Raw genomic sequence first — 144,179 nt, 5'->3', positions numbered from 1 at the left:
TATCGAGATGTCTAGTCCTCTATATAAAAAACTGAAGATCTTGATGTAAAACTCAAGTACAAAATACAGATCAGTTAAATATCCAAGATTATCAATCAACAAACAAATCAATAACTGATTTGAAAAGTCTACAAAAAGCAGCTTGAAGGGTACAAGATTAAAGGCCAAGATTAATTGACAAAGTAGAAGTCACAGACATGCATGATTTGCAAAGATACACTGAGCCAGAAATAGAAAGTTTTAGTTAACTTAAAGTAGGGTTTAGTACATGTTATTGCATTTTGTGTAAAACCAGTGTTTACTGTTCTATAAAGTAAATACTGGATGCTTTGTTTAAAAAAAACAAATTAGATCTAGAAAATCTTGAAACTCCCAAGAGAGAAGCTGAGTTTTTAACATACCAAGAACCCAGAAATTTGTAGCAAAACACTAGCTTGATTTTTATATAAAATTAAGTGAGTTAACATAATATTGTTACATTTTTTATCTGCTTTGTTCATTTAGTTTAAGATAATCAAAAAGACATTAAAATTGTCAAAAACACATTCACCCCCCCCCCCCGCCCCTTTGTGTTGTATTCATTACCCAACACCAGTTTCTCTACTTTTAGTTGTGGACGAGGAGGGCAGACCCGTGTCAATGTTCTCAATAAAACAGTTGGTTTAATAACTAATCCTGCTCTGTTGACTTTGCAAGAATTAAAACAAGAACAAGTGCAAATTTTGTTAACTATGATCCATAAAAAAGAATCAGGTGATCATATGACTGGTGAGTGCTCTTATTTGTCGTGGATAATTGATGCCGGTGCTTCATATCATGTTACTGGTAACAAATCGTGTATCACCAATATTATGTTAGAAAATGGAAAGTTTGAGTCTTGTTTTAGACATGTTTTTGATGTAATTTCCTAAAACTAATTGTTGGAGGTTGATCCTTGATATGAGAACTTAAACTTTCATGTTTAGATCTAAGTTATTTTCTTATTAAAATCCATAAAGAAATTGAGTCGAAGTTAGTAGTTTAAAAAGGGTTGTGTGGGTTAGTCCTACATTAACAAGGTAATGGGAGGCTAGGTGCTTACTTATATAGTACCATGTGCAAGAGTAGTATACAACTACTAAGACATGTGGTTGTGCATGCTGTTATTGTATAGTAATTTTAGTTTTAATTTTCATTCTATAGTATTAATGCCAATATTTTATAATTCTACTATAAATAATTTTAATATTTAGTTTCGATTATATACTTAAATTAATTATAGTAGAGTTGTAAAATTTTAAAATTAATAATATAAAAATGAAAATCAAAACTGAAATTAATAGCATTATTTGAAAATTCAAAATTTATTATTTTATAGTTGGTATAAAGAAAAATTGAATTTTTAATAGTATTTGAAAAAGATAAAATTTATTTGGATAAAGTATATTACTAAATTTCCGTTTTTACACCTACCCAATTCAACAAAATTTTGAAAAGGGGTGCATAATGAATCCCCAAGTTGAAGTATAGGGGTTTATACTGAGTTTCCCAAAGTTCAGGTACAAATTTGTTTTTGAAACAAAGTAGAAGGGTACAAAGTGCATTTAACCCTGTGAGTTTTGATATTCAGAAATACACCATTTATAAAAACTCTGCTCAATTCTCTAGCCTTCAGTTCATTTGATCTTTTCTCCATCCTTTCTAACTCTAAGGCCTTTTTTATAGCATTTGTTTCTCTCTCAGTCTTCCCCCTTTCACTTCTTTCATCTCTATCTCTCAACCTCTTAGCCAGATCCACATTCCTTAATTTTGTGAACCCGTCATTCTTAGTCATTAAACTGATCACTCTCTCAAGTTCCACTATTGAGTAATTTTTTATTACTTGCTTGTCGAGTAGGTTGAATGAGCCATCTTTGAAATAAATCCTCACCTCTCCCAGAGTATCAACAGAGACTATGACTATAAATTCAGCTTGTTGATCATTGTTGTCATCTTCTGAGATTTCTTCTTAAATTGGTAGAAAATATTGTTGATTAAAGCAATTCCATAGTGCTCCCATTTCAATTTTTATTTTCTTTGACTTGAAATGTGTTTTTACTGGTGGCTTGAATGTTGTAGGTTTGGTTAGTTTCTTTAAGGAGGTTTGATTGGCTAGGATAGGTATTTTCTATAGAGAGATGGTTGTGAGTTTGTAGAAGTGTTTAGGCTTTGAGTTTTGAATGGTTGGAGTGTTTGATTGGCTAGGTAGTTGGTTTGAGGTTTGTAGAGTTGTATATTTTTGGATTATTGGTGTTTTCTTTGTATCTCTCCCATTTGTGTCGCCTTGTGTGACGGCCTCCAAACCCGGGGTCTAGATTTGGGGGTCACTAGCCAATAAACCAAAATGAAATAATCACAGCGGAATAATATAATAAATATGACCCCTTGCATGCAACTGGATCGAACACAGATTATAGTATGGAACATGCACTAATACAAACCAACTGTTATTACAAACCATAAGTCTAATTAGTTTTACAACTTATTCAAATTTTATTACAAACCTTTATACTATTCAAGCATCCCAAACTGTCTACCTGGAAAACACACCAAACTATTTACAAGCACTCGACTTCTGATCAAACATGGGACTCAAGCCTGCTCCGGCTTAGCTGAAATATTAGAATAATAAACAAGTATGAGCGAAAGAAATGCTCAGCAAGCAGTATAAAGTTTGTAAATGAACAACAATAACAATATCTGAGTAAAATCAGAAGCTGATATAGACTTTAAAGTTTAAGCGACAGTTTAATAAAACACAATTATGCACTATGTTGTTCCTGATGATGAGTCATGAAACAACACCGGTATCCCGCAGCCATACCGTAAATATAGGTATCGATATCCCGCAGCCATACCGTACCTATTGGATATCCATGAAGAAGGCATATATTCACCTAGCAAGATATTACACTTTCGTATAATAACTCACACTGGACCGGTGCCTCGGCCCCTTATGCTAACCAAGAATCAATTCACGAAACAATTTTTGATTAAAGGAGTCGAATCAATGACATCCTTATCTATTCAACTCCCCATGTCACATGGTCCGGAGTTATCTCAACAACTGATGGCGAAATAACTAGAACAATTAGTTATTCGCTAATCTCAATTCAAAGTCTCACTTTATAGAGTATATCTGGATAGTATAGTTATTCACTATCTATCGAATCAAAAGGTTGGTTCTAGCAGATTGATTGCTAGAATACGAGAATGTCAATAAATATAGGAATATTGATATTCAATATGGTATCAAAGTATTTATAACCAGTTCTTATATTTGAATATGTAAAACAATAAGCTATTCTGAATTTAGAATAGGGGAGAATACTTGCATAATATAGTTCGAAATGAACATCACTTGAACGATAAGTGAAGTTAGGGTACTTGCCTGGTATGCTCGATAACCTCTTACTATAACTCTGCTTATAGATGTTGGCTACTATCTCCGTCTAACACTTGACTGCACTCCTTGCTACTCGATTCTATAAACAAAAGAACTATCTTAATTGATAGACCAAACTCAATCGACATAACTATACGTCTTAACATCTACCCGATCGTTTATAACTAGCATGGCATTTTAAAACTGTAACAGATAGCATGTATATCACGTAACACGTAATCATGGTATTCGTATAACACATAATTACGTATTTCATGTAACACATAAGTCAGATCATTAAAAGATAGGTCCTAGGGCGTTTAAAATGAAAATCAGATCAATATTAGCATTTACCGATCAAATACCGACTCAAACTGATTCACAATCAAATGACATTGCAATACAAAAGAAATTAGGTCTCAAAAGTATTTTTATTGGAAGCGCAATATTTTTCTGAGTCTGTACGCGTTCGTTTCGTATTAAACGGACGAACGGTTTAATTATTATGAATAAAATAAAGAATAAATAGATTTAAATCAATTAATAATAATATTAATTGATTTTTAAATACCAAAATATAATTTTAAAACCTAAAAAAAATAATTTTTAGGAATTATTTGAATTAATTATAAATAATTTACATTTATTTAACTATTTATAAATAAAATTAATTGATTAATTAATTTTTAATCAATTAATTAAATTCATAAATAATTAACTAAAATGAATTATAAATAATTAAATCAAATGTTATTTTTGAAAATAATTAAAGAAAATAATTTTTAGAATTTAAAATAATTAAATACATAATTTTTAGAATTTTAAAATAATTATTAAATGGCTTTTAAAATTAAATAAATGATTTTCAAAAATAGAAAATGAATTTTTAAAATAAATAAAACAGAAAATCCCACAAACAAGTTTTTAGGGCTGGGGTTTGGGGAATAAAAATCAAAACCGGGTCAAGGGTATTGGGTTTCCGGGTCCTGCAAGAACCCTAACGGGTCTGTATGAATGTGGCCAGAAAATTCCCGCCGGTTTCTGGAATTTCCAGATTCCGGTTGCCGGGAAATTTTCCGGCGTGGCCCTTTTCCAGTCCAACACAGTCCCATCGAATCCGGCATCAACCATTTAGCACTACAACACTTACTGGGTTTGTTTACCAGTCGAAAATGACATGAAATCGCCTGAAAAACACACAGGTCCGGTCGATTAACGCTCAAACACCGGCGAACTCGCCGGTTTTCCGACGAGCTGCCCAACATCAACCAAATCCAACCTCCTATAGCTAAAAATGAAGCCTACAATCTCAGGAAGTCATTCGTGTATTCGCAATCATCAAATCATCAACAAGAAAAGCAGAGAATTCAATCAAAAATTCGATCCTTAAAACGAATTTGTACTACCTAATTAAGTGATCGTTTGCTACGTTTTTATATACGAATAAGTTCAGAATCATCCCAGGAATCTAATTCAAGCATCAAAATCAATCGAAAATCAACAGATAGTAAAGACCTAAATCGAACAAAACGAAGAACAACGTTTTTTTCTAAAAACTGAACCTCAGTTCGTGATATTTGTATCGAAATAACGGCTGTGCTTTCGGCTTTGATTTGGGATTGAAATCGTTGTAAACGGATGCCTCCAGAGGAATCAATCGATCGAATTGGCTCAAGAACGAACCCTAGAACCCTAAATCCCCAATTCTGATTTTCCTATTTATTTTATTTTTTCTGAATTTTTAATAAAATAAAAATAAATAGATAAATCAGTAATCAGCTATTTATACGTACAACAAATTATATCCCCAAAATTATTTAAGGGTGTTTTTATCCTTTAATTATAATAATAAGGCCCCAAAATAATAATTACGGGGAATAATTTTAAAAAACAATAAAATACAAAATTAATGTCAAAATTCCCAAAAATTGTGAATAATTTAAAAATACAAAAATAAAGGGTATTTGAAGTACGAATAATTTTATAAAAATAAAAACATCGATTTTGTGGGGTTTGTCGTCCCGGTGGGGTCCCGGTCCGTTGATTTTTGAAAAACAAAAACAATCCCTAAATTACTAGAAAATCCCGAAAACACGTAATATACATTCAAACGCACATAAAATCAAATAAAACCGGTATCTTAATAAAGATGCTAATAATACGCGTCCCGATTGTAAATAAGTTCTTATAATTACAATTTAAACATATTTTTAATCAATCGAAAAAAATTTCTGGCCCGCACAAAAACACACATAACAGTTATAACATCTCATATCATAGCAACAATTACTTTAAATTTATAAAACACACAATATTTATTTATTTAACATATAATATTCATATAATTTTCCCGGATATTACATCCTTCCCCCCTTAACAGGATTCTGTCCTCAGAATCAGCCTAGGAAAACAAATGAGGATACTCGGATTGCATTTCGCTTTCCAACTCCCAAGTCGACTCTTCAACCTTGGGATTCCTCCACAAGACTCGTACTAAAGATACAGACTTATTCCTAAGTACTCTTTCTTTCTTATCTAAAATCTGCACTGTTTGCTCTACAAAAGACAAATCTTGCTGAATCTCGATTGGCTCGTATTCTATCACATGGTTCGAATCAGGCAAATAACGCTTCAACATTGACACGTGGAACACGTTGTGAATATGCTGCATGTGAGGGGGTAACGTTAATTCATAAGCAACCTTTCCCACACGCTTCAAAATCTCAAAAGGACTAACATAACGCGGACTCAGCTTTCCTTTCTTCCCAAATCTTGATAGACCTTTCCAAGGAGAAACTTTTAATAGCACTGCTTCACCAACTTCAAATTCCATATCCTTTCTGACAGGATCAGCATATTTACGTTGACGATCTTGAGCTGCTGTTAATCTTTTCCGAATGAGTTCTATTTTCTCCTTTGTCTGCTGGATCAATTCTGGACCCAAAATCTTTCTCTCACCAACTTCTTCCCAACATATTGGAGATCTACATCTTCTCCCGTATAAGGCTTCATAAGGCGGCATCCCAATGCTGGCATGATAGCTGCTGTTGTAGGAGAATTCAACTAATGGCAAATGCTCATCCCAACTCCCTTCAAAATCTAGTGCACATACCCTCAGCATATCTTCAATAGTCTGAATCGTCCTTTCACTTTGACCGTCCGTCTGCGGATGATACGCGGTACTCATGTTCAGCTTCGTTCCGAGACAATCTTAAAAACTTCTCCAAAATCTTGAGTTAAATCGAGGATCTCTGTCTGAAACTATGGATATTGGAACTCCATGTCGGGTCACAATTTCCTTAAGATATAACCGAACCAATTTATCCATTGAGAATCTTTCGTTGATAGGAAGAAAATGCGCTGACTTCGTCAATCTATCGATAATAACCCAAATAGCATCATGATTCGCCCTGGTCCTCGGTAATCCAACTACGAAATCCATCGTGATATGCTCCCACTTTCATTCTGGAATGTCCAATGGTTGTATCAGTCCACTGGGCCTTTGATGTTCCGCTTTGACTCGCTGGCAAGTGTAACACTTACTTACCCATTCTACAATTTCTTTCTTCATGCTTGGCCACCAAAAGTTTTCTCTTAAATCTCTATACATCTTCGTACTTCCGGGATGAATTGAGTATCTGGAGTTGTGAGCGTCTCGAAGAATTTCATCTTTCAGCTCGGCTATGTTGGGTATCCATATTCTGGAAGAAAATCTTAATATCCCTTTATCATCCTTTTGACTCTCTATTTTTTCTCCTGTCAAACTGTCTCGTTCATGGCTCATTACTTCTTCTTGACATCTTCTTATTTTCTCTAATAATTCTGGTTGAAAAGACATTGCACACAATACCTCTATAGACATACTTGGAATACTAACCTATATTTCTAGCTTCTCAAATTCCCTGATTAATTCCTCGGATGAAGTTATCATGTTTAACCTTTCTTTTCTGCTTAGAGCGTCGGCCACCACATTTGCTTTGCCTGGATGATAGTTGATAGTACAGTCGTAGTCCTTGATCAATTCTAGCCATCTTCTCTGCCTCATGTTCAATTCCTTCTGGGTGAAGATATATTTTAAACTCTTGTGGTCCGTGTAGATCTCGCACTTTTCCCCATAAAGATAATGCCTCCAAATCTTCAATGCAAACACTATAGCTGCCAATTCTAGATCATGCGTTGGATACTTTTCTTCATGTTGTTTCAACTGTCTTGAAGCGTTGGCTATCACCTTGTCATACTGCATCAAAACACATCCCAGTCCTTTGTACGATGCGTCACTATAAATTACAAAATTTCCTTGATCATCTGGTAAGACTAGCACTGGAGAAGATACTAATCTATTCTTTAATTCTTGGAAGCTCTCCTCACACTTCTTATCCCATTCAAATTTCTGGTTCTTCCTGGTGAGCTTTGTCAATGGCGTAGCTACCTTTGCAAAATCTTGCACAAATCTCCTATAGTAACCTGCCAGTCCCATAAAACTTCGTACTTCTGTTGGTGTCTTTGGCCTCTCTCAGTTGATTATGGCTTCAATCTTTGTCGGATCCACTTCCAATCCTTTATTGCTAATCACGTGCCCAAGAAATCGTACTTCTTTTAACCAAAATTCACACTTGGAAAACTTTGCGTACAATTTCTCCTGTCGCAGTATTTCCAGAACTATCCCCAAATGTTCTGCATGCTCCTCTTCTGTTTTAGAATAGATAAAGATGTCGTCTATAAACACGATCACGAATTTATCCAAATATTTCTTGAATACTCGATTCATCAGATCCATGAAAGCTGCTGGTGCGTTGGTTAATCCAAATGCCATCACTAGAAACTCATAATGCCCATATCTAGTTCTGAATGCGGTCTTCGGAATGTCTTCAGGCTTGATCTTCAGTTGATGATATCCGGATCTTAAATCTATTTTAGAAAACCATACAGCGCCTCGCAATTGGTCAAACAAATCATCGATCCTCGGCAACGGGTACTTATTTTTAATGGTCAGCTTATTTAGTTCTCGATAGTCGATACACAACCGCATACTTCCGTCCTTCTTCTTGACAAATAGTACTGGTGCGCCCCATGGGGATACACTGGGTCTTATAAATCCTTTCTCTAAAAGATCTTGTAGATGAGTTGCCAATTCTTTCATCTCCACTGGTGCCATTCGGTACGGAGCTTTAGAAACTGGTTCTGTTCCGGGTGCTAGATCAATCGCAAACTCAATTTCTCTATCGGGAGGTAATCCTGGTAGATTGTCTGGAAAGACATCTGAAAATTCGTTGACAACTGGAATCGCTTCTAGTGCTGGAACTTCTTTGCTGGTGTCTAGCACATGGGCCAAATACGCCTCACAATTCTGACGCAATAACTTCTTTACTTGAGCGATCGTTAAGAACTTCTTCTCTTGCTTATTCCCCCGAAATATCACTTTCTTCTTACTATCCAAAGTTTGAAGTCTTACTTTCCTATTCTTACAATCAATCTAGGCTTTATATTCTGATAACCAATCCATTCCTAAAATAACATCAAATTCTCCCAACTTAAAAGGTATCAAGTTGGCATAGAAATGATGTCCTCCTACCTCAATATCACACCTCGGGCACACTCGGTCGATGAAAACTTGATTCTTATTAGCTAGCTCTATCATTAATGCTTGTTCTAACAACTTAACTTCACAATGCAGTTTATCGACAAAATCTTGAGAAATAAATGATCTTGTAGCTCCAGAATCAAATAAAACTTTAGCAACTACGGAGTTGACTGGAAGTGTACCTGCAACCACGTCAGAACTCTGAACAGCATCCTGCATAGTCATATTGAATGTTCTGGCTTTTGGCTGGTTCTTGACTGGTGCTCCTTCAATCCTTGGCACACCTTGAGATGATGGTCCTGCAATCCTTGGAACATTTACACTTTGTGCTTGCTCTTTGCAGTTGTTGGCATAATGTCCTGTCTTCCCACATCGGAAACACGTAACTTCTTGCATCTGATTGCGGCACTCATGTGCATGATGTCCCTTCATATTGCACTTGTAGCACACAGAATTAGCTTTGCAAATCCCAGAGTGTTTCCTGCCACAAAACTTGCAATCTGGCATTGGTGGACGATTGGACCTCTGCTGAATTGAATTTTGAAAATGGTTGCCTTGTCCTCTATTTCCTGATTGTGGTCTCTTGAATCCCACATTCCTATTACCCTGAAATCCTGGTCTTTTATTGAAATGACCCTGAAAATTACTTGACTGCTGACCTCCCTCTGAGGTTTCTATTTTCCTTTTCTTCCCATCCTTTCCTTTCTGAGACATGTCACTCCTACTTTCGATCACCATTGCTTTCTGAACCACTGCCACATATGAAGTTAACTCAAACATGGCCACTCTGTTCTGAATCCAAAACTTCAATCCCTGTTCAAATCTTCTAGCTTTCTTTTCATCTGTATCAACCTGGTCTGGCACGAACCTTGCTAACTCAGTAAACTTAGCCTCGTACTCAGCCACAGTAAGATCACCCTCCTTCCAATGCTCGCATGGATTCCCACCAATAGTTCGCCTCGCCCTTCAAAAAGTAGCTTGCAAACTTGGTCTTTTGCTCAGTTCCTGCTCCGACTAATTCAAAAGCCTTTTCCATCTCCTTGAGCCATGCATTAGCTTCCACATGATCAGCACTTCCTTTGAACTCAGGTGGCTTCACTGCTTGAAACTGCTTAAAAGTCACTACAGGTGGTGCTGCTGCTTGCTGCTGCTGTTGCTATTGTTGCTGCTGCGTAAGATGTAACATCTGCTGCTGCATCAGTCCCAACATCTGGATAATCGCTGGATCCGTACAGCTCTCGGTACGATCCTCTCCTGAATTATTTCTTCTCTTTGGTGCCATTATTCTGGTAAGAAACAAGCAATATATATAATAATTTGTCAAGCATTATGTCAAATATGTAGCAATTCCTTAGCATATTAAAGTTCGCAAACACTATCTCTTCTCAAAATATCATAAACTTGCTACCATATTATCATAAGCGACATGATTATCACATAATCCTACTTATTATCTCGAGAATAATAACACAAAGAAAATTTACTCTGAATTATCCAAACCTTTTAAATCCTTGCTCGAAATCTTAACTAAACCAACAAAATAGCAGGGCAATGACACAAGGCCTAAAGCTAAACGCAAAACAGGAAACCTAAACAATTTAACTACAACCTAACCCAATAACCTAAATTTAATCCTATAAAAGCTAAACTACACGCGCCTATCTTATGTGATATTCCTATGACTCATCTATGACAATCCTACGCCTATTTTAGTGACCATAACCTGTAGCTCTGATACCAACCTGTGACGGCCTCCAAACCCGGGGTCTAGATTTGGGGGTCACTAGCCAATAAACCAAAATGAAATAATCACAGCGGAATAATATAATAAATATCACCCCTTGCATGCAACTGGATCGATCACAGGTTATAGTATGGAACAGGCACTAATACAAACCAACTGTTATTACAAACCATAAGTCTAATTAGTTTTACAACTTATTCAAATTTTATTACAAACCTTTATACTATTCAAGCGTCCCAAACTGTCTACCTGGAAAACACACCAAACTATTTACAAACACTCGACTTCTGATCAAACTAAGGACTCAAGCCTGCTCTGGCTTAGCTGAAATATTAGAATAATAAACAAGTATGAGCGAAAGAAATGCTCAGCAAGCAGTATAAAGTTTGTAAATGAACAACAATAACAATATCTGAGTAAAATCAGAAGCTCATATAGACTTTAAAGTTTAAGCGACAGTTTAATAAAACACAATTATGCACTATACTGTTCCTGATGATCAGTCATGAAACAACACCGGTATCCCGCAGCCATACCGTAAATATAGGTATCGATATCCCGCAGCCATACCGTACCTATTGGATATCCATGAAGAAGGCATATATTCGCCCAGCAAGATATTACACTTTCGTATAATAACTCATACTGGACCGGTGCCTCGGCCCCTTATGCAAACCAAAAATCAATTCACGAAACAATTTTTGATTAAAGGAGTCGAATCAATGACATCCTTATCTATTCAACTCCCCATGTCACATGGTCCGGAGTTATCTCAACAATTGATGGCGAAATAACTAGAACAAATAGTTATTCGCTAATCTCAATTCAAAGTCTCACTGTATAGAGTATATCTGGATAGTATAGTTATTCACTATCTATCGAATCAAAAGGTTGGTTCTAGCAGAATGATTGCTAGAATACGAGAATGTCAATAAATATAGGAATATTGATATTCAATATGCTATCAAAGTATTTATAACCAGTTCTTATATTTGAATATGTAAAACAATAAGCTATTCTGAATTTAGAATAGGGGAGAATACTTGCATAATATAGTTCGAAATGAACATCACTTGAACGATAAGTGAAGTTAGGGTACTTGCCTGGTATGCTCGATAACCTCTTACTATAACTCTGCTTATAGATGTTGGCTACTATCTCCGTCTAACACTTGACTGCACTCCTTGCTACTCGATTCTATAAACAAAAGAACTATCTTAATTGATAGACCAAATGCAATCGACGTAACTATACGTCTTAACATCTACCCGATCGTTTATAACTAGCATGGTATTTTAAAACTGTAACAGATAGCATGTATATCACGTAACACGTAATCATGGTATTCGTATAACACATAATTACGTATTTCATGTAACACATAAGTCAGATCATTAAAAGATAGGTCCTAGGGCGTTTAAAATGAAAATCAGATCAATATTAGCATTTACCGATCAAATACCGACCCAAACTGATTCACAATCAAATGACATTACAATACAAAAGAAATTAGGTCTCAAAAGTATTTTTATTGGAAGCGCAATATTTTTCTGAGTCTGTACGCGTTCGTTTCGTATTAAACGGACGAACGGTTTAATTATTATGAATAAAATAAGGAATAAATAGATTTAAATCAATTAATAATAATATTAATTGATTTTTAAATACCAAAATATAATTTTTAAAACCTAAAAAAAAATAATTTTTAGTAATTATTTGAATTAATTATAAATAATTTACATTTATTTAACTATTTATAAATAAAATTAATTGATTAATTAATTTTTAATCAATTAATTAAATTCATAAATAATTAACTAAAATGAATTATAAATAATTAAATCAAATGGTATTTTTGAAAATAATTAAAGAAAATAATTTTTAGAATTTAAAATAATTAAATACATAATTTTTAGAATTTTAGAATAATTATTAAATGGTTTTTGAAATTAAATAAATGATTTTCAAAAATAGAAAATGAATTTTTAAAATAAATAAAACAGAAAATCCCACAAACAAGTTTTTAGGGCTGGGGTTTGGGGAATAAAAATCAAAACCGGGTCAAGGGTATTGGGTTTCCGGGTCCTGCAAGAACCCTAACGGGTCTGTATGAATGTGGCCGGAAAATTCCCGCCGGTTTCTGGAATTTCCAGATTCCGGTTGCCGGGAAATTTTCCGGCGTGGCCCTTTTCCAGTCCAACACAGTCCCATCGAATCCGGCATCAACCATTTAGCACTACAACACTTACTGGGTTTGTTTACCATTCGAAAACGACATGAAATCGCCTGGAAAACACACAGGTCCGGTCGATTAACGCTCAAACACCGACGAACTCGCCGATTTTCCGACGAGCTGCCCAACATCAACCAAATGCAACCTCCAATAGCTAAAAACGAAGCCTACAATCTCAGGAAGTCATTCGTGTATTCACAATCATCAAATCATCAACAAGAAAAGCAGAGAATTCAATCAAAAATTCGATCCTTAAAACGAATTTGTACTACCTAATTAAGTGATCGTTTGCTACGTTTTTATATACGAATAAGTTCAGAATCATCCCAGAAATCTAATTCAAGCATCAAAATCAATCGAAAATCAACAGATAGTAAAGACCTAAATTGAATAAAACGAAGAACAACGTTTTTTTCTAAAAACTGAACCTCAGTTCATGATATTTGTATCAAAATAACGGCTGTGCTTTCGGCTTTGATTTGGGATTGAAATCGTTGTAAACGGATGCTTCCAGAGGAATCAATCGATCGAATTGGCTCAAGAACGAACCCTAAAACCCTAAATCCCCAATTCTGATTTTCCTATTTATTTTATTTTTTCTGAATTTTTAATAAAATAAAAATAAATAGATAAATCAGTAATCAGCTATTTATACGTACAGCAAATTATATCCCCAAAATTATTTAAGGGTGTTTTTATCCTTTAATTATAATAATAAGGCCCCAAAATAATAATTACGGGGAATAATTTTAAAAAACAAAAAAATACAAAATTAATGTCAAAATTCCCAAAAATTGTGAATAATTCAAAAATACAAAAATAAAGGGTATTTGAAGTACGAATAATTTTATAAAAATAAATACATCGATTTTGTGGGGTTTGTCGTCCCGGCGGGGTCCCGGTCCGTTGATTTTTGAAAAATAAAAACGATCCCTAAATTACCAGAAAATCTCGAAAACACAGAAAATACATTCAAACGCACATAAAATCAAATAAAACAGGTATCTTAATAAAGATGATAATAATACGCGTCCCGATTGCAAATAAGTTCTTATAATTACAATTTAAACATATTTTTAATCAATCGAAAAAAATTTCTGGCCCGCACAAAAACACAAATAGCAGTTATAACATCTCATATCATAGCAACAATTACTTTAAATTTATAAAACACATAATATTTATTTATTTAATATATAATATTCACATAATTTTCCCGGATATTACACCTTGACTCTTCTTCTTTCCTCCTTTTCTATCACTTTTCTTCTTTTCATCATCCTTGCTACTTTTTCCATCCTTATGAATCCCACTGCTTTGGTCAAGTGACTTGGATTTGAGCCAAAAGATTTTTGTTCATAATTCTCTTGCTCATTATCATCCTTGTCATCATCTTTGTCATTTATAGCAGCATCAGGTAGCATGCTCTTAGCATTGTAAATCTATCTTTCTAATATAGTGATTATTTCAAGATCATCATGTTTGATCTTCTTCACTTTCAATCTCGTCTCTATCACCATCTTCAACTTCTTATTATTCATGACAAAATGCCTAGGAATCAGAAAATGTCTACATTTCTTGGTAGTTGGGGATATGTAAGCCACTCCTTTGCTAGGTTTGAAATTGGCTTCAGGAAAGGCTCTTTCTTGTCATGCTTTAAGTTCCCTTAGCAATTGGGTGTCTTCTGGAGTCATAACCTTAACTTTATTGATGAGGATGTCCAGTTATGAGGCTCTCCCAGACTTGAGAAAGGCTAGAGAGACCTGCATACACCTAGCAACTTCAGTGTCCTTGATGTTGACTACAATTTTCTTTTCCCTCAACATGTCCCTGGTGACCAAAAGCACCCTCAAGAAATTGATGGATTTGTTAATAGCCCTCTTGTATGTATGGTGGTTGTGGTTTACTGAGACTCTCAGGCACTCTAGAGATACACCAAACTTCTTGTCAAAACAAGGACCTTCAGTTGCCATCTTGAGTCTCTCTTCCAGACCAACCTCCGCTTGAGTTAAATGTCTGAGATTGGCTTTCATTTTCCCCTTAGGCTTGTTATCAGGTTGAATGGGGTGTTGAGATATCTAAGCCCTTGCAATTTATGGAGTTTCTTGAAGAGGAACTTTCAGTGCACCCATGATAGTTCCCAATGACACACTTGTCTGTATTTGAAAATAGTTCTGGGAGTCTATCAATGACTTGGTGTCATTTTGATGGCTTTGAACTAGAGTTGTTACCTTATTGACTTGAGTAACAAGATTAGTGTTTGAAGCTTGAAGTCCAGCGACATGATGTGGAAGATTTTGGATTTGTGGAGTTGAGGAAGTAGAAGGTGTATTGGCAGAGACTCCACTACCAAAGCTTTCCTTCACAACTCTCTTTATTTCTTCCACCATAAAAGAAGATGGCTCATATTTAGCCTTATGAAGTTGATATAGCTTGGCTTTAATATCATTATTCTAAGATATTTGAATCTGCCGAACTGTGTATAGTACTAGAAAGACTTCCTCAACTGCTTGAAGTTGGTTTCTATTCCTGTGAGATTGAAGGGGGCCATCTTCACATATCATTTGTTGAACTTTTTTTTATCTCTATCTGAATTGGTAAGAGCTCATCAATTTTTAATTTCACCATCTCTTTTAGGCTTCCTTGATGACCATCCAGAGTATTCTCTAGTGCTTTTCTGATACCATGGAAAGCTTTGAGTCGGGCCTTGTAGACCTTGGTGATGGCAACATACATAACCTGAGGAGTAAACCTGAGGAGTAAGCACCTTGGCATTGCTACTTAAGATGGTGACATACTCTTCCTTAAACCTTTCCAAGGCTTCCTCCATGTCAGTGCTGAAAGTCTTGGACAACCATGCATCAACATTCCCATATTGTTGAGGTTCATCCACTATATTTTCCTGTTGATCTTCAACATATTCCTTGAAAGATATTTGAATAGCTTGATAATCCTGATTTGACATGTCAGATGTGAGCAATTGTTGAGCTATATTGGAGAGTCCTTCAAGTTGATCCATAAGCATATCATTCATTGATGTTGGTTGAGCTTTGGTGTCTTAAAGTCATTTGGCTAGAAGGCTTGGTGGTGGTTGTGTAGAGGTGGAGGGTCGGTAAGTGTTTAAGGTTGAAGTGGTTGCGGTGATTTGGTGTGTAGCACTTGTAACTGTAGTCACGGTTGAACTCACAGTTGGAACTGTGGTTGTGACATTATATTGTTCACTTTGAGAGTGAACCTCCATTTGAATTGGAGGGGAGTTAGCTAGGTTAATGTCATGTACCATAGCCTCAAACCCTTGTTCTTCTTGCAAAGAACTGGCACTTGAATGTGCTTGATTTTTTGCCTCCTCATTTGATGGATCATTAAAAATTAGACTCCTAGCATCAATTATCAAGACAATTTCAGCTAGGGTTTTGAGGGGAGTTGTCCCTTCTAGAGGAACCTCCAATTAAATTGGAGAGAATTTGAGTAGTTCCCCCTCAAAAGTACTACCCTCAAACCTTGAAGCCTGGGAAGGCTGTTATGCACATGAAGGTGCATTTGTTGTCATAGGGTCTTCAGTAAAAACTGATGAAACCCATATGTTTGTGATAGAGTCATCAAAGTCCAACTCAGCATTTCGCCTCTCACCATCCAATTATGGTTCTTGAATGGCGAACACAATTTCAAGAACTATGTCACTTGATTTTGGCAGGACTTGAGAAGTAGATTCAAGTCCTTCATTAAATGAAGAAGAAATTTGAGATATACTATTTATGATATTAGAAGTGAGTGTTAGCAACTTTCCCTACTTAGAAGAGGAAGTTTCAATAGATGTGCTCTCATGATGTGTGCCAGCCACTTGACTTCTTTCACCTTCTTGAGAGTGCTCAAGAAGAGGTACACACTCTAAACATGATGCACTTGGGAGAGTGCTTTGTTCACTAGTGACATCTTGTTGAGAAGATGCCACCAGAGTCTATTTTAATCCCTTATTTAATACTGCACCTTTTTGAAAAGATACAGAGGTGGTCAAATGAATGGTCAATTCTATCTTCTTCTTTGGTTTCTTGACCAGGTGACCCTCAACCTCACTTGGTTCCTCTCCACTCCCATTAATTATTATAAGGTTTATTTACTTTCTCTTTTTTTTACTAACTCTACCCTTTTCAGAGGATGAAGCAATTGGTTTACTAAAATCTATTGGTTGAGCAGAAATGGTTTCAACTATGGTAAGCTCCTGTGGGTATGCCTGTATTTTTACAGTTATAGGACTAGGAGCCATAACTGTACTAATAGATACAATGGTGCTTCTCATGTCAGGAATTGGGTAAGGATAAGCCCTAAATTTCACCAACATAAAGTTAGTGATATTAAGGCTTACCTCTACCTAATTTTTCCTGTTTAGTTATCTAAATAGAACTTTGGATACTGACTTAGGAGTGCCTTTTAGACTTGCATCAATACCTTCAGTGAGGTGAATGTCCTACACCTTATGATTTAAAGAAAAAATTATGAATCTAGGGAAGAAAAAATTTCTTACCTCTGCTTTCCAAAGGAATTCTTAGCCTGGTGCTCAGCTCCCCCAGAATGAGGCTTTCAACGTCAAGATGTCTGTCATAAGCCATTGAGAAGACTAGTTTTTTCACCACACTTGAGATGTTATCAAAATCAGTCTTCCTGTATGTGAAAGCATTTATGACAGTATAAAATATAAAAGACCATTCTCTCCTCAAGTGCTACTTGTTTAGCCTTGCAAGATCAACTTTATCTCCATAGTTGATGAAGTCCATGAAATCTGAAATTTCCTAAGAGGTGGGAGCAACAACCATATTTTGTGTGGAAATTTCTAGAGCATCATTCATTTCCTTAGCATTGAACTCCACATTCAAATCCTTGATTCTGTAGGATACTACCATTGATACATATTGAGTCTCATCTATGTTGGTATGTAGAACAATACTATTCTAGAAATTGTTCAACATATACAAATACAAAGTTGGACTGGCAAGTAAGAGCTCCTACAAGATAAGATTCATAAACAAACTTTACAAAACACTTGAAATTATCAGGTGCCTGTGTTGGGTCAACAAAACCCAAAAAGTTAGTTCCATCCTTGGGGATTACTGCTCTTATGATGTTGGTGTTGGATGCCATTTGTAAGCTTTAGAAAAATGAGTGGGTAAGTTTTTGAGAAGAAGAAAGCTTGTGGAGATGTGAAATCGAGAAAAAAAGGATGTAATTAGGCTAAAGTAGATCGCAAAAGATTAAAGAGGAGGTATGTCATGATGTTTGGGTATTTATAGTGTAGAGATGTTACTTCATGATAGGAGAATTAGAAATGATAAAAATTATATCGAGAAGTCACATGGAGCTTGTAGAGAATTTCTATCAAGATGCCATTTTGTGAACTCTTATCGAGAACTAGATAGTGACATATCGATATGTAATACAAATCATCAATGTGAATGTTGCTTCATCAAAAGGTTTAGTGAACATATCAGCCAACCATTTTTATGTTGGAACATAGATGAGCTCAATGGCACCATTTGCAACATGTTCTCTAATGAAATGGTACCTTAAATCAATGTGCTTTTTTCTAGATTGATTAACAGGATTAGTAACAATAGATATTGCACTAGTGTTATCACACATGATAGGAAATTTCTATAACACTAGTCCATAATCCATTAGTTGGTTTCTAATCCAAAGCACTTGAGCATAAAAACTTCCAGCAACTATGCATTCACCTTCAGCTGTGGAAGTTGACACATACTATTGTTTCTTACTATATTGGGAAATAAGTCTTTGACCAAGAAATTGATAGCTTCCACTAGTGCTCTTTCTGGTTAACCCTGCATCCAATAAAATCTACATATGTATATCCAACAACTTCTAATCCAGTTTCCTTAGGATATCACAATCCCAAGTTTAGAGTACCCTTCAAACCAGTGCTACTTCTTGAATGACAATAGTACCACAAATCAAATTACCATATCCCATTATGAATCCTTTGTTGTTGTCTCCGAAGGTCACCTAAGGGTCAACCATCTCCTTAAACCATGATAGCAGGGCTTTATCATCTGTCACATGTCTGGAACAATCATTGTCAATGATCCATATAACTTTATTCTTCTTCCATCCAAATAATGAGTTTTAAGTTTTTTAGCTACACAATCAGTGTTGGGCACATTCTTCTTCTTTGCAGAGTTAGAAGGAATAGAGCTTGAGTTATAAAAAGAAACAGTTCTCTTAGGTTGATTAGCATTCTTATTTTTTACCTCAGTCCAAGATTGATTTCTTTTAGATATTTTCTTAATTTATGAAAACTAGTTATGACCTTCATGTTACAGGGAATGCAATCAAACTTGTCATAAAAAGAATAAGATCATCAGTTTGTGCTTCATTCTACTTGCATGCCCCATACTTTAGCTCACTAACAGTCTTTTTACAAAGATGAGTTAGATGATTTTTGAGCCGCATTTTTGACATTGTATTCTAGGGGCATCTGCAACATAAACATAATTGTTAATTTTTTAACTCTAATCTTTCCATTCTTGTTTTTCTTTTTCTTCTTTGTGCTTTTACTCCTTACTTCAGTTTCAGGAGTCTTGAGGACATGACTAGTCTCAGGTTTCTTTTCACTTTCAGTTTTGATAGTAGATTTAGAACTTTTCTTGTTTTCATCCTTATCTGCAATTTTTTGCTTGACGATAAGCTCTTCTTCACTGAAATTCACCTAACAGGCTTTAAAAAAGGGTGTATTCAATTTTTGAAGCACAACAAGAACTTCCTTGTTCGCACTTTCTTTGCCTTTTTTCAATTTGAGATGAACTACTCTCATAGTCTAACCCAATGGCCACATTAGCACAAAGTTTTTTTCTTTTCATGATATTGGCTAACTAATTCAAAAGCATTTTTAAATGACTTAAGTTTAAGTTTATTTATCTTAATCTTTTCTTTTAGTACAACCTCTATCTCCTCTGCACATTTCAGCTTATTATTTAAATATTCATTTTCTTTCCTAACAGACTCTAGGCTCACAAGAGTGAGTAAGAACTTTTGGTTGACCTCCTCAGTATCATAGAACTTGTCATACAACTGCAATTCATTTATTAGTTTGTTGAACCTCTCAAACACTTCAGTAATGCCTTTTTTTGTTTTAGCCATAAAACCCTCATATTGCGAGATCAAAATTCTTCTTTTGTTTGACCTAACTTCCTCAGTAACTTGACACAAGATCTCTATCTTTTCCCAAATTTGCTTGGCTAACTCATAGTTGATAATGTTGTTGTACACAACATAATCAAGAGACTCAATCAAAATGAGTTGCAAGCCATTTTCAAGTGAAACTTTCTCTTTCTCTGGTTCTATGTATATAGATGGATCTTTTGGAACATAATGACCAGGAATAACAACATCATCTTGTGTTGCTTCAGGTACCCTCACCATAGGAATGAAGGGTCCATGCTTGAGAATCTCAAGGTACAGTGGATGAGCCATCTTGATGAACAACATCATCTTCTTCTTCCACAGAGTGTAGTTTTCTTTGTCAAAAACAGGGATCTTGATACTGCTACACTTTTGTGCACTCATACTTCCAAGATCTCATCTATTTGCTTTCAAATTTTGCTCTGATACCACTTGTTAGATATGAAATGCACACAAAGGGGGAGGGTGAATTTGTGTTTCTTGATTTTTCTTACTTTATTTTTTTGAGTGTTTTCAAGAAATCAAGTTATGTGTTTGGCTTATGCTGGAACTTAACAGTTAAGATTTTTTGTTGTGAGAAATAACTAACTGTAAAAGATAGAGAAACAATTTATAAAAACTCACTTAATTTTTATTCAAAAATCAAATAGGTTATGCTACAAATCCAAGTTCTTGAATATCAAAGAACTTAGCTGCTTTCTTGAGAGAATACAAGAGAATCAAGACTATTGTGTTCCTTGAACTAAGGACCCGTGACATGTTTTATAGATCAACATGCACAGTTGAAAAAATTTACACTAGAATAGACTAACATATTTTCTAAAGTTCTTTTATCCATTTTTATTTTAACTGTTGCAAATCTGCATACAATCTTCCAGGTCCGCTACACTCCTTTTTCCAGTTCATCTTGGCCCTTAATCTTGCACTCTTCAAGCTGCATTTGTAGACTTTCAATTTTAATGCTAAAAAGCTTTATTGACAGATTTTTGAATCTTCAGGATAGATGCATTCTTTAATTGAAGCTATTATTGAGATCTTCAAGATGTATAAAGATGTCTGTATCGCGGTGTAGAATGATATATCGATATCTCCACTCCTTTACATGTATAAATGACTTATCGATATCTCCACTTCTATACATGTGTAGATGACTTGTCGATATCTCTACTTCTCTACATGTGTAAATGTCTCATTGACATTTCCACTTCTCTACATGCCAAACTGAATTGTCGATATCTCCATTTTTCTATAGGCCAAATTGACTTCTCTACAAGTTAAGTGAATTCTCTACAAGTAAAGTGACTTCTCTACAAGTAAAGTGACTTCTCTACAAGTAAAACTGACTTCTCGATATACTTCTAGATATTCATTGATCTGTGACTTCTTGATATTTTACTAAGAACATTTTTCAATCTACAATATTATTCTTCACCAAGCTGTTTATCTTCATTCTGAGGAATGATCAGGCTTGATATTCTTCTAGAGATTTATTCATAGTTTTTTGGTTGTTTACTGAAGAATACTGCAGTCTAGCCTTCTTCAATATTATTACAGAATCAAGAAATATCATTACAGATTACATAAAAAATTACATGTCAACTAAATTTTAGGATTGTCAGTATGACTTAGTCTTGTTATGTTAAGGCATGTCTTGCACAACATTGTACGCATATTATAATTCTATCTTCTTTTAAAGTTAACAACTTTTATTGATCTTAATGGATATTATCAGAGTTCGGTTGGATAAATTAAGTGATTATGAGTTTATCCTCTAAAATCTGATCGTCTGTGGTCCTGGATTCGATCCTCGCTCGCTCCGAGAATTTTTCATAACATATGAGTATTTGTGAGTTTATAAGTCATATTTTTAAAAAAATGGATATTATCGAAAGGAATGATAGAGAAATTCATTTGATGTTGTTGTTCTAGTTCTGACACCTGCTTCAGGATCTCCAATTCTTAAGTCAGGTGTATGTGATTTAGTCCACTTCCTTGCAGATGGAAGTTGATCTCTAGAACTGGATCCTCCCGCATGATCCATGTTGTCTCCATCAGCATTTTCTGATGCTCCTCCTGAAGTTATGCTCTCTAAGATTTCAGAATTTGAGTTGGATCCTTCAGGAATTGAAGAATCAAAGTTTCCAGAATTATCAGAATTTGGCTCATCAGAACTTGACGAATCAGAACTTAAAGAGCCTGTGACTGGTTCTGATGCTTCTTGAGAATTCTGAGATGTGGTATGATCATCAGCTTCCTCCCCCTGAACAGGTGCATTTTCCCTTGGAGCAATTACCACAGTTTCAATGACACCAGGATTTAACCCGTTAGAACTTACAGGATCAGGATTTAGGTCATCAGAATTTACAGAATCAGAATTTACATCTTCATTTTCAAATCTCAGCTGATCATAATCATTGAAATCTTCAAGTCCAGTAATCTTTTTATCATCAAAAGATACATTGATAGATTCCATGACAACCCGTGTTCTTAAATTGTAGACTCTGAAGGCTTTTGTGGAAAGTGGATATCCAACAAAAATTCCTTCATCGGCTTTTAGATCAAATTTTGACAGTTGTTCAGGATGAGTCTTAAGAACAAAACACATGCATCCAAATACATGAAAGTATTTCCGATGTGGCTTCTTTTTCTTCACCATCTCATATGGTGTTTTTCCATGCTTGTTGATCAGAGTTGAGTTTTGTGTAAAACAAGCAGTCTGCACAGCTTCAGCCCAAAAATAGGTTGGTAGCTTTGCTTCATCAAGCATAGTTCTTGCAGCTTCAATAAGAGTCCTGTTCTTTCTTTCTACAACTCCATTCTGCTGTTGAGTTCCAGGTACAGAAAATTCCTACTTAATTCTATGCTCTTTGCAGAACTCTTCCATGATTGAATTCTTGAACTCAGTGCCATTATCACTTCTTATTATTTTACCAGAATCTTTGACCAACTTATCCAGCTGTCTGACATGATCAGTTAGAGTAGATGTAGTTTCATTCTTCTTTTGCAAGAAATACACCCATGTGTATCTTGTGAACTCATCCACTATAACCATATCATATTTCTTCTTTGCAATAGACATGACATTGACTGGACCAAATAGATCAACATGTAGTAAGTGATAAGGCTCAAGAATTGAGGATTCAGTTTTACTCTTGAATGAAGATTTTCTTTGTTTTGCCTTTTGACGTGAATCACAAAGGCGATCAGGAGCAAATATTGATTTTGGAAGTCCTCTCACAAGATCTTTCTTTACTAGCTCATTTATGTTGCTGAAATTTAAATGAGAGAGTCTCTTGTGTCAATTCCAGCTTTCTTCAATTGATGCTCTGCATAACAGACAGATTGCAGAACCATCAGAGTTTGTTGAAAGTCTGGATTCATAAATGTTACCATGTCTGTAACCTTTCAGAACCACTTTGCCTATAGAATTACTTACAACTTCACAATGTTCATCAAAGAAATCTACATGATAACCTCTGTCACAGATTTAACTCACACTTAGCAGATTGTGTTTTAGTCCTGAGACAAGAGCTACTGATTCAATTATGACATTCTCAAGAATGATATTGCCATATCCCAGAGTTTTTCCCATGTTGCCATCTCCATAAGAAACTCCTGGGCAATCTTTCTCCACAAAGTCTGATAGCAGGGCTTTATTTCCAGTCATATTTCCTGAACATCCACTGTCCAGAACTAGGATGTTTTTCCTGTTGCCCTGCAATCACAAAGACCACTAATATTTAGTTTTAAGGACCCAGACTTGCTTGGATCCTTTGGCCTTTTTAAGTTTGTTAGCATGTACAGCGAATTTAATTTCAGAGTTTATGCTAACATGCCGTTTATCAGACTTTATATCAGACTTTGCATCAGACTTTACACTAGAAGGAATTACACTAACTTTCTTTAAAGAAGGTTTTATTTGATAATAATCATAGTACAAACTATGATATTCCTTACAAGTATAAATGGAATGCCATAAACTACCACAATGAAAATAATGATTTTGTGGTTTAAACCTAACAGACTGACTCTTAACTCCTGATTTAGGAGGTAAAGAGTTTATATCTTTATTTTTCCTGCAAAACGAAACAAGATGGTTAGAGTTTCCACACTTATAGCATTTCTTTCTAGGAGCATTAGGAATAGGCATATAATTATTACTTTTATTCACACCTTCCTTTCCATTCCTATTGTTCCTAGCTTTTCTTACCTTGTTCACATTTCTGCTCTCTTTCAGCTTATACTTAAGCGACTTCTTTGTCATCAAACCTATGTTTACTGAAGCTGGTTTGTCCTGTTTTAATTTGTCTGGAGTTGACTTTTCTTTGACTTATGTCTTAGAATCTTTCATCTTTTCAGAATCAGATATAACAGCTTTTGCTACAAACTTAACAAGATTAACTTTAGGCTTTTCAGCTTTCTTGGTAAAGTTTGGTTTAGATGACACAGTTTCCTCTTCTTCTTTATCATCTAGATAACCTAAGCCCTCTTTCCAGTTTCCACTACTTAGTATATTCTGAGTTATTCTGCCAGAGTTAGTCCAAGTTTTGATTATCTCCCTTTCCTTTTCTAGTTCAGATTTAAGAGATTCATTCAGTTTTAGCAATTCATTCTTAACATACACAGAATCATCTCTTTCTTTCTGAGTTTGATGAAGAAAAACTAACTCATTTTTTAAGTAGTCATTTCTGTTTCTAAAAGCAAGATTTTCATATGTTAATCTTTCATTTGTTAAAGTCTGATCTCTAAAACTAATGAACATGGTTTTAAGATATAATCTTAGCTCAGAAATAGCATCAGTATGAAAAGCAAGAGTTGTTTGAGGTACCTTCAATTTAGCAGTTTCAGAACTGCTATCATCATTTGCCATCAAGGCATAGTTCACCTCTTCTTCAGAATCTGAAGTGTCTGCCCAATTTTTCTTCTTTGTGACAAGTGCCTTGCCTTTATCACCTTTTCCTTTCTTGCAATCAAGAGATATATGGCCTCTTTTACCACAATTGTAGCATTTAACATTTGAGTTGTCTCCTCTGTCAGACTTTCCTCCTTTGCCTTCAGACTTTCTGAACCCTTTCTTTTCAGAATTTCCACCTTTCCTGGAAAACTTCTTGCCCTTTCTGAATTTCTTGTAGGTTATCTTTGTGATACCCTTCACCATAAGAGCACACAGTTGCATCATCTCTGCATCAACATCCACTTCAGATAAATTTTCAGATTCTGAATCATCATCATCAGAATATGATGACTCTGAATCAAACTGTATGATGAGAGCCTTTCCTTTGCCCCTCTTTGAGACAACCACTTTAGGAGATTCCTCCTCAGCTTTAAGTGCAACTGTCTTTCACTTTCTTCCATGCCTTTTGCTCCTTTGATCCATCTCAAGTTCATGTGTCTTGAGCATACCATGAATTTCATCAAGAGTAGTTTCAGCAAGGTCATAGTTGTCTCTTATGGTAGTAGACTTGACTCATCAGCTTTTGAGTCAAAGTGCTCATACTCCTGTGTGAGTATTGTCTTCCTGTTCTTTTTGATGGCTTCAGTTCCCTGGCATCTTGTCTCCAAAGCATCCCATATCTCCTTTGCAGTCTTGCATCCAATTACCCTGTTTGACATGACATTGTCAATTGCACTATGCAGCAAATGCCTTACCCTTGCATCCTTGGCAATAGATGAGATGTCTTCAGGTATATAATCACCTTTCTCCTTTGGTATGACCTTTGCTGGTTGATCAACAACTACAACAGAAAGCTTGTTAGGCTTATATGGTCCTTCATTAATTCTATCAAGGTATTCTGGATCTGTGGCTTCGAGAAACATAGCCATCTTTACCTTCCATATAGGATACTCAGATGCTCTCAGTATGGGAACCCTAATGGTTTCATATCGACTGTGAGTTTGATTGTTTTGAGTAACTTGAGTTTTGGTGGGCTTGGGTGGAGTTTGTGTTTCTTCAGACATGATTGTAAACCGGATCTTACTGTTTGTATATCAACAGTGTAGCTCTGATACCACTTGTTAGGTCACACAACACTATAGAAGGGGGTTGAATATAGTGTTTATACAATCAAATCGATTTAGAACACAAATATATTCAATATAATAAACTTTGTTACAATAGAATAGTTGTTCTCTCTCAGTGATGAACACTATCACTAAGAGCTGCTAGGGTTACAATGAATAATATTCTCTCGTGAATGATAACACATCTAGTGTAAACCCTAAGCTGTGTTTATATAGTCCACGGTTACAAGATATCTTCTAATTGATATGGAATATAATTCTTTCTCCTAAAATATATCAATCAGATATTATCTTCTACAAGTCTTCTAGCTGTCCAAATCTAAAACATATCTTCTAGTGTTTTAGTCCAGATCCTCTCCTGTAAATCAGCTGCATTCCTTATCTGAAGTACTCGTACTTAAGTCCTGATATAAATCCTGACGATCTTAAGTTCTGATATAAGTTCTGACTTCAGTAAGTTCTGATTTCCAGTAAGTCCTGATTATTCATGATATTAAGTGCTGAAACTAAACACATTAGATTAAACATGACATCACAAATATATCTAACAGAAAGGTAAATAATTGTAGTAACTTTTTCTACATCCTGCCATTTTCCCCTTTTCAGTACATGTATAATTTATTTATTTGAGATGCATATATAATTGTTTCTACTTAATTATTAATTATTACATATTTGGATGAAGCTGTGGAGGCCGATGAACAGAATGTTTGATCACTTCTATTTCATAGAGTGATTTTTGTTTGGTATTGTCAACTCTTAAAATTATAAATATGTTTTTAATCAATAAAATTTTAAAATTGTTCTGTTGTATGCACTTACTGTTCTTTACACTATATTTTTAGGTAGTACACTGAGATGAACAGAAGATAGTGACATCAAAAGTGGATCATTTTAGTTTTTAGCAGTCCAAATTTAATCTTGTGCAAGTGATTAAGAACTTGTTTATTTTTAATCTTTTGTACTTCTTTCCAGATTAAGTATTTTATGAATAAATATTATGTAATGTTATCACTTCCTTTTTTAGTATTTTTCTTTTGCTAGCTACTTGAAAAAATATTAATATGGTGTATTTTAGTGGTTTAAAACTGAAACCGCCCAAACCAAACCGTTATAGTTTGGGTGGTTTAATTTTATCTTAAACGGTTACGGTTACGGTAATGATTACGTAAAATGTATAACTGATAAATTTAGTTTGGATGGTTATGATCTCCAAACCCGACCATTTCACCCGATACTCACCCCTAGTTATTGCTAGCTAATGAAAAATTAAAAAAAAATAGATTAATGTTTATCGAAGTAGTATAAATAAAAATAATACTATATATTAGTTGATCACAAACTATCAATTTAGGATAAACATAATATGATTATGACTTATATTCAGTCTAAACCTAAATTGTAATACATGTGATTGGCTTATATCCGAATAAAACGGTGCCCTGGAAATGAAAAAAAATATTTTGATCCCAAACGAGCACAAGAGTTTTCGATTCTACCTCATTTTACATTATTGCCAATAATTACTAATTAAAAAGTATAACGAGACAAATAATATTATAAAAAAATAATTAATATATATTTAATCGTAAAAAGTCAAGTGCAATTAAAATTATTAAGATGATTGAATATAAAATTATAATAAGTAAAACTACGGAAAATAAAATAATGGAGTTACATAAATAATATAAACCAACATTTTATTTACTCAAAAAGTTAAAATAATAAAAAAATATATGATAAAAAGATATGATGTGATTTATCTAATAAGATTTTTAAAATGAACTCAATGATTTATACAACATAATGGTAGTGAAGTGTAGTTCCTTAAGAGGAGAATAGGGGTTTGATTCTTGGTGATTACACAAGTTTTTCTTAATTTTAGCTTAAATTATATAAGGGTGGCATTTGTGTAATTTTTTAAAATAAAAGAGCAAATTCATAACTATACAAATTAAAATGGCTCATTTAACCTTTATTTGTCATTTAATATATAGAAGGAGATTAACCTGCTTGAATTTATCTATTTAAACTACTTTGATTCATTATACCTATAAAAATTTTTGTGAGAATATTCCTCGTACTCACAAAAAATGATTATAAGAATATACATTAGAGTCCATAAATATTTGGAGCCATGTGACAACTTCTTACTCTAAGCTAATTGGTTTTTGAGCCCTTACAGTTGTGGTATTTGAGTTAAGTTACTATTTATGACTCTGGGCTCATTGATTTATTCTCTTGTTAGACTTGTTGTATTTGGGCTAAGATACAATATAGCATATTGCTACTCATGTAGGTTAAGGCACCATATATACTAGTGTCAGTATATAAATGAAATAAGTCGGAATAAAAGGTCGATTCAGCTCGATCATACCATGCCCAACCTTATAGTTTAGAAGAAACTCGACCAACCCGGCTTGACTTTTTAAAAAAGTCTGATCTGATCATTTTTAAAAAAAATAGATTTTTAAGTCTGGAAATATCCCCCTATTGACATTTATATACTCTATTTAGTAATAACAGTGCAAATCAAGTGAAAAAATCTGGCTCAAATTTACATATCTCATTTTTCTATCAAAAACATATATTATTATACAAGTTTGAATTTCAATACTCTTTATTTGAATATTAAAAGATTAAAAGTTCTAATGAACTGAAGTAACATTATTGTTGTGCAAGACATGCCTTTACATAACACGGCTACGTCACTTTGACAATCTCAAGATTTAGTTGTCTTGTAATTCTATGTATTATGTAATGATATTTCTTGAGTCTATAAAACGGTTAAGTAGACTAGGCTGGAGTACTTTTCATTAAACAACCAACAAGTTAGGAATAAGTTCCTGGAAGAAGATCAAGCCTGACCATGCCTCAGAATGAAGATAAAACTGATTGGTGAAGAATAATGTTGTAGATTGAAAAATATTCTAATTCAAGTGTCAAGAAGTAACAGATCATATAATGTCAAGAAGTCTATCAAGAAGTCATATAAGCTTATAGAATAGTCAGTCTACCTGTAGAAAAGGCATTATACTTGTAGAGATGTCACTCTACTTGTAGAGAAATCAAAACTATATATAGAGAAGTGGAGATATCGAAAAGTCAAAAGCATATGGAGAGAAGTACCGATCAAAAGCATATGTAGAGAAGTGGAGATATCGACAAGTCAAAACTGCATGTAGAGAAGTGGAGACATGAAAAGTCAAAACAGCATGGAGAGAATTGGAGATATCGACAAGTCAAACTGCATATAGAGAACTGGAGATATCGACAAGTCTAACTGCATATCGGGACCTGGAGATATCGACAAGTCAAACTGTATATAGAGAACTGGAGATATCGACAAGTCAAAACATTTGTAGAGAAGTGGAGATTTCGATAAGTCATTCTACATGTCAATATGAGACATCTTTATACAGTAATGCATATCTCGATAACAACTCAAATTACAGGATGCAACCAACTTGAATATTCAAGATTATCAGTCAACAAACCATTTTATCACTAAAATGGAAAGTTTACAAATGCAGCTTGATGAGTGCAAAATCAAGGGCCAATATGGACTAGACAAAAAAAGGTCACAAACCTAGAAGATTATATGTAGATTTGCTGCACTTAAAATGGATATAGACAAAAGGACTTAAGCAAATCTGTTAGTCTATTTTAGTGCAAATCACTAAACTATGCATGTTGATCTATAAAATATATCACATGTTCTTAGATTTGAATTAACAAAAACAGATCTAGAAATCTTGTATTCTCTCAAGAGAAGTAGCCGAGTTCTTATTATTCAAGAACCTAAATTTGTAGAACAACTAATTTGATTTTAATAGAAATGAAATTAGTTTTGACAATTGTGTTTCTGTCTTTACATGTATTTGATTATCACTATAAATATTTAGTCTGACAAGTTAAAGTAGCCAAACATTCTTAACTTGATTATCTTGAAAGCAATCAAATATTGTTTTTAAGTAAGCAAAGTTAAGAAAATACATTCACCCCCCCCTTCTGTGTGCATTTTATTCCTAACAAGTGGTATCAAAGTAAAATATGAAAGTAAATAAATCAGATCTTGGGAGTATAAGTTCACAAAAACTTAGAAGTATCAAGATCCATATCTTTGACAAAGTAAATAACACTCTATGGAAGAAGAAGATGACATTGTTCATCAGGATGGCTCATCCACTATATCTGAAAATTCTTAAGCATGGACCCTTCACTCCTATGATAAGGGTACCTGAAGCAACTGAAGGTGATGTAGTCATTCCTGGTTACTATGCTCCTAAAGATCCATCTACATGCACTGAACCAGAAAAGGAAAAAGTCTCACTTGACAGTAGCTTGTGACTCACTCTAACTGAATCTCTTGATAATGTCATATATAAAAACATTATCAACTCTGAGTCATCCAAGCAAATTTGGGAGAAGATAGAGATCATGTGTGAAGGTACTGAGGAAGTGAGGTCAAACCAGAGAAAAATTCCGATCTCACAATATGAGGGTTTCATGGCTAAACCTAAAGAAGGTATTTTCGAGGTTTTTGAAAGGTTCAATAAATTGATAAATGACTTGTAGCCGCATGACAAGTTCTGTAAAGCTGAGGAGGTCGTCCTAAAATTCTTGCTCACTCTTCCTGATAATTTGGAACAAAAGATCTCTGCAATAAGAGAACGTAGAGATCTAGGGAGAATAAATTTGGAGGTTTTATATGGAATTCTAAAAATCTATGAGCTAAAGATGATGTAGAGAAAATAATTAAGGTTGAGTCGAGGACATGTTATGGATGTGTCAAGTGCCTTGATAGCTAATGATCAGAAGACAATTGACAATGAGACTGAATCTCAGACTCAAGTTATACAACCTGTTGAGCATAATAACAAGGAACCTAAAAAATAAGTCATTCTGGAGTTGGAAGAGGATGAGTATTACTGTAACATCCAGGAAATATCGTGTAATTATTTGTATCAATATATGATTATTATGTGAATATTATATGAATTTTTGGTGAATTATCTGATGATTGATAATAATATTTGGATGTTTGTATATAGTAAAATGCGAGTATGTTAATTTTAATATGTCCAGAATAAAATATAAATAATTAAGGTATTTTTCTGGTAATTTATGGAGTGTTATTTGATTTTTTTAATGATTTATGAATTTATTAATTATTTTCTGAATAATTATAAAAAAAATTATTTTATAAAGCCGAAAATAATCCCACTTCAACCGTTTTTACGTTTTTACAACCCGAAACTCTTCCGAAAACTCCTTCCAAACCTAATCTGATAATTCTGAACATTTTTCATGTTTTGACTTTTTTGATCCGGGGTACGGTTTGACCTGTACGAGTCCCGGTGTGAAAATTTCAATACGCTAATCATTTTATGGATCGATAAAAAATCCTTATTCTCAAAAGGCGAGATATTATTATCTTATTTTCATATAAAGTGTTTTATAGGAAGCTCTGTTTTGATAATTATCCAAATCTGGTATTAAAATTGTATCATCTTTTTAGTTACTTAGCGGCTAAGTAACCTATTTTCGGATCCGATATGTAATTGTAATTATTGAATTATTAAATAAATAAAGTATGTGATGGTTCTGTTAGTTATGCGGTGCTGTATTATTAATTATGTGTGATTGGTTGGGTATGGAGATTAATTGTATAATTAATTATCGAGCTGTATGAATTTAATTTCTTTTTAAAGTGATTTTTATTGAATATGTATTCTTATAAATTATAAAATTATTTCTAAAATTATTTTTGTTGTTCTATAATTTTATTTATTATTTTTAGGGGTTTATAAAATTTAGAAATCAATATTTTATCAATTAATTAACCTAAAATGATTTTCTGATTTCATTAAATTGTAAAATCAGTATTTAATTCCAGAATGCTTCAAAAATCATGAAAATTTTATTTTATTAACTTTTGAATATTTCGAGAATTTTAAAATTATTTCGGAAATTTTTCGGCTTTTATTTAACCGCCCGTCTGTTCGTTAATTTGCAAAACACAGGTCCGTTGTGTTACATCAAAATGATTCAAAAATCATGAGAATTTTATATTAATAGTTTTATATTAACCTGAGATTTTAAAAATTATATTCGTGAATTTTCGAGCTATCCTTACTCGTGAGTTATTCGTTAAAACGCAAAATATCGGTGTTGAATTTGGATAATTAAAATGAAATCTATCTTTTCCTCTCCCAATTCAACCCTTTTCTTTTTCTTTTTCCAATCGACCTCCAATCTCTCTCTTACAGTTCTCTCATCTCTCACTCTCTTATATTTTCTTTTAAACTTTCCTGCTCAACCTCTCACCAATCTCTTCTCTTGCCCATATATCTTCTTTCCCTTCCCTTATTGTTTCTCTCTCGCCTGATTCATGGTAAGTTCTGCTACCGGGTTTATTTTCCGGCCACTTGTTGCCGCCGGTCCTCCGGCAAGGTGATAGTGGCGGGCGAGTGACGTTGGTTGTCTGTGTTGCTGTCTGTGGTGTATACGTGTGTGTGTATGTGTGCTCGTCTCTGTGTGTGTATGTGTTTTCAATTGAGTGTGTATGTATCTGTGTGGGTGGTACTGCTGTGTGTGTTGTGGCGGTTAAGTATTGCCGCCCTGTTTCCTCTGTTTTCCGGTGTCAACCTGTTTCTGCTATTTGGTGTTGTGCACGCGCGTTCGTGTACTGCTGGGAATTGAATCTTTATTATTTTTATTTTCTTTTGCAGGGAATAAATTGAGTAATTTCGTGAAATTAAATAAATTTTGTGCAAGGAAATATTAATTTAATCGGTAAAGACTCGCATTGGAAACCCGATTATACGGGTACCACGAATTTTTGCCGCCATCGGCGATGAGCCTTGACGAACCGATGGTGGATGATGTTGATTTTAATCTGAGTCCTATATCATACATAAATAAAGTTAGTTGTAAAAGTAACTTCGAAATAAAAAAATAAAATATTGTTGTTATAAATTGTACCGATGATTGGAATTGCGAATTATGGATGATTGTGATTGTTGTTGATTATGATTGACGTCGAATTGATTCGACGGGTAGGCCGATAAACAAAGGAGACGATGCCCGATTTTCGGGAAAATTAATTCCGAAAATACGGGGACGTATCCTATAATTATCGGAGAGGTCGAACGAAGATATATAATCATATTATACAGAACCTAATTATATGTTGTGACATGATATTTTATAAATAATCAATTAACTTACTATTTTCAAACCAACGAGTATACGTACTTTCCGAAAACGAACACCGAACCAAGTTTCAAAGATGTGGACCATAATTGCTATGTGTATTTCAATAATACATATAAATACGAGTCGGGTTATGCAATCGTATGGGTAGAAGTAATAATGATACTATGTTAAGCTTAAACGATTATCTAAATTATAGTATCTCAACCCTGTAGGTCCTAGTCGGAAGACCCGAGGATTGACATCGGATTAAGAACGATCTAGTGGTTAGTTGTCAAGCTAGCAAGATTCTAATCGAAGGATATTAAGGGATAGAATTGTGTCCAGGATAGGCTAGTGGTTTGACGATAAAGCCGAACGTTCAGGTCGGACCGAAGTCAACCTATTACAGTGATTATAGCTTATCAAGGCAAGTATTCCTAACCTTTCTCCTAAAATACTGCAAATATTTATTCGCTCCTATTCTAAGTTCAGAATAGTTAACTGTTTTATATTTCGCTGCAATTACTCTTATTATTCCAGTTCTTTTCATTATTGTTCCTATAATTCGATTGCTCTCTTGAGTAAATACCCATTCGTTCGGATTATTTGCGAACCCTGATTCGAGATGTTTTGAAATCAAAATGATTTGATATCAAAATACTCTATGGGCTGGACGGTTATTATGAGGACTAGTGATGAGCTGGATCCTATGGGTCAGGGATAGACTGGACCCTTGGGCCATAGTTGCCTGGGTACCCCATATGTTGGTTGGGTCTATGCAGTTGGGTATAGATCCGCACTTTCTCCTGACTGATCAGCAGGGTATAGTGCATATGTTGGTTTCTAGTGTCCAGTCTAATTTATTGTTGATCCCCATTAATGGCATTCCTTTCCGAGTAGTTCATAATTACAAACTCACACAAAGATTTAATTCAAAAGGATGAAATATTGATACGATTACTGTCCTTTTACAGAAAAATGTGATTTATGATTAAAGGCCAATGAGGGTCAATGTTTTAGTCGCTCAACTATTTAAATATGTAAAGATGTTTTTAAAGTCATTCAACAATCGTTTCCAGGAGTTTTCTGATCTGATACCTGTAAACCATTTATGATACTTTCTGGGCATTTTTGGCTCACTCTTGCTTTGTGAACTCTTATTTCTTCAGTATCAAATGAGGGCAAAGTAAATAGCTTTTAATAGACAACAAAAGTGGTGAGATTCCAGCTGAAGAAATTTGGAGATGTTGGAGTGATCAATACAAGGAAATTAGTAATGAGGTAATGAAATTGTATTTAAACAATGTAAATTTTAGAAGGTTCGATTCTTGTTTCATACTATAACCTGTAAGTGATCCTGAATATGAGGGGTTATCTGTATATTTATTTTAATATACAGGTTTTTATTATTATTTAAAGTTGTGTAATGACACCCAATCCTGACCCCGGATTTGGGGGTGTCACAATTACACCCTTGATGAGTTGGATAAAATGGACCAGTCTATGGCCTATATGGCAAGGAAGTTTTCAAACATAAGAGTTAAAAAGCCCATGTATTTCAGGGGTAAAGCTCAAACATCCTACAACAACAACTGGAAGGAAAAAACTCAGACAAGTGTAGCTGGTAAAGGTGGCTATAAATCAGGATCTGTGGACAGATCTAAGATTATATGCTATAACTGTGATGAGCTTGGCCACTTTGCCATAGAATACAGAAAACTAAAGAAGGTGAAGAAAGATAAGGCATACTCGAAGTTTGAGGCAAAGTATGAAGCACTTTTGAAGAAGCAACAAGGAAAAGCTTATATTACTGAGGGAAAGAGTTGGGATGATACAGATGATGAAGATGATAGTGAAGAATATAGAAACTATGCTCTCATGGCCTTGAAAGAAGGAGAATCATCTACATCAAAGTCTGAGGTACCTATCCTAACCACCCTTGATTTGAATGCCTCACAATATAAGGAAACTGTTGAAAAGATGAGTATGGAAATGTTTCACATTCACACAAAACTGGTGGCTGTAACTGAGGAAATGAATAGACTATCAAAAGTGAATGAGAAATTGGAAATTGAGAAACAAGAACTAGAGCTGCAGCTTATGAGCCTAAAGTCAGTTAGGCAAGAAATTGAATATCTTAAAAATAAGCTGAAATGTGTAGAGGAGATAGAAGTTGTACTGAGAGATAAAATTGAGAGAAATAAACTTTAGCTTAAGTCATTTAAAAATGCTTTTAAACTAGTTGGCAAATATTATGAAATGAACAGACCATGTGCTAACATAACAATTGAGATGGACTATAAGGCTGGTTCATCTCAAAAGAAAAATCAAATTGATAAGGGCAAAGAAATTGTGAACAAGGAAGTTCTTGTTGTGCTTCAATAGGTGAATGCATCCTTGTTCAAAGCCTGTGAGGTGAATTTCAGTGAAGAGGAGCTCATTCAAACAAGAAATTGCAGATGAAGATGAAGAAAAGAAAAATGTCAAATCAACTGTCAACACTGAAAGTGAGAAAAAGCCCGAGACTAGTCCAGTCCTCAAGACACCTAAAACAGAAGCGAAGAATGAAAGCACATAAAAGAAGAAGAAGAACATGAATGGAAAGATAGGAGTCAATAAAAACAACAATTATGCTTATATTGCAGATGCCCCTAGAAAGCAGTGTTAAAGTTGTGGCTCAACAAATCACCTAACTTATCTTTCTGAGAAGATTATTAGTGAGCCAAAGTATGGGGCATGCAAGTACAATGAAGCTCAAACAGATGACCCTTATTCTTTTTATGACAAGTTTAATTTCATTTCATGCAACATGAAGGTTATGACTAGCTGTCATAAACTAAGAAAAGATCTAAAAGAAGATAATATTATATATGTAGTCAAAATTGAGAATGTTAATCAAACTAAGAAAACTTTTTCTTTTGAGTGCTCAAGTTTTACTCATGTTAATTCTGCCAAAAAGAAGAATATGCCCAATACTTCTTTGGTAGCTAAAAACACTTAAACCTCATTGTGTGCAGGGCAAGAAGAATAAAGTCATGTGGATCATTGATAGTGGTTGTTCCAGACACATGACAGGTATTAAAGCCCTGCTATCACAGTTTGGGGAGATGGTTAGCCCTTTGGTGACATTTGGTGACAATGACAAGGGATTCACAATGGGATATGATAGTTTAATTTGTGGAAATATTGTCATTTAAGATGAAGCACTCGTTGGAGGACTTGAAGTTAGTATTCTAAGTGTCAGTCAATTTACAAATAAAGGTTTCAAAGTTATATTTGACAAAGAAGATTGCTCAATCATAAACAAGAAGACTAGAGAAATTGCTCTCAATGGAGTAAGAAAAGGAAGCATGTTTGTTGCAGACATGAACTTAGCAAGCAAGGACAAAGTGTGTTTCTTCTACACTAAAACATCAAGTGAACAAAGTAGACTTTTCCACAAAAAGCTTTCTCACCTAAACTTTAAACCGATCAACACTCTTTTGAAAAGAGAATTGGTGAGAGACATGCCAGCCTTGGAGTTTGTCCAAGATGAAGTCTATGAAGCTTGTCATAAAGGAAAAATGAAAAGATCAAGTCATAAAAGCAAGCCTATGAATTCTATTAATGCTCCTCTATAACTTATCCACATGGATTTGTTTGGTCCGGTGAATGTCATGTTCATTTCTAAGAAGAGATATGCACTGGTAATGGTGGATGAATACTCAAGGTACACTTGGGTGGAATTTATGCATTTTAAATAAGAAACTCCACACATTATCACTGAGCATATAAAGAAGATTGAGAAACAGGATGAAGATGACAATTCTTTGAAAATATTGAGAAGTGACAATAGCACCGAGTTCAGAAATTCCATATTAAATGATTTCTGTGAAGAAAAAGGCATCACTCAAGAGTTCTCAGCTCCAAGAACACCTCAAAAAAATGGTGTGGTTGAAAAAAAGAATAGAACTCTAGTTGAAGCTGCAGGGACAATATTGCAGATGCCAATTTGTCAACAAGCTTTTGGCAGGAAGCTGTTAACACGGTATGTTATACTCCGAATAGATATTTGGTGAACAAAAGCATTGGAAAGTCACCTTAATCAATCATGTCTAAGAAGAAGCCTACAGTTAAAAATCTTCATGTGTTTGGAAGTAAGTGCTTTGTGTTAAAAGACAACTCTGAATATGTTAGAAAATATGACTCTAAAATATTTGAAGCTATCTTTCTTGGTTATTCATTGGAAATGATTGTCTACAGGGTCTATATGGTAGAGCAAACGAAAATAATGGAAAGCACAAATGTGACATTTAATGATGACAAGTATCCTGACTTGGAATGGCTTGATGATAATGAAGCTGAAGCTTTGAAATTTAAAAATCTCAATCTTGACAGTGATTCTGAAGATGAAGATGAAAAGAATGTAGACATCATAGAAGAAGAAGCTAGTGATCTAGTGAATTCTGCAAATGAGAATTCATCTCAGGACAGAAGCTCACCTGAATTTGATAGCATAAACTTAGGGGGGAGTAGATGGTTCAGCAAGTCATGCCAATAATGAAGAAAATGAGGACACCTCTAGTCATCAAAATCAACACACCATAAAATAGGAAATGATTCACACTAGAGACACTATTATTGGTGACCTTCATGCTGGTGTGAAATCTAGAAGTGCCACTGTAAATGAATGTCTACATGCATGCCTTTTATCTCAAATTGATCCTAAGAAAACTGAAGAAGCTCTACTTAATCCTAACTGGATAACTGTTATGTAAGAAGAGCTAAATCAATTTGAAAGTAACAAAGTATGAGAGTTGGTTTCTCCACCAAGAAACAGAAGCATCAATGGAAAAAAGTGGGTGTACAGGAACAAAATGGATGGAAATAGTGTTGTTACTAGAAACAAAACAAGACTGGTTGCTAAAGGCTACTCACAAGAAGAATGAATTGACTATGATGAAATTTTTTCTCCAGTTGCAAGACTTGAAGAAATAAGAATTTTCCTTGCATTTACTGCACACTTAAATTTTAAAGTGTATCAAATAGATGTGAAAAATGCATTCCTCAATGGTGATCTAAAAGAAAAAGTCTATGTACAATAGCCTACTGGCTTTGAAGATCCACAATTTCCAGATTTGGTTTACAGACTATTAAAGAGTCTCTATGGTTTGAAGCAATCACCAAGAGCATAGTATGATACTTTATCAAAATTCTTGATCAATAATGGATTATTCACTAGAGGCATAATTGACAAATTTCTATTCTACAAGCAACATGGTGATGATATTATCCTAGTTCAAATCTATGTGGATGATATCATCGTTGTATCTACTAATGAGAAGCTACGTCAAAGATTCTCAAAACTCATGCATAATGAATATGAGATGAGCATGATGAGAGAATTAATTACTTCCTTGGCCTTCAGGTTAGTCGAAGAAGTGATAGAATTTTCATCAGTCAAACTAAGAATGTCAAAGATCTTCTAAAGAAATTTGGATTGGTGGATTTCTCACCTACATCTACTCCTATGTCTACAGCTACCAAATTGGATTAAGATAAGAAAGGGAAGAGTGTAGATATTTCAGGATTTCAAGAAAATCCTAAATAATCACATCTAATGACTGTCAAGAGGATTTTCAGATATTTGAAGGGAACTCCAAACTTAGGTTGTGGTATCCTAAGGGAACTGGTTTTGAAGTTGTTGGACACATATGCAGATTTTGCTAGATGCAGGGTAGATAGAAAGAGTACTAGTGGAAGCTGTCAATTCCTTGGTCAAAGACTTGTATCATTGTACAGTAAGAAATAGCAATTTGTGCCAACTTCCACAATTGAGGCTGAATATATAGCTGTTGGAAGTTGTTGTGTTCATATCATGTGTGATAACACTAGTGCAATATCCATAGTTTCTAATCTTGTCAATTATTTTCTAACAAAGCACATTGATGTAAAATACCATTTAATCAGATACATGCAACAAATGGTACCATTGAGCTCATTTATATTCCAACAAAAAAACAGTTAAATGCATTTTCAATAAACCTTTGGATGAAGCAACTTTCACAAGACTTGTAAGTGAAATTGGAATGTTAAATTATTCATCATAAGGAAAGAATTCAACTAACTTGATGCAATAGAATAATTCTTAATGAATCAAAATTAATTTAATTTATTTAAGAATTAACTGAAATATGATTTATAAATATTTCAGACCTCTCTGTATATTTATTTTTCAAAAATAAATCTAACTTGGAATTTTTTCTAAGAAAAATTGTCCAAATATTAATTCATATTGTTGGTATGTGAAATTAATATAAAACAGAGTCATATTAAGAAAAAGTATGTAGAGAACCGAGTTCTCAAAATGTTCTCGATAAGTCTTTTTATGACTTCTCGATAAGTCATGTACAGATCTCAATTTACTTATCGATATAGAGTTCTCTACAATACGAATCTAGACTTCTCGATAACTCAGATTGAAATAATTTAATTCAATAAAATACTTTTGATAATAAATTAATTTTAATTCAATATTATTTTTAACAATATAAATTTAAATAAATTTAGTCCTAATGGACCAACTGGGTATTTGTACAACATATCAATACGTCACTATCTAGTTCTCGATAAGAGTCAAGAAAATGACATCTCGATATGAGTTCTCCACACACTTCATGTTACTTCTCGATATACTTTTTCACCCGTTCTAATACTCTTGTTGTGAAGTCACATCTCTACACTATAAATACCCAGACATCTCGACATAACCCCTTTTTATGCTTTCGAGATCTCAAATAACCTAATTACAATATTTTTTTCACCATTCTTAACTTTTCAAGCTTTATATTTCTCAAAAATGCTTACCCCCTCAAATTCATAACACTATCAGATGGCTTCAAACACAAACACCCAAAGTTATGTAATCCCCAAGGATAGGAATAACTTTTTAGATTTTATTGACACAACACAGGCACATGATAATTTCAAGTGCTTTGTGAAGTTTGTTGCTGATTCTCACCTTGCAGGAGCCCTAACATCAAATTCCAATGGAATATGACAAGCACCATGATGTGAGAAGCCTCGTCCTAGGAAAAGTCAGCACAAGTCTAACAATACTTTGGTAAGTAGAGGTAAAGAAATCTTCTTTCCTAGATTCATTATGTCTGCTTTAAATTATAAAGTGAATGACATATAATAAACTGAAGGGATAAATGCTAGTCAAATAGGCAAATGTAAGTCAGTATCCAAAATCCTATTTAGACAACTAAATACTAAATATCAGGTAAAGGTAAGTCTAAATATCACCAAGTTTATTTTGGAGAAATTCAAGACTTATCCTTACCCAATGGCTGATATAAGAAGCACTTCAAGTTCTAGTATAGCTATGGCTCCTAGTCCCCTAGCAGTATAAATGTAGGAACACCCACATGAGCTTACAACAGCTGAAACCACTTCTTCACAATCTTTAGATGTTATCAAACCAACTGCTTTATCCTCTCAAAAGGATGGAGTGAGTGAAAAGAAGAGATATCAGATTCAACTAGATGTGATAAATGAGAGTGAGAAAAACAAAGTTAGGATGTGTCTCACCTGGTCAAAAAGCCAAGGAGAAAGAAAATTGAGTTGACCACTCAAATGACCAACTCTGCATCTTCTCAAAAAGATGCAGTTGTAAAAAAGGGTTCAAAACAGACTCTAGTGATATCTTCTTAACAAGATATCACTATTGAATCAAGCATATTGTGCAAGACATGTCGGTATATAACAAGATTAAGTCATATTGATAATTCTAAGATTAAGTTATATGATAATCTATATTTGAATTCTGTAATTGTATTCCTCAAGTCTGTAAAAATGTTTAGTATATTAGATTGGGGGATTTTTATGTGTGAGGAAACACAAAGTGAGGAAGTGACTCACCTGGTTAAAAGCCGAGAAGAAGGAAAATTGAGATGACCACTCAAATGACCACCTCTGCATCTTCTCAAAAAGATGCAGTTGTAACCAAGGGATCAAAACAGACTCTAATGATATCTTCTCAATAAGATGTCACTATTGAATCAAGCATGTTGTGCCAGACATGCCTGTATATAACAAGACTAAGTCATATTGACAATCCTAAGATTAAGTTATATGATAATCTATATTTGTATTCTATAATTATATTTTGTCGAGAAGTCCAAAATGACTTGTAGAGAAGTCCCAAGAGATATCGACAAGTCATTTCTGCATATAGAGATCTCAGATATTGACAAGTCAAATGAATATGTAGAGAACTGGAGATATCGACAAGTCATTTCCTTATGTAGAGATCTCAGAGATATCGACAAGTCAAATTCTTCATGTAGAGATCTCATAGATATCGACAAGTCATTTCTACATGTAGAGGTCTAGAGATATCGACAAGTCAAAATCTTCATATAGAGAACTCAAGATGTCGACAAGTCAAAAGCCTATGTAGAGAACTGGAGTGTCGACAAGTCATTCTATATATAGAGAACTAGAGACCTCGATAAGTCAAATATACATGTAGAGAACTCAAGATATCAATAAGTCATTTTACTTATCTATATATCACTTCTCTACAGAACAAAAAGAGATCTCGACAAACTATCTCAAATTCAGAATACAAACAAGTTCAAGATTCAAGATTATCAGTCAATAAATAATTCATTCACTGAATTGGAAAGACTACAAAAGCAGCTTGAGAAATACAAGATCAAGGGCCAAGATTCACTGGACAAAGGATGGTCATAGACCTACTAAATTCTGCACAGATTTTCTAACACTGGAAAAAGGAAATAAACAAGGTTGCTTTAGAAAATGGTTTAGTACATTTTAGTGCAAGTTTTGTGAACTCGTGTTGTTGGTCTATAAAGTATGCACGGGTCCTTAGTTTAGTAGTAACAAACATATCTAGAAAAATCTTGTATTCTCTCTCAAGATTGTAGCTGAGTTCATAGATTTGTAGCAAGACAAACTTAATTAATATAATTAAGTGAATTTTTGATATATTGTGTTTTATGTGTTTGCTTTTAAACATTATATCTCTACAATTCTAAATGATTTGTTCATCCATAATCCGAACAGTTTTAAAAGTCAATTAAAATCAAAGAAACACATTCACCCCCTTCTGTGTTATATTTTATTGCACTCAATATCTAACAAGTGGTATCAAAGCAAAATCTGAAAGAAAATAGATAAAGATCTTGGAAGAATGAGTGCTCAGAAATTAAGTAGTATCATGTCTTTGACAAGATCAACTATACACTATGGAAAAAGAAAATGATGTTATTCATAAGGATGGCCAACCCTATGTACATTCAAATTCTAAAAACTGGACCTTTCATTCATATGGAAAGGGTTCCTGAATCTACAGATGGAGACATGGTCATACCAGCACATTGTGCACCTAAAGATCCCTCAACCTACATAGAGCCTGAAAAAGAAAAGGTTTTACTGGATATCAGTTTACAACTCATATTGATTGAGTCTCTTGATAATGTAATATACAATAACATTAACAATTGTGAGTCTGCTAAACAGATTTGGGAGAAAATCGAAGTACTGTGTGAGGGAACAAAAAAGGATAGATCTGATCAAATAAGGATCTTGGTTTCACAGTATGAGGATTTTATGGCTAAACCTAAGGAAAGTATAACTGATGTTTTTGAAAGGTTCAATAAGCTGATAAATGATTTGCAGCTTCATGACAAGTATTATTAAGCTGAAGAGGTCAACCTTAAATTCTTGCTCACCCTTATTGATCATTTGGACCAAAAGATATCTGATATTAAAGAAGGAAAAGATTTAAGCAGAATGGCACTAGAAGTCTTGTATAAGATTTTAGCAGATATCTGAGGTGGAAATATTACAGAGGAAGTCATTGAGAGTTGGTCAAGGACATGTTGTTGATGGAACTAGTGCCTTGGTTGCCAAAGACGGCAAAACATCTGAAGATAAACTTGAAGCTCAGATATCAGTTGTTCAAGCTATTGTGCAGAAAAATAAGGAATCACAGAAGCAAGTCATACTGGAGCTAAAGGAGGATGAATTATACACCTTGATGAACTGGATAAGAAGGACTAATCAATGGCTTACCATGTAAGGAAATTTTCTAACATAAGGGTTAAGAAGCTAAAGTATTTCAAGAGCAAGGGTCAGACATCCAACAATAACATCAATTACAAAGGATAAACCCAGTTCAATTCAGCTGGCAAAAGTGGCTACAAAACAGAATCTGTAGAAAGATCCAAAATAAGATGTTATAACTCTGATGAGTTAGGTCACTTTGCCGCTGAGTGTAGAAAGCCAAAGAAGGTGAAAAAAGACAAAGCTTATTTGGAATTGGAAGCAAAAAATGAAGCACTCTTGAGAAAATAAAATGGAAAGGCTTAGATTACAAAAGGAAAAAGTTGTGATGATACAGATGAAGAGGATGACAGTGCAGAAATTGGGAATTATGTTCTCATGGCTCTAGAGCAAGGAGAATCATCTGCATCCAAATCAGAGGTACCAATTCTAACCACAATTGATTTAAATCCAAGCCAATATAAAGAAACTGTTGAGAAAATGAGTGTAGAGATGTTTCATATCTACACAAGTATGATGGCACCTACTGAGGAAGTGAGTAGGCTATCAAAAATAAATGAGAAACTTGAGATGGAAAAACAAGAGCTAGAACTGCAGCTTGTTGGTCTTGAAACAGCCAAACAGAAAAATGAGTACCTCAAGAACAAGCTGAAATATGCTGGAGAAGTAGAAGCAGTGTTGAGAGAGAAGATTGAGGAAATGATTTGAAGCTCAAATCATACAAGAATGCATCTCAGTTGGTTGGACAATATCATGAGAAAAATAAACCATGTGCTAACATAGCTATTGGTTTGTTCTATCAGGCTTTGAATTCTCACAAGAAAGTTGAAGCTGATAAAATAAAAGAAACAGTGAACCATGATGTTCCTGTGATGCTGAAAAGTGTGAGTGCACCTTTGTTCAAAGCTTGTGAGGTGAATTTTAGTGAAGAGGAGTTGGTCATCAAACAAGAAATTGCAGATGAAGACAAAGAGAAGAAAAATACAGAAACCCCTCATATCACCAAATATGAGAAGAATCCTATAGTGAGTCAAGCTACCAAGACACCAACCAAGGAGATCAAGAATAAGAACACTGGGAAAAGGAAAAAGAATAGGAATGAAAAAATAGGTGTGAACAAAAGAAACAATTATGCCTATGTTGCAGATGTTGCAAGGAAGCAATGCCAGAAAATTGGCTCAACCAATCATTTAATCACCTTTTTAGAAAGGCTGTCAGTGAGCCAAAAGTTGGAGCATGCAAGTACAATGAGGCTTTGGCTGAAGATCCCTATTCCTTCTGTGATAAGTTTGATGGCATTCCTTGCAATATGAAGGTTCTGACAAGCTGTTATATATTGAAAAAAGATATCAAAGAAGCCAATCTTGGATTTAAGATTAAGAAGGAAAACGTTGATCAAACTATGAATGATGTTCTTTTTGAAAATTCAAATTCTACTTTTGCAACTTCTGTGAAAAAGAAAAAAGTGCCCAACACTGCTTGGGCAGCTAAACACACTTAATCCTCAATGTGTTCAGGGAAAGAAGAATAAATTCATATGGATCATTGGCAGTGGATGTTCCAGGCATATTACCGGTGATAAAGCCCTGCTATCACAGTTTGAGGAGATGGTTAGTCCATTGGTGACTTTTGGAGACAACATCAAAGGATTCACAATGGGATATGACAATTTGATTTCAGGAAATGTTGTCATTAATGATGTAGCACTAGTTGTTGTTCTTGAAGTAAATCTTTTAAGTGTCATCCAATTCACATACAAAGGTTTCAAGGTGATATTTCACAAAGAAGATTGTTCAATCACTAGCAAGAAAACTGGTGAAGTTGTTTTGAAACCTGTTTATTGCAGACTTCACTAGTTTGTTACTGAAAAAGGAAAAATAAAGAGGTTCAGTCATAAGAGAAAGACTGTAAATTCTATAAGTGCTCCATTACAGCTTATTCATATGGACCTATTTGGACCAGTTAATGTCTTATCTATTTTCAGAAAGAAATATGCATTGGTGATGGTGGATGACTACTCAAGGTACACCTAGGTGCAATTTATGCATTCAAAGGATGAAACTCCACACATCATCATTGAACACATAAAGAAAGTTGAGAAGTAGGCAGAGGATCAAACTGTGTAAAAAGATTGAGAAGTGATAATGACATAGAATTCAAGAATGCTGCTTCAAGTAAATTTTGCAAAGACAGGGGCATTGTTCAAGAGTTCTCATCTGCAAGAACACTCCAACAAAATGGTGTGGTTGAAAGGAAAAATAGAACTCTAGTTAAAGATGCAAGAACAATACTGCAAGATGCCAATTTGCCAACAAGTTTTTGGGAAGAAGCTGTCAATATAGCATGCTATACTCAAAACAAATATCTAACCAACAAAAATCTTGGCAAGTAACCGTACTCAATTTTATCAAAAATATAGCCTACAGTCAAGCATCTACATGTGTTTGGAAGAAAATTCTTTGTGCTCAAAGACAACTCTGAATATGTTGGAAAATTTGTCTCTAAAGTATTTGAAGCTATTTTTCTAGGATACTCATTGGAAAGAACTGCCTATAGAGTTTATGTGCTTGAGAAAAAAAATTATGGAAAGCAAAGATGTGACTTTTAATGATAACAAGTGTCCAGGCTTGGAATGCCTTGATGAAAATGAAGCTGAAGCCATTAAATTTGAAAATCTAAACATTGATAGTGATTCTGAAGAGGATGCTGAAATTAATACATACAACAGGATGGATGAAGAATCAAATGAACCAGTGAACTGTTAAGATGAGAATTCATCTTAAAGTAGAAACTCACCTGAATTTGATGGCACAAACTCAGGGGGAGGAAGAGATGATAGTTTTGCAAGTCATGCCAACAATAAGGAAAATGAAGACAACTTTAATCAATAAGATCATACCACAAAATGGGAAAGGAGTCACACAAGAGATGCTATAATTGGTGATCCAAATGCTGGAGCAAGGACTAGGAGTGCTACTGTAAATGAGTGCTTGCATGCATGCATGCTTTATGTCTCAAATTATGCCAAAGAAATCCGAGGAAGCGCTACTTGATCTTGACTGGAAAACTGCTATACAAGAAGAACTATTAATTTGAAAGAAATAAATTTTGGGAATTGGTTCCTGCACCAAAGAACTGAAGTACCAAAGGAAAAAAATGGGGGTATAGGAACAAAATGGATGAAAATAGAATTCTAATAAGGAACAAGGCAAGACTGGTTACCAAAGGCTACTCACAAGAAGAAGGAATTGATTATGATGAAACTTTTGCTCCAGTTGCAAGACTTGAAGCAATAAGAATTTTTCTTGCATTTACTGCACATTCAGATTTCAAGGTGTATCAAATGGATGTGAAAAGTGCATTCTTTAATGGTGAATTAAAAGAAGAAGTCTACGTGCAACAACCACCTGGCTTTAAGGATCCAGAATTTCCCAACTTTTTGTATAAACTGTTAAAGGCTCTTTATGTGTTGAAGCAAGCACCTAGATCATGGTATGATACATTGTCAGAATTTATACTCAAACATGGATTCACTAGAGGAACAATTGATAAGACTCTATTATACAAGTAGCATGGTGATGACATTATCCTAGTTCAAATCTATGCAGATTATATCATTTTTAGTTCGACAAATGAAAAGCTATGTCAAAAATTTTCAAGACTCATGTAGAGGGAATATGAGATAAGCATGATGGGAGAACTAAGTTACTTCCTTGGCCTTCAAGTTAGCCAAAGAAGTGATGGAATCTTTATCTATCAAACCAAGTATGTCAAAGATTTATAGTAGAAATTTGGAATGGTTGACTGTTAACCTGCATCAACACCTATGTCTACAACTACCAAGTTGGATGAAGATAAGAAAGGAAAACGTGTAGACATTTTAGGTTATAGAGGAATGATTGGATCTTTGCTGTATTAACTTCTAGTAGACCAGACATCATGTTTGCAACATGTCTGTGTGCTAGATTTCAAGTAAGAATCACATTTAATGGCTGTCAAGAGGATTTTCGGATATTTGAAGGGAACAACAAACTTGGGATTGTGGTATCCTAAGGGAAGTGGTTTTGAAGTTGTTGGATACACATATGCAGATTTTTCTAGATGTAGGGTAGACAGAAAAAGCACAAGAGGAAGTTGTCAATTCTTTGGTCAAAGACTTGTATCTTACTACAGTAAGAAACAACAATCTGTGTCAACTTCCACAACTGAGGCTGGCTGGAAGTTGTTGTGCTCAAGTGCTTTAGATTAGAAATCAATTAATGGACTATGGCCTAGTGTTACACAAAATTCCAATCATCTGTGGCAATACTGGTGCCAAATCTATTGTTGCTAATCCAGTTAATCATTCTAGAACTAAACACCTTGATGTAAGGTACCATTTTATTAGAGAGCATGTTGCAAATGGTACGATTGAACTTATTTTTGTTCCAAGAGAAAAATAATTAGCCGATTTTACTAAACCTTTGGATGAAGTAACCTTCACCAGACTTGTACATGAATTTGTTATGTTAAATTCTTCATCCTAATGGCAATAACTCATCTAATGTGTTGTAGCAGATTAATTTCTGATAAATCAAAATTAATTTGATTTAATTGGAAATAAACTGAAATATTATTTATAAATATTTCAGAATTCTCTGTAAATTTATTTTTCAAAATGTCTAACTTAACTTGGAATTTTTCGAATTCTGAGAAAAACTGTCTAATTTTTAATTCACATTTTTAATGTGTGAAATTAATAAAAGACAGAACTGAAAAAGAACAAAAGTATGTAGAGAACTGAGTTCTCGATAAGTCTAAATGACTTCTTGACAAATCATTTTGAGACTTCTCGACAGAGTTCTCGATAAGTCTTTTTCATGACTTCTCGATGGACTTCTCGACAAAGCTCTTTATGACTCCTCGATAAATACTGTAGAGATCTCGACATATTTATCAATATAGAGTTCCCTACAAGTATAAATTTTAATCTTATCAATAACTCAGAACTGAAATGATTTAATTCAACAAATTATTTCAGTATAATACTTTGATATAAAATTATTTCTAATTTTATGTTGATTTGTTCAATATAAATTGGAATAATTCAGTCCAATTAGGACAAACTGGGTATTTATTCTACATCTCGATAAGTCACTATCTAGTTCTCGATAAGAGTCAGGATAGTGACATCTCGAAATGAGTTTTTGAATTCACGTGACTTCTTGACAAGCAAATATCAACCGTTTATTTTTACTTCTCGATAAGTCACATCTCTAGCCTACAAATATCCATACATCTCAACATAACCCCTCTTTATGCTTTCGAGATTGTTATATATTAAATTCTAAATGATTAGAAGAAGCTCAGGATCTGGATGTTCGGGTGACATCAGGATCTTATATATCGTTAGGAGTTGGCATGTCATCAACATTTGTATGTTATCAGTATTTGAAGACAGTCAGCATTATAGGATTTGTTCTGTTCCTTATAATGTCGAGCAGATATCTGTTACGTCTGAGTTATAGGACTTTATCTGTTTAGTTTAAGATATGTATTAGTTTCAATTAGTTTTTGATAATGCATATCTTAGATTAATCTGTTGTAGCTGTATAGTATATAAACACAGTTTAGGTCATCACTTAGTGAAGAACACTCGAGGATCATTCGACCTAGCAGCTCTCAAGAACATCAGTATTTCTTGAGATGATTTTATACCAATTTTTATTAGATATATAAAAAGCTGTTATATTTTATTAATTGTTTGAAACATATATACAATTATATCCAACCCCCCTTAAAAAAATTGTATCTTTACTGGGTAAAAATTGGTATCAGAGCACACTGATAAATTTACAATCAGAAACGATCTAAACATGTCTCTGAACAAGTATGAAAGCATTAAAATTCCCATTGTGAAAAAGACTGAATATCCAACATGAAAGGTGAAGATGCTCATATAACTGGAAGCTACAGATCCAGATTATCTAGACGTAATCAATGATGGACCCTTCATGCCAACAAAACGGGTGCCTGCAACTCCTACTGTTGTTGAACATTATCAACTGAAGGAGAAGACTGAATGGACACCAGAAGAGAAAGTAGCTGTGCTGAAAGATGCAAAGGTAAGAAACATTTTGCATAACAGTCTTGATTATGTGATGTCAAACAGGGTTATAGCCTACAAGACTGCCAAAGAGATCTAGGATGCTCTTAAAACTCAATGTCAAGGAACCATGGCCATCAAGAAGGACAGAAGGGTTGTTCTGATTCAAGAATATGAACACTTTGAGGCCAAGCCTGATGAAAGTCTCACTGATATCTATGACAGATTTTTGACCCTGCTCAACAATCTGTCTTTGGTGGGAAAGGTGTATGATCGAGAGGATTCAAACACCAAGTTTTTAAGAGCTTTAAGTGAAGAATGGGAGGCTCAGACTTCAATCATACGACATCAGTATGATATGGAAGCAATTACTCTGGATGAAGTCTATGGCATGCTGAGAACTCATGATTTGGAGGTGCAACAAAGGAGAGAGAGGAAAAGCAACAAAGGGAAATCTGTTGCTTTGAAAGTAAATGATAAAGCTTCAAAAGAAAAGTCTGTTGGAGCTGTACGAAAGAAGAACAATTTTCCAAAATCAGATACTGATGATTCATTATCAAATCATGATGATGATACTGATTCTGAAACTGATGAGAACATGTCAGATTCTGATGTCATGCAAATGGCCGCATTGCTGGTTAAGGGCTTCAGGAGAATGCAATTCAGGAAGTCTAGGAACAATAGAAGCTTCAGGAAGAAGTTCACTGGAGGTGAAAGGAAGTCAACTGGGAGAAAAGATGGAAAGGACTCTAAAGCTGGGAAGGTAGACAGGACAAATATCAAGTGCTACAACTGTGATGAACCTGGTCACTTTGCCTCAAAGTGCAAGAAAACAAAGCATGATAAAGGGAAGAACAAAGCCCTGATTACTTCAAGCAAGAATTGGATGGACTCCAATGACTCGAAGATGAAAACACATGTTTTGCACTGATGGCTAGTCTTGATGATCCTGATGCTTCTGTGCCTAAGGTACAAACTCCTTTCTTCTCTTTTGATACTGAAAATATATCTGAATTGAAATCTATTCTTAAATCTTTGCATGGTAGTTTTACGAATAAGACTTTAGAAAATGATGGACTTATAACTGAAATTCAGACCTTGAAATCTAGGAATGATCAGTTAGAGTCTGACTTAATACATCAGATAGATTTGAAGAAAGAATGTGAGAGAGGTAAACATATAGTTAAGATTCTTAAGGCTAGATACAGTATGTTAGAAAAGGATCTAGAGAATGAGAGAAAAACCCTTAAAGCCTGGACTGATTCAGGCAAAAAGGTTCATGAGATGATTTTAAAGAAAAATTGGAAAGAATGCCTAGGCTATAAAGATGGAATTAAGGATGTTGACACTGAAAATAAAATTTCCCTTAAAACTCTTGTTATGTTTATTTCATCAGAAGCTAATGAACCCAAATCCACTTTTGAAAAGGGTTCAACATCAGTATCACAAGAAAAACTGGTAAGTGATAAAAACTCAAAGAAAGAAAAGCAAGGAAACCATTAAGTCTGTTAAGAAAGAAAAGAACATAGGACTTTTGTCAGCAACATAATTGAAAAAGAAAATATCTGAGGTTACTGACAAACCTCAAGTAAAAAGTCCTAAAAGAAACAGGAATGGTAAGCAAGGTATTTCTAAGGATTCAAATTACAAGGTTGTTCCCAATGCTCCTAGGAAAACTTGTTTTAACTGTGGAAATACTAATCATCTTGCTATTGATTGCAGGAGGAATAAGAAAAAGAAAACTGCTATTCCTGAGTCTGATGTTAGGGGTAGATCAGTATTTTATAAACCACAAAATCCTTGTTTTCATTGTGGTAGTAGCTGGCATTCAATTCATACTTGTAGTTCTTATCACAAGTTGTATCACAATTATTATGAACCTTTGCCTAAGTTTAATAAAGTTGCTTGTGTGCCTAACTCTGTTGATTTTATTAAATCTACTTATGCCAAGACAAATCTTGACAAAGGAAAAAGTGTCAAAAGTACTCCTAACACACAAAGGCTTAAGTTGTCCAAAAAGAGGGCCCAACAAGTGTGGGTCCTTAAAAATCCTTTTAATTAATTGTTCTTCTGATTGTAGGGTAACAAGAAAATTACACTTGTCTTGGATAATGGATGTTCAGGACACATGACTGGAAATAAATCCCTGTTGTCAGAATTTGAGAAGAAGGTTGGCCCAGATGTATCTTATGAAGATGGAAATGTAGGACATACTCTGGGATATGGCAACTTGATAATTGGAAAGGTAGAAATAGAGAATGTAGCTCTAGTGGAAGGACTGAAGCATAATCTTCTGAGCATCAGTCAAATCACTGAAAGAGGTTATCATGTTGTATTCTATGACTCACACTGTGAAGTTCTTCATAACAAGTCAAAGAAAATTGTCTTGATAGGATACAGACATGGTAACATTTATGAAGCAAGGCTACATGAAAGTCTTGAAAAGGAAGCTACTTGCCTTATCTCTAAGGCATCAGTAGATGAGAGATGGAATAGGCATAAGAAGCTCTCACTCCCAACTTCAATTCAATCAATGAACTTGCCAAGAAGGAGCTTGTAAGAGGATTGCCAAACATGTTATACTCATCTGATGGTCTTTGTGATGCTTTCCAAAAGTCCAAACAAAGAAGAGTATCTTTCAAAAGAAAAACTGAATTCTCCAATTTTGAGCCATATCACATGCTACATCTGGACCTCTTTGGACCAGTGAACATAATGTCCATTAACAAGAAAAGGTACACACTTGTAATTGTTGATGATTTCACTAGATATACATGGGTTTATTTACTACACAGGAAGGATGAAACTCCAGAAATTCTTCTGGACCACATAAGGCAAATTGAAAATGGATCCACTCATAAAGTGAAAATTCTAAGAAGTGATAATGGCACTGAATTCAAGAACTCAAAAATGGAGGAATTATATAAGTACAAAGGCATAGAACAACAATTCTTAGCTCCTGGTACACCTCAGTAAAATGGTGTTGTTGAGAGGAAGAACATAACCTTAATCGAAGCTGGAAGGACTCTGCTAGAAGAAGCAAAACTACCCACTTACTTCTGGGCTGAAGCAGTAAACACAGCATGTTATACTCTGAATATCATTCTGATAAATAGACATGGTGTTACTCCTTATCAAATGCTAAAAGAAAAGAAGCCCAGTCTTAAACATCTTCATGTATTTGGATGTAAATGCTTTGTTTTGAGAAATCATACTGATCAGCTTGGAAAGGTTGAATCAAAGGCTGATGAAGGAATCTTTGTTGGATACTCACCATCAAAATCTTACAGAGTGTTCAATCTAAGAACACACACTGTAGTAGTCTCCATAAATGTATCTTTTGATGATAAGAAGATTCCTGGTTTTGAAGAAGACACTCATAAAAGTTTAATCTTTTCAAATGAAAAGGCATTGCTGGAATCTGGATCAAACTCTAATGAACTGTCAAATCCTGATGATCCAAATACTGACACTCCTTCAGATTCCGAAGATAATCATTGTGCTAATGAGCCTGTACAAGTTGAGGGGGAGCAGCAACAATGGTCAGCTGATGATGCTAACACTGAAGAATCATCTCAAAGTTCTTCTAAATCCAATGCTTATTCAACATCAGAAGAACATGAGTCAAGTCCCAATATTTCATCAGGAAATGACCCAACGGATTCAGGGGGAGCCTCAAATGCATTTGATGAGGCATACAATTCAAGGGGAGCATCTAGTTCCAGAAGGACACTTCCCAGTGCCAGAAAATGGACTAAGGATCATAATCCTGATCTGATCATTGGAAATCCTGATGATGGTGTAAGGACAAGAAGTGTAACTCAGAATGAATGTTTATATCATAATCTACTTTCAAAAGAAGAGCCAAAGAAAGTAGAAGATGCACTCAATGATGCAGATTGGGTCATGGCTATGTAAAAAGAATTGAATGAGTTTGAAAGAAATGAAGTGTGGAAGCTGGTGCCTAGACCTAAGAATAGGTCAATTGTGGGCACAAAGTGGGTCTTTAGAAATAAGAATGATTCTGATGGAACAATCATCAGAAACAAGGCAAGATTGGTGGCAAAAGGATATTCCCAACAGGAAGGTATTGACTATGAAGAGACATTTGCTCATGTTGCTAGGTTGGAAGTAATTAGAATCTTCTTGGCATATGATGCTCACAAAAAGTTCAAAATCTTCTAGATGGATGTCAAGAATGCATTTCTCAATGGAGAACTTGAAGAAGAAGTCTATGTTGAACAACCACCAGGATTTGTGGATCCTAAACATCCTGACTATGTTTACAGACTTGATAAAGCACTCTATGGACTGAAGCAAGCACCTAGAGTATGGTATGAAACCCTTGCTCAGTTTCTACTTGAAAGTGGATTCAAAAGAGGTACAATAGATAAAACCCTATTTTATCTGAATAAAGGTAAAGATTTGCTTTTAGTTCAAATTTATGTGGATGATATCATTTTTGGATCAACTAATCAAACACTGTGTGATAAGTTTTCAAAGTTAATGCAATCAAGATATCAAATGAGTATGATGGGAGAGATGAGCTACTTCCTAGGCTTGCAGATTAAACAGACTGATAATGACATCTATATCAATCAGTCCAAGTACACAAGAAATCTACTTAAGAGGTTTAATATGCAAGAAAGTGCAACTACAAGTACTCCTATGGAAACTACTACAAAACTTGATCCAAATGAAGGTACAACAGTTGATGTGACAACCTATAGAGGTATGATTGGATCTCTGTTATACCTAACTGCTAGCAGGCCAGACATTATATTTGCCACTTGTTTGTGTGCAAGATTTCAGGCAAATCCAAGGGAGCCACATCTTATTGTAGTAAAGAGAATTTTCAGATACCTCAAGGGTACTGTTTCACTTGGACTTTGGTATGCAAGAGAAGCTGATTTTGTATTATGTGGTTATTCGGATGCTGATTTTGATGGATGCAAAATAGACAGGAAAAGTACATCAGAAAGCTGTTAGTTCTTGGAAGGCAGATTAGTCTCATGGTTCAGCAAGAAGTAGAAATCTATTTCTACTTCAACTGCTGAGGCTGAATATATTGCAGCTGGGAGTTGTTGTGTTCAGTTGTTATGGATGAGAAATCAGCTCATGGACTATGGATTATCATTCTCAAAAGTTCCTATTTATTGTGATAATCAAAGTACTATTGCTCTGACAGGTAATCCGGTGCAACACTCTCTTACAAAGCACATCAGTATCATATATTACTTCATAAGAGAGCATGTCATGGAAGGAACCATAGAGCTTCATTTTGTTCCTACTGATCAGCAGTTGGCTGATATCTTCACAAAGCCGTTACCTGAAGCAACATTTACAAAACTTGTGAATGAACTTGGTATGGTTACTTGGGACATGTAAATTTATTTAAATCTTTATTTGATCTAATCCTGATGTATATTGATCAAATCCTGATATGTCTTAAAATGTTGTGTTTTTAGATATTAAGCCAGAAATATTTGATATATTTCATTTTATATGCATGATAAATTAAGTGAATTTATTTGATAATTGTGCATGTCTGAATAAATATATCACTGTCATCATTACACATCAGTCTTGGGAGACGCACCTTAAAAAGAAATCTTTTGGTTAATTCATTAAGTTAACTCTACACTTAATCATTAATTAGTCCTCTAGTCCCTTGATATTCCTTTGGCTATTTAACCGTCATTTCATCTCAGACATATCATCTTCTATTCTCACACAAAACTATTCTCTCTCTTTTAATCCTCATTATTTTCTTCCTTCATAAAAATGGTTCTTGTAAACATATTTATGAACTATGAAAAATTCAATATCGAGTTCAGTTGTGACGACTGGGAGCAGGAATGGCACGTCACTGCCATTCCTAATGAGATATGGAACTTGGTTCCACAAGAGGTTCAGACAAATCTCTTGTTCTTTGAGATGGACTATCAACTCCATCTTGATCGCTTGGAAGAAGAATGGAGAGATGCTCTTCTTCAGCAAGAACGGATCATCTGTCTTGCAGTGCTAGTTATCAATAACAAGAGGAACTAATCGATAGCCTTCCTTCTTAGACCAAGGCTATTGATGTTCACCATCTTAGACTAGGACTATCTTGTAATATTTTGAATGTAATCTACAAATTTCATGAAATGTACTCTTTTGATATATTAATGAAATGTACACTTACTCTCTCTCACAAGCTATTCACATCATGACAACGTCTAAAGTTTCATCACTCTTCAGTCAAACCACAATCATTCATGGAAATACATTTGGCACTAACAATTACTTAGCTTTTCTTACACATCAGCTATTACCATCATCTTTTCATGATATTCAGGATTTTCTCCTTCTATGTCCAATTGGGTATGCTCTCACAAATCTTGTTAAGGTGTCATACAGGGTTGTCATGCAGGTCAGGAACACAGCAGTGGTAAATTCAACACATACTGGTTTTTCTTTTGAATATCGGGACCAAAGATCTGAAGTTGATGCTGACATTCTGCTTCAAGCCTTGAGATTGCCTGCACTTGATGGTGCTCCTGATACTCATACCACTGAGCAGTTGTTTGATATGCTCAGAAAGTTAGGTTATCAAGGGGAAATCACAACAATTGGAAAACTGGCCAGGACCAAACTGAAAATAGAGTGGAACTTTTTCTTTAACTGCATCAGTAGATGTTTGTTGAATTAGACAACAAACTTTGATGCTCTTCCATCCACTTCTCTGAGAATTGGGTACTCTCTTCTTAACTCTGGTAATTTTGATTATGGTAATAATATATTACAGTTCATAATTGCTAGGAGAGCAGATGCTTCAGGAGTAATAGGGTATACTAGATTTTTACAACTGAGTTTCACTTATCTATGCCTAATGCTATTTTTGATGATGATGAATTACTCCTTGTTTTTCAAATTTCTGAAAAAGCAATCACTGATCATATTAAAAGGGATAAAAAGAATAAATTTTCAGGATCACCCTTTATTCCTAGAGAGGTTAGGCAATTTCTGTTAAGAAATAGACCTACTCCTACACAAGTGCTTGCAAATCCTGATGCTGGCACCTCTGTCACAGTTCCTGATGCTGAGAATAAAGAAATCACCCATCTTGTTTCTAACCCAAGCATTTCTTCTTCCAAACAACAAACACATAAAGCTCATAAATTAGCCTCCTCTTTTGTCTCTCAAAAGACATCAGTTGTAACAAAGAAAAGACTGTTTAAGAAATCTGTCACATCTGGAAAGAAAGCTAAACAAGCCTCACTGAGTGCGAGTGAGAAGAAAGAAGACTACTTTCCAATCAGGAAAAGAAGACTGATCATAAAAAATAATTCTGACTCAGATGATCAGATGCCAATAGGATCCTTATCAACAATCAAGAAGTCCATTGATCAACATACTGATGACTTGATTGACACTACCGGAACCAAGGAGCCGACTACTGATGCTAGTGCTCTGCTTGACAAGCTTCCAATAATTGAAGCAACTGCTGAACACAAGAAAACTGCAAAGAGCTAGTTGAAAAGAAGAAGTTAAGAAGTAGTTGGATATATCAGAAAGAAGAAGAAGATTTAGCCTCTTGACAAGGATGTTAGTACACAAGAACCTAGGTCTCAAAGGGATTTAGCAACTGCAACACATCCAGTCATACAAGAACCATCTTCTCAAAGGGAAGATGCAGACACTGAGGCTGCACAGATCATTGGTAATATTGCTCAGAGTGATCTTCTTGCTGACTCTATTGAACTACTCCAGGAAAAGCAAACTCATCAGGAGATACTGTCACGGGTGGATGCAATCATTGATGATCCTATTCTTGAGAAGAGCACACAAGAACCTTCACCAAGCATTGCTGAAGCAGCTCACATGTCTCAGACTCCATAAGAACCATCAGTTCAAAGTACTGATGATGGTCTTTCACATTCTCCTGACAGATCAAATCCTGAAGATACAACAGCTCCTACTGAGAATCATCTTTCCACTGCACTAGCTACAATTGATGATCCATTACTGGTTGTTAGTTTGAAAAAGTATCCTGATGTGCTGTTTTTTCCTCCACTTTCATCACTTCCAGTTGAGGACTCGCCTTCAGGTATTACTAACTTCTCATATATTTCCATGTTTGTATGATTATAAATAGTCTCTTATTTGAGGTTACCTCTATTTATATGACAAACATACAACTCTTCTCAGCCATCTCTTATTTCTTTACTAAATGTGTGATTGAGCCTTTCATGAGACTGTGTGAAAATATCAGATTAAATTTTTTTGAGTGGAAGTCTCCTGTACTGGAAAAGGGAGAGGTAGCTTTGAGACAAGAATCTTAAAAAATTTCTTTACTTATAAAGGTTCTTCTGTGAGAATAATATTACTCTTAAAAGTAATATGTTGTGTGAGAAGTGATGAGATCACTTGAAAAGAACAGAGAGATTTAGGTGTTACCATGTTTCTGTTTCAGGATCTCATCAGCCACAGGCATCTCTTGCAAAGAATCTGGATAAAGGCAAGGCAATTCTGCCTGATTCTACAAATTCATCTGCTGGCCTGTCTGATTTTGATAGTGATAGTGAAGAAGATGATCCTGATACCGCTCAGCTTAAGTCTGCAATTGATGCATCTAAGAAGTCCAATGTTGGTTCTTCTTCGCACTTCACTGACCATTCTTCTTATTACAATACTGAGGCTGAGCATTTCAGACAGACGGAATGGGATTACAAATGGAAACTTGCAAATTCTTCTATCTCATCTGCTGTTAGCTTGCAACATATTCATCGTGCTTATGATGAAATTCAAACTCCTGATATGAAGTTTCATCTTAAGGCCACAACTATTTTTATTAAAGGAATTCACTTTGACCTTGATGAAATGAAGAAGTCTCTTGTTGGTGTCAAAGAGAAAATTGATGGATTTTTACATCACACACCTAACTGAGCTGAAATAAAAACTATGAAAAATACCATCATAGACGTTGTTAAATCTCAAGACAGCATGGCCTCTAGACTTTCCTCCTTAGAAGATAAGGTTTCTTCTATAGGTGACAAACTGGATGCTCTCTTTTCTCTTCTTTCAATACTGATACCAAAAAGGGGGAGAAGATAGTTACTATAAAATGTACACCAGATTCTATCCAGGAAAAATATAAAGATATTGATGATGATGGTGATAAGAATAATCCGATTACAGATGTTCAAATTGCTTCTACTGCTCAACAAACTCAACATTCCAAGAAGAGTGATTCTTCAGGACAAAGGAAGTCTATTGGTGCTTATAAAGCCAAGCACAAGACTACTGCTGGTGCTCTTGAGGATGATGACATTACAATCTCTAATTTAGCAGATGCTAAAGGGTTGTTCTTTCCTTATAGGCATAAGGAAACAGGTGAAGAAATTATCCTGTATTACAAAGACAAGAAGTTTGAGCAAAAGAATGCTAGGAGTACTCTTGGGTATATAACTGAAGAATTTCCTGATCTAACACCTGAAGAAGCAGTTATGTAACAAAAGGAGCTTTTGGCTCAAATTGAAACTGAAGCTAACACTTCTAAAGGAAGAGGAAGAAGAAGTGATAGATCCGCAAGAGCAAGAGGAAGCGGAAGAGGAAGAGGAGGAAGAACTTCTAAATCAAGTCAAATGACTGCATTCAACTCTACTTTTCTGAATTTTATATCCACGGAAGTGTATGTTCCTGTACAAGGACATGAAGGTCATGAAGAAAATGAAGAAGTTCGAAAGCCAGAAGAGTTGATCATACCAAGGAAGAAAAGATCAGTCACTGATATTGATCAAGCTGATACAACAAGACAGAATATAACTCCTGATGCAGACACAAATCCTGAAGTAAAAGCAGATCCTGATGCTATGAACCTGATAACTTATTTTTACTCTGATAAAAAGGTGATTGAAGCATTAAATGATTCAGATGTCACTCCAATAGTCACTCCTTATACTTCATAGGTTGATGAAAAAGAAAAGGTTGATAGAAGGATAGTTGATCAAGCATGCAAAGAATATTTACAGAGAGTCTTAAAATCAAAGAGAGAGTTATGGCATCAAACAAAAGGGAAGATTAAATATCTGTCTACAAGTTATGTTCCTCTCAGCAAGAAGGATAGAAGATGGAAAGATATGTATACATTTGACTATCATAAAGGGTTCAGGCATGTGGAATTTATATCAGCATGGTTAAGAGATTTTATTCCAGAATAGAAAGGTGTTGATGAGTCCATCAAGAAACTTTCTTGGGTGAAATACAATGAAAAACTGAAACTTGTCAAATCTCGAACTAGAGGAGGGATTGGTCACTCTGACATGGAAATTCTAAGATCTGATCTGCTGGATACAAATACTCTGACAGAGAATCTTGGTGAAAAAGTTTCTCCTTCACATCTTGAGAAAGTTAAAGCTGTGAAGATTGTTCATAGAAAGATAAATGATAATGATGTCAGAGAAGAGATTCTGTACTTTTTCAGGGATGGTAAATTAAAGAGCTTTACATTGCAACAACTCTTAATGAAGACTGTGACAGAATTGAAATACATTCACTATCTTCTTAGAGTTGAGAACAGTGTTACCAGAAACTGGTCTTCTATGATACTTGAAGTCATCACAAGAAGAGTCATGATAAAAGATGATAAATACAATGGTGATTATGTTCCTAAGTACAGAACTTATATTGGTCAAGAAATGCAGATGAAAAAGGGAGCTGCAGTACTACAAGTTTTTCTCAACAGTCCTTAGTTATCCTTTAGTCCTGATCATGAAGATGTTAGTTTAAGCTACATGTTGATTGGTGATCTTGAGATAAGCAAAAGCTCAATTTCTAAATTAAGATCAGCTATCTATCAGCTTGGAGAAGACACTGAAGAGAAGAGAGAGTTGAAGAAAAAGCTTGTTAAAGTTCTATGAGACAAGGAGGAAGAAAGATTGAAGAACTTTCTTGAAACATCTGTCAGTTATCTGAGGATACTGAAATAAGCTTTACTCCTTGTACATTTTGTAGGTTGGTTTTGGCATTATTAAGAATGGAATTTGTGCTTCATTGCATTAAGCATAAATTGGGGGAGATTATTATATATTGAATTCTCAATGATCAAAAGAAGCTCAGGATCTGGCTGTTCGGGTGACATCAGGATCTGATGTATCGTCAGGAGTTGGCATGTCATCAGCATTTGTATGTCATCAGTATTTGAAGACATTCAACATTATAGGATTTGTTCTGTTACTTATAATATCGAGCAGATATCTGTTACGTCTAAGTTATAGGACTTTATCTGTTTAGTTTAAGATATGTATCAGTTTCAGTTAGTTTTTAATAATGCATATCTTAGATTAATCTGTTGTAGCTGTGTAGTATATAAACACAGTTTAGGTCATCACTTAGTGAAGAACACTCGAGGATCATTCGACATAGCAGCTCTCAAGAACATCAGTATTTCTTGAGGGATTTTGTAACAGTTTTTATCAGATATATAAAAAACTGTTATATTTTATTACTTGTTTGAAATATTTATACAATTATATCCAACCCCCTTAAACAATTGTATCTTTACTGGGAAACAAAGATCTCAATTGACCTAACTTCTGCAAATCTCAACCACTCTCACTCATTTCAAGCTCCTTCTTTATCATATTTCTTACCCAGTTAAAATCAATTCTTTCAAATGGCTTCCAACAACATTAGAGCTGTTATCCTCAAAAATTCAACTAACTATTTGGCATTTATGGATGTAAACCAAGCACCTGATAACTTCAAGTGTTTTGTCAAATTTCTTTCTGAATCCTATCTCGCAGGAGCCTTAACTGTTAATCCGATGTTGTACTTGGATGTGCTCAATGAGTTTTGGAATTCAGCTTTGGTGAACGCAATTGTCCATGAGAATTAAGCAGTTGCATTGGTGGTTAACTGCAAAATTCAAGGTGTTGTTGTGGAGTTTAGTGCTGATGATATCAACCGGGTCTTGGGCATACCCATAGACAACATTGTGGAGGCTCCAACAAAACAGGAGTTGGCTGAGTTTATGGATTTCATAAACTATAGTGAGAAGATCAATATGGCCAAGATGAACAAAAAGAATCTAAGGAGATAATGGTCCTTTATCTTTGACTCTATCATTAGAGCTTTCACATGTAGGAAAACTGGATATGACAATTTCTTTTGGTGCAGAAGCTGGTGCATTCCATAGCATACAATAGGCACCTTAATGTTGGCATGTTGATCCTGGAAGAACTCGACACAAGGCTGACTATGCCTTTGGTAAGTAGAGGTAAAGAATTTTTTTTTCCTAGGTTTATAACGTCAACTTTAAATCGTAAAGTAGCTGATAGAAATCAAATAGGCATTTGTAAATAGGTGACCAAAGTTTTATTTGGTTCACTAATTACAAAGAATCAGGTAAAGGTAGCTCTAAATTCCACTGACTTTATGTTGGAGAGATTTAGAACCTACCCTTACCCAATGGCTGAAATGATATCCAGTGCTATAACTAGTACATCTATGGCCTCTGCACCTGTAAAAGTATAAAAACATGATAGCACAGAGGGGCGGTCCACAGCTGAGACCATTTCTTCAAAACCATTAGATGCTAGGATGCCAACTACTTCATCTTCTCAAAAGGATGGAGTTAGTAAAAAGAAGAGAAAGCAAACACCTTTGGTTGTTGTTACTGAGAGTGGTGAGGACCAAACACAACTAGAGTGAAATCTGGTCAGAAAACCAAAGAAGCAACGGAAGGTTGAGTTGACCACTCAAATACCCACCTCTGCATCTTCTTAAAAAGATGCAGTTGTAACAAAGGGGCATCAATAGACTCTAGGGGCACCTTCTCAACAAGGTGTCACTATTGAAAAAAGCATTCTCCTTAATGTATATTGTATAGAGTCTGCACCACCTCTTGTGCACTCTCAAGAGGTTGAAAGAAGACATTTGGATGACACACATAATAAGAGCACATCAATTGAAACTCCCTTATCCATTCAGGGGGAGTTGCCAAAAATCAATTTTGAAATCTCTAATCTTATATCACAAATTTCTTCTTCATATAATGAAAGGCTTGAATCCACTTCTTAAGCCTTTCAAACATCAAGTGACACAGTTCAATAAACTGTGGTCACCACTCAGAAACAATCTTTAGATGGTGAGAGGCTACATGCTGAGGTAGACCTTGATGAATCATAAAAAACACAAGGGTTTCAACATTTTTTACTGAAGGCCCTGTGCAGTTCCAATTGCACCTTCATGTGCACCACAGTCTTCACAGACTGCTAGGTTTAAGGGTAGTACTCTTGAGAGGGAGCTACTCAAATCCTCTCCAATTCCATTGGAGGTTTCTCAATCAGGAACAACTCCCCTCACAACCCCGACTAAAATTGCTTTGTCAATTGAAGCTGGGAGTAAAATTGCCAGTGATCCAGTCATTGAGGATGCAAGTCTAGCACATTCAGGTACCAGTTCCTTGCAAGAGGAGCAAGGGTTTGAGGCCATGGTACAGGATAGTAACCTGGTCAAATCCCCTCTTATTTAAATGGAGGTTCACTCTTCTACTGAACAACATACTATCACAGCCACATTTCCTACTATGGGTCAAACTGTGACCCTTGTCACAGGAACAGTTACTACCTTTATCCCAACCACCTCAAACACTTCTAACAAACCATCAACATCAACCACTACACACCATCCTGAACACCTCATTTCCCAATAGCTGTAAGATATTCAAGCCCAACCAACCACATTCAATGATCTTTTGGTTGATCAGCTTGCAGGCCTAGCCAACATAACCCAACAACTCATTACCACTGACATGTCCAACCAAGACTATCAGGAAATATTGCTCTCATACAAGGAGGATGTTGAGGAGTAACAAGAGAAGATTACAGATGAAGCATATGGTAATGTGGATGCATGGTTGTCCAAAGACTTCACAATAACCATGGAGGAGGCCTTGGATAAATATAGAGAGGAATATGTCACCATTCTGGGAAGCAATGCCAAGGTCCTCACTCCTCAAAAGGTTTATGATATTTTCACAGAAGTGTACAAAGCTCAACTGAAGGCCTTTCATCATATTGAAAGAGCTATGGATAACACTCTAGACAAGCATCAAGCTACAGTCAAGAAAATTATCAATGATAGGATTGATGAACTTATGCCTACTTTTTCAAACATGAAGTTCAAGTTCTATAAGTTTTCAGATAAGCTTTAAGATCTTTCTCTCATGCCAGTTGAAGAAAATGTATGCAAGTTGAGGGACTCTTTCATAGCCTTGCATGAGGTGATCCAGAAGCAAATAACTTAAAATAATGGCTCCAAGGTCAAGTTGGATCAATTGTACAAGGCTAGGCATGAACTATCAACTTTGGTAATGGAGGAGATCAAGAATGTTTTTCAGAATTCTTTTGGCACTTTATCTGCAACAAGTTCACATCCTATACCTTCCACCTCAACCAATATTCAAATCCAAAATCTACAAACACAAGTCTCCAATATACAAACTTCAAATGACTCTCTATCTGCTTAAGTATCTCAACTAACTTCTCTAGTCCCCATCCAGCAACTAGACATCAAGACCCTAATAGACTCCAACAAATATCTACAAATGCAGACCTCAGTATCTTTGGGAGCTATTGTGGGAGCTTGAAAGATACCCCCTCAGAAAACACCTCAAACTGTAAGGACCCAAATCTCTCTACCTACACCTCATGTGCCTGTTATCAAGAGTACGGGGAAGATGGAGTCTCAACTACAGCTAAAATCAAGCCAAGCTATAATTCAAAAGAAAGATGATGTAGGAATAGACAGACTAATAAAGGCAGCTGAGGGACCTTGCCTTGACAAGGAATTTGATGAACTTCTCAAAGCTCTCAGAATCTCTCTAAACAACAATCACTTCACATACAGAAAGGCTTTAGATAAGAAAATAAATTTTCTGAGGGTGGTGATGGTGATTAATGGAAACTTCAAGGAGAAGAGGATTGTTGCCAACATAAATGACTCAGGTGTGGACAGATGCATGCAGGTGTCTCTATCTTATCTACAATTAAGAAGAACATCTGCGATGCACATCTTTATTAACAAGGTGAACAGGGTGATTCCAGAGGACACTCTCTTACTCAATGAACTAAAAAAGGGTCAAATGGATGCATTTCCAAAAGCCTACCTTCAACCAAGTAAGGGAGTGGCCTACATCGGTCCTAACACTAAACAGTGCAAACATTTTAAGATTCCAAAGAAATGTGTTATGGAGAAAAGAAATTGCTGATGATCATAGAGAAAGATCTAAAGTCAAAGAAAAACAAGACTGTTGAAGATGTAGAGGCATTGACGATATTTGCTAAATATTTGAAGAATGCCGAATCCATGTTGCCAAGAGCTCAAATCAACACAAAAGATGACTTAGATGATGATGAACAGAAGAAAGATGAACACAAATCTTCTGGCTCAAATCCAAGTCAATCTAGCAAAACAACTGGAAGCAAGGTGGATGATAAGAAAGACAAGGAAGGTAGTATTGGCTGAAAGGTTGAGAGAAAGGAATATTAGGCATGCAAGGAAAAGGCTGAGAGGGAGGAAACAAAAATGAAATATGCACTCAATATCTAACAAAGCACTCTCCCTAGTGCATTCTGTTCAGAGTCTGCCCCCATTCTTGAGCACACTCAAGAAGGTAAACGAAGAAATTTGGCCGGCACACACAATATTGAGAGCACATATCGTGAAACTCCTTTATCTATTAAGGGGGAGTTTCCAACACTCAATACTGAGCTCATAAATCTTATATCTCAAATTTCTTTCTCATATAATAAAGGGCTTGAATCTACTACTCAAGCCCTTCCAACTTCAAGTAAAACGACTCATGAGACTGTGATCACCACTCAGAAATAACATTTATATGGGGAGAGGCAAAGTGCTGAGTTGGACCTTGATGACACCATAAAAAACACAGGGGTTTCATCAGTTTTTACTGAAGACCCTGTCAAAACAATTCACCTTCATGTGCACCACATCCTTCATAAGATCAAAGGTTTGAGGGTAGTACTCTTGAAATGGAGCTACTCAAATCCTCTCCAGTTAAATTGGAGGATCCTCTTGAAGGTGCAACTCCCCAAAAAAACCTAGCTAAAATCACACTCATAATTGAAGCTAGGAGTCCAGTTATGAATGATCCACTCACTGTGTAGGCAAGTACACTAGCACATTCAAGTGCCAGTTCTTTACAAGAAGAATAAGGGTTTGAGACCATGGTACATGACAGTAACCTAGTCAACTCCCTCTAATTTAAATAGAGTATCACTCTCAAGGTGATCAACACACTATGATAACCACAGTTCCAACTGTGAGTCAAACTATGACCTCTGTCACAGGTATACCATCCATCTTAACCCACATATAACCAAACACAAACCAACCATCTACCCCTACATAACATCCCTCACACCTAATATCTCAATTGCTTCAGGACACTCAAGCTCAACTTATTACTATGAATGATCTACTTATGGATCAATTTGAAGGACTTGCCAATATCACTCAATAGCTGCTTACCACAGATATGTCTAACCAAGACTATCAAGCCATTCTATTGTCTTACAAAGAAGATGTTAAAGATCAACATGCAAACATTGTTGATGAAGCTGAACAAGATGGCAATGTTGAAGCTTGGTTGTCCAAGGACTTCAGCATTGAGATGAAGGAGGCTTTAGCCAGATTCAGAGAGGAGTATGTCACCATACTGAGTAGCAATGCCAAAGTACTCACTCCTCAAGAGGTGTATGATACCATAACAGAAGTCTAAAAAGCACAATTTAAAAGCCTTCCACTTTATTGGAAAGGCACTAGAAAAGACTCTGGATGGTCATCAAGGAAGGATCAAGGAGATGGTGCGGGCCAAAAGTGATGAACTTGTCCCCTCATAGATAGAGATCAAGAACAAGTTCAACAAGTTTGGATCAACTTTCTAGCCTTACATGATGTTATCTAAAAGAAAATCACAAACAACAATGACACCAAGGTCAATTCAGATCAACTTAATAAGGCTAGATACGAGCTTTAACTTTGATGAAGGAAGAAATTAGAAGAGTGATGTAGGACACTTTTGGCACTGACACCTCTAGAACATCTGCAAGTGTACTTTCCACCTCTTCATCTCAACAACTTCAAGCTCTTTAGTCTCAAGTAAATGAACTTCAAGCATCCAATACATCTTCAGTTTCTCAAGTCAATCAGCTCATAGCTCTTGTCCACGACCAGAAAAATTACATCAAATCCCTGATAGACTTCCAAAACTATTTCCAAATGCAGACATGTATGTTATTGGGAGCTATCATGGGTGCCCTTAAAGTTAGTCTCTAAGAAACACCAATGATTGTTAGGGCATAGACCCTCTAGAATATTAATTTTCCTACTACCAAGCTTTAGGTAGAGATGGAGTCCAAGCTAAAATCTGCATGTCAAAGTAAAGATGTTGGTATGGAGGAGAGACTCAAGATGGCAGCTGAAGGCCCTTGACATGAAAAGGAGTTTAATGACTTTCTAGAGGGCATGAGAGTCTCAATGAATCTTAACCATCATACTTACAAGAGGGTTGTCAACAATAATGAGAACTTCTTGAGAGTGGTACTAGTCACCAGGGAAATGCTAAGGGAAAAGAGAGTGGTAGTCAATACCAATGATTCTGGAGTTAACAGATTCATGCAGGTTTCACTAACATTTCTTAAATTAAGGAGAGCTTCAAAACTCGACATCTTCATCAACAAAGTTAAAGTGACGATCCAAGAGGACACTCAATTACTAAGGGAACTTAAAGCAGGCAAGGAAGGAGCTTTTCCAGAGGCATATCTTAAACCTAGCAAGGGAGTGGCCAACATTTGTTCAACTACCAAGAAATGCAGACAATTTCTAATCCCAAAGCATTGTGTCATGAAGAATAAAAAGATAATGATGGTGATTGAGTATGAGCTGAAGACTAAAAAGAACAAGATTGTGGAGGACCTTGAAATGATAATCATCTTTCGAAAATATTTCAAAAATGCTGATGATATGCTGCCAAAGACTGATATAAATGTAAAAGATGATGAGAAGGATGATTATGAGAAAAAGAAAGATGAACACGAATCTTTTTGCCTAAAATCCAAGTCAATCTAGCAAGAGCAGTATTAGTCAGAATATGCCGCAAGCAAGAGATATGAGAAGAAGGGGAGATGTGTAGATAGGAGGAAGAAGAATGGAGGAGATGGGAAAAATAGCAAGAAAACATCAATAAGCCATAAATCTATAACTCTGCAAAACTCAACCTAAAACCCTAGCCAAACAAAAACTCAAACCATCCAAACCTCCAAGCCTAAATACATTTACAAACTCATAGCCAACTCTCTACTTAAAAAACCTATCTTGGCCAACTAAACCTCCTTGAAGAAGTTGACTAAACCTCCATTATTCAAACCTCCATTCCAAACACACTTCAAGTCTATTAGAAGAAAATCAAAGAAAATAAAGGTTGAAATGGGTGCACTATGGAACTACTTTAATCAAGAAGATTTTCTACCAATTTCAGAAGAAATTTCAGAAGATGACTATAACAATCAACTAGTTGAAAAAATAGTCAAAGTCTGTGTGAAAACTCTAAGAGAGGTGAAAATTTACTTCAAAGATGGCATATTCAACTTACTCAACAAAGAAGTAATTGAAAATTACTCAATAGTAGAACTTGAATGAGTGATTAGTCTGATGACCAATAAGGAAGCTTTTACAAGAATGAGGAAGGTTGAGCTGGTTTGAAGGTTGAGAGAAAGAGATGAAAGAAATGTAAGGGGAAAGGTTGAGAGGGAAACAAGTGCTATTAAAAAGGCTAAGAAAATGGAGATGTTTGAGAAAAGTTAAAATGAGCTGAAAGCTAGAGGATTGAGTAGAGTTTCTAAAGATGGTGTACCTTTCAATATCAAGACTCACAGATTTTCAAGGTACAGAGTCAAGTATCTTGACAGCTAGTCATTAAATGAATGGATAAAGCTTGTGGAAGCACTCAGAGGCACTGAGATCATTGAAGAACTAGAATGTCTTGCTAGAATCATGGACTTAATTATATCTCAGCCTGGTTATGAAGACTTTAGTTAATTCTGTAAATTCAAGTCTCTTTGTAACTGTTAAGTGACATACACGTATAAATGTTTATCTTTGTAATCATGCATGAATTTGTGACAAGTAATCTTTTCACAAATTGGGGGAGATTATTGTGCAAGACATGCATTTACATAACAAGACTAAGTCACCTTGACAATCCCAAGATATAGTTGTCTTGTAATTTTATTTATTTTGTAATGATGTTTCTTGAGTCCGTAAAATTGTTAATTAGACTAGACTAGAGTATTTTTCAGTAAACAACCAACAAGTTAGGAATAAATTTCTGGAAGAAGATCAAGCCTGATCATGCCTCAAAATGAAGATAAAACTGTTTGGTGAAGAATAATGTTGTAGATTGAAAGATATTATGAGTCAGGTGTCAATGTCAAGAAGTCTATCGAGAAGTCAGATAAGCTTATTGAAATGTCACTCTACCTGTAGATATAATGACTTGTATATATTTGTATTATTTAAATGTTTAGTTATTGAATAATTAAATAAATAAAATATGTGTATTTGTTCTGTCAGTTGTGTGTTGTCTTGTTAATATGTAGGTGGTTATTGGTTTACGAAAATTATTTGCATAATTAAATATTGAGCCGTATTGTTTGTTTTCACTTTTAAAAGTGGTTTTATTGTAGATTTATTTTCACAAAAATTTGGATTGTCTCTAAAATTGTTTTTATGATTTTATAATTTCAATATTTATTTTTTGGATTTTATAAAATTTAGAAATCAATATTTCATTAATTATTTATCTTTGAATGATTTTCTGATTGCATTTATTTGTAAATTCAGTATTTAATTTCAGGATGCTTCAAACATTACAAAACTCATATTTTATTAAGTTTTCAATATTTTGAGAATTTTAAAATTATCTTAGAAAATTTTGGGATTAAATTCACCCGCACGTTTGTTCGTTAAATCGTTAAAATACGGGTATGAGTTGCGTTTCAAAAATGATTTAAAAATTATAAAAATTTAATGTTATTAGTTTTTATTTATTCCAAGAATTTTAAAAATTTGTTTGGTAATTTTCTAGGTTATTTTCGCCTCAATTTTATTTGTTAAAAATCAAATTGTGGGTCAAACCGGGCCGCAGAACATTCATATTTATCCCTAATGATACGTGTCAGTCTTTCAGAAATTCTGTTTCTACCTGTTGCAATTGTTGTAAAAGAAAAAAAATAATAATAACACACACACCCAAACCCCACCCATGAACTTCTCGGTTTCATCTCTCCCTGTGTTCTCTCTCTCGATTACTCTCTATCTCTCTTTTCCTCTCTCTCACAATCTATTCCTCCTCTCCTCCCCATTTCTTCTTCCCCTATTCTATGTTTTTCCCCCCGCCGCTATTCTTTCTGGTTCCGGTAATTACTCCGGCCATTTTTTTTTCTTTTCTTCGGGTTACTAGTCCAATCCATTCTTGTTGTTATATATACATACATGATTATATTTATATGTGTGTGTTTTCCGTGTATATGTGTGTGCCGTGTATATGTGTGAAGTGTGTATGTGTTGTGCGTGTGTGTTCGTGTGTGTGTGTGCGGCGGCGTGGCCGTGTGTGCTGCGGTGGTGCTTCCCTGTTTCTCTGTGGGTTATGTTGTTGGGCTTGTTATTGGGCTTTGCTGATTGGACCTCTACTATTGGGGCCGCTTTTGTGCGGTTGGTTTGGTTGTTATAATTCTAATTTAAATTCTTTTTATGCAGGGAATTAATGATTAAAATTCGTGATATTAAATTTTAATTCGTGCAGGAAATGGTTTAATAATCGGTAGAATTTATTCGGACACCCGAATAATTTTCGGGCACCAATAAATTTTGCCACCATCGACGATGAGCCTCGGCAAGTCGACGGTGGACTGTGATGAATTATTATGAGTACTAAATTTATAAAATAGATAAAGTAATTCATAAAATTATTTATCAGAATGTAAATAGTTATTTATTGTAAAAGTCATATTGTGGCGTAAATTACGAAACTGTGATTGTTGTGTTGTGGACGTCGATTATATTTTGACGGGTAGTTCAATAAATTGAGGAGTCGCTGTCCAAATTTTCTAAAAATTATTTTAATTACGGAAATACTAGTCGAGCGTATATATTTGTAAATAAATATTGAATAAAACCTGATTATTACGTGTATTTTATTAATACATATAAGTACGAGTCGGGAATTGCTATCGTTCGGGTAAAGTGATTAGGAAGGATATGTCAAGCATAATTGGTCGTCTAACATAGGATATTTCAATTCTGTAGGTTCAAGTCGAAGGACTTGAAAGTTAATGTCGGTTTAAAGTCGAGATAGTGTATAGTTGTAAAGCTTCGCAAGGCAAGTACCCCTGAACAAATCTTTTACAGTTCAGTAATATATGAATAACTGTTAATTTAAATTGCGTAGTGAAACAGAACGTTTTATGTTACGTATCCCATGTACTAGAAAATATTTGTTTAAATTATGTTTTTGGGGAAAAGTAACTTCTTAAAATGGCTATCGGGTATAAGTTTTGGAAAGTTTTGGAAAGTGCGTTGTGATATAATTATTTTAAAAAGAGATAGGTATAAGTGATTTTAGAAACTGGATAAAATGGATCAGATATTGGATGGTTACGTAAGAGGCCCGTAACGGACCATCGGGTTTGCGTAAGTGGCTAAGTTGGTTGTGCGCCCTTTTTGAACCGCTTAGTCCAGCGTAACAGAGACCTAGCTAGTCTATGAGTTTCAGAACAGGTTTGTGGTGGGATAGACTGATCAGCTGTCCCTAGGATTCGTCCAATATATATATCTGGTTTTGGTTTTGTGGTTCCCGTAACGGAATAGATGATTTTCTGATTCCTGTAATGGAATAGTGGATTTAGAAATGAAATAGCATGCTAAAATTGGACTCTGGTATTCACACAGCACACGACTGATGATATGTTTTATAGAGCATGCTAGTTGTTGATGTCCAGTTAATACTTGTTTTACTGTTTTCCCAACAATATATGATTTCTGTTCCTATACCTGTTTTATAAACTGCCTTGTTATTCATATAATGGTACTGTTGAGAAATTTATTGCTCACCCATGCAACTTGTGTTGTATATATATTGCAGATGCCTAGAAGGCTATCAGACCCGGTCAGAACAGAGTTTCAACCTCTTCCGGTCTCGGCTCCTCTGAGGTAGTTTGTATCAGACCATGTGGTCTAATGAGTTGTTGTAATAAGTTAGTGTGTCAGACTTGTTGAATAAGTTGGTTGTAGTTTTCTAACCTAAATAATACTTAAACCTGGCAAAGGTTTTGGGAGTGAAGGGGTCGTGTTTATGTATTTATATTGATTCAGGTTGTATTATATATTGTAGTTGTATTAATGACATCAACTCCTGACCCCGGGGTTGAGGCCGTCACAAGTTGGTATCAGAGCTACAGGTTTAAGTCCTTAATTTAGATTAGCGGTAGAGTTGGAAAGGTGTAGAAATTTTGTCCTAAAGTGTGAGTCAGCAACTCATATAGAGGAGCGAACCAAAGTGTCAGTCGAGGGTTCCGAAGGCGTTACTCTAGCATCTATTGACGTTTGATAGAACTGCCTTAACCTTATTGTGTCTTTCCTGTATATTTATATTATTGACAGTGGCCCATAGTGATATCCAGTTCTCCATCCCGGGAGAACATATCTGATTCAGACAGCTCAGACTCAGAGAGGACACTAGATGTGGTAGCTGAGGAGACTCCCCTTCCACCTCCACCTGTCACTCACTTTGGACCTAGTGATACTTCTGGACTGAGTGCTAGACTTCGGTGGGTTCAGCGTCATGTATCTGCTATTAGAGACTTTCCTCCAGGATGCGGACCTAGTACTTTAGCTCCCCGACCCCCTGTGCCACCTCCTCATGCTTCGGGTACCTCTTCTCCTATCCCTTATCACGTGCATCAGGCCTTTAATAGGGCATTAATCTGAGAGCAGAGTCCCGACTTGGCCGCACACTTAGAATGTGTACCTGTTGGCCCCTACCAGGGAGTACATGTTCCCTCTCCAGATATCCAGGCTCGGGTAGGAGCCCTCACTCAGTCAACCATTGAGCAGGCTAGGCATATTGATCTTTTTATCAGCTCGGAGACCAGAGCAGCTCAGTACCAGGGCCTGGTAGATTGGCTAGTGTTTGAGTTGGGAGTTATAGGAGGCAGTGGCTAGATGGTAGACTTCTGTATTAGTAGTTGTCAGAACTCAGATGCCTGTGTCCTTAGAGTTCTGTAGTATAGTTCGTGTATTAGGCGGAGGCTGCTATGACAACCAATTTTGTTATGTATTCACTTTATTATCAGTGTTATACTGTAGCTGTTTAGTTGGATATTTGTACTGTTGTTGTATTGTAGTTTTTCCATATAAAAGTTGTTGTTTAGTTTTTATAAAACTTTTGCACTGTTATTATTGTTGTAACTGTTATTGTTGTATTTGTTGCTGGTTTTGTTAAATTTAGCCATACATCATGGGTGGAACCCAATTAAATAAGGATGGGAATATTTTATTGTAGCAGCGTTCTCCTGACACATAAAACTGTTGCTACCCGGGGGCAAAAATTTCATATTAAAACTTTTGTTGTGTTTCAGGAGAATGCCACCCAAGAAGAATATTCCTTCCAATTCCTCTAGTAGAGACTCTGTTGTGGGCCCAGCCATGGGTGAATTGTTAGATTTGCTGCGCCAATAGTCTAATCAGATGGCTCAGCAACAAGAACAATTCCAGTAGCAGCAACAGCAATTTCTGCAACAGCAGCAACAATAGCAGCAATTCATACAACAGTAGCACCAACAAATCCAACAAAAACAGCTGCAGCTTCAACAGCAACACCAACAAAGAGAGTCGAACCAAACTGTTAGTTTTAAATCCTTCCAGTATGTCACACCCCCAGAGTTTAAGGGCGAAGTAGACCTTGTTGCTGCCAGAATTTGGCTTAAGGAAATGGAAAAAATCTTTTACCCTCATTGAAGTAAGTGATGATTCTAAAACGGATTATGCGAGTTATTTTCTTAAGGGTGAAGCGAATTATTGGCGGGAATCCACTCGTGCCTTGGAAAAATAGGGTCCTGTTTCTTGGACCAGGTTTACAGAGTTATTCTTGGAAAAGTATTTTCCAGATTGTTTACAGAATCAGTTGGAAGTTAAGTTTCTGAAGTTGAAGCAAGGTGAAAAGAGTGTGTCGGAATATGAGGCCAAGTTTACGGAATTGGCCCAATTAGTTCCTAGATATGTGAGTACGGAGATTCAGAAAGCAAGAAGGTTTCAACAGGTATTGAAGCCTGAAAATCGTAGTGGGGTTGTGGCTTTGCAACTCAAGACATATCCTTCCGTAGTTCAGGCCGCCCTAGTAATTGAGATTGATCAGAAGTTGGCCGTCAAGGAAAAGGGCGATAAGAAGAGGAAGTCTAAAAGTATTACTGATAAGACAGATCAAGAAGAATCCAGTCAGAAGTTTCTGAAGCGGTTTGGCCGAAATAGGAATAAGAGATTCAGGAGACAAAGTTTTCCCCAGGTAAAGCCAAGTGCCACCTCAGTTGCCTCTACTCCAGCCCAGTCAGTCAAGCCAGTAGTGGAATGTAAAATGTGTGGAAAGAGGCATAGTGGCCAGTGCAGAAAGGATGTCCAACGTTTCAAATGTGATCAGAAAGGCCATTACGAGTCGAAGTACAGTTCAGGGAATTCCGGAATTACTTTCTTTAAGTGTGGTAAGGCTGGACATATTGCCGCGAATTGTAGGGCTGCTACTCAAGGAAGCGTAGGAGGTAGTGCATCCAAAGGACCGGCAACTAGCACAGCTAGAGCCAGAACTTTCAAGATGACCAAGAGATCCAACGCTCAAGGCTCGTATGTAGTTACAGGTATGCTTTCTCTCAATTCCGTACCTGGTAAAGTTTTGTTTGATTCAGGAGCGTCTAAGTCCTTTATATCAAAAGAATGTTTGAGTAAAATGGATTTAATGTTGAAAGACTTAGTTGAGCCCTTGACCATAGAAGTGGCCAATCAGGATATAGTTATAGTGAGTCAATTTTGTCCTAGGTGTCAACTAGAAATCCACGGGCATTCTTTTTTGGCTGACCTAATACCCGTCCAGTTAAGAGAGTTCGATGTGATTCTAGGAATGGATTGGTTATCCCAGCATAAGGCAAATATTGACTGTAAGAAAAAAAAATTATGATGTTTACGGAGAATAATGTCGGGATAAATTATTAAGGTCAGAAGCAGGAAAAGAAATTTCTCTCGATACTGAAAGCAAAGAAACTGTTGAGACAAGGACGCGAAGCCTAATTAGCCCATATTGTAGATACTGAGAAAGAGGCACCTGATCTGGATGATTTTCCAATAGTAAGAGAATTTCCAGATGTTTTTCCAGATGAGTTGCTAGGATTGCCACCAGATCCTGAGATCGCGTTTTCTATTGACCTAGTTCCCGGAGTAGAGCCAGTTTCAAAGGCTCCCTACTATATGGCCCCAGTGGAAATGAAGGAGCCAGCTAAACAACTTCAGGAACTGCTAGATAAGGGAGTAGTTAGGCCAAGTGTATCTCTGTGGGGTGCACCAGTGTTATTTGTGAAAAAGAAAGACGGGAGCATGACGTTGTGTATTGATTATCGGGAGTTAAATAAGTTAACCATCAAGAATAAGTATCCCCTACCCAGGATTGATGACTTGTTTGACCAGTTTAAGGGAGCGTGTTGTTTCTCGAAGATTGATTTAAGATCGGGCTATCATCAGCTGAAGATCAAGCTCGAGGACATACTAAATATTGCATTGAGAACTAGATATGGACATTATGAGTTCTTGGTGATGTCATTTGGATTGACCAAAGCACTAGCTGCTTTTATGGATTTAATGAATCGGGTGTATAAGGAGTACTTGGATAAGTTTGTTATTGTATTTATTGATGACATCCCCATCTACTCGAAGACTAAGGACGACCATGCTGAACATCTGAGGATTGCTCTACAAAGGCTGAGAGAGAAGCAGTTGTACGCTAAGTTTTCAAAATATGAATTTTGGTTGAATGAAGTTGAGTTTTTGGGTCATATAGTGAGTAAGGATGATATCAAAGTGGATCCTATGAAGATTGAAGCTGTATCTAGATGGGAACAACCAAAGACCCCGATAGAAGTTAGAAGTTTTCTTGGATTAGCAGGTTATTACTGAAGATTTGTGAAGGATTTTGCCAAGATTGTGACTCCGTTAACCAAGCTGACCAGAAAGAATGAAAAGTTTGTTTAGACTGAGAAATATGAAGTGATTTTCTAGGAGTTGAAGAAGAGATTAGTGACAGCTCCAGTGCTAATATTTCCAGATGAAATGGGAAATTTTATGATCTACCGTGATGCTTCTTTGAAAGGTTTAGGCTGTATGTTAATGCAATATGATAAAGTTATTGCCTATGCATTCAGACAGTTGAAACCCCATGAGAAGAAGTATCCAGTACATGATTTGGAATTAGAAGCAATAGTGTTCATATTGAAGCTGTGGAGACACTACTTGTACGGAGAAAAATGCGAGATCTATACAGACCATAAAAGTTTAAAGTACATATTCACCCAGAAGGACTTAAATATGAGACAAAGAAGATGGTTAAAGCTGATTAAAGATTATGATTGTTCTATTAATTACCATCTGGGAAAAGCCAATATAGTAGCAAATGCCTTGAGCAGAAAGGAAAGATTGAATGCGAATAGAATTGCTGAAGAATTAGCAAAGGATTTGGAAAAGCTAGAAATTCAAGTTCGAATGCCAAAAGGTAATAAGGAGCAATTGTATGAAATCAATTTTCAGCCATAATTGATGGAAAGAATTAGAAAGTATCAAGAAGAGGTCATGAATCAAGGATTGGATAGTTTGACTAGGGAATAAGTTTGTACTCAAGAGGATGACAAACGCATGTTTAGATTTTCTGCAAGGATATGGATCCCCAATATGACTGAACTGAAAAATCAGATTTACGAGAAGCCCACAATTCTAGGTTTTTTATTCACCCGGGAAGTACCAAGATATATCAGGATTTGAAGCAGAATTTCTGGTGGCCAGGAATGAAAAAGGAAATAGCAGATTGGGTTAGTAAATGTCACACGTGTTAATCAGTAAAGGCGGAATATCAAAGATCAAGTGTATTACTACAACCCTTAGAGATTTCACAGTGGAAATGGGAAGAAATTGTGATGGATTTTATAGTGGGACTACTAAAGAAGAAATCAAATTGTGACGCTATTTGGGTAATTATTGATAGGTTGACGAAGTCTGCACATTCACTCTCTATTAACGAAAGATATTCTTTGGACAAAATAGTCAATCTGTATTTGGATAAAATTGTGACCAAGTATGGAGTCCCTGTTTCAAATGTGTCGGATCGAGAACCCAGGTTTAACTCGAGGTTTGGATAAAATTCCAAGAATGTTTAGGAACTAAGTTGAAGATGAGTACCGCTTATCGTCCTCAGACAGATGGCCAAAGTGAGAGAACGATTTAGACAATAGAAGATATGTTGAGGGTTTGCGCTTTGGATTTCAAAGAAAACTGGGATGATCACCTGCCATTGATTGAGTTTTCCTATAATAACAGTTATCATGCTAGTATAGGAATGCCACCCTACGAAGCCTTGTATGGATGAAAGTATAGGTCCCCACTTTATTGGGTTGAAGTGAGAGAGAAGAAATTGTTAGGTCCTGAGTTAGTTCAACAAACCAAGGACACAGTAGTATTGATTCTGAAAAGATTAGAAGCAGCTCATGATAGACAAAGAAAGAACGCAGACTTGTATTGAAAGAATATGAACTTCGAAGCAGGGTTATTGGTATTATTGAAAGTGTCGCCTTGGAAAGGATTGGTTCAATTTGGTCAGAAAGATAAACTCAGCCCAAGGTATAAATGACCATTTGAAGTTTTGAAGAGAGTAGGTAAAGTTGCCTATGAGTTGGCGCTGCCACCGCAGCTGCAACATATCCATAATGTATTCCACGTATCAATGCTGAAGAGGTATATCCCTAATTCGAACCAAGTAATTAAGTATGAGCCAATCGAGCTTTAGCCAGATTTGTCTTACGTCGAGCGACAAATCCAGATTTTAGATCATAAAGAATGAGTCTTTAGAAATAAGTATATTCCTATAGTTAAAGTACTTTGGAGAAATCCGTGAGTATAAGAATCTACTTGGAAGTTAGAGTCAGATATGCTTGACAAATATCCTCACTGGTTTAATTAGTTAAGATTCTAAGGACATAATCTTTTTAAGGGGAGAAGGATATAACGACTCGTATATTTTTGTATTATTTAAATGTGTAGTTATTGAATAATTAAGTAAATAAAATATGTGTATTGGTTCTGCCAGCTGTGTGTTGTCTTGTTAATATTTGGGTGGTTATTGGTTTACGAGGATTATTTGTTTAATTAAATATTGTGTCGTATTGTTTTGTTTTCACTTTTAAAAGTGGTATTATTGCAGATTTATTTACATAAATATTTGGGTTGTCTCCAAAATTGTTTTTATGGTTTTATAATTTCAATAATTATTTTTGGGATTTTATAAAATTTAGAAATCAGTATTTCATTAATTATTTTATCTTTAAATGATTTTATGATTGCATTTATTTGTAAATTCAGTATTTAATTCCAGGATGCTTCAAAAGTTATGAAACTCATATTTTATTAAGTTTTTAATATTTTTAGAATTTTAAAATTATTTTGGAAATTTGGGATTTAAATTCATCCGCACGTTTGTTCGTTAAATCGTTAAAATGTGGGTATGAGTAGCATTTCTAAAATGATTTAAAAATTATGAAAATTTTATTTTATTAGTTTTTACTTATTCCGGGAATTTTAAAAATTTGTTTGGTAATTTTCTGGGTTATTTTCGCCGCAAGTTTATTCGTTAAAAATCAAATTGCGGGACAAATCGGGTCGCAGAACATTCGTATTTATCCCTAGTGCTACGTGTCAGTCTTTCAGAAATTGTTTTGCTACGTTTGTAATTGTTGCAAAAGAAAAAAAATAATAAAAACACACACACCCAAACCCCACGCTTGTACCTCTCAGTTTCATCTCTCCATGTGGTCTCTCTCTCGATTACTCTTTATCTCTCTTTTCCTCTCTCTCTCTCTCTCACAATATATTCCTCCTCTACTCCCCATTTCTTCTTCCCCCGTTCTGTGTTTTTACCCCGCCGCAGTTCTTTCCGGTTCCGGTAAATACTCCGGCCATTTTTATTTCTTTTCTTCCGGTTGCTAGTCCAATCCATTCCTGTTGTTATATATAAATACATGATTATATGTATATGTATGTGTTTTGCGTGTATATGTGTGTGTGTGTGTCGTGTATGTGTGTTGTTCGCATGTGTTCGTGTGTGTGTGTGGCGGCTCGGCCGTGTGTGTTGCGGCTGTGCTTCCCTGTTTCTCTGTAGGTTATGTTGTTGGGCTTGTTATATGGGCTTTGCTGATTGGGACTCTACTATTGGGGCCGATTGTGTACAGTTGGTTTGGTTGTTATCATTCTAATTTAAATTCCAATTATGTAGGGAATTAATAATTAAAATTCATGATATTAAATTTTAATTCATGCAGTAAATGGTTTAATAATCGGTATAATTTATTCGGACACCCGAAAAATTTTCGAGCACCAATAAATTTTTCCGCCGTCGACGATGAGCCTCGGTGAGTCGACGGTGGACTGTGATGAATTATTCTGAGTCCTAAATTTATAAAATAAATAAAGTAATTCTTAAAATTATTTTTCGGAATGTAAATAGTTATTTATTGTAAAAGTTGTATTATGGCGTAAATTGTGAAACTGTGATTGTTGTGTTATGGACGTCGATTATGTTTCGACGGGTAGTCCAATAAATAGAGGAGTTGCTGTCCAAATTTTCCAAAAATTATCTTATTTACAGAAATAATAGTCGAGCGTATACATTTGTAAATAAATATTGAATAAACCTGATTGTTACGTGTATTATATTAATACGTATAAGTACGAGTCGGGAATTACTATCGTCCGGGTAAAGTGATTTGCGAGGATATGTCAAGCATAACTGGTTGTCTAACATAGGATATTTCGATTCTGTAGGTTCAAGTCGAAGGACTCGAAAGTTAAAGTCGGTTTAAAGTCGAGCTAGTGTATAGTTGTAAAGCTTTGCAAGGTAAGTACTCCTGAACAAATCTTTTACAATTCAGTAATATATGAATAACTATTCATTTAAATTGCATAGTGGAACAGAACGTTTTAAGTTACGTATCCCATGTAATTGAAAATATTTGTTTAAATTATGTTTTTGGGGAAAAGTAACTTCTGAAAATGCCTATCTCTAAAGTTGTGAATAAAATTGGAAAGTTTTGGAAAGTGTGTTGTGATATAATTATTTTAAAAAGAGATAGATATAAGTGATTTTGGAAACTGGATAAAATTGATCAAATATTGGATGGTTGTGTAAGAGGCCAGTAACGGCCCAACGGGTTTGCGTAAGTGGCTAAGTCGGTTGTGCGCCCTATTTGAACCGGTTAGTCCAGCATTACAGAGACCTAACTAGTCTCTGAGTTCCGAAACAGGTTTGTGGTAGGATAGACTGATCAGTTGTCCCTAGGATTCGTCCAATATATATATATATCTGATTTTAGTTTTGTGGTTCCCGTAACGGAACAGATGATTTTGTGATTCCTGTAATGAAATAGTGGATTTAAAAATTGAAATAGCATGCTAAAATAGGACTCTGGTATACACACAGCACACGACTGATGATATATTTAATAAAGCGTGCTAGTTGTTGATATCCAGTTTATACTTGTTTTACTGTTTTCCCAACAATTTATGATTTTTGTGCTTATACATGTTTCATAAACTGCATTACTTGTTATTCATATAGTGGTACTGTTGAGCAATTGATTGCTCACCCTTGCAACTTTTATTGTATATATATTTCAGATGCCTAGAAGACCTATCAGACCCGGTCAGAATAGAGTTTCAGCCCCTTCCAGTCCCGGCTCCTCTGAGGTAGTTTGTATCAGACCATGTGGTATGATGAGTTGCTCTAGTAAGTTAGTGTGTCAGACTGGTTGAATAAGTTGGTTGTAGTTTTGTAACGTAAATAATACTTAAACCTGGCAAAGGTTTTGGGAGTGAAGGGGTCGTGTTTATGTATTTATGTTGATTCAGGTTGTATTATGTATATCGTATTTGTATTAGTGACGTCAACTCTTGACCCTGGGGTTGAGGTTGTCACAGTAGAGAAGTCATTATACTTGTAGAGATGTCACTCTACTTGCAGTGAAGTCAAAGGTATATATAGAGAAGTGGAGATATCGACAAGTCAAAAACATATGTAGAGAAGTGGAGATATCAACAAGTCAAAAGCATATGTAGAGAAATGGAGATATCGACAAGTCAAAATTGCATGTAGAGAAGTGGAGACATCGACAAATCAAAACTACTTGTAGAGAACTGAGATATCGACAAGTCAAACTGCATATAGAGAACTGGAGATATCGACAAGTCGAACTGCATATAGAGAATGAGAGATATCGAAAAGTCAAACTGCATATAGAGAACTGGAGATATCAACAAGTCATAACACTTGTAGAGAAGTGGATATTCTGATAAGTCATTGTACATGTCGATATGGGACGTCTCTGTACAGTAATGTAGATCTCGATAATAGTTCAAATCACATAATGAGGTTCTAGATTATCTGTCAACAAACTGTTTTATCTATGAAATCGAAAGTCTACAAATGCATTTTGATAAGTGCAAGATCAAGTGTTAAGATGAACTGGACAAAGGAGGGTCACAGACCTATAAGATGTTAGAAAATGGAACTTTGAGGACACATGTAATATATCTTCTTGATGTAATTTCCGATTAATAACAAGTGGAGGTTGTTCCTTGCTATAAGGATATAAACTTTCATATTTGAATCTAAGACATTTTCTTAGTGAAATCCATGTGGAAATAAGAGCAAAAATGCGTATTTGTATAAGAGTTATTTCAGTTTTAGCTGAGAAGCATATTGCGAAATTTATGCAATGTTCAGGACCTGAGGCTAGAGGTTCAGGGCCTGATGATGTGCTGAAATAAGTTTCTGCAATGTTCAGGGCCTTAGGTTGGAAGCTCACGACTTGATGGTATGCTGAAAATGTTTCTAGAATGTTCAGGGCCTGGGGCTAGAGGTTCAGGTCTTGAGGTGTTGAAAAGTTTTGGTTTGTTTAGGGCCCGAGGTTTATGTTCAGGGCCTGAACTGGAAGCCAATTGCTAAAATTATGATCCTGAAGGGGCTGGAACACGGGTATGTCTGACTGGTCTTCTAGGCATCTGCGAGATATACATAACAGTTTGCAAGGGTGAGCATAATCGCTCAGCAGTTATAACATATGAATAACGGAATAAAACAGTAATGTAACAATAATAAGAACAGAGCTGTAATCCTGTCATCAACATTAAATAATGAAAATCGGAGATAACTGGATATCACTGACTAACATGCTTTATCAAAATAACATAATAGTGAAAGAGATGTGTCCTAAGTCCAATCATGTATGATGATTTAGGAATAACTTTTATGTAATCTGTTTTGATTTCATTGATATTAATAAAAGACTTGTTTTGGTTTCATTACGGGCTTTATCTATTTAAGTGTTTAAATAAGATATACCATAGTTTAGAGTAAAGCTTTTTATGGATTATGATGAGATCATAATAATGAGACGTAAAAGATGATAACTCTAAACTTAAATATTTCCTGGTCGTAGGATTACTAACTGGTAATTAGTAATCCGCAAAGATCGGTACATACTATGCTTGCTTCATTATGAAGGATGTCTATTCTCATAGACATTTGTGTGGTGACACTATAGCTAGTATATAGGTGCTTATTATAGAATAAGTTCACTGAACATGACTCACACAGCTGAACAACTGATGGAGTTCACTCACATGTCAGCAGTTGTTCATATAGTGATAGTTGTATAAGTATCCTTAGACTTGAGGTCATCATAGTCATCTTGTGTACACTGAACTATGCTTTGGTTTAGTTCTTAGTCTCCAGGGACAATTATAAGGGGTATACTGGGTATAGGAATTTGTACACGAAGATAATGTATGATCAATAAAGGATCTACCCCATCCAGTGAAGGAAGAGAATGTTCAATGCTGATCCACTTATGCTAGTTCAGAAATCTCTGGCCAGAGTGAATGAAATTAGAAAGGAGTTTCTAATTTACATTAAATAGAACTAAGCATAGTGAATGGGAAATCAAATGATTAAATAAGATAGGCTTGACACAAGTTCCATGCCTTGTATTTAATCGTGACATTGCAGGGTAGAAGGAATTGATTGTACGGTAACTACTCACTGAATAGTATCTTGGTATTCTAAGCAGTGAATTCATATTATCCGGATAGTCGCGATATGCTGAGAAGTATCCCTCACGATGTAGAATAAATATGATTAATTTATTAATTAATCATATTTAATGAATTAGAGAATTTATATAAATAATGATAAAATAGTTTTATTATTATTTATTTCTACTACCGGCTTAATATTGAACCTACAGGGTCACACCATAAAAGAGAATGATTTAATGGTGGAGGAATTAATTAATAATGGCTGGTAATTATTTATTTGTGAAATAGGTAATTAATTAGCAGATTTAATAATTGATTAAATGAGATTTAATTAATTCTTAATATTATTAATTAAGAATTTAATTTTGGAAATTAAATCAAGTGAGAGAATTATTTTTCTAAAATGTTTAGAAAAAGGATTATTGATTAAAAGGTGTTTTAATTAATAGTTAATTGGTTAATAAGATTAATCAATTAAAGGGTTAATAATAATAATATTTTATGGAAAAATTTCAGCTGAAAATTTTGCCTATAAATATACTATTATAAACCCTATTTGCCTCAACCCAAATAATTAACCATAATTCTAAAGTAGAACAAGAGGGAGGCAACTAATTCTCTCAACCTCTTCCTCCTCCATCACATTGTACTCTTGGTGGATACCGGTGGAGTGCTTCACACTTGAGGAGCAGCTGCTAGGGATTTCCGTTTATCGTTCTTGGATTGCTATTAAAGACCTCCATCTTTCCATTAACGTAAAGCTTCTTAAGGTAAACATACTGAACTACGAATTAAATATTATTTTTCGCATGGATCCTACGGAGGGTTTCAGTTTTTTTTAAAGATTTAAATTTACGTTTTCGTTGCGTTTATGTGCTAAAAACCCTTCAATGGCATCATAGCTACTTGCGAAAAGTTTTTAATTCGTTTATGTGTTTAACTGTTTTCGATATATGAGCATGTATGTGATTCGCCATGATTTGATGTTTATATAATATGCTTATATATGTATGGTTTTGAATATATGATATTCATGTGAGTTGTATAATCATAAGATGATTATGTAATCTGTATATATACTGATATATACATGATTTATGTTTGTTCTAATTATGAGAATCATATTAGATACGGATTCTGAATTGGCTGCTGCAAATTTGCTGAAATCTGGGTCTGGTGTCCGATTTACGCAAACGAATACCCTAATCCATAGGCAAACGAGCGTCTGAACAAAACTGATTGCAGAAGCTATCAACAACTCGTCTATAAGGCGTTTGATGTCGTTTACTGCCCGTAAACAGTGATTCTTGTTTTTCTGATTTGATTCTGATTTTTCTGATTTTTGTCATATTTTTTTTATGATTAGATCTTGGATAATATGATATTTTAAGATCAGATTATGTGTTTTAACATGCTTTTATGTGTTGTATGAGCATGATGGATGGTTATGGCCTTTCGACCTTAGTGTAATGGTTTTGGTTTTGGTTTTAAATACGACTTGCATGTCGTCAATCTTTGTAATCATAAATCTCGAATGTAACTCGAGTTGTTCTTGTAAGTTCATTAGATTAGTTTTACTTTCAATCTATGTAATGTAATTGAAGACTCAAGGAGGCTATCCAATGGAGGTGATACAAAGAAGAAGACGAGGCATACAAGAAGTATAAACAAAGAAGAAGACTTATATAATAAGTAGTTGTATTTATTTCCATCACCATATTAGATTGACCTTCATCTTTATCATGAGCTTGATAAAGATCACATAGGATGGGGCCATAACCAAACACATTTACTTTATTGTACATTACATTTATTTGTTTAATTAATTTTATATATGAGATATATGCCTATGTTTACCATGCGATGATAGATTTAGGTGAACTTAAATCAATATAAGGCGTGCTCTAGAAAATCTAGAATAGGAATCATTTCTTGCCTTAACAATAATATTATGAATACAATCATGAGATTCTTGTGTTTATGAAACACGTAATTAAATATGAATTTTCAATATTGAGAGAAAGGATGATTCTGTCAAAAGCAGATTTCTATCTGTAAGAAAGGGGTATTAAGTGCCTCTTGACAATGCTCCCCCCGATCTGGGAATCATCTGATTATCGATTATTGATTTGAAATATTTAATTTAAAAGGAAGAATCTCTTTATAATATGATTATGATTGTAACATAAGATAATCCCTCTAAAATTAAATAATATCAAGTAGTAATTGGCCAATGACACAACGGGCTTGTGTCGGTCATAGCCTTCCAACATGGTAGAAAGTGGTTCTTATTTTTAAATCATTGTTGTTTCGTGCTTCAGCCGAGGGCTTTGGTTTCGAAATAAGAAATACGTGTCTATTACATAGAGATGTGTACATTGAATTAGAATCTAAAGGTCGTTACGTGCTACAGCCGTGGGCCGTTGGAGACTGATTCAATTGTACGAAATGTTGGGTTAGACTTGACTTAGAATATTGAGTTTGTCGTGCTACAGCCGTGTCTCAATTATTCAAGAGGCTAAAGTTTTATTAGAGAATAACATAAGATGTAATTGAGAAGAGTTGTCTGCCTATTGAACATCAAATGACGTTTCGTTCTACAGCCGAGGTTGTGTGATGGAATGTAGGATCCCTATTCCCACTAGCATTATGAATGCTTAATTTTCACTTAGGGGTTGTATAAATTAGATAAACTAGTGGGAGCCACTTATGAATAAAGACCCTATTCATATAGTGTCTTGAAATGAAATTGAATATTTTCTAAGTGTTGTTATGTGTTCATCATTTATAGATTTACTATATTCGTTATGTCTTCTTCACTATCACTCCGGAGTATACTAGATGCTCACAAGTTGACTGGTCCAAATTTTGCTGACTGACATCGAAACTTGAGAATTGTTCTCAGGGTTGAGAAGCTGGAATATATGCTTGACTCACCTAAGCCTACTGAACCAGCTAGTGATGCACATAATGATGAACATGTTGTGTATCATAAGTGGATAGATGATGCAAATGTTGCTCAATGCACCATGCTAGCTTCCATAAACATTGAGCTACAGAAGCAACATGAGCATATGGATGCTCACACTATCCTTATGCATCTACAAGAGTTGTATGATGTGGCAGGGAGGACATCTCGATATGAGATATCGAAGGAACTGTTCGGTTGTAGGATGTCTGAGGGAACATCTGTGAATGACCATGTACTTAAGATGATCAATTTGATTGAACGTCTTGGACAACTTGGTTTTACCATGGATGGGGAGCTGAGCCAAGACTTGGTCTTGCAATCACTTCCGAGTTTGTTCTCGCAGTTTGTTGTGAACTTTCACATGAATAAGCTGGATGTCAGCCTGCCTGAACTCCATAACATGTTGAAGACTGCGGAATCGAATTTTCCCCCTAAAAAGAGTTCTGTTCTTCTAATTGGTGAAGGTTCCAATCCTAAGAAAAGGAAGAAGAACCATTCCAAGAAGAAGAAAGTAGGTGAGAAAAAGCCGGTTCCACCAAAAGCTGAAGACCCCAAGAGCAAAGCTGTTTGCTTTCACTGTAAAATGGTGGGGCACTAGAAGAGGAACTGCAAGGTTTACCTTGCAGAATTGAAGAAGAAGAAGAAGAAGGGTAGTGAGACTACCGCTTCTGATTCAGGTATGTTCATGATCGAAGTTAATATGTCACTAAGTCAAATTTCTACTTGGGTATTAGATACCGCCTGTGGTTCTCATATTTGCAATTCGTTGCAGGGACTAAGGAGAAGTAGGACTCTTGAAGAAGAGGAGGTGATTCTACGGATGGGAAATGGAGCAAGAGTTGTTGCTGAAGCTATAGGATCATTTCATTTACATATGCCTACGGGAAAGACTATTGTTCTAAATAACTGTTATTTTGTTCCCTCGATTGTGAGGAATAATATTTCTATTCCATGTTAGACTTGACTTGATTTTCGTTTGTTATTCAGAATAATAAATGATCAATTCTTAGAGATAACATTCTTTATGGAAGTGGTATATTAAACAATGGTCTGTATGTATATGACGTAGAGCATAATTTACTACAAATTGAACATACTAATAAAAGAAAAAAGGATGATGAAAATCTCACTTTTTTGTGGCACTGCGGACTTGGTCATATTAGTGAAAATAGACTGCGGACATTGCATAAAGAAGGGTTACTTGACCCCTTTGATTTTGAATCATATCCTACATGTGAGTCTTATCTATTGGGTAAAATGACCAAATCTCTATTTAGTGGACATGGAGAGAGGGCTGCAGATTTGCTAGGATTGGTACACACAGATGTATATGGACCAATGTCTACGCAAGCCATGGGTGGATTTTCATACTTCATTGCTTTCATAGATGATCGATCTAGATTCAGATATGTGTATTTGATGAAACAAAAGTCTGAAGCCTTTGAAAAGTTCAAAGAATATAAGTATGAAGTGGAGAAACAAACCAAACATAGTATTACAACTCTTCGATCAAATCGAGGTGGTGAATACTTGAATGGAGAGTTTCTAGCTTATCTCAAAGAAAATGGTATAGTCTCCCAGTGGACAACTCCTTATACTCCACAGTTGAATGGGGTATCTGAAAGGAGAAATTGAACTTTGTTAGACATGGTTCGGTCCATGATGAGCTATGCGAATCTTCCAGTATTTCTGTGGGGTTATGCATTGGAAACCTCAGCATATTTACTGAATAAGGTGCCTTCCAAATCTGTTCCTCAAACTCCATATGAGATATGGAAAGAAAGGAAACCGAGTCTTAAACACATTAAGATTTGGGGATGTCCAACTTATGTCAAGAAAGTTGACCCAGATAAGCTGGAATCTCGATCTGTAAAATGTAATTTTGTGGGATATCCTAAAGAGACTTTAGGGTATTACTTTCACACCGATCATCGGATGTTTGTCTCCAGAGATGCTACCTTCTTGGAAAAGCAGTTTATCCTTGAAGGAAACAGTGAGAACAAAATTGAACTTGATGAAGTTCAAGAAGCACAAACTACTACGGATCAAGTGGAAACACCTGTTCAAACCGAACAACCTTCTGTGGAACAGCCCATTCGTAGGTCAGGGAGAGTGTCTCGCCAACCTGAGAGGTGTTATGGCCTTGTCATTGAGAATGACAATGAGTTGTCAATCATTGATGATGATGACCCTGTGACCTATAATGAGGCTATGAGTAGTGTTGACTCAGAGAAATGGCATAGTGCCATAAAATCCGAAATGGAATCTATGTATACCAACCAAGTATGGACTCTGGTTGAGGCGCTTGAAGGTGTTAAGCCTATTAGGTGCAAGTGGGTATACAAAAGAAAGATTGGAGCAGATGGGCAGGTGGAGACCTATAAGGTCAGGCTCGTGGCAAAAGGATTCAGAAAAAGGCAAAGGATTGTCTTTGATGAAACTTTTTTTCCACTAGCCCTGTTAAAATCAATTCGGATTTTGCTTGCGATTGCTGCTTACTGCGACTATGAGATCTTGCAAATGGACATGAAAACGGCCTTCCTCAATGGGAAACTTGAAGAGGAAGTGTATATGACACAGCCAGAGGGTTTTCTTTCCAAGGGAAATGAACACCTAGTGTGTAAGCTACTATGAACCATATATGGTTTAATGCAAGCTTCTCGTAGATGGAACATCCGTTTTGATGAGACAATCAAAGAGTTTGGTTTTATCAAAAATATAGATGAACCATGTGTCTACAAAAAGGTTAGTGGGAGCGCGGTAACATTTCCTGTATTGTATTGAAAGAGGAGACATCAAGAGAGTTGACACACATAACAACATAGCAGACCCCCTCACAAAGCCACTTTCTCAAAGTCCCTTTGATCGTCATAAAGACAAGATGGGAATTAGATACCAGAGTGATTGGCTTTAGTACAAGTGGGAGATTGAAAGAGATGTGTCCTAAGTCTAATCATGTATGATGATTTAGGAATAACTTTTATGTAATCTATTTTGATTTCATTGATATTAATAAAAGACTTGTTTTGGTTTTATTGCGGGCTTTATCTATTTAAGTGTTTAAATAAGATATACCATAGTTTAGAGTAAAGCTTTTTATGGATTATGATGAGATCATAATAATGAGACCTAAAAGATGATAACTCTAAACTTAAATATTTCCTTGTCGTAGGATTACTAACTGGTAAATAGTAATCCACAAAGATCGGTACATACTATGCTTGCTTCATTATGAAGGATGTCTGTTCTCATAGACATTTGTGTGGAGACACTATAGCTAGTATGTAGGTGCTTATTATAGAATAAGTTCACTGAACATGACTCACACAGCTGAACAACTGATGGAGTTCACTCACGTGTCAGCAGTTGTTCACATAGTGATAGTTGTACAAGTATCCTTAGACTTGAGGTCATCATAGTCATCTTGTGTACACTGAACTATGCTTTGGTTTAGTTCTTAGTCTCCAGGGACAATTATAAGGGCTATACTGGGTATAGGAATTTATACACGAAGATAGTGTATGATCAATAAAGGATCTACCCCTTCCAGTGAAGGAAGAGAATGTTCAATGCCGATCCACTTATGCTAGTTCAGGAATAATGGCCAGAGTGAATGAAATTAGAAAGGAGTTTCTAATTTACATTAAATAGAACTAAGCATAGTGAATGGGAAAGCAAATGATTAAATAAGATAGGCTTGACACAAGTTCCATGCCTTGTATTTAATCGTGACATTGCAGGGTAGAAAGAATTGATTGTACGTAACTACTCACTGAATAGTATCTTGGTATTCTAAGCAGTGAATTCATATTATCCGGATAGTCGCGATATGCTGAGAAGTATCCCTCACGATGTAGAATAAATATGATTAATTTATTAATTAATCATATTTAATGAATTAGAGAATTTACATAAATAATGATAAAATAGTTTTATTACTATTTATTTCTACTACCGGCTACAGGGTCACACCATAAAAGAGAATGATTTAATGGTGGAGGAATTAATTAATAATGGCTGGTAATTATTTATTTATGAAATAGATAATTAATTAGCAGATTTAATAATTGATTAAATGAGATTTAATTAATTCTTAATATTATTAATTAAAAATTTAATTTTGGAAATTAAATCAAGTGAGAAAATTATTTTTCTAAAGTGTTTAGAAAAGGGATTAATGATTAAAAGGTGTTTTAATTATTAGTTAATTGGTTAATAAGTTTAATCAATTAAAGGGTTAATAATAATAATATTTTATGGAAAAATTTCAGCTGAAAATTTTGCCTATAAATATACTATTATAAACCCTATTTGCCTCAACCCAAATAATTAACCATATTCTAAAGTAGAACAAGAGGGATGCAACTAATTCTCTCAACCTCTTCCTCCTCCATCACATTGTACTCTTGGTGGATACCGGTGGAGTGCTTCACACTTGAGGAGCAGCTGCTAGGGATTACCGTTCATCATTCTTGGATCGCTATTAAAGACCTCCATCTTTCCATTAACGTAAAGCTTCTTAAGGTAAACATACTGAACTACGAATTAAATATCATTTTTCGCATGGATCCTGCGGAGGGTTTCGGTTTTTTTTAAGATTTAAATTTACGTTTTCGTTGCGTTTATGTGCTAAAAACCCTTCAAATAGTGCGTTGTGTAAGTACCCGAGTCCAATTTTAGCATGCTATTCACATTTATAAAATCGCTGTATCAACTACTTATACCCTTACCGGAATCACAAATCCAAATCAGATACGTAAGGGATATGTGAAGATAGCTGATCAGGCTATCAACACCAGACGGCTCTAACTGCCATCCCATTTACCTGTTCCGGAACTCAGAGACTAGCTAGGTCTCTGACCTGCTGGACTAATCGGTTATATATTGCGCGCAACTGAATTAGCCTCTTACGCCACCTCATAGGCCTACTCTGGCCCCTATGTATCCCATATCTGATCCTTTTATCCAGTTTTCAAAACACTTGTACCTATCCCATTTTCAAAATCATTTATTTTACTAGCACACATATAAAATCCAGTTCACAAATCATTTCATTCGAGATAGGTACCTTTCGAAGTTACTTTTCCCCAAAATAATTTGAAAACAGTGATTTATAACTATAGGGGATACGTAACTTTAAACATTTCTGTTCCACTACGAGAATAAAATATTTAGCTATTCATACGTACTGAACCATAAAAGAATGGTCAGGGGTACTTGTCTTGCAATGCTTTACAAAACCCTAAGTAGCTTTCATGCTAACTTCGGTCATGGGGAAACTCGACTGGGATCTACAGATACAGAGTACCCTAATCAGTTATACCGACATGCTTGATATCCTCAATTCCTAATAACCCAAATCCGATAACTCGACTCATATAGTTATTATACACATAGTCACCTAATCACATAATTCGAACACAAATAGGGGTAACACGTATAATATAAATATGTATGTTTACAAATACATTTTTAGAAAATTTTGGTAGCAACTCCTTTGTTTATAAGACTACCCGTCGATTACAATCGACGTCATCAATCACAACAATCCACAATCTCAATTCACAGCACCATTTTACAATCCCAAAATTATTTACATACGAAACTGGTTATTTGAATTATTTTATTGATTTATACAATTTAGGACTTGGAACAACGTCATCACCGTCCATCGTTGACTCACCGAAGTTCATCGTCAACGACGGTATAATTTATTGGCGCCCGATATAATACTGGTTCCCAAATAAATTACGCCGATTAAAATACTATTCTCGTAACAAAAATTTTTATATCACGAATATTATTCATTTATTTTCCTGCAGAAAAGAAAAGAAAATTAATTTTATAAAACTATCAAACCCATATGCATAAATAGGCCCAACAGTAAGGCCCGAACCACCCGGCCCAAACTGCAGCCCAAACCACAAAGAGCCCAACAACATCACAGCCCAAATACACAACCACCACTGTCACCGCACACACGGCCTTACGGCCGGCACACACACATAACACGAACCACACACACATCACGGAACACACACACAAATATCACAGAACACACACACACCACAAAACACACACACACACACAAATCAGAATAGCACACACAGATATATACATACATGTATATATATATGCAAGCAATTGAATCACAATAGAACTGAGGCAAGCCGGAAATATTACCGGAAGTAGAGCTGTCGGAGATAACGCCGAAAATGAAAGGAAGAAACGGAGGAAGAAAGAAAAAAAACCGAGAAAGAAAGAAGAGAGAACAACAGGGAGAGACAAGGCGCGTGCCACAGGGGAAGGGGCTGTGGTTTTTTTTTCTACTTCTCTGAAATTGCAACACCTGTCAGCCTGTTTATTGAGAAGTAAACACGTAGCAATTACGATAAATACGAAGGTTTAAGGGCCCAATGTGTCCCGATAATTTGAAATTAAAGAATTTAGGTGTACGAAAAATGATTTCAGAAAATTATGAAAATAATATCAAAATGTCGTAAATATCCCGAAGTTTACAAAAAAATAAATTTTGAAATTTTTAAAACAATTTTTAAGGTACACTTTGTACCCGATTTTCAACAAATAACGAAACGATGTACGGGTGAAACGAATCCCGAAAATTTCCAAAATAATTTTAAAATTCTTAGAATAATAAGAACTTAATAAAATATAAGTTTCATGATTTTTGAAGATTTCCATAATTAAATATAGATTTTATAATTAAACACACTCATAAAAATCATTTAAAACTAAATAATTAATGAAATATTGATTTCTCAATTTTATAAAGTTCTAAAATTAATTATTGAAACTATAAAATTATAAAACCAATTTTAAAAATAATCTAAATATTTATGGAATTAAAACTGCAATAAAATCACTTTTACAAACAAAATAAAATCGTATAACTCAATAAATAATCACACAATCCAATCTCACATATCAACAAATCACAAATAACTAAATAACAATCAATAACTGCTGCCAAAATCAATACACGCATTTATTTAATTATTTAAACCTTTATTATACTTTTAGTTATTAAAATAAAAAGAAAAATACACGAGTCGTTATATCCTTTCCCCCTTAAAAAGATTTTGTCCCCAGAATCCGACTTAGCTAAATAAATGAGGATATTTATCAAGAATGTCTGACTCTAATTCCCAAGTAGACTCTTCTACTCGAGGATTTCTCCACAAGACTTTCACTATGGGGATCGACTTATTCCTAAGGACTCTCTCTTTACGGTCTAGGATTTGGATCGGTTGTTCCACATAGGACAAATCTAGCTGAAGCTCAATCGGTTCATATTCTATGACTTGATTCGAAGTAGGGATATAGGGTTTCAACATAGATACGTGGAACACATTATGAATGTGCTGCCACTGCGGTGGTAACGGTATCTCGTAAGCAACCTTTCCTACTTTCTTCAAAACCTCAAAGGGTCCTATAAATCTGGGGCTAAGTTTTCCTTTCTGACCAAAACGCACTAACCCTTTCCACGGTGATACCTTTAGTAACACCAGAGCTCCTATCTCCAAGTCCATATCCTTCCTATGAAAATCTGCATACTTTTTCTGTCTATCTTGGGCTGCTTCCAAACTTTTCCGAATTAACACTATTGCATCCCAATATAACAGTGATCTACAATTACGTCCACACAAAGCTTCGTAAGGCGATATCCCGATACTGGCATGGTAACTGTTATTATACGAGAACTCAATCAAAGGTAGGTGTTCATCCCAATTACCCTTAAAATCCAAAACATAGACTCTCAACATATCCTCTATGGTCTGAATCGTTCTTTCACTTTGGCCGTCTGTTTGAGGATGATAAGCGGTGCTTATATTCAACTTTGTTCCTAGGCACTCTTGGAATTTAGTACAGAACCTGGAGTTAAATCTCGGGTCTCGATCTGACACTATAGACACAGGCACTCCATGTTTGATAACTATCTCATCCAAATATAACTTAACTAGCTTTTCCAATGAATACCTTTCATTGATCGGAAGAAAATGCGCTGACTTAGTTAATCTGTCAACGATTACCCAAATAGCGTCGTTATTTGATCTCGTTCTTGGCAATCCCACTACAAAATCTATAGAAATCTCTTCCCACTTCCAATGGGGAATCTCCAAAGGTTGTAACAATCCACTCGGTCATTGATGTTCCGCTTTCACTGTTTGACACACATGACACTTACTTACCCAATTGGCAATATCCTTCTTCATTCCTGGCCACCAAAAGTTTCTCTTCAAGTCTTGGTACATCTTAGTACTACCAGGGTGGATAGAAAACCTAGAGTTATGCGCTTCATATAATACTTCATTCTTCAATTCCGTTACATTAGGAATCCAAACTCTAGATGAAAATCTATACAAACCTTGATTATCTTTTTGAGTACACAATTCTTCTCCCATCAAAGTATATGACTCTTGTTCCATAACTCCTTCTTGACACCTTTTGATCTTTTCCATCAATGGTAGCTGGAAAGTAACTTCATATAATTGCTCTTGACTTTTACTAGGTATTCGAGCCTCAATCTCCATTCTTACCAAGTGTTGGGCTAGTTCTTTCGCAATCTTAATCATATTCAACCTTTCTTTTCTACTCAATGCATCAGCCACCACGTTGGCTTTACCTGGGTGATAATTAATCGAACAATCGTAGTTCTTGATCAGTTCCAACCACCTTCTCTGTCTCATGTTCAAATCCTTCTGCGTGAATATGTACTTCAGGCTCTTATGATCTGTATAAATATCACATTTCTCTCCATACAAGTAGTGACGCCATAACTTCAGAGCAAACACTATAGCTGCCAACTCAAGGTCATGAACTGGATATTTCTGCTGTGAGGTTTTATTTGTCTGAAGGAAAAAGCAATAACTTCGCCATGCTGCATTAGCACACAACCCAATCCTTTCAAAGAAGCATCACTATAGATCATAAAGTTTCCCGTCTCATTTGGCAATGCTAATACTGAAGCCGTCACTAATCTCCATTTCAATTCCTGGAAACTTTCTTCACACTTTTTCGTCCAAATAAACTTTTCATTCTTTCTGGTTAACTTGGTTAATGGGGATGCAATCTTCGAGAAATCTTTCATAAACCTTCGATAATATCCTTCTAACCCAAGAAAACTTCTTATTCCCGTCGGTGTCTTCTATTGCTCCCACTTTGATACGGCTTCAATCTTTACTAGGTCTACTTTGATACCTTCCTTACTCACCACATGTCCAAGAAACTGCACTTCTGTCAACCAAAATTCACACTTGGATAACTTTGCATATAGTTTCTTTTGTCTTAACTTCTGAAGAGCAGTCCGTAGATGCGTTGCGTGATCTTCTGGATTCCTTGAATATATGAGGATGTCATCAATAAATACAATAACAAACTTATCCAGATACTCCTTATACACCCTATTCATTAAATCCATAAAAGCCGCTGGCACATTCGTCAATCCAAATGACATCACTAGAAACTCATAATGGCCATACCTTGTTCTGAATGCAGTCTTGGGGATATCTTCAGGCTTTATCGTCAATTGGTGGTAGCCAGATCTTAAGTCAATCTTTGAGAAGTAACATGCTCCCTTAAGCTGATCAAACAAATCGTCGATGCGTGGTAAAGGATACTTATTCTTTATCGTCAACTTGTTCAACTCTCTGTAGTCAATGCATAATCTCATACTTCCATCCTTTTTCTTCACAAATAGCACTGGAGCACCCCACGGGGAAACACTGGGTTGAATGACTCCCTTATCCAATAGTTCCTAAAGTTGCTTAGCCAATTCTTTCATTCCATTGGGGCCATCCTATATGGAGCCTTAGAAACTGGTTTAGCTCAAGGTATCAAATCAATGGAGAATTCTATCTCTCGATCAGGTGGCAATTCTGGTAACTCTTCTGGGAAAACATCAGGGAATTCTCTCACTATGGGAATCTCATCCAAAGTAGGTGTCTCTTTCTTCGTATCCACCACATGAGCAAAATACGCCTCACATCCTTGCCGCACCGATCTCTTTGCTTGCATTATTGAAAGGAACTTTTTATCCTACCTCTGCCCTTGGTAGCTGATCCTTTTATTATCCGGGGTATACATAACAACTCTCTTTTTCTTACAGTCAATATTCGCCGTATATAGAGACAACCAATCCATACCTAAAATAACATCAAAGTCTCCCAACCCGAAGGGTATTAAGTCAACAGGGAACATATACCCTGAAATCTCTAGGGAACATCTAGGACAAAATTGACTTACAGGTACTTTATATCTATTAGCCACTTCTATGGTCCAAGGTTCCTCTAAGTCTTCCAACATCAATTGCATTTTATTCACATAATTTACAGATATAAAAGATTTGGACGCTCCTGAATCAAATAAAACGTTAACATGTACATAATTAAGAGAAAGCGTACCTGCAACCACATCAGAATCATGAACTGGAGATTTCTTGGTCATCTTAAAAGTCTAGCAGTACTGGTTGCTGGTCCTTGGGACATGCTCTTTCCAACATTACCTTGGGTCACCGACTTGCAATTCCTAGCTATGTGTCCCACTTTGCCGCAACTAAAACAATTTATTCCTTGAATCTCAGACTTACACTCCGTGGAATAATGACCTTTCTGTCCACACTTAAAACAATTGATATTTTCTCGACACTGTCCACTGTGCTTCTTGTTGGATTTTTAAACGCAGCGGGGGCATGGCAAAACATTTTTACACACACAAAATCCAAATAAAAGCATATAAATCGTGAATAAAAATTCGAGGGATCGAATTTAACCTTTAAAAATAATTCGGAGATAACGATCAGAGATTCTTAGCAGTTGCTCCTCAAGTGTGAAGCACTCCACCGGTATCCACCAAGAAAACGACTTTTAGGAGGAGGAGGAGGTGGAGAGAATTTGGTTTTATGAAACTTTTGGGTTTCTGGGGTTCGAATAAAATAGGGTCTATAATAGTGTATTTATAGGCAAAATTTTCAGCTGAAATTTTCCCATAAATATTATTATTATTATCCCATTTATTATTCTCATTAATAATTAAAACACCTTTTAATTATTAATCCTTTTTCTAAACACTTTAGAAATAATTCTCTCTCTTGATTTAATTTCCAAAAATTAAATCCTTAATTAATAATATTAAGAACTATTCTTAATTAATTTATAATCAATTAAATCTCATTTAATCAATTATTAAATTTGCCAATTAATTATTTATTTCACAAATAAATAATTATTTAGCCATTATTAATTAATTCCTCCACCATTAAATCATTCTCTTTTTATGGTGTGACCCTGTAGGTTCAATATTAAGCCGGTAGTAGAAATAAATAATAATAAAACTATTTTATCATTATTTATATAAATTCTCTAATTTATTAAATATGATTAATTAATTAATCACATTTATTCTACATCGTGAGTGATGCTTCTCAACATATCGCGACTATCCGGATAATATGAATTCACTGCTTAGAATACCAAGAACCTGTCAGTGAATAGTTACCGTACAATAAACTCCTTCTACCCTATAATGTCCCGATTAAATACAAGGCATGGATCTCGTGTCAAGCCTATCTAATTCAATCACTTTGCTTACCATTTACTATGCGTAGTTCTATGCAAATTAGAAACTCCTTTCTAATTTCATTCACTCTGGCCAGAGATTCCTGAACTAGCATAAGTGGATCAGCCTTGAACATTCGCTTCCTTCACTGGAAGGGGTAGATCCTTTATTGATCATACACTATCTTCGTGTACAAATTCCTATACCCAGAAGAGCCCTAATAATTGTCCCTGGAGACTAAGAACTAAACCAAAGCATAGTTCAGTGTACACAAGATGACTATGATGACCTCAAGTCTAAGGATACTTGTACAACTATCACTAAGCGAACAACTGCTGACACGTGAGTGAACTCCATCAGTTATTCAGCTGGGCGAGTCATGTTCAGTGAACTTATTCTATAATAAGCACCTACATACTAGCTATAGTGTCACCACACAAATGTCTATGAGAACAGACATCCTTCATAATGAAGCAAGCATAGTATGTACCGATCTTTGTGGATTATTAATTACCAGTTAGTAATCCTATGACCATGAACTATTTAAGTTTAGAGTTATCATCTTTTTAGGTCTCACTATTATGATCTCATCATAATCCATAAAAAGCTTTACTCTAAACTATGGTATATCTTATTTAAACACTTAAATAGATAAAGCCCGTAATAAAAACAAAACAAGTCTTTATTAATATCAATGAAATCAAAACAGATTACATAAAAGTTATTCCTAAATCCTAATACATGATTGGACTTAGGACATATTCCTTTCAATCTCCCACTTGTACTAAAGCCAATCACTCTGGTATCTAATACCCATCTCATCTTTATGACGATCAAAGTGACTTTCAAAAAGTAGCTTTGTCAGTGGGTCTGCTATGTTGTTGTGTGTGTCAACTCTAATTCAATACAATATAAGAAATGTTACCGCGCTCCCACTAACCCTTTTGTAGATGCATGGTTCATCTACGTTTTTGATAAAATCAAACTCTTTGATTATCTCATCAAAACGAATGTTCCATCTTTCGAGAAGCTTGATTTAAACCACATTAATCGCAAGCAAAATCCGAACTGATTTTAACAGGGCTTCATGTAAAAAGTTTCATCAAAGTCAATCCATTGCCTTTGTTTGAATCCTTTTCCCAAAAGCCTGGCCTTATAGGTCTCCACCTGGCCATCTGCTATAATCTATCTTTTGTATACCGTATACATAGATTCCATTCTGGATTTCATGGCACTATGCCATTTCTCTGAGTCAACACTACTCATAGCCTCATTATAGGTCACAGGATCGTCATCATCAAATGATTGACAACTCATTGTCATTCTCAATGACAAGGCCATATTACCTCTCAGGTTGGCGAGACACTCTCCCTGACCTATGAATGGGCTGTTCTACAAAAGGTTGTTCAGTCAGAACAGGTGTTTCCACTCGATCTGTAGTAGTTTGTGCTTCTTGAACTTCATCAAGTTCAATTTTGCTCCCACTGTTTCCTTCAAGGATAAACTCCTTTTCCAAGAAGGTAGCATGTCTGGAGACAAACACCCGATGATCGGTGTAAAAGTAATACCCTATAGTCTCTTTAGGATATCCCACAAAACTACATTTTACGGATCGATATTCCAGCTTATCTGGGTCAACTTTCTTGACATAAGCTGGACATCCCCAAATCTTAACGTGTTTAAGACTCGGTTTCCTTTCTTTCCATATCTCATACGAAGTTTGAGGAACAGATTTTGGAAGGCACCTTATTCAGTAAATATGCTGAGGTTTCCAATGCATAATCCCATAGGAATACTGGAAGATTTACATAGCTCATCATGGACCGAACTATGTCTAACAAAGTTCGATTTCTCCTTTCAGATACCAATCTGGAGGAGTCCACTGGGAGACTATACCATTTACTTTGAGATAATCTAGAAACACTCCATTAAAGTATTCACCACCTCGATCTGATCGAAGAGTTATAATACTATGTTTGGTTGTTTCTCCACTTCATACTTATATTCTTTGAACTTTTCAAAGGCCTCAGACTTGTGTTTCATCAAACATATATCCGAATCCAGATCTATCATCTATGAAAGTAATGAAGTATGAAAATCCATCCATGGCTTGCGTAGACATTGGTCCACATACATCTGTGTGTACCAATCCTAGCAAATCTGCAGCCCTCTCTCCATGTCCACTAAATGGAGACTGCAGTGCCACTATGAAGTGAGATTTTCATCATCCCTTTTCTTTTATTAGTTTGTTCAATCTGAAGTAAATTATGTCTCATATATACAGACCATTATTTAAAGTACCACGTCCATAAAGAATATTATCTCTAAGAATAGAACATTCATTATTCTCAATAATAAATGAAAATCCAGCCAAGTCTAACATGGGAATAATATTCCTCACAATCGAGGGAACAAAATAACAATTATTTCAAACAATAGTCTTGCCCGTAGGCATATGTAAATGAAATGATTCTACATCTTCAGCAGCAACTCTTGCTCCATTTCCATCAGTAGAATCACCTCCTCTTCCTCAAGAGACCTACTTCTCCTTGGTCCCGGCAATAAATTGCAGATATGAGAACCACAGGCGGTATCTAATACCCAAGTAGAAATGATATATTCACTTCTATCATGAACATACCTGAATCAGAAGCGGTAGTCTCACTACCCTTCTTCTTCAATTCTGCAAGGTAAACCTTGCAGTTTCTCTTCCAGTGCCCCACCTTGTTATAGTGAAAGCAAACAACTTTGCTCTTGGGGTCTTCAGCTTTTGGTGGAACCGGCGTTTTCTCACCTACTTTCTTCTTCTTGGAAGAGTTCCTCTTCCTTTTCTTAGGATTGGAACCTTCACCAATTAGAAGAACAGAACTCTTCTTAGGGGGAAAATTCGATTCCGCAGTCTTCAACATGTTGTGGAGTTCAGGCAGGCTGACATCCAACTTATTCATGTGAAAGTTCACAACAAACTGCGAGAACGAACTCGGAAGCGATTGCAAGACCAAGTCTTGGCTCAGCTCCCCATCCATGGCAAAACCAAGTTTTCCAAGACGTTCAATCAAATTGATCATCTTAAGTACATGGTCATTCACAGATGATCCCTCAGACATCCTACAACCGAACAACTCCTTCGATATCTCATATCGAGCTGTCCTCCCTGCCACATCATACAACTCTTGTAGATGCATTAGGATAGTGTGAGCATCCATATGCTCATGTTGCTTCTGTAGCTCAATGTTCATGGAAGCTAGCATGATGCATTGAGCAACATTTGCATCATCTATCCACTTACGATACACAACATGTTCATCATTATGTGCATCACTAGCAGGTTCAGTAGGCTTAGGTGAGTCAATCACGTATTCCAGCTTCTCAATCCTGAGAATAATTCTCAAGTTTCGAAGCCAGTCAGCATAATTAGGACCAGTCAATTTGTGAGCATCTAGTATGCTCCTGAGTGATAGTGCAGAAGACATAACGTATAAAGTAAATCTGTAAATGATAAACACATAACAACACTTAGCAAATATTCGATTTCATTTCAAAACACTATATGAATCGGGTCTTTATTCATAAGTGGCTCCCACTAGTTTTCCTAATTTATTCAACCCCCTACATGATAAATTAAGCATTCATAATGCTAGTGGGAATAGGGATCCTACATTCCATTACACAACCCCGGATGTAGCACGAACCGCCATGCAATGTTCAATAGGCAGACAACTCTTGTCAATTACATCTCATGTTATTCCCTAATCAAACTTTAGCCTCTCGAATAATTGAGTCTCGGCTATAGCACGACAAACTCAATATTCTAAGTCAAGTCTAACCCAACATTCCGTACAGTTGAATCAGTCCCCAAAGGCCCACGGCTGTAGCACGTACCGACCTTTAGATTCTTATTCAATGTACACATCTCTATGTAATAGACAAGTATTTCTTATTTTGAAATCAAAGCCCTCGGCTGTAGCACGAACCGACAATGATTCAAAAATAAGAACTACTTTTCTATCATGTTGGAAGGCTATGACCGACACAAGCCCGTTGTATCATTGGCCAATTACTACTTGATATTATTTAATTTTGGAGGGATTATATTACGTTACAATCATAATCATATTATAAAGAAATTCTTCCTTTTAAATTAAATATTTCAAATCAATAATCAATAATCAGATGATTCCCAGATCGGGTGGAGCATTGTCAAGAGGCGTCACTTAATAACCCTTTCTTACAGATAGAAATTTGTTGTTGACAGAATCATCCTTTCTCTCATATCGAAAATTCATATTCAATTACGTGTTTCACAAACACAAGAATCTCATGATTGTATTCATAATATTGTTCTTAAGGTTATGAAACAATTTCACTATACTAGGTTGTCTAACAAACGCCTTATGTTTATTTAAGTTCACCTAAATCTATCATCACATGATAAACTAAGCATATATCACATATATCAACATGAATAAACATCAAGGTAGGCATGTTATATCATCTAGCACATTAGTCTAAGCATTATACATCTCTATGTATCACATAAAGCATTTAAAAGCAACTAAAATAGTTAAAAATAGCTTTAAAACACTTCATGGAAATATAAACAGTTCAAACCTTTTATATAAACTAAAATTGATCACTCCATCAGATCCATCTCGGAAAAACGAATCCAACGGTATATTGCACGCCCAAAACGGAGTTACGAAACTCCCAGAAAATCAATTTTAAAATCAACAGACGGGCTGTAACGCATTACAGGAACACGTTACAGGACCTGTAACGCATTCCGGTTATGCGTTACATCCCTTTTCAGCCATTAAAGGGTGTAACGCATTCCGTGAATGCGCCACAGGTGTGTAACGCATTCCCAAAATGCGTTACACCCTAATTTTTTTTTTTTGTTTTTTTTCAGCAGCCGTCTTCTACCTCGGAAACCGTGCCTGACAGCCGTCTTTCTCTGTCTTCCGTGCTTTGCCACAGGTGATACAGAACAGCAGATGCAGATGTACAGACTTTACATACATACTTTAATTTATATATATATATATATATGATTTTATTTAATTACGAATTTGATAGTAAGAACTTCAAAAATTCATAATAAAAAATCTATACATCCTAAAATTATGAAAAAAATACCCAGACGATCTACAACACTTGTTGAACCCAGATCAACATTCAAAATTATTATGAGAAACGATTTCTCATCAGACAAAATTAATCCATAATATAACTTCTAAAAATCATAATTAATTCATACAAGCACATAAAATTCTGAAATTTTTACCACAGATCTATATGCATACAACCTATGCTCTGATACCATTGTTGGATTTTTAACGCAGCGGGGGCATGGCAAAATACTTTTACACATATAAAATCCAAATAAAAGCATATAAATCGTGAATAAAAATTTGAGGGATCGAATCTAACCTTTTAAATTAATTCGGAGACAACGATCAGAGATCCATAGCAGTTGATCCTCAAGTGTGAAGCACTCCACTGGTATCCACCAAGAAAACGATGTTAAGGAGGAGGAAGGAGGTGGAGAGAATTGGGTTTTCCAAACTTTTTGGGTTTTCGGGTTCGATGTGGGTTAGAATAAAATAGGGTCTATAATAGTGTATTTATAGGCAAAATTTTCAGCTGAAATTTTCCCATAAATAATATTATTATTATCCCATTTATTATTCTCATTAATAATTAAAACACCTTTTAATTATTAATCCTTTTTCTAAACACTTTAGAAATAATTCTCTCTCTTGATTTAATTTCCAAAAATTAAATCCTTAATTAATAATATTAAGAACTTTTCTTAATTATTTTATAATCAATTAAATCTCATTTAATCAATTATTAAATTTGCCAATTAATTATTTATTTCACAAATAAATAATTATTAGCCATTATTAATTAATTCCTCCACCATTAAATCATTCTCTTTTTATGGTATGACCCTGTAGGTTCAATATTAAGCCGGTAGTAGAAATAAATAATAATAAAACTATTTTATCATTATTTATATAAATTCTCTAATTTATTAAATATGATTAATTAATTAATCATATTTATTCTACATCGTGAGTGATGCTTCTCAACATATCGCGACTATCCATATAATATGAATTCACTGCTTAGAATACCAAGAACCTGTCAGTGAATAGTTACTGTACAATAAACTCCTTCTACCCTACAATGTCCCGATTAAATATAAGGCATGGATCTCGTGTCAAGCCTATCTAATTTAATCACTTGCTTACCATTTACTATGCGTAGTTCTATGCAAATTAGAAACTCCTTTCTAATTTCATTTACTCTGGCCAGAGATTCCTGAACTAGCATAAGTGGATCAGCCTTGAACATTCGCTTCCTTCACTGGAAGGGGTAGATCCTTTATTGGCCATACACTGTCTTCGTGTACAAATTCCTATACCCAGAAGAGCCCTAATAATTGTCCCTGGAGACTAAGAACTAAACCAAAGCATAGTTCAGTGTACACAAGATGACTATGATGACCTCAAGTCTAAGGATACTTGTACAATTATCACTATGTGAACAACTGCTGACACGTGAGTGAACTCCATCAGTTGTTCAGTTGTGCGAGTCATGTTCAGTGAACTTATTCCATAATAAGCACCTACATACTAGCTATAGTGTCACCACACAAATGTCTATGAGAACAGACATCATTCATAATGAAGCAAACATAGTATGTACCAATCTTTGTGGATTATTAATTACCAATTAGTAATCCTATGACCAGGAACTATTTAAGTTTAGAGTTATCATCTTTTTAGGTCTCACTATTATGATCTCATCATAATCCATAAAAAGCTTTACTCTAAACTATGGTATATCTTATTTAAACACTTAAATAGATAGAGCCCGTAATAAAAACAAAACAAGTCTTTTATTAATATCAATGAAATCAAAACAGATTACATAAAAGTTATTCCTAAATCCTAATACATGATTGGACTTAGGACATTATCCTTTCAAGAGGCACCTAATCTGGATGAGATTCCAATAGTGAGGGAATTTCTAGAAGTCTTTCCAGATGAATTTCCAGGATTGCCACCAGATCGTGAGATAGAGCTTTCTATTGATTTAGTACCCAGAGAGAAACCAGTATCAAAAGCTCTGTATCGTACAGCCCTAGTAGAAATGAAGGAATTTGCTAAGCAACTCCAGGAATTGTTGGATAAATGTGTGATGATTGAGAATTGTGTGACATGATTAAGTGAATAAAGTATAATTGTGGTGTAATTATATATTCGGTGATTAAATAAAGGTATAAATGATTTTGTTGGTTTATTGTCATTATTGTATATTAGTACATGGGAATGTAAATTGACGCGTTCCAGTTTGCTGAGTCAGCTTAGGGGATAAGCTGTGTTGTCGGGCCGTCAGGAAGAACGGGATCCATTTTAAAAGAGATTAAAAATATTTAAATGTGAACTATGTGTTGATATGTGAAAAGAAATGTTTAAGTAAGTGTTATATTCTAGTGACATGTCAGTTGGTATAAAGGATTGATTGTGAAGCGTGTCTGAAAATGCTCAGCGTCGGGTCGTCAGACAGGACGTGACCCGTTATGCGAAAAAGGGAAGTAATGATAAAAGGAAAACTTTTGTGATCAAGTATGAGTTGTGATGTGTGAATATATGTGTTTGCTTGTCTGTATGCATGATTACGTGACCTGGATGATTTTAAATTATTATAAGGGATTTATTTGATTTAAAATAAGGTTTATTGAACCTTTAAATGTTTTATAAAATTATCTGAGTATGTTCAAGGTGTTAAATTTGTTTTTTTATCTTCAGAATAGTTCTAGAGACTTTACAAAAATGATGGAATGATTTATTTCATGATCGGTGTATTTTAAAATGATTTTATTGAGTAATAATTCTATTTTGAGCGCAATCTTGTAAAATCCATAACAAATAAATCGTTCGCTCAAAAATTATTTTAAAAATATTGCTGAAAAGCTAATTTCAAGATCTATATTCTAAAAGTGATATTCGTGGCATGTTTATCTTTTCTGATTCAAAAATATATTAATCAAATTCGTTTTTGATTAAGTTTAAAAGGAAATTAAGAATTTAGATTCTTTTTAAATTACCAACTTGCCCTTGCATGCATTTTCACTCACAACATGAGAGAAGGTTAGATGTGTCATTTCCTACCCCACTATCTCCATTCAACTTAACCAAATGACCATGCTATCCTTGCATGCATTTTTTGCTAATAATGAGAGAAAGGTACAAGGGTAATTTCTCTTTTCCACTAACTTGTAAGTATAAAAGGAGAGAAGTTTGGTCATTTCCATTTTCATTCTATCTCTTCCTTTCTCTTTCTCTCTTTTCTCTCATCTCTCTTTTCTCTCTTCTCTCTCGAGCTCTCCCTCTCGGCTCTCTCTCTCTCTCTCTCTCATGCACTCCCTCATCTCTCTTGCATGCAAAGCCTAAGTCTAGTTGAAAATCAAAGTTTTCACCATCAATCTTCCTTATTTCTCATTCTCTATCCATTTATCTTTTGCATGTAAGTGTTCAAGTTAATTTCGAAATCAACTTCTTTTGATTTTACCTAAGAAAATCTCAATTTCTTAGTGCATAATCATAAAAAAAGTATAGTGGATGTTATGTTGTATTTTCTTTGGTTTTGTTTGATGATAGTTCGAATTTTGATGTTAAAAAACGGGTTTCTGATTTCGAATGATGGGTTGCTTATTTGTTTTAGTGTTAAACTTGATATTGAATATAAATCTTTGTTTCTAAGAAAGTTTCATGGCATGCATGTAAGTTTTTAGTATAATCAAGTGAGTTTAGTTTGATTTGTAAAGAAAATGAGTTGAATGGTTAGGTTAAAGGTCAAAGTGAGTTGAAATTGTAGTTTAAAGCCTTGCATGTCAAAATTTGTTTATGCATGTGTATTTTTTTTGAAAAACGCGAATGGGTCATATGATTGGAAAAGGATTATGTTGATTTTTGTGGGATTATGTGCTACTAGTGATAATTGAAATGACTACTTGGTTGCATGACAATTTTGGATGATGTTTGTGTTGATTTTAGGTTCGAATTTTTGATAATTAAAATAGGGTTTTATTTTTGATTTTTATTATGATTTTGATTCGGTATTTGGATTAAAAAGGATGAGACTTGATTGTGTAAGTGATTCTTGTACTTGCATGTTACTAAAAGAGGTTTATTTGTGTTTCATTATGTATGATTGTAATTGAGTACACTTGATTGTGTTTGGTTGTAAGGGCCGAATGGTTAAGGTGTAAAAGATGTTGATTTGTGTTATTCCCTAACAATACAAAAAAAATTACAGAAGGGGGGGTTAAATGTAATTATGGCTTCTTTTTGAGATTTTTAAAACTGTTCTAACTCGATAATATATATGTGTTTTATTTGTAAAGTGCGGAATGAAAGAATTATACAAATCAAAACATAAGTTATAAAAACACATGTCTTTAAAACTTTCTGGTGGATATCCACCATATATATTGTTAGATATATTTGATAATGTCATGGTTAATATGTTTTATGTTTAGCTTTCAGATCTTACTTGAACAGGATAAATCAGTATTTAACTGTTGATCAGTACTTATACTGGAAGTCAGGACTTAAGGATATCAGTACTTATATTATCAGGAGATAATCATCAGAAGATAGATATCAGAACTTAAGTGCTGAAGGACAATCAAATAAGTACATTAGTTGATTAAAGGAAAAAAGATCAAGATAAACATAATAAGAGATATGCATGAAGAAGGAATTCCGTGAAGAATGGAATACTTGGAAGAAAAGATATCTGATTGATATATTTAAGGAAGCAGAATTATATTCCATATCAATTAGCGATTATCTTGTAACTGTGTAGTATATAAACACAGACATAGGGTTTACACTATAAGTGTTATCGTTATTAGAAAAGATTATTCATTGTAACCCTAGCAGCTCTCGTGATATTTGTTCATCACTGAGAGGTAACAGTTCCATATTGTAACAAAGTTTATTGTTTCAATAAAGTTTGTTTTCTGTTACTTAAGTTCTTAAAGTTCGATTTGAGTGTACTATACACTGTATTCACCCCCTCTACAGTGTCTGTGTGACCTAACATATATATATATATATATATATATATATATATATATATATATATATATATATATATATATATATATATATATATATATATATATATATCGAGAGAACCCTTTGAAGCTTGAATAGCTCACAGCTGCTTTTACAAGTGAATAAACAAACTACAGAGAAATTCTTAACAGTTACAGCTTTTTCAATTTCTCTTCTAAAATATGTTTGCTTAGTTATTTGTTCTACTTGCTACACTTGGTTTATATATGATACCAAGTTTACATGGTATTAAGACAGGATAATAAAACAAAACCTATCAAGTCTAACGCCATACTGCTTCATTACCCTAATCCAGCATCTTTGAAAATCTTCATTCCTTGCATGGAAATGGTAATGCTTCTTGGTTCTCAATTTCCTGCTAAACAGGCTGCTACATTCCTTTTGCAAACATCCAACGTATGTGACTGTATTGTCACTATCAACAGATATTTGAATTGATCATCCGTCGGGTACATGATTTTCATCGGTCGGGTAGCTTTGTTGATCATCCGTCAGGTAGCTACTTGACACTTGACTCCATTTCACTTATGCAGAATTACGAGACATCTTATATTTACAATTAATCAACCTATTCTGCATATCTACTAGTAGTCAACATGACTCATATGCTACTACAGAATCTACACAAAGTTGTTTGCAGAAATGTGCTACAAAACTTATTATTACATAAGCTACTCACCTGGTGGATGTTAAATCATCATCTGTCGGGACTATATTGGATCATCCGTCGGGACTATATTTGATCATCCGTCGAGTGCTACAAAATTCACTAAGTTAAATCTACTAAGATGTTTTGTTTAATTCATCATCAAGTTCACAACATATTTCTAACAATCTCCCCCAATTTATGTCAACTAGAATTATAGCCATAAATTAAGAGAAACTTGATGATAACAAAACAAACTTAAATATAGATTGAAAATAGTAGATAAAACTGATAAGTGCTACACTTTACTGAAAATTGAACAATATAAAGTACACAAAGAAATTGCTCACAATAATTATCAAGGTGCTCCTCTAGTCTGAGAGACAAATCTATTTCCTTGATTTTCTGGATTTCTTTCCAAGCCTTCTGTTGTTTTCTTCAATTTGATTCTGGAGTTGTCTGTGGAATTCAAGTTCATCAGCTTTTGAGAGATTTAGCATTTCCTGCATTTCCAAAAGAGTCTCATTGCTAGAGATACTCAATTAGTCCTCCAATCTAAAGAATCTTCTAACTCCTTTTTCATCCCTGAATTTCATCAGCCAATAGGGTCTCAGATGCACTCTCTCTCCTGTAAAAGGGATAGATAGAGTTTTGGGGAGTGCATCTTTGGCTCTAGTACTCCTCAACTCCTCAATCTTCTTTAGAACTAGTCTTCTTGCAGTCACATTGTAACCAAAATTCTTTTTGAATGAAGAGTAGACCTTTATTAGTACAGATTGGCTTTCTAGAAGAATCCTGTGAAGTGGCCATATGATCTCTCTTCCTCCCTTGTATTTGAATACCAGCCTTTCAGGGAGATGTCTGTGAGCATCAATTCCTCTAACTTCTTCCAATTCATCTAAGTAAAGGTTTATGTCAGAAAACTCCTTGATGTCACAGATGTATAACATGTCTCCCTTGTTGACTGTAAATTTGGCTTTGATTGGTGTCTTAGATCTGAGAGTCACAGGCTTCACTTTCTTGATTGCTCTAGTCTTTGTCTTCTTTGGCTTGTTGAAGATTGGAAAGTTTAGTTCATGAATTGGAAAACTATCCCAGTCTACTGGCTCATCCTTAGGAATTATGGGCTCACCATGAATATTCCTTGTTGGATCCACCACTTTGAATTCTTCAAATACCACAGAGGGTTTTGATATTTGAGTTGTAGTTGTAGGCTTCTTGGTAATAGAGTCTTCCTTTTCCTCATAACTGAAGTCCAATTTTCTCTTGATTCTTTGCTTGTACCTTGGTTTCTTTGTCTGTTGAGGTTGAACTTGCACTTTCTGATTTTCAGATTCAGCAGTCACAGATGGTTGTGCAGAGATCTCAGTTGTAGTCTTCACAGCTTGAAGTTTGGATAAGATAGCAGATTGCTCCTTCTTTTGTTTGAGCTTCTTAGCATCTAAGGCAGCTTGCTTCTTTTCTTGCCTTATTCTCTCTTTCTCTTCCTTTTTGGCTTCTACAAAATGAGGGTGTCCAGCCACCACACATATCTCTTTACCATTTCTATAGATCTTTGCAATTCTCTTTTTAAGTGCTGAATCTGCTGGATCCTTGTAAAATGCAATTGACCAAGCCAACAGCTTCTTCTCATCTGGCTTAGGTGTCTCATACATGGTATCCATAGGATTTTTGTCTGAGAACTTGGAGTAGTTTCTTTTAGGCTTCATGATGAAATTTTCTTTTGGAGATTTTATGCAGGAAGTTTGACCCTTTTCCAGATAGTTCATACTTATGTCATTCACAGAATTGAATATCCATCGGGATAGTAGAAATGAATATCCATCGGGATAGTAGAATTTGAGGGATGTCCCTTCCCTCAAATCACTCCCTTCCCTCAGTCCTAAGAGTGATTGCACTACTACTAAGTCTTCTGCACTTGTAAGAATTGAAGAAATTTGAAGTTGTGCATAGACACCCGACAGATGATGAATATCCATCGGATTAGTAGTATGGCTATCCGACGGATGACTACTGTTAGGTTTATCCGTCGGGATACAATCACTACTCGACGGATGATGAATATCCATCGGGATAGTAGAAATGAAAGAGTTTGGAGTGGAGACTATTGTAGACTCTGTGCAGATTGATGAAAATTTGGGCACAGATGTCTCAACAGTCTCAGAAAGGAATGGTAAATGAGCCAACAAATCATCTAAAAGATGATGCTCACTTACTTGGATTTTTGGCTTCTCCAAGAGAGTTAAAGATGGAGAATTTGAAAGTGATGTATTGATCATGTCAACATCCAGTGAGTGTGTGGGAGAATTTGGTGTATCAGGTACTTTAATTATGAGAGATTTTGGCTGTGACTCCATATTTATTGGAGCCACATCAACCTGACTTTGAAAAGGTGCAGTGACAGGGTCTTTAGCAACAGTTTGCACTAAGTGTGTGCCCTGTGCATCCCCAAGGGTTTTTAGTTTCTTCTTTCTGATATAGGTTTGGGGTGAGCTTGTATCCCTTACCCTCTTGGCCTGTGCTCTTGGCTGAGAGCTTTGTTCAATAGTCACATCCTTTTGGGAGGATGTAACTAGTAATGAGCTTAAATCCTTTTTAAGCACTACAGTTTGTTGAGAAACTGCAGTGTGGCTAGGCTGGGAAACACTCACCTCTCCAACCTTATTCTTAGGGCTTCTTTGATTTTCACCATGTGCCTCACCATTCTTACCCTCCTTCACACTCCCCTCTTTAGGTTTAGTAGATTTTACAACTGATTTCTTTTGTAGGAAATCAGAGGGGGCTTTCTTAGTTTTGTACTTTGGAATTTTAGTTTTGGCAGCTTGGGTAGGCATCTATTTGGTCATTGGCATAGATGTCATAGCTACACTAGAAGTCAAAGAAATGAGTGAGGTTGGAAGAGTAGAGACAGTAAAAATTACCTCACTTACCTCAGGTCTCTCCATTACTGGAAAATAGTATAAGGGTACCTCCTTGTGATGATTTGCTCTATTAAGATCTGTAATTATTCTTCTTTCTTGAACCCAACAATTCAGCTTGTTGGTTGGGTTCTCAATCACAATATTCTCAATAAGATGGTTAGCAAGCATAATAAAGAATCTAACATAGTAAACACTTTTACCTCTCTTATTAAGTTCTCCTAACTTAAAGCCTAACTCAAACAAAACTAAGTCACTGAAATTAAAGTTTTTATCAGTAACTAGCATGTATAGCATGTTAAGCATGGATATATTGATAGAGTCAAAATTGCTAACCTTACCAGAAAACAATTTAGTTACCACATCACACAGATAACTCCATTATTTCCTAAGACCCAACCTTCTAATTTCACTTAACTTAGAAGAAGATAGGGCATAGCCCATAGAATTAAGCATGTTAACGATGTCAGTGTATGTGTGTGAAGCAGTTACAGTATTATCAGGAATCCTAAAGCATGCTTTGACAATATCACTATTTATGCATAACTGCTTACCTTTTAGGGTGAATGTGATGGTCTTATCTGTTGAGTTATAAACTGCAGTTGTCCATATCTCTTCTACAACCTCACAGTAAATAGTGGGTGATTCCAGCGTGGCATAGTTGAGTTAGCAGTTCTTCACAAAATCCATCATTTTGTGATAGTCACCAGACTGTTGAATCTCCTTGTTTACTAAAGCTGAGAAGTTGTTTTTCTGATAGATATAACTGGTTTGAGACATGATTTTCACTACAGGTGCCATTGCTAAAGATTTGAAAGTTTGCAGAGAGAGAGAGTTTGTTTTTGAGAAGAAAGAAATTAGAGCCATTGAATCATGAGAATGATAAAAGAAAAGAGTGAAAAAGAATTTAGCTTTTATACTATCTCAGAATTAAATTGACAAAAAATAATAAAGTGAAATAAAGGACCAATAAAAATTGCCCAAAATAGCCGTTTAAAAAATAAATAAACTGTAAAAATTATGTCACTTATCCGTCGTGTCATGCTTACAAACTGTAAGTATACTCAATGGATAATGTTCAGAGTTTTAACGACTATGATTGAGAAAATTTGACGGATGAGGATATATTAGTTATCCGTCGAGTTATAAAATAATCGAGAAAAGTAATTGATTTTTAATAACAAATAATATTCCGATGGATGATCAAACTCGATGGATAAGGAGCATCCGTCGGGATGTAAATTTTGACTTGGCCAAAATTTCATCTAAGGCTAAAAAATCAATTAAATTTCTGGCTGCATTAAAACTTGCAAAATATCTGACATAATTCAAGAATAATTAAGCATACCTAAGTCACTGACCAACCTAGAAAAGGTGGATTCATCAAGTGGCTTGGTAAATATATCTACAAGCTGCTTTTCACTTGGAACAAAATGAAGTTCCACAGTACCATTCATTACATGCTCCCTAATGAAATGGTACTTGACGTCTATGTGCTTAGTTCTTGAATGTTGCACTGGATTTTCAGTGATGGCAATTGCACTTGTGCTGTCACAGAAAATGGGGATTCTATCCACTTATAGACCATAGTCCAACAATTGGTTTTTCATCCACAAAATCTGTGCACAGCAACTACCAGCAGCAATATACTCAGCTTCAGCTGTAGAAGTAGAAACTGAATTTTGCTTTTTACTGAACCAGGACACAAGCTTGTTCCCTAGAAATTGACAGGTTCATGTTGTACTTTTTCTGTCTATTCTACAACCTGCATAATCTGCATTTGAATAGCCTGTTAGATCAAAACCAGAATCTCTAGGGTACCAAATGCCAAGTTTTGGTGTTCCCTTGAGATATCTGAAAATTCTCTTAATAGATACTAGGTGAGATTCTCTAGGGTCAGCCTGAAATCTAGCACAAAGACAAGTAGCAAACATTATATCTGGCCTACTAGCTGTTAAGTACAGAAGTGAGCCAACCATGCCCCTATAGCTTGAAATATCCACAGACTTTTCAGTAGTGTTTAATTCAAGCTTAGTTGCAGTGGCCATGGGAGTTTTTGCAGATGTGCAATCAATTAGATCAAACTTTTTTAAAAGATCATGAATATATTTAGTTTAACTAATGATTATTCCATCACTAACTTGCTTAACTTGTAAACTAATAAAGTAAGTTAGTTCTCCCATCATGCTCATTTCATACTTACTTTGCATCAATTTGGCAAACTTTTTTGCAAAGTTTTTCATCTGTAGAGCCAAATATAATACCATCTACATAAATTTGAACAAGTATACTAGAGCCATTAACAATTCTAAAGAATAAAGTTTTATCAACAGTACCTCTTGTGAAGTGATTTTCCAAAAGAAACTTTGATAAAGTGTCATACCAGGCTCTAGGTGCTTGCTTCAGTCCATAAAGTGCATTCAAAAGATAGTAGACATGATTTGGGATATTTGAATCTTCAAAACGAGGAGGCTAACTAACATAGACTTCCTCCTCCAAATCTCCATTCAGAAAAGCACTTTTGACATCCATTTGATAGACCTTGAAATTTTCATGAGCTGCATAGGCTAAAAAAATTATGATGGCTTTAAGTCTTGCAACAAGAGCAAAAGTTTCATCAAAATCTATTCCTTCTTGTTGAAAATAGCCCTTAGCAACCAATCTAGATTTGTTCCTGACCACTATGCCATTTTCATCCATCTTGTTTCTGAATACCCACTTGGTGTCAATTGGATTTTTTTCTTTAGGATTGGGTACCAGCTTCCATATCTTGTTCCTTTCAAATTGGTTTAACCTCTCCTGCATAGCTAAGATCCAATCAGGATCCAACAAAGCTTCTTCTACCTTCTTTGGTTCTTCCTTAGATAGGAAGCTGCTATATAGACATTCCTCTTGAGTTGCTCTTCTTATTTGAACTTTAGAAGATGCATCACCAATGATGAGCTCAAAAGGGTGATCTTTAGTCCATTTTCTTTGTTGAGGTAGATTAGCTCTAGATGAAGAGGCCTCATTGTTGTCTTGATGTGTGACTGAGTTTTTATTATTGGAAACTCCCCCTGAGTTTGTGAACCTTTGATTTGAGAAAGGTGAACTTTCTGTAAGTGATCTATTCAGACTTTCAGCTTCTCTTAATGACCCGGCGGATGATGCACTTTGTGTCCCGACGGATGAAGCTGGCTGTCTCCCGACGGATAAGGCAGATTGTTTCCCGACGGATGAAGCATTTTGCAACTCGACAGATGTTGAATTATGTACTTCATTAGTTGTAGACTTTTCTGCATTATCCTTATTCATTATTTCTTGATCACTTTCATCATCACTATCATCACTAACCATCTCCACATTATCAAACTTGAGACTTTCATGAACATCTCCATTTTGCAATCCTTCAATCTTTTTGTCATCAAACACAACATGTATTGATTCCATAACAATGTTGGTTAGATTGTAGACTCTATATGCCTTTCCCACAGCATATCCAACAAAAATTCCTTCATCTGCTTTAGCATCAAACTTCCCATGTTGATCAGTTTGATTCCTCAAGATATAACATTTGCAGCCAAAGACATGAAGAAAATTTAGAGTTGGTTTCTTGTTCTTGAACAATTGGTAGGGTGTCATACACTTTGCCCGATTAACCAAAGAAATATTTTAAGTATAGCAAGCAGTATTCACAGCTTCAACCCAAAAATATGTTGGTAACTTTGATTCTTCAAGCATTGTCCTTGAAGCTTCAATAAGAGATCTGTTCTTTCTTTCTACTACTCAATTTTGTTATGGATTTCTTGCTTTAGAAAACTCATTCATAATCCCATTCTCTTCACAAAATGATCTCATTACAGAATTCTTGAACTCAGTTCCATTATCACTCCTGATTCTCCTTACTTTAAAATCAGGATGATTGTTGACTTGCCTTATGTGATTGATGATGATTTCACTAGCTTCATCTTTAGACTTCAGGAAATATGTCCAAGAAAACTTTGAGAAATCATCCACAATTGCAAGGCAAAATCTTTTTCTTGAGATGGACAACACATTGACTGGTCCAAATCGATCCATGTGTAGCAATTGCAAAGGTTCTTCAATTGTTAAATCAAGCTTCTTTTTGAATGATGCTTTAATCTGCTTTCCCTTTTGGAAGGAATCACATAATCCATCCTTAGAAAACTCCACTTGAGGAATACCACTAACTAGTTCTTTCTTGACAAGCTCATTCATGGTCTTGAAGTTTAGATGGGATAGCTTCTTGTCTCATTGCTAACTTTCATCTTGACTTGCTTTACTGAGAAGACAAGTGACAGATTCTGCATTAGGTGAGTTGAAGTCAGCTAAATACACATTTCCTTTTCTCATTCCAGTGAGAACCACTTTGTTTCTCCTTTTGTTTGTCACAACACAGGCTTCTGAATTGAAAATTACTGAATTGCCTTTATCACAAAGCTGGCTGATACTCAACAAATTGTGCTTGAGACCATCCACTAAGGCAACCTCTTTAATGATGACATTGTCTTTTGAAATCAAGACATATCCCACAGTATAACCCTTGTTGTCATCTCCAAAAGTAATACTTTGGCCAGCTCTCTCCTTGAGCTCTGTGAGCAGGGTAGAATCTCCAGTCATGTGCCTTGAGCAACCACTATCTAGGTACCAAAGATTCTTTCTGTTTCCCTGCACACATCAAAACCAAATCAAGTTGATTTTGATACCCAAGTTTCCCCGGGTCCTGCCTTGTTAGCTTTCTTCTTTGGTTTCTTAAGTTTGATCTTATTTCACTTGGGAATTTCTGATTCATCCTTAGTCATTTGAGTTGGACCTTTGAAATCAGTCATTAAACCAGAATTATCATGCACATTTTAATTAACAGGGAAAGACATGTTGTTTGCAAACATGTTATTCTAGTAAGGCATGCTAAATGGCATTTGAGGCATACTAAATGCAGCATAATAAGGATTAGGTGCAAATGGCATATTAGCAAATTGTGCATTCATATTCTGAGCAGACATAGCATTCATAGGCATAGAAGGCATGGAAGTCATGTTGGGAAAAGAAGAGGGTACAGATATGGGAGTTGGCATGGCAAGTTTATAATTAACAGACAAATGATTAACACTACCACACTTAGCACATATTTTTCTTGGAGCATATTTATCAGGTGTGTAGTTGTTGTGTTTGTTAATCCCTAATTTCCCATTTCTATTGTTTTTCCTTTTAGCTTCTATTTTAATCTCAATCTTCTCCAATCTGTCATTCAATTACTTGATAGACATATGACCGACATTAACTTTCTTCTCCTTCTTCACTTGACTAAATTCTCCTCGAACAAAGTTTTTGGAAACTGATCCATATTTCTCATTTAGCTTGGCAAGTTTGGCTTTGCTCAAAGGTTTGCTTACAGCCGACGGATGAGGATTTGTGTCACTCGACGGATAATCCTTTTGATTATCCGACGGATGACTCTCATCATCTGTCGAGTCCACATCTGTTAGCAATCCTTCAACCAAATTGGATTCCAGCTTCACCTTACTCTTTTTCCAGGCTGCATCACAAAAGGACTCAATACCTTGAACTTTAGTGATTTGAGCATGAACACCTCTGGATGATTTCCATGCCTTAATCACCTTTTGTTCTCGTTCAAGTTGCTTCTTTAAAATATCTTCTTTCTTCAAGGACTCAGTTAATTCATCCTTAGCAATCTTACACTCAATTCTCAATTTTTCAAATTCAATAAACTGAGATTCTAGCACAATATTCCTTTCACTTAAAAACAACTTATTTTCTTTAATTTTAGCATTTTCCTTAGTGAGGGACTTAAGTGTAACACGCAAGTGATATAATTCTGTAGACATGTCATTGATTGTATCATTACACTCAGCTTTAGATAAATGTGCTAGGTTAGTGGTGATTACCTGATTACTTGAAGAACTTGTTTCTATTTTATCAGACTTGGCCATCCGGGCTAGATTGACATAGTTTGCATCTTCATCTTCATTTAATCCATCAGCCGCCCAGTCATGTTCCTGTGTAATGAAAGCCCTTTCCTTTTGTTTGAGCAACTGAAAATATTTCTTTTTGTAATCAACAGGCTCAAACTTCTTTTTGCTGGAATCTGACTTTCTACACTCACTGGCAAAATGCCCTGCCAAGCCACATTTAAAACATTTGTATTTGGATTTATCCACCATGTTTCTACTTGGCTTGGCTGCTCCAAAGTTCTTTTTGAACTTGAGCTTGGCAAATCTTCTGGAAAGGAATGCTAAATGTTCATCAATATCATCCATGTCATCTTGGCTCAAACGATCTTCATTTTCAGCTACCATCCCTTTCCCCTATTCTCACAGACCTTTGAAGTAGACTCAACAGCTTCTAACTTCATCTCTTTCTCCTTTTCTAACTCAACAACCACTGCTATGGACCCTCCTTTCTTCCTTCCTTTCTCCATCCTCTCATCTTGCTCTATTTCAAGCTCATAAGTTTTCAGAATACCATACAATCTCTCCAAGGTGAATTCCTTGTAATCCTGAGAATTTCTCAATGAGACTGTCATTGGCTTCCACTCCTTTGGAAGAGATATAAGGAACTTGAGGTTAGAGTCTTTTGTTTGATAGACTCTTCCATGCAACTTCAAAGCATTCAGTAGTTTTTGAAATCTACTAAAAATGTTAGTAAGAGACTCATTGTCTTCACAATGGAAGTGCTCATATTGTTGGATTAGCAACTGCATTTTATTCTCTCTTACTTGCTCAGTACCATCACAGATAATCTGAATTTTGTCCCAAACCTCCTTGGCTGTTTTACAGTTAATGATGTTATCAAACATATCACCATCAACTCTATTGAACAAAATATTCATGGCCTTCTTGACTTTCCTGACTTGCTCAATATCAAGTTCTGACCATTCATGCCTAGGCTTGGGAACAGATGGCTCATTTCCAGTTGCAGCTCTCATTGGTACATGAGGACCTCTCTCTATGCAATCCACATTGGCCTCATCTTGAGAAAGAAGATGTAGGTGCATTTTCACCTTCCAGTGGTGATAATTATCTTTGTCTAGAAAAGGGATTTTAACTCCAACATCAGTCTTATTCATCATGCTGTTTGTTGTGATCTTTACACTCTTTGTACTTCAAGAGCTTGCTCTGATACCAATTGTTATTCCCTAAGAATACAACAAGAATTACAGAAGGGAGGGTTGAATGTAATTCTGGCCTCTTTTTGAGATATTTAAAACTGTTCTAACTCAATAATATATATATATATATGATTGATTTGCAAAGTGCGGAATGAAAGAATTATACAAATCAAAACATAAGTAATAAAAACACAGGTCTTTAAAACTTTCTGGTGGATTTGATTGTATCCACCAAATATATATTTATATATATATATATATATATCGAGAGAACCCTGTGAAGCTTGAATAGCTCACAGCTGCTTTTACAAGTGAACAAACAAACTACAGAGAAATTCTTAACAGTTACAGTTTTTTCTATCTCTCTTCTAAAATGTGTTTGCTTAGTTATTTGTTCTACTTGCTACACTTGGTTTATATATGATACCAAGTTTACATGGTGATAAGACAGGATAATAAAACAAAACCTATCAAGTCTAACACCATGCTGCTTCATTACTCTAATCCAACATCTTTGAAAATCTTCATTCCTTGCATGGAAATGGTAAGGCTTCTTGGTTCTCAATTTCCTGCTAAACAGGCTGCCACATTCCTTTTGCAAACATCTAACGCATGTGATTATGTTGTCACTGTCAACAGATATTTGAATTGATCATCCGCTGGGTACATGCTTTTCATCCGTCGGGTAGCTTTGTTGATCATCCGTCGTGTAGCTACTTGACACTTGACTTTATTTCACTTATGCAGAATTACGAGACATCTTATATTTACATTTAATCAACCTATTCTGCATATCTACTAGTAGTCAACATGACTCATATACTACTACAGAATCTACACAAAGTTGTTTGCAGAAATGTGCTACAAAACTTATTATTACATAAGCTACTCACCCGGTGGATGTTAAATCATCATCCGTCGGGACTATATTGGATCATCCATCGGGACTATATTTGATCATCCATCGAGTGCTACAAAATTCACTAAGTTAAATCTACTAAGATGTTTTGTTTAATTTATCATCAAGTTCACAACATATTCCTAACAATTTGATCATAGGACTTCACAAAGTAAATCTACTAAGATGTTTTGTTTATTTGGTGATTTTGGTTCGATTATTGTGAAATAAAAGAAAGGATTGAGTCATCTTGATATTAGATTGTATAATTATTATTTTAACTCAAGTATAGAGTTTGGATACAAGGACTATATTATATGTGTTGTAATTATGTAGCAATCTATGATTTGATGCCTATTTGGTTAAGGTATACGAGTATATGGTATAAACGTGCTTTGTGTTTATAATTGAGTATATATACTCTTAGGGTATTATGATAAATGGAAATTGTTAAGCGTTCCGGGAACGTCGAATGGGAATCTAATTAGGGTTTTGAATTTTGGATTGAAGATTCAGAGCGTAGGGGCATTCAAGCTAGGAAAGGGAAAGGTGTACTAGGTGGCAGTAGTTCAACCCTTGTAAAACATGAAAGTGAATTCAGGAAAGTAACTCTGCCTACTTGTATATGTTTGTATTGAAAGGATATTGATGATGCCATGATATAGTATTGATCTTTTATAAAAAAGTGATATCATGTTATTGATTCTTGAACCCCGATATTGATTCTTGCACCATACCTGTTATTGATTCCTTGAAATACCCTGGTAGTGTTCTTGTAATGACCTGATTTGATTATTGTTTCAACATGACTGTAAATCTATTGATTCATACCCTTATTGACTATTGATTCCTTGGATACCTTGAATTCTTGATAACCTTGTAAGAACCTTTTAGAACACCCTTGCGTGTTGTTTTGAACAACCTATATCTTTCATTTGTATACCTTGTTCCGTAATGATTTCTAAGATTGATTTGATTCCTTAACTTACGATCCTTATTGTCATTTGATCTTAACCATAACAATGGTATTTGATTGTCTTAATTCTGTTGATTTCTTTGATTCCCTGAAATTGATCTTAAGAATGATTTTCGACTTGAAAGAGTCTGAATAATTTCATATTATTGGTAAGGATAAAATGAACTTAGTAAAACCTTTCTTTTCCAACACAAGGTTTTCCAAATGAATTACTGATGGATTGGATTGAGATATAAGAGACTAGTGGGACTAGTCTAGTCATATAAGAGACTAGCGGGGCTAATCCAATTTAAGGCTGAAATTATATCATAGGTACCTTCACGACCAGATGAGGTCCGTACGGGCTGATCACCCGTATTATTATTATTATGAATTAAAAGTTAAAGTAGTCCAATCAAGGGTTCCCTTATCATTTGATAAAAGATATTGAATACATTGCTTTAGTAAATTGATTCTTTAAAATGAAATGGTTTATAATGATTCGAAATGAGTTAATTGTGATATTGTTTAGCGTACAGCTTGTGAACCCTGATTCATATCCTGACATTGCTATCAATCATATAATTGATTCCCAAAGTTGAATAGATTCTTGCTTTCCATTTGAAAGATCCTTGAGATCCTGTTGATAATTTGTGATGAATGTCGGCTTTCGCCTTATCTTGAACCTTGATTCTTGAAAGCCTAACTATCCCTTCATAAACCTTCCCTAGCCTAATGATATAAATTTGCCACCTAGAGTTTTTAAAAGAGAATGCCTTAAAAGTAATTGTGAAAAGATATTGTTTATTGCATCATAGAACTGTCATTTAGTTACTTGCTGAGTTTTATACTCATATGTTTTGCTTTGTTCTAACCATGGAAGTTAAGCAAGAGGATGGCCAGACTTAGGCGCACTGCTCGTAAGAGCGTACCTGGTGGTTCCTATCGTGTTGTAGGCTTCCAGATGCCAGAGCAGGTAGTACAGGATATGTGTGAGCAAGCACTTAGTCAGAAAGTTGTAAAGATACAATGGGTTATTTGTCGGTTTCAAGTCAGAATTGATTGTGTAAATTCGGTATTATTTTGGGTTGTAATTTATATATTATGGTTGGTAGTTGTAATCTTGTCTCAAACTTTATCCTGTTAGTAGTTAATCGGGGTTTATGCTTATTTATTGTTAGTTTAATGTTGTGTGGTTCCTCATTTCCTAACCCCGAGATTGAGGGCATCACCAAAGGAGTAAGTAGGCCAAGTGTATCCCCATGGGGTGCACTACTATTGTTTGTGAAAAAGAAGGATGGAAGTATGAGGTTTTGTATTGAATACCGAGAGTTAACTAAATTGACGATTAAGAACAAGTATCCCCTGCCTAGGATTGACGACTTACTTAACCAACTTAAAGGAGTATGTTGTTTCTCAAATATTGATTTAAGATCGGGCTACCACCAGTTGAAGATTAAGCCTGGTTATGTACCAAAGAAAATATTTAGAATAAGGTATGAGTGTTACGAGTTTCCGGTGATGTCATTTGGATTAATAAATGCACCAGCCACATTCATGGATTTGATGAACATAGTGTATAAGGAGTACTTTGATAAGTTTGTGATTCTATTTATTGATGACATCCTGATCTATTCAAGGACTAAGGAAGATCATGCAAATCACTTAAGGATTTCCTTGCAAAGACTAAGAGAAAAGCAATTGTATGCTAAGTTTTCAAAATGTTAATTTAGGTTGGATGAAGTTCAATTTTTAGGCCATGTAGCTGGTAAGGATGGTATCAAGGTAGATTCTGTAAAGATCGAAGATGTGTCAAAGTGAGACCAACCAAAGACACTGACAAAAGTTAGGAGTTTCCTTGGATTGGTGGGTTATTATCGAAGATCTGTAAAGGACTTTGCAAAGATCGAAACCCCATTGACGAAGCTAACCAGAAAGAATGAAAAGTTTATTTGGAATGATAAATGTGAAGAAAGTTTCCAGGAGTTAAAGAAAAGATTGGTGGCAGCTCTAGTGTTAACATTTCCAGACGAGACGGAAAATTTTGTAATCTATAGTGATGCTTCTTTAAAAGGTTTGGGTTGTGTTTTGACGCAACATGATAAAGTTACTGCCTACGCATCCAGAAAGATAAAACCTCATGAGTAGAAGTATCCAGTACATGATTTAGAGTTAGCAGCAATAGTGTTTGCGTTGAAGCTGTGGAGACATTACCTGTACGGAGAAAATTGTGATATTTACACGGATCATAAGAGCTTAAAATATATATTTACTCAGAAGGACTTGAATATGAGACAAATAAGATGATTGGAGTTAATTAAAGATTATGATTGTTCCATTAATTACCATCCGAGGAAGGCTAATGTAGTAGCAGGAATGAAAGGTTGAATATGATAGATATTGCTAGGGAATTGTCGGTTGAGCTGGAGAAATTGTAAATTTAAGTTCGTGTACCAGGTAGTAATAAAGAAAACTTGTATAAAATTACCTTTAATCCATAACTGATGGAAAAGATTAAGAAATGTCAGGAAGAAGTAATGAATTGATGATTGGATAACTTAACTGGGGAAGAGATTTGCACGCAGAAGGATAACAAAGGTATATTAAGATTTTCATCTCGAATATGGATTCCTAATGTGACTGAATTGAAAACTGAGATTCTGTGAGAAGCCCACAATTCTATTTTCTATTCAACCGGGAAGTACTAAGATGTATCAAGGTCTGAAAAAAAACTTTTGGTGGCCAGGAATGAAGAAAGAAATAGCTGATTTGGTTAGTAAATGTCACACGTGCCAGAAGGTGAAAGCAGAACATCAAAGACCAAGCGGATTGTTACAACCCTTAGAGATCCAATAATGGAAATGGGAAGAGATTACAATGGATTTTATAGCTGGATTACCAAGGACCAAATTAAACCATGACGCTATTTGGGTAATTATTGATAGGTTAACCAAATCTGCACATTTCCTTCCTATCAACGAAAAATATTCTCTAAATAAGTTAGTTAAGTTATATTTAGTTGAGATTGTGACCAAACATGGAGTTCTGGTAGCAATTGTTTTTGATCAAGACCCAAGTTTTAATTCAAGATTTTGGACAAAATTTCAAGTATGTTTAGGAACCAAGTTAAAGATGAGTATAGCCTATCATCTCCAAGAAGACAGATAAAGTGAAAGGACAATTTAGACTATAGAGGATATGTCAAGAGTATGTGCTTTGGACTTCAAAGGGAACTGAGATGATCACTTACCATTAATAGAATTTTCTTAAAATAATAGTTACCATGCCAGTATTGGAACGCTACCTTATGAGGCATTGTATGAACGAAAGTGTAGGTCTCTACTTTGTTGGGATGAAGTTGGGGAAAGGAAATTGTTAGGTCCATAACTGGTTCAGTAGACGAAAGATACAGTGATATTGATTAGGAAAAGGATAGAAGCAGCTCAGGACAGACAAAGAATGCAGATTTATATCGAAAGGATATGGACATAGAAGTTGGGTCATTAGTATTGTTAATAGTTTCTTCTAAAAAGGACTAGTTAGATTCGATCAAAGAGGTAAATTAAGTCCTAGATATATCGGACCATTTGAGATTTGAAGAAAGTAGGTAAGGTTGCCTATGAGTTAGCATTATCATCGCAGTTGCAGCATATTCATAATGTGTTCCATGTCTTTATGAAAAATATGTATATCCCTGATTTAAACCAAATCATCGAGTATGAGCCAATCGAAATTCAGCCAGATTTGTCCTACGTGGAACAGCCAATCCAGATCCTAGACCGTAAAGAGTCTACTTGGGAATTAGAGTTAGATATGCTAGACAAATATCCTCGCTTGTTTAGTCAGGTGAGATTCTGAGGACAGAATCTTTTTAAGAAGGGGAGGCTATAACGATCTGTATTTTTGTATTATTTAAAATGTATATATTAAATAAATAAATATATATATTTATCCTACCAGTTATGTGTTCTGTCAAATATTAATTATTTGTGATTCTGTTGTGTTCTAGAATTATTATTATTGCGATTAATTATTGAGTTGTATTACTGTATTTCTATTTTAAAAAGGGATTTTATTATAGATTAATTTTCATAAATAGAGATATTATTTCTAAAATCATTTTTATGGTTCTATAGTTTCAATAATTATTAATAGGAATTTATAAAATTTAGAAAATAATATTTCATCAATTTTTTAGCCCAAAATGATTTTCTGATTGTATTTGACTGTTGGTCGAATGTTAAATTCAAAAATGTTTAAAAATTATGAAATTTTTTTTTCTTTAGTTTTCAATTATTTCGAGAATTTTAAAATTATTTTGATTTTCTTTTGAGTTCTTTTCACCCGCAAATTGTATCGTTAAGAGTCAAAATGTACGACATAATTGGGCTTGCAATCGGAAAAGAGGATGCGTGGTAGTGCCCTCTTACTCATTCCTATGTGTTGTGATGTGGTTTCTTTAAAAAAATAATAATAATAACATAAACACAAAAACACACGCACACAAACATCACCTCTCTCTGTGTCTCTCTTGTCCTCCCCCAATCTCTCTCTCGATCTCTCACTCCTCTCCTCCCTCCTGTCTCCATCTCTCTCTCACATCTTTCCTATCTCTCCCTTCTCTCCATCTCCCTTCTCTCGACTGTTTTCTTTTCGGTAATTTCTGCCCCGCCGCCTTTGTTTTCCGGTCGCTGCTGTCTCTATTTTTCCGGCCAAAAATTGCGTGTGTGCGCGTGTTATATGAGCGTTTGTGTGTGCGTATATGTGTGTGTAGACGCGTGTGCGGATCAGTTAGTGTTGGATTGTTGTGTTGCTGTATTCGAGTTTCTTGACTAATTTTTGGTATAAAAATTTGAATGAAATAGTCATGATTTTTGAATTTTAATTATTTATAATTTCAAAATATTATCGGTGAAATTTGTGATTGAAAACTCGATTCGGGTACCTCCGGGTTTAGCCGCCGTCAGTGATGAGCTTCGGTGAGCTGACGGTGGACTATGATGTTCCGCTGAGTCCTACAAATTATAAAATATTATTTCGTAAATTATTTTTGAAATTCAAATTAGTCGTCTCGGTAAATAATAAATCGTTGTTGGTGGATTAGTTAATTTGAATTGTGTTAATTGTTGTGGTTGGTGTAGATATGTTATCGACTGGTAGTCCTATAAATAAAGGAAATGATGCACGATTTATGAAAAATTATTTGATTTCAGAAATACGGGAATGCATCACGTAATTATTCAAAAATACCAATCGAATATATATATATAATGTATTTATAAAATATTTTATGAAACTAACTTTTTTATCATGGTGAAATATTTTGTAAAAAGAATTTCGAAACCTGTTTCGTGTAATAAATATATAAGTGTATCTGATATTATGTTACAAGCTCACTCTTACAGTGTAGAACTGTATATCGAAGATATGTCTAGTATAACCGAGTATCTAATTTAGGGTATTTCAATTTGTAGGTTCCAGTCAAAAGACCCAAGCCCCGAATTCAGTATAAGGATAACCTAGTGTTCCGTAGTTAAATCTCTGCAAGGCAAGTACCTCTGACCATATGTTTGATGGTTCAGTAATCTATATGAATAAATCGTTGATTTGAAATTTGTACTGGAACAGAGCATTTTAAGGTATGTACCCCCCATTGTTATACAAGCTTGCTTTACTTTTTAAATCATGTTTTAGGGGAAGAGTAACTTATTGAAATACCTATCTCAAAATGCTTCATGTCAGTAGTTAAGATAGCTTGAGATCTGAGAGATCTTTCACCCTCTACTTGACTTACATCCCTAATGACTATACCCTTGGCTGGTTTTTAAAAGGATCATCTTCATAAAGATCTTGAGAGATAACAGTCGTATCAGTATTTACTGTCTTCATGGATTTCTTGAAGTCTCCCTTCATTTGCCTTAGCTGTTCTAGATCAACTCCAGGATTTTCTCTTTCAAATATTCTTTTACTCAACTCAGAGTCAAATGTTTGAATCTTTGGATCCTAGTAGAGTAGAGTTGTCTTTCTACCTTTTACTTTTAGAGTTTGAAGATATTGACTTGCTTCTGCACCAGCTTCTATCTCTAGAATACATTGGTCTTCATCAGAAGTTGTGACTTGTAAAGTTTGTTGCATTGTAGTCATAGTCAATTCTCTAACTCTTCTTTCACTTTCTCCACCTTGTAGTCAATTCTCTAACTCTTCTTTCACTTTCTCCACCTTGTCTAGATTTATAACTAGTGATTGCTATTGATGAACCACTAATTCCAACTAGCTCTTCACCTCTTCTCCTTTCACTATCCTTCCGTCCCCCCTTATTATCTCAATCAGGATTTTCATCATCAATATTTGTCAATGTCAGTTGCTTGCATTTAGATTGAACAATTTTATCCTCATTTTTGGCATCATCAGCAAGCAGTAGAGAAAGAATCAGCTCTATTGAATTTTGCAACTCTGTAAGTTGATCAGACATTTGAATTTTTTTAGCTTCCAATCTAGATTGATTGGCTTCAATTATAGTTTCTGACAACAATTGGTGCAATTTGTTTATGAATTTCCTGATGAGTAGTCAGCTTTGAAGCAATCAATGATTCTTTGATCTGATTGATTTGAGAAGTAGTTGCTTCTTGAGCTGTATGTAAGGATCTGATAACCAGAGTAGATGCTTTCAAATAAGTCAGCATATCAGGATTTTGAATTCTTTGTTCAGCTGTTTCCAAGTGTGCAACAGAATTTGTTCTGGAAATAGGATATGTATCATATTTCCATTTAGCATTCCAGATGTCATCAAATAATCCTGCTTCTTCTTGTTATCTAACTCCTTCAGCTTCAGTTGCCTCACATGAGTAGCCATATCTTCAGGGAAGAAAAGATCATCCTCAGGATCTATAAGAATATTAGAAAAATAAGCTTCTTCACCATTATTAGATTCTCCTTCTGCAACTGGATCTTGAACTACCTGCTGAACTTCATCACCAGCTTCAGCATGTAAGATAGAATCAGAAATTGGTGTAATATGTGATCCGGCAGCTTCAGAAGCTTCAAAACTATCAGCACTTAATTGGAGCTTCTAAATTACCTTCCAGGACCTCAGTTCCTGTAGAGTGCTGTGGTGACCCTGAAATGGATGAAACTTTATGAATGGACTATTGTGCTACTACATCTTCAGCAACAACGGGGATTACATCAGGTGGTGGAATAGTAGAGTGGATGGACTGCAAGAAAGTATCAGTACTTAGACCTGCAGGGAGATTAGTTTCACTTGGTACACCAGAGTTTATCAAAGTGTCAACAGACTGTTGTTCAACAGCTGTTTCATGTGTACTCATATAACAAGTAACACTTAATCTCTCTATTCTTTTAAAGTAGTCTCACTACTCCTCATACCACACAGCGCATGACTTTTAATAGTCAAAGTTTCCTCACAAAGATTACTAAATCTTATTTCTCATATACCTCTCCTTTTGCTAGGAAGGATCATGCCTCTCTTTAATTCATATTTTCTCTAAATCTTTTCACACAACTCACAGAAAAGGTCAGATTATTTATCCTACAGAAATAAGAGGTGGCTAAGGAAGGGTGATTTGTGGTCATACAACTAGAGGTAGTCCTTAAATAAGGTCAAGAAATAATCATAGCAACAGGATTTATAACATGCATATTAAATGCTGAAAATACCAAATCAGATTTAAAATAAATGCTGATAAAGTAAAAAAAATATTTATACCTTGTGAATCTGAAGTCACAATTGAACTCATAATTAATACTATGGTTATGACAGTTGTTGTTCACCAATTATGGGAACCTCCATTTGAATTGGAGAGGTTTTGATCAGGTTAGTGTCATGTACCATGATCTCAATCCTTGTTCTTCTTGCAAAGAACTGACACTTGAATGTGATATTGAAAGCTTTCACAGGGTCCTCAGTAAAAACTGATAAACCCCTGTGTTTCTGTTGGTGTCATAAAGATCTACCTCAGCATGTAGTCTCTTACCAAATAAATGTTGATTCTGAGTGGTGAGCATAATTTCAAGAACTATGTCACTTGATTTTGGCAACATTTGAGAAATGGATTCAAGTGTTTTAGTTGTAAGAAGAAATTTAAGATATAAGATATATGATTTTGAGATTGAGCGTGGACAACTTTCTTGGAGAGAAAAAGAAAATTTTAAAAGTATGTCCTGAATAGACATTTTAGATAGTTAAGTACACTCAAAGATCATAATTCTTCCCAGTGTAGAATCAAACTTTTTCTTAATTTATTATGTGAAATCAGTTTCTTCCTGTAATGATGTGCTTAATTTGTACTGAAGTAAACACATGCAACTGAAACAAGGATTAGTTGAACACATGCATTATTGAAAAATTTATGAAATTAAGCATTCGGTACCAATTAGAATATGAACGGTTACTCGAAGTTAAACACAACCAGGATAAGTAACATTCATTCATTTAAGGAAGCAAAGAAGATTAAAGATTTTCATTAATAAAAAGAAGATAAGTACAAGATTTGTATAATTTTAAGCATAAAATCCTAACTTCATATAAACTACTCGTTCCTCTTCTGCTTCTTTGCAACCTGATCCGCCCTCATTTCCCGGCGATGATAAATTCTCGAGATTGTCATTGCAAAAGAAATTATATTCTCCTGCAGCTCAAGAGCCTGAAGTCTACGCCTCTCAGCCTCTTTAGCCCGGCGTTCCTCTTCAAGAATGGTCTCCGGTTGAAAGAACCGGAGATCAATTTGTTAATCAAAAGACAGTTCCTCATAGATTGATGATGGAACGTCATGAGGACTATAGATTTGATGGTTAATCATAACTCTAAGTCCCCAAGGGTCATAGTAGATACGACCCTCTTTCAAATTAAAAGCAAGGTAGTAAACCCCACCCTCAGTGCGAGTATAAAATTAGTTTAGGTTCATGGTGAAGATTTAAAGACGATGAAGAGTTTTTTATGAAAAAGCAGTGAGAAGTTTTGGAAGTGAAGGGTTTGTATCTATAGCAGAGAAGATAGAAGCTGGAAAAACCCTTGCTTACCCATGTAATAATTAAACATAGCATGCATACACTACTACACGTATCTAGGTAAACAAAAAGTAATTTCCCTTTTCAAATTCCTATTCCCGATGTAAGTACTCAAATGTTTAAAAGATACTTACAGCAATAGTTAACCCATGTAAGCAATTACAAAATTTCCACTAACTCACTGTTAATAAAAAATACTGAATAACCATTTATTTCGAATAAATTCAAAATAATCAATGAAATATAGTAGTCAATCAAAATTTCACCATTATCAGTATTTAATCACAACTATCAGGATTTATCAATCAACACTAGTTAATCAATATCAGAACTTAACAACTATAGTCAGGATCTATTAGTCAAAGCAAGTTTACCTAATATTAGAGAATACATGCATAATCAGTATTTTAACATGCAGCTATCAGCTAGGATTTATAAAAGTTAATTGTATGCTATCATGGCATCAGAATTTAACACAATTAATCAGTATCTAGCAAGTACTGTATATAATATGATTCTTCATCCATAATCTAACCCATAATCTAGTAATTGATTCTTCATCCATAGAATCTGAGCACAACAGCTTCTTGCAACAATAAATTCAGCTTCTACAGTTGATGTGCAAATTGACTTTTGTTTCTTGCTATACCAAAAAACCAATATACCACCCAGAAATTGGCAGCTTCCATAAGTGATTTTTCTGTCTATTTTGCATCCTGCAAAATCAGCATATGAATATCCAGTCTGCTTAGAGTCTGAATCTTTAGGATACCATAATCCCAGATTCATGGTGCCTTTGAGATATTTAAAAATTCTTTTCACAGCTAACATATGAGGTTCCCTTGGATCAGCTTGGAACCTTGCACAGAGACTGGTAGCATACATGATATCAGGTCTATTAGAAGTCAAATATAGGAGTGAGCCAATCATACCTCTGTAGTTAGTTATATCTACTGAAGAACTAGTATTTAAATTTAACTTGGTTGCAGTGGTCATCGGAGTTGATGCAGTTGAGCAGTCTTAAAATCTTTTGAGCAAATTCCTGGTGTATTTGGATTGATTTACGAAGATTCCTTCATCGTTCGGTTTTACTTGTAACCCTAGAAAATAAGTCAATTATCCCATCATACTCATTTGATAACTGATCTGCATTAGCTTTGCAAATTTCTCATAGAGTTTATCATTAGTAGATCCAAAAATTATATCATCAACATATATTTGTACTAATAACAAGTCCTTGCCATGGTATTTATAAAAGAGAGTTTTGTCAATTTTACCTCTTGTGAAACCACTTTCTAATAGAAATAGAGCAATTGTTTCACACCAGGCACTTGGAGCTTGCTTCAATCTATAGAGTGCTTTATCCAGTAAGTAGACATGATTTGGATACTTTGGATCAATGAACCCTGGAGGCTATTCAACATAAACATCCTCTTCAAGTTTTCCATTTAGTAATACACTCTTTACATCCATTTGGAACACTTTAAACTTATTGGGAGCAATATAGGCTAGCAAAATCCTTATTGCCTCAAGCCTTGCAACTGGAGAAAAAGTCTCATCATAATTAATGCCTTATTGCTGTGAATAGCCCTTTGTAACCAGTCTTGCTTTGTTCCTTATAATAATCTCCTCACTGTCAGTTTTGTTTCTGAACACCCATTTTGTACCAACAACTGATCTATTCTTTGGTCTTGGCACAAGAGTCCAGACTTTGTTCCTTTCAAATTTATTAAGCTTTTCTTGCATTGCTGTAAGCCAGTCAACATCTTGAAGAGCTTCTTCCACCTTCTTGGGTTCAGTTTGAGATAGAAAAAAATGGTAGAGACATTCATTTTGAGTGGCTTTTCTGGATCTTACACCACTATTAGGGTTTGTAATGATTAAGTCAGGTGTGTATGACTTAGACCATTTTCTTGTAGATGGAAGTTGACTCCTTGAAGAAAAACCTCCCCATTGATCCATGAACTCTATGTTCTTTGATTAGTACCACTATCAGGTCCTGATGCTTCCCCTGAATTAGTGTTCTCATTTTTATCAGTATTTGACTCATCATAATTTGAGGAATGAGAGTATGATGACTTATCTACTGATGTTCCTCGAGTTAAATCACTTGCAAAAGTCTCTGGATTTGAATAATGTTGCTCCCCCTCAACATGTGGTTCAGCGTTAGAAGTATTTCCACTGTCATGTGGATTATCAGAACTTTGAGTGATATCAGGATTTACTGTATCAGGATCAGGATTTAAGAGTTCAGCATATGGTACTTCATTTTCAAATCTCAATTTGGCATGATCATCTACATCTTCTAGACCTGTAATATTCTTGTCATCAAAAGACACATGTATAGATTCCATGATTGTCCTTGTTCTCAGATTGTAGACTCTGAAGGCTTTTGTTCATAATGGATATCCCACAAAAATTCCTTCATCAGCTTTTAGATTAAATTTGGTCAGCTGGTCCGGATGAGTTTTGAAAAAAAAACACTTACAACCAAAAATGTTAAAGTACTTCAAATTTGGTTTCTTTCCCTTCACCATCTCAAATGGTTTTTTTCCATGCATGTTGATCAATGTTGCATTTTGTGCAAAGCAAGCAGTTTGCACAGCCTCAGCCCGGAAGTAGGTAGGAAGTCTTGCTTCCTCTATCATGGTTCTTGCAGCTTCTATGCGAGTTCTATTATTTATTTCAACAACTCCATTTTGTTGTGGAGTTCCAGGAGCAGAAAACTCTTATTTTATCCCCTTGAGTTTGCAGAACTCTTCCATACAACTATCCTTTAATTCAGTCCCATTATCACTTCTGATGATCTTCACTTTGTATGTTGATCCTTTTTCCATCTCTCTTACATGATCCAGAAGAATGGATAGGGATTCATCCTTGGTGTGCAGAAAATACACCCATGTGTATCTTGTATATCCATCAACAATTATGAGTGCATACCTCTTCTTGGCAACTGACATAACATTTACTGGACCAAAGAGAATAATATGAAGTAGATGATATGGTTCAAGAATGGAGGATTCAGTTTTACTCTTGAAAGATGTTTTTCTTTTGCTTGGCTATCTGGAATGAGTTACATAAGCCATCAGGAGTAAACACTGCATTGGGCAATCCTCGCGTAAGATCTTTCCTCACAAGTTCATTGACATTATTGAAATTGAGATGAGGAAGTCTTTTATGCCAGTTCCAGCTGTCTTCAACAGATGTTCTACTAAGTAGATAGACTTCTAATTCATCAGTGCTTGTGAAGACCCTGGCTTAATATAAACTACCATGTCTTAAACCAGTCATTGTAATCTTGCCATCAGACTTACAGAAAATTTCAAAATGCTCCACATAGAAGTTCACATGGTAACCTCTGTCACAGATTTGACTCACACTGATTAGATTATGATTGAGTCCTACAACCAGAGCTACATTCTCAATGATGACATTTCCAATTTTTATTTTACTATATCCCAAGATTTTTCCTAAGTTTCCATCTCCATAAGTAACACTTGGGCCAGCTTTCTCCTCAAATTCTGATAGTAGAGATTTATAACGAGTCATGTGTCCTGAGCATCCAATATCCAAGATTAGAGTATTTCTCCTGTTACCCTGCAATCACTATTTGAAATCAGTTAGTATTTTTAAGGACCCGTACTTGCTTGGATCCTTTGGCCTTTTTAAGTTTGTTAACATATGCAGCAGAAGACTTTTTAACAGAGTTTATGTTAACATCCTTACTATCAGTATTTACACCTGGAGAAACATATTTTGCTTTATTTAAAGAGGGTTTCAATTCATAATAATCATAATACAAACTGTGATACTCTTTACATGTATAAATAGAGTGTCAAACAGTACCAATGAAAATAAGGACTCTGTGGTTTATATCAAACTGTTCTATTCCTAAGCTCTGATTTAGGAGGAATATTATTTTTCTCTTTATTCTTCTTGCAAGAATTAGAAAGATGATTAGTACTACCATAATTCAAACATGCCTTTCTAGGTGCATTGGGAGGAGTTACATAATCGCTATTCTTATTAACACCTACCTTGCCATTTCTATTTTTCCTAGACCTTTTTTCCTTGTTTTTCATGTGTAAATCCTTCAGCTTTTGCTTAAGCTGTTTCTGAGTCATTAAAACAACATTTACTGATTTTGTGTGAACTTGTTCACTCTTTTCAGTAATTAAGTTTGATCTAGGTGCTGAGGTTAAACTTACCTCAATAACTGATTTAATAGCATCAACAATTGGGTTAAATTTAATGGTCTTCAACTGAACCTTGTTCAGTTTGACCTTGGGATCAGTATTTACTGGTTTATTTTTCTCAGTTTCTTTTTCAATTTTCTTATCACGATTAGATCTATTAGCATATCCTAATCCTGATCCCCAAAAACCATTCTCTAAAATTTCCTGAGTTGTTTTTTGTGAGTTAGTCCAAAGTTTAATGACCTCTCTTTCTTTAGCTAACTCCTTTTCTAGATAAGCATGCTTTTCTAACAATTTTTCTTTAACATAAACTACATCATCTCTTTCTTTTTGAATTTCTAGCATGAAAAACAACTCAATTTCTAGGTGATCATTCTTTTTCTTTAACTCAGAGTTTTCACTCTAGATTCTATTATTCTCTAAAGTTTGATCCATATAACTAACATGCAGAGATTTAAGAAACAATCTTAATTCACAGATATCATTATCAAAAGCAAGAGTAGTCTGAGGTACCTTTAATTCAGCATTGTCAGCCTCAGTATCAGCATTTTCCATGAGAGCATAATTGATCCCATCATCTGAATATGATGAATCATCCCAGTTTTCTTCTTCGAGATCAAGGCTTGTTTCTTCTCAGCTTTGAGTTTTCTGCAGTCAGCTGCAAAGTGTCCAATTTCATCACAGGTGTAGCATCTTTCCTTTGATTTGTCAAGTTTTCCAGATTTTAATTCCTTCCAATCAATACTTCTTCTGTTATTCCTCTTATCAGAGTTTAAGGAACTGTAACCTTTTCTGGAAAATCTTCTTCCTTTCTTGAAGTTCTTGAAGACCATCTTCTTGAAGCCTTTTAACCAATAGAGCAACCATTTGTTCCATGTCTTCATTGTTGTCATGATCACTATCAAAATCTGATTCATTATCAGTATTTGAGTCATCATCAGAGTTTGATGATTCAGTATCTGACTTTGCAATAATAGCTTTTCCTTTAGAGTAACCTTTTCTCCTAGCTTTCTCCTTTGGCTTCTCTTCAACTTTGAGTGCTACTGTGATAAGTGGCATTTTATACCACTTAGAACGTCTTATAATGGCTTGAATTGATGTCTTGAAATCAAGTATTTTGTGTATTTGATACGTTTTTTCTAGTGTTTTTCATTTCAGGGTATAACTTATGCATTTAGGAAGTGCTTGGCATTGGTTGTGGGACGTTAGGAGTAGAATGCAGCAGAAATCAGGAGCAGATTGTGATATTTTCTAGTAGCCTGCTGGGCGCCCGCTCAGGATCTGGGGCGGCCACCTGGGAGCTGGGGCGCCCGCCTGGGAAGCTGGGGCGGCCGCCCGGAGACGGGAAATTAGAATCTGATTTTTACACTTCTTATTATGATGGACTTTTGAAATGGCTGGCTTTTGTGGGCTTCTATATAAGTAAGCTTCAGAGACATTTCATGGTGTGTGGTATCAAGCAAAGAGCAAGGAGAGAAGAAAGAAGACCGTTTTAGCACATCGCAACAAAGAAGAGGAAGCATATGTTTTCTTGTGATTCCTTTATTCATTGTAACAGTGGATGCTAGTTTTCTTTACTTTGAACCTTATTACTCTTGTGACGTACTCTGGTTTTAATAAGTATTTTTATTAGTTTATACTGTGAATTATTATCATGTTTTCATATGAACCCATGGTGACAATGAGTTCTATCATGGGCTAATCGTGATCATGGGGTCGTAGCGGATTTATTATGGATTTCTTTAGTTAATTGTTTAATACCTTGGTGTGTAATGATTGTATGATATCTAGCATAGGTTGTGCTTATTCGTCTTATGTGCGTCACGAACATATAAGATAGTTTGTTAATCTCTTGTGAAGCGACAATGGATCTTGAGATTTAGAACTTGCCATGCTAGCATAGGTTTATGTATGTGTATGCATGATTAGGGGGTAACCCTAACCGTTTTACTTGCCCTGTGTAATCATAATGAATAACTTGCGCTTAAATCGTTATGTTGTCAAATTCTGTAGACATATAGGGTCTTAACATAATTGATGCCTATTCACCTTCTATCTTAATTGTGGATGTTTAGTAGAATGGTATTTGTACAACGAAAGTTGGCTTTTATCAGTTTCGTGTTGTTCGATTAATATCATTACTGTTACATGTAAGGGTAATAACAATAACTATTGAAGGAAGTAATAATGAAGTTATGATCTCATGTGTGTTTGATATTGTTAATTCAAGTGTTATTTAAGTGTTTTATTCTCGTAGTTAATTGTAGTTAATAATTAGTTGATCAACCTAAAGAGTTATTGTCTTGACATTGAGAAGTAATCATACATTGGTGAGTGCGTCTTAATTAAATATAATTAGTCTGAGTCTCTGTGGGAACGAACTAGAAATTATTCTATATTACTTGCGAACACGTATACTAGCGTGAATTATTAGCGTATGTTTTGTGCTAACAAGTTTTTGGCGCGGCTGCCGGGGACTCGGTGTTAATTTGTTTAGTTTATGTACTTGCCATCAGTGGTCATTAGGACTCATTGATTAAGATTTGTTACTTATCATTTCCGGTTGTGTTCAGGTACTCTAACGAGCGTTTATGCAAACATGTTCTCGCACTCGCAAGAGGACTTTAGATACGGCTGAGGAGACAGACTCAGTTCTTGATATTCCGGAGAAGATAGATTTTGAAGATTCGGATAAAGAGAGTGATCAGAAAGAACCAGTAATCATGGGTGATCGTATAGTTCCAGCAGATCCAGCTCTTATGGATTTTTCTCGGCCTAAAATTGATGACATTCAGTAAAGCATCATTCATTCGGCTATTGAGGCCAATAATTTTGAAATCAAGCTGGGTTTCTTTCGGAAGTGCTTCGACTGAAGATTGTTAGGGCGAAAACACGCGCTAATATTCACGCAAGTATACGCGTTCGCAAGTAATATAGAATATTTTCTAGTTCGTTCCCTCAGAGACTCAGACTAAATTATTGTCTAATTAAACTCACTCACCAATGTATGATTACTTCTCAATGTTAAGATAATAACACTTAAAATTGTTGATTAAATATTAACTATAATTAACTACTTAATTAACCACTTAACTAACACTTCAATTTATCAATAATAAAACACTCATGAGATCACAACTTCATTATTACTTCCTTCTATAGCCATTATTATTACCTTTAGCATGTGACAGTGATGATATTAATCGAATAACACGAAACTGATAAAAGCCAACTTTCATTGTACTAATACCATTCTACCAAGCATCCACAATTAAGATAGAAGTCGAATAGTCATCAATTATGTTGAGTTCCTATATGTCTACAGAAATTGACAACACAACGATTTAAGCACAAGTTATTCCTTTTTGATTACATAGGGCAAATAAAACTGTTAGAGTTACCCACTAATCATGCACAATGTACATGAACCTATGCTAGCATGGCAAGTTCTAAATCTCAAGATCCACCGTCGCTTCACAAGAGATTAACACCCTATCTTATATGTTTGCGACACACATAAGACGAATACGCACAACCAATACTAGATATCAAGCAATCATCACACACTAAAGTATTAAACAATTAACTAAAGAATTCCATAATAAATCCGTTGCAACCCCATGATCACGATTAGCCCATAATAGAACTTATCGCCATCATGGGTTCATATGAAATCATGATAAACAAACACAAGAAAATAATAACTAAACTAATTATATTAAAACAGAGTACGTCACAAGAGTAAATAAGTCAAAGTAAGAAAACTAGCATCCAACATTACAACGAAACAAGAATCACAAGAAAATATGCTTCCTCTTCGTTGCGGTGTGCTAAATCGGTCTTCTTCCTTATCTCCTTCGCTTCTTGCGTAAAACACAATCTTCTTCTTCTTCTTCTTCCTCCCTGTGAAAACGTCTCAAATCTACTTATATAATAGTCCCATAAAACTCAGATTACATAGAAGTTGGAAGCTAAACAGAAGTAGAAGTCTAAAATAATTCAGCAAAATTCCCGACCCTGCGCGGCCGCTCAGCACAGCTGCGCGGGCGCGCAGGTTGCTGCGCGGCCGCTCAGCATAGCTGCGCGGGCGCGCAGGCCTCCACTGGAAAAAATCCAAGTTTGCTCCATTTCTTCACCGTAATCTGCCCGTTCCTTTCCTCTCGCAATGGTGAACACATGCCAAGGCTTATTCTTAATGATTCCTCCCCCGAAATGCAACTAATACCCTGAAATGCATAAACACTAGAAAAACGCATCAAATACACAAAATACTTGATTTCAAGACACCAATTTAAGCCATTTTAAGACGTTCTAAGTGGTATAAAATGCCACTTATCAAAGATCCCAACATGCATATCAGGAATTTTGTCGAGATCTGCAGTACTTTCAAATATAATGGTGTCACTGATGAGGCTATCAAGATGAGGCTTTTCGCATTCTCTCTTAGGGATAAAGCTAAGGACTGGTTACATTCTTTACCAGCTGGGTCCATCACTACTTGGGAAGATCTTGCGCAAAAGTTTCTGGTGAAGTTCTACCCATTGGCCAAGACTGCAGCTATGAGGAGTGCTCTTACTCAGTTTGTGCAGCAACCAACGGAATCTATGTGCGAAGCTTGGGAGCGCTATAAGGAGATGTTGAGAAAGTGTCCACATTATGGTATGCCTGACTGGATGGTGATCACTGGGTTCTACAATGGTTTGAGAGCCCAATCTCGGCCCATGCTCGATGCAGCTTCTGGAGGCACCTTGTGGGCCAAAAGCTATACTGAGGCCTATAATTTCATTGAAACTATGGCTGCAAATGTGTATCAAAACCCAACTCAAAGGATGATGACCGGGAAGGTAGCAGGTATTCTGGAAGTTGATGCAACTACAGCTATTGCAGCGCAGCTCCAAGCGCTGTCTATGAAGGTCGATTCTTTAGCCAACTATAGAGTCAATAGATAGCTATGGTCTGTGAATTTGTGCAGGCTCTCATGCTACTATGTGAATAATTATCAGCGACCGCAGCAGCCTGTGCCAGCTACTTAGCATCCTAATAACAGAAATCATCCTAATTTCAGCTGGAGCAACAATTGGAATACTGTTCAACAACCATATCAGCAAGCTATAGGTAAATAATTTAATCCACCTGGATTCCAGCAACATCAGCAATATGCTCAAAAGCAATCATATCCTCAAAAAGGAGGTGATGCTCCACCTTCTAGTGCTGATTTCGAGGAGCTTAAGCTGTTGTGCAAAAGTCAGGCTGTTTCTATCAAGACCTTGGAGAATCAAATTGGTCAAATAGCCACTGCCTTGCTCAATCGTTAACCTGGCACACTTCCTGTGGCGCCCTCCAAACCCGGGTCAGAAGTTTGGGGTCCACACACACACCTTAATTATAACCTGCTTATAACAATAATAAAGATAATAATAATATATGTAGTGACCCTACTTACCAACCACCACGGACCGCAACAGGTTAAAGTATGCACACAAGCCAAACACACTAATATATTACAAACCGTTCAAATCCCGACTATTTCAAACTCAAACTGAGTATTAAACATTATTACAAACTTTTACAAACTTAAATTATTCCAAAAGAAGCCTACTAGCTCAGCTTTCTCAACCTGAACCCCTAGCTCTCGCGCTGGACTGGGGATCCTCTTTACCAACTCGTTCCTTTTTAACTGGAAAGAATATAAACAACATCGCACAAATGAGCTAACTAGCTCAGCAAGTCACAATGACAAAATTGAGAATAATGATCTTCAGGTGAATATGTTTATGATATCAAGTGAACAATGGATTATGATTTAGAATTGGATATTATACTTTTAATTTAAAAATCAAGGTTAGGCTGCTGATCAGTCACGCACTAACCCCGAGCAAGGCATACAGCATTGCTCTAACTACTAGATCCAAGGCACACATTGGCCTAACTTGACCATTATATGGTCTGACCACGAATCTGGTCCACAATTTTATAAAAACAATCCAATTCTAACATAATAACAGAATATGCAATAATAAACAATAACCGAAATCATTAACAACAATAAATATTTAACAATGAAAGGGTTTCAATCCTTGTAAAGATCAACAAGGTACTTTCAAAGCTTGAATGCTGGATAATGAAAGAATTGGATAACAAAGGAAACAACATTTCAGGGTTTCAAGGATTTGGTCTTTCAAAGCATAAGATATCATGGATTGAGTATATAATAATTCAGTTCAGTGTCTGGTATTTAGTTTGTATGTATTTGTGGAGTAGTATCGTTGATTTGTGGTTCTTGTTTGGGTATACAATAATCAATGGATTAGAAAGAATATGGTTCATAGCTCAAGAACAATAACTGAAATCAGGATTTAGGTTTCCGTGCTTCAAAGCACTTGCAATGTCAACAAGACTATCAAGAATTACAATATCTCGAGAGAGTTTAGAACACTTGCCTGATATTAGCTTACTATCCTGCACTTGCTTTCAATCTCAATCGTCTTACTCCTCAACTACCTGTTTCCCTTTCCTACGCCTTGCCTCTTCTGCTCACATATCATAAGCATCTATCAATCATCAACTCACAGGATTCTATTCAACACATACTTCTATCTACCCTTCGTTTTACCCAAATCCGATTAACGGATTGAAATCTATGCAATAACCAAGTAAACACCGAATATATAGACCGATAGTCAAACAACAGGTCACGTATAACACATAATACATCACGTAATCAATGACATATCATCTATAAAGAAGTCTCGGGTCATAAATATGCTTTCGGGTATTTAAAATGATTTTTAAAACATTTTTCCGAATTAAAACGGGTCGTTGGATCAATTTCGGGTTAATAAACAGGGTTCGGTTGGCCCATTCTGGCTCCGAAATAATTTTAGAATAATTATCGAGCCTTGGAAATAATTTTGAATAATATTTTAAAGCTCGAAACTATTTTTCAGAATTTTTAAATCATTTTTAAATAATTAAATCTAATTATATAACTAATTAAAATCAATTAATAATTAATTAAATCAATTAATCAATTAATTTCGAATTAATTGACCAATTAATCAATTATAAATTAACTTAAATTAATTAACTAATTAATTCAGATTTATTTGTGAATTAAAAATAATTTTCGGAATTAAAATAATAATTTTCAGAATTTTCAGAAATTAAAAATAAATTTTTATAATAAAAATAAATAGGAAATATGATTTTTAAACATTTTATAAACAGGAATCCTATATTTTGAAAACTTTGCAAACTACAGGGACTAAACTTCACCATCTTCAAAAATACAGGGACTAAACTGCAATTTTGCAGTTTCAGTCGCCGGAAAATCGGGGGTGGCCGGAGAAGACGATCCCAGCGTCCTCACCCCACCAACATCTCCAGATCAACACTACACAACACCAGGAACTTGTTCATACATTCAAAACATTCTAATCATCCCTGTTCTGGCCGGAAATTGGCCAAGAACATCGCCGGTTTCCGGCGAACATCGCAAATCTTTAAAACACAACTCCCTTCGATTCAAGCATCCTCTGTTAACGAGCTATATATCAATCGATTGCAAATTTTATAAGGAACACAACCCACTATAAATCAACAGCTAATAACCCCTGAATCAAAAACCCCCAAATTTCAATTGAAAACATTCATACGGGTTATAAACCCTAGTTTTGAAATTCGAAAATTAAACCCACTTTTGAGCATGTTATTGAACTCCAAATCAGACGTATGACATATGAAAATCATCAGGAAAACAAGTTCTACAACATGCAATCATCAAATCATACAAACAATCATCCGAACAAAAATTCATATTTTCAATAAAATAAATTCGAAAATAAATAAATTTTTAGAAAAATACCCTTGATTTCTGCAGTGAAATAAAGCTCAGAATCTGATAGAACACCTCAAATCCTTCGTTTTGGTTACTCAAGCTTTAAAAACAGAGATCGGTAACGCCTTCGTTTTGCTGTTTGATTCTTAGAACAGTTTATGTAATTAGGGTTTTTCTCTGAAAATTATATAATTAACTATCTGTAAATGATTTTGATACGAAATAAAATACGGTAAAAGGCTATTTATAATTATGGAAAATTTGTATCCCGTTGGATCATTCCGGATATAAAACAGTACATTTATCTGTAAAAACTGATCCAAACGGTATCGGTTTTCGGGATGATTATCCAAATTAGTACAATTTGTACTGCGGTCTTGGTCTCAGCGCCTGGTTACACGTATTACGAAGTGATAATTGGGATACTTTAATAAAAAGCTCCCGTTTATCGAAAATACGGGTTTTATTGATTTACCGAAACAAATATTGTATCGAAAATGTTGCGCCGGGACTCGCGCAGGACAAACCGTAAGCCGGATCGAAAAAGTCGAAACATGGAATATGCTCGGAATATTACAATTAGGTTAGGAAGGAGTTCTCGAACGAGTTTCGGGTTCCAAAAACGTAACAACGGTTGACGTCGGTTGGTTCCCGTTTTTATAAAATAGATTTTAATTACCCGGAAAAAGATTTTAGAAATTTCATATGATTCTTATAAATCCATAAACCAACATAAAAATAATTAGGAAGATATGACAATTATCTATATTTTATTTTGGACATATAAAAAATTAAAATACTCAATTAATATTATTTTTGAATATTCAAGTACAGATAACACTTAACAATTAACTCACAGAATAGATACTGAACACACATAATAATTGTATAATAGCAAAAATAATTACACAATATATCCCGGATATTATACTTCCCAGCGATAATGAAGTGCCAGGAAGGAAGGAAGCTAAGGAGCAAGTCAAAGTTGTTACCTTAAGGTCTGGAAAAGTTGCTGAAGCTGGAAAAGCAAAAGATGGAGAAGCTGAAATTGTAGAAGAAGAAAAAAAGCAAAAGGAGAAAGAGGGGAAACCAAGGAAGACTACTGTTGAACATACTCCGCCCGAGGGTAATACAGGGGAGAAACAGCTCTATCCTCCACCACCTTTTCCTAAGAGATTGTAAAAGCAAAATCTGGATAAACAATTCGGTAAGTTTCTGGAGGTGTTCAAGAAACTTCACATCAACATACCTTTCGATGAGGCAATGAGCAACTACAATATCTAAATGATTCTCCGTGGAAGGGAAAGCTAGACATGCCATTTGAATCTCTTGGTAATAACGATCTGAAGAATGCTGAAGGAAAGCTCAAACCATCCATTGAGGAAGCACCTACTTTGGAGCTTAAACCATTGCCTGAACACTTGAGGTATATTTTTTTAGGTGATGCATCTACTTTACCTGTTATTATTGCATCTGACCTATCAGGTAGTGAGGAGGATAAGCTCTTGAGGATCTTGAGAGAATTCAAATCAGCCATCGGATGGACTATAGTAGATATAAAAGGGATCAGCCCTTCGTACTGCATGCATAAAATTCTGCTAGAGGAAGGTAGTAAGCTGACTATTGAGCAACAGCAAAGACTTAATCCTATCATGAAAGAAGTGGTGAAGAAAGAAATTCTGAAGTGGCTGGATGCAGGAATCATATATCCTATATCTGACAGTTCTTGGGTGAGCCCCGTGCATTGTGTACCTAAGAAAGGAGGTATAACTGTGGTAGCAAACGAGAAGAACGAGCTCATCCCCACTCGAACAGTTACAGGATGGAGAGTATGCATGGATTACAGAAAGTTGAAGAAAGCCACGAGAAAGGATCACTTCCCTATGCCGTTTATTGATCAGATGTTTGACAGGTTGGCTGGTCATGAGTATTATTGTCTTCTGGATGGCTATCCGGGTTACAATCAGATTTACATTGCACCAGAAGACCAAGAAAAGATTACTTTCACTTGTCCAATTGGCACGTTTACTTTTCGCAGAGTTTTGTTTGGCTTATGTGGTGCACCTGCCACTTTTCAGGGATGCATGATGGCTATATTCTCTGATATGATTGGAAATAATGTCGAAGTGTTCATGGACGACTTCTCCGTCTTTGAACATTCTTTTGATGATTGTTTGAATAATCTTCGTTCGGTGCTAAAAAGGTGTGTGGAAACTAATTTGGTGCTTAATTGGGAAAATGTCACTTTATGGTACGTGAATGCATTATTATTGGGCATAAAGTCTCTAGCAAGGGCCTTGAGGTGGATAAAGCAAAGGTGGGAGTCATTGAAAATCTTCCACCACCTATTTCTATGGAAGGAATCCATAGTTTTCTTGGTCATGCGGGTTTTTATCGGCGTTTCATCAAGGACTTCTCGAAGATATCTAAGTCGTTGTGTAACTTGCTCGAGAAAGATGTGCTCTTCAAATTTGATGATGAATGCTTGACGGCATTCGAGACTCTCAAGAAGAGTTTGATAACTGCACCAGTTATTACGGCACCTGATTGGACAGAACCTTTTGAGATGATGTGTGATGCGAGTGATTATGCAGTGGGAGCAGTTCTTGGGCAACGCAAGAATAATCTTTTTCATGTGGTCTACTATGGTAGTAAGCTCAATGGAGCTCAAATGAACTACACCACTACTGAGAAGGAGCTCTTGGCTATAGTCTTTGGTTTCAAAAAATTTCGATCTTATTTGTTTGGGACAAAGGTGATAGTATTCACTGATCATGCTGTCATTCGCTATTTGGTTTCAAAGAAGGATTCGAAGCCTAGACTTATTCGTTGGGTGCTCTTGCTACAAGAATTTGAGTTAGAGATCAAGGATCGAAGAGGTAC

This window comes from Apium graveolens, chromosome 10, assembly GCF_009905375.1.
Source record: "Apium graveolens cultivar Ventura chromosome 10, ASM990537v1, whole genome shotgun sequence".
In the NCBI taxonomy this organism is placed as follows: domain Eukaryota; kingdom Viridiplantae; phylum Streptophyta; class Magnoliopsida; order Apiales; family Apiaceae; genus Apium; species Apium graveolens.
This window is presented reverse-complemented; position numbering follows the sequence as displayed.